The sequence below is a fragment of the Tachysurus vachellii genome, chromosome 5 (assembly GCF_030014155.1).
Source record: "Tachysurus vachellii isolate PV-2020 chromosome 5, HZAU_Pvac_v1, whole genome shotgun sequence".
Taxonomy (NCBI): Eukaryota; Metazoa; Chordata; class Actinopteri; order Siluriformes; family Bagridae; genus Tachysurus; species Tachysurus vachellii.
Genome location: NC_083464.1, coordinates 14711816 through 14855994, shown reverse-complemented (window position 1 = coordinate 14855994; position 144179 = coordinate 14711816). Strand labels below are relative to the sequence as shown.

General features: G+C 37.7%; 9 protein-coding genes across 29 annotated transcripts in view; 1 reads left to right on the top strand and 8 right to left on the bottom strand.

The window, feature by feature from the left end:
- tcea3 (transcription elongation factor A (SII), 3) overlaps positions 1-6657 on the bottom strand; it is a 10008-nt gene extending 3351 nt beyond the window's left edge. For 3 of the 18 annotated variants that reach the window (XR_009648442.1, XR_009648443.1, XM_060869930.1), the window contains exons 1-15: positions 6405-6657; positions 5863-5925; positions 5528-5633; positions 5329-5431; positions 5041-5184; positions 4867-4953; positions 3814-3915; positions 3621-3713; positions 3359-3457; positions 988-1116; positions 818-880; positions 623-682; positions 389-451; positions 202-264; positions 48-110 (exon numbers count right to left, since the gene is read on the bottom strand). Coding sequence is in view for 16 of the 18 variants with exons in the window: in XM_060869930.1 (XP_060725913.1) it covers positions 48-110; positions 202-264; positions 389-451; positions 623-682; positions 818-880; positions 988-1116; positions 3359-3457; positions 3621-3713; positions 3814-3915; positions 4867-4953; positions 5041-5184; positions 5329-5431; positions 5528-5633; positions 5863-5925; positions 6405-6473 (1307 nt within the window). In the remaining 2 variants the exon portion in view is untranslated. The remainder of the gene's footprint in view (positions 1-47; positions 111-201; positions 265-388; positions 452-622; positions 683-817; positions 881-987; positions 1117-3358; positions 3458-3620; positions 3714-3813; positions 3916-4866; positions 4954-5040; positions 5185-5328; positions 5432-5527; positions 5634-5862; positions 5926-6404) is intronic. The other 15 variants (XM_060869924.1, XM_060869925.1, XM_060869926.1 and 12 more) reach the window with 15 other exon arrangements.
- A 15105-nt stretch (positions 6658-21762) lies between these two features.
- Positions 21763-27144, bottom strand: tent5ba (terminal nucleotidyltransferase 5ba). The gene is made up of 2 exons (XM_060869923.1): positions 26773-27144; positions 21763-23377 (listed from the first exon to the last, which is right to left on the bottom strand). The coding sequence occupies exons 1-2, from the start codon at positions 26926-26928 to the stop codon at positions 22358-22360; spliced, it is 1176 nt and encodes a 391-aa protein (XP_060725906.1). The 5' UTR covers positions 26929-27144; the 3' UTR covers positions 21763-22357.
- A 12877-nt stretch (positions 27145-40021) lies between these two features.
- Positions 40022-49391, bottom strand: zdhhc18a (zinc finger DHHC-type palmitoyltransferase 18a). Of its 2 annotated transcripts, XM_060869922.1 has the most exons (10): positions 48429-49391; positions 45736-45896; positions 45474-45623; positions 45175-45312; positions 44644-44695; positions 44204-44306; positions 43965-44077; positions 43715-43817; positions 42818-42884; positions 41984-42123 (listed from the first exon to the last, which is right to left on the bottom strand). In XM_060869922.1, the coding sequence occupies exons 1-9, from the start codon at positions 48668-48670 to the stop codon at positions 42843-42845; spliced, it is 1104 nt and encodes a 367-aa protein (XP_060725905.1). In that variant the 5' UTR covers positions 48671-49391; the 3' UTR covers positions 41984-42123; positions 42818-42842. The 2 variants fall into 2 exon arrangements, with proteins under 2 accessions (XP_060725904.1, XP_060725905.1); XM_060869921.1 differs by lacking the exon at positions 42818-42884 and having other exon boundaries at positions 40022-42123; positions 48429-49390.
- A 2242-nt stretch (positions 49392-51633) lies between these two features.
- Positions 51634-54355, bottom strand: pigv (phosphatidylinositol glycan anchor biosynthesis, class V). Its single transcript, XM_060869920.1, has 3 exons — positions 54023-54355; positions 52409-53554; positions 51634-52055 (listed from the first exon to the last, which is right to left on the bottom strand). The coding sequence occupies exons 1-3, from the start codon at positions 54110-54112 to the stop codon at positions 51768-51770; spliced, it is 1524 nt and encodes a 507-aa protein (XP_060725903.1). The 5' UTR covers positions 54113-54355; the 3' UTR covers positions 51634-51767.
- Positions 54356-56343: 1988 nt separating this feature from the next.
- Positions 56344-79781, bottom strand: arid1aa (AT-rich interaction domain 1Aa). 2 transcript variants are annotated; one of them, XM_060869917.1, is made up of 20 exons: positions 78557-79781; positions 71955-72149; positions 70972-71490; positions 70179-70292; positions 67128-67368; positions 66889-66978; positions 66636-66803; positions 65140-65467; positions 64264-64406; positions 64048-64151; positions 63451-63660; positions 63155-63359; positions 62872-63004; positions 62620-62792; positions 61962-62103; positions 61689-61811; positions 61462-61558; positions 60324-61161; positions 59698-59828; positions 56344-59598 (listed from the first exon to the last, which is right to left on the bottom strand). In XM_060869917.1, the coding sequence occupies exons 1-20, from the start codon at positions 79463-79465 to the stop codon at positions 57688-57690; spliced, it is 6774 nt and encodes a 2257-aa protein (XP_060725900.1). In that variant the 5' UTR covers positions 79466-79781; the 3' UTR covers positions 56344-57687. The 2 variants fall into 2 exon arrangements, with proteins under 2 accessions (XP_060725900.1, XP_060725902.1); XM_060869919.1 differs by having other exon boundaries at positions 62620-62786.
- An 8637-nt stretch (positions 79782-88418) lies between these two features.
- gpn2 (GPN-loop GTPase 2) lies at positions 88419-91006 on the bottom strand. The gene is made up of 5 exons (XM_060869207.1): positions 90262-91006; positions 90012-90168; positions 89296-89456; positions 88957-89087; positions 88419-88840 (listed from the first exon to the last, which is right to left on the bottom strand). Exons 1-5 carry the CDS (start codon positions 90682-90684, stop codon positions 88762-88764), a joined length of 951 nt encoding a protein of 316 aa, XP_060725190.1. The 5' UTR covers positions 90685-91006; the 3' UTR covers positions 88419-88761.
- A 442-nt stretch (positions 91007-91448) lies between these two features.
- snip1 (Smad nuclear interacting protein) lies at positions 91449-94780 on the bottom strand. Its single transcript, XM_060869916.1, has 4 exons — positions 94472-94780; positions 94170-94302; positions 93181-93725; positions 91449-92263 (listed from the first exon to the last, which is right to left on the bottom strand). Exons 1-4 carry the CDS (start codon positions 94630-94632, stop codon positions 92002-92004), a joined length of 1101 nt encoding a protein of 366 aa, XP_060725899.1. The 5' UTR covers positions 94633-94780; the 3' UTR covers positions 91449-92001.
- Positions 94781-101345: 6565 nt separating this feature from the next.
- Positions 101346-103171, top strand: dnali1 (dynein, axonemal, light intermediate chain 1). The gene is made up of 6 exons (XM_060869915.1): positions 101346-101706; positions 101938-102074; positions 102151-102320; positions 102520-102698; positions 102782-102946; positions 103035-103171. The coding sequence occupies exons 1-6, from the start codon at positions 101620-101622 to the stop codon at positions 103068-103070; spliced, it is 774 nt and encodes a 257-aa protein (XP_060725898.1). The 5' UTR covers positions 101346-101619; the 3' UTR covers positions 103071-103171.
- gnl2 (G protein nucleolar 2) lies at positions 103009-123294 on the bottom strand. Of its 2 annotated transcripts, none has more exons than XM_060869913.1 (16): positions 123091-123294; positions 120930-121014; positions 119495-119589; positions 119033-119172; positions 117241-117425; positions 115335-115401; positions 115070-115228; positions 114394-114507; positions 113521-113649; positions 109645-109749; positions 109393-109551; positions 108545-108652; positions 104446-104939; positions 104037-104122; positions 103655-103734; positions 103009-103491 (listed from the first exon to the last, which is right to left on the bottom strand). In XM_060869913.1, exons 1-16 carry the CDS (start codon positions 123152-123154, stop codon positions 103357-103359), a joined length of 2205 nt encoding a protein of 734 aa, XP_060725896.1. In that variant the 5' UTR covers positions 123155-123294; the 3' UTR covers positions 103009-103356. The 2 variants fall into 2 exon arrangements, with proteins under 2 accessions (XP_060725896.1, XP_060725897.1); XM_060869914.1 differs by having other exon boundaries at positions 103655-103731.
- Between the last annotated feature and the right edge of the window lie 20885 nt (positions 123295-144179).

Sequence of the window (144179 nt, the reverse complement as noted above, 5' to 3'; positions counted from 1 at the left end):
GTAAATTAGTGATGAGTATAACGTAGAAGTGAGCAACTAATTCTTACCTTTCCTCCGAGAGCTTCTTAGACAGGGGTGAGCTTCCCGACATTGAATTAACCGAGTCCCTTCTGTGTAAGAAACATGTTTTATATTATCTGTCCTAAACAGTAACATTTTCTCTCAAGATAAATAAATAATAGTAAGAGACAAATACTGTACCTCTGAGGTTTGGAGTCACTCGCTTGTTGTCGCTGACCAGACTTAGAGTCTGTGGAGTCTTTTCTGAAAAATAAAATAGAAAAAAAAACAATACAGTTTGTAATAAAAGCCTTTCCTCGATCCTAAAATAATTTTAGATTAACTAGTTTAAACCTCATGGCACACTTGATAATGTTTCTGATCACACCTTTCTTTCTTTGCATCATTGAAGGGTTTTTTCGGAGGCTGCTGACTGAAATCTGAGGAATTTCTTTTGAAAAAACAATAAGAAACTATCAGTATAAAATATAAATTTAATATGAAAAAACTGTCATAAATGGAGCAATTTTTTTTACTATGGCCACCCACAAATCACAGCAAACTAATTCATGCACTGATACTGCCCTCTGTCTTTCATCCTTACTGACACATCTGTTCTAACCTGTCTTTCTTCATGTCAGTAGATAGTCTTTTGGCTGGTTTACTCTCCCCCAGATCTCTGCTGACATGGGAAAATTATTTGAACTTTTTAAGGAACCAAAATATCTCTTTTCACCACATGCATTGTCCAGAGAATCCATCTTTTAGTTGCATGGAACTAGTACTAATACATTCCAACAGGTTACAAGCTTCAGACCTGGGTTTCTTATGTTCAGCCATCATCTGCTGTGCACTTCGTTTTGGTGCTACCATCTCTTTTCTAAATGTATTATAGGGGAGAAATAAATCTATTATGAGATAATCATTAAAATATCCAAAACAGCAATCCAATCTGTTAAGACTGCATTCTAAACATCCAATCATAACCTCTCTTTGTCTTTGCTTTCTTTTTCTTTGCCTTTCTGCACATCTAAAGAAAGACGCTTTGTAGGAGTAGAGGGATGAAGGTGAAGAGGAAGAGGAGGAAGAGGAGCATCAGGATTCACAATCTCTTTCCTAATAAAAACAAGAATTAACTATTGATAAAAAAACAAAATCACAAGAATCATGTACTACATATTTTTCTTCTAACCATGCAAAATGGTTATATAAAGAATTTTAGTCATTACAGTAAAACCAGAACTTGCTTACATTTACAGTACTACACCATAAACCTAAAACTGAATGGTCTGTTAGCAGCTAATCTCTTAATGATAGAAGCAAACACTTTATTGTTGTGTAACTGGGGGTCACAGAGAAAATATCTTTTAATCACATGCCAGTATATTATTTAACATGATCTTAATCTAATGAGGGACTGACTGTTTATACAATTTAATTTCCGTCCAATTAAGGCAGCAAGACACACACAATGTAGAGATTACATTCCATTGAAACTGTTGTGGTGAAGAGGTGAGTCATTACAGCTTTCTCCAACAATCCCAAATTTCACCACCACAGGTCACCAAAACCAGAATATAGGCATGTTACCCTATAATAGGTACTAAAGTCACACTGTTTTCCACTCTTTAAACACAGTATTGTAGGGATCACCTGAGCACATTTTTCCAACTGACATCCACATTTCAATTTGTAAATGCAGAGGATTGATCTACATGGTCAGCCAGTGACTCATGGGATTGTTGTACTGTAGATGGAGCCGCCCAGAGACTACCTTCTTTTAACCATTGTTTCGTCAGTCAGGTGTGTGGTCTGACTTTGGCAGGAAGTCCATGGTGAACTCAGAGTTTGTGCTGACCTATTAGTTCCTCAGGAGCGCTCGGATGCACTATTATAAACTGTTGTAGAAATGACAGTATTTTCATTTACATTATTTACTTTTCAAGTGTCACCAAACTGAGGATGGTTCCCTTAGTCTGATTCCTCTCAAGGTTTTTCCCTCTCTCAGGGAGTTTTTCCTTTTGCCACCATCACCTCAGGCTTGGTCATCAGGGATAGATGTTCGAGATATATAGTATTTTATTTTCAAAAATTATAGTATTTAAAAGTAATTTTAAACTTCAAATTTATATATTCATTTATTTTGATTCTTTTTCTATACTTCTGTACTGCTGCTTTGAGACTATGTAAATTGTTAAAGGCACTAAACGAATAAACTGAATTGAATTGAATAGTATTCTGTAAATTAGGTAAAGTCCAAACAAGAAAATAAACAGAAACACTTGAGCAACTGTATTTGTTTTGTATTCACTGCATGTTCTTAGTACCTACTCTTCTTCTGGACTGAGGATCCATGAGATTTCAGTCTCAAGTATGGCAGCAGCAGTTTCCACCAAGAGATTTCAGTCTCAAGTACTGTTTTGTATATATTTATTAATTAATGAAGCTCACAGTCCTTGTTCTTTATATCTCCGACAGCCCAACTATTATATCTGAGCCTTCCTGGACTCCGGATGCCAGGGTAAATAGTTGTTTGACCTGGTTGTATGGGAGAGCTCCAGGGGATGTCTCCAGGCTGCTTGCTCGTACAGGACTTCCAATGCAACCAAACAGATAAATCTGGGCCAAGGAGTTCTGTCACAGCTGTCAATGCCAGATTTCACCCACCAGAGTTCACTACTCCAGAATAATTTGTTACCATTGTTAAAACAAATTTTCACAAAAGTTATGTTTAATGCTTGCAATCAAGTTTGATTAGATTATATTGCATATATTGCCTGCACTACATAACATCTCTGCAATACTCAATACTCTACTGTGTATGGTAGGTGTTTCTCAAGGGCACAAAAAAATAAACAGTGTGTTATCAGCTAAAACCAAATCTTTGACCTCTTGTTGCACAGCCAAGTTCAATTGTGTCATATTTGCTGGAGGAGTAGTGATATCTGCATTGCTGCATTTCTTTGCCAGCTAGCCTCTCATTTAAATTGTTTTTACAAAGTATAAACAATGAGATGTATATCCCATAACTAATACTATAATATTGGAACAGCAAAAATCTTCACCCAATCTCCACAACAGGAACTTGTGGGAGTTCTGTGTAAAAGTATGTTAGTTTTATTACATGCAGTAGTTTGATGGTAGCAAAGTAGGTAGAAAAGTCAGAGAATTGACAGATTTAATTACAGAAAACACATGGTGCACTTAAATAAACCAACTGGAGGCAAAAGCTATGCAACTGAAGGTTATATTAAATTTCATTGTCATGCTTTTGCAGGTTTTGCATGACAAAACCTGCACAGCTCACAGTATCAAATAACTTCTAGAGTTTAATTCAGCATTCCAAACAAACCCTGACCTTGGATTCTTCATCTCTAAAGCACATTGTTTCTGAGCAGGAGGATGCAGATGAAGAGGCAAAGGAGGAAATGGGGCATTTTGATCTGGAGTCTTTTTTCTATGTGTAAAAATAAACAGTGTAATTCTGTTATTTGATACAGAGTCACAATGTGCTATATTCTGTACCATATTTTTTGCAATGAATGACATTTTTCCAAAACAATTTTTCTTAAAAGCAATGACAACACTATTTTTAAAATCATGCATAACCACATTCTGACCTCTCCTTAGGAATCTCTAGAGATGGCCTTTTATGAGAAGAGGAATGATGAGACTGAGAATGTTGAGAGGTCAGAGTTTCTGGTGCCACTCTTCTGAAAGTAATGATAAATATTAAGAACTTATCTCATCTGTCTGCTGTTACTTAAACATGTTCTCATAGAGTATGTTGTTGTTTATGCTAATGATGCTGACCTGTCTTTCTTCTCTTCAGGCTGGTGTTTACGAATATGAGCAGGAAGAGAATGGTGAAGATGAAGAAGATGAGAAGAACTTTGTGGATCAGGAGCCTCTGTCCTGTGTAATTAATTTTGTATTCAGCACCTCAAAAAAACACGGCAGTAAAATGAGACTATAACTGAATAATATAAGGCGCAACATCAATAGCCCTTAAGGCTTAAAATACACTTCTACATCTTATACAGTATTCAGCCTGAGAAGTGAGGAAGAGCTCTTGACTGCTTGCTCTTTCATTCTTCAGTGTGTGAATGATTATAAACAAGAAGCTGCATAACACAGGAGAATCTTCATAAACATTTTCACATAAGATTTAGCACATATCATTATACACTAATATTAAGTTATATTAATGCCTAATATGCTTTGAAGCAAAATAAAAACTGATGAGGCTCGTTTTCAAAAAAGACCAACCCTTTTTTTCTCTTTGGATGAGAAGAATATGAATTAATATGTGGTAATCTAGGGGGAAGAATTATGTGAAGCCTATTGTTACCATTCATTTTGAAGCCACTTAGAGCATCAACATGCTCTAAGGTAGAGCAGGGCTAAATGTCCACTGAAGTTAATCCAATACAAAACAATTTCTTGTGCTGTAGATAGCAAAGCTATCCAAACACAGAGCTCAATGTCCACTGTCTGTGTCATGAAAAGAAGTTTGTTTTATTGGTCTTATTAACCTCAGCCATGCCACCTTTAACCCTGTTGTAATCTACCCTGAAAGATCAAAGATGTGTAACTAAAAATCACACATAAGTTAATGATTAGTGATACAACACACTGAACTATACATAATGATGAGCTTCACGTAATGACATATGGCTGTTGCTTACACAACTCAAACACATACGCCAACAGAAAGCACACCACCAAATTTTAATGATCTGTTGATCAACCACATATACAGTATAATATCTCTTCAAATGTTCTGTGTATAATCATTAGCAACATGATGAATGAAATGGATGTTAATGCCATGCAGATTCATTGAGAACACACACTAGCCCTAACCTGTCTTTCTTCACGTCCACTGATGAACACTTCAGAGGAAGGACAGGTGAAGTAGAGGAAGATACACTCGAATCCATAATACTGATCCTAATAAAACATAAGAACTCTTCAGCCTTGTGACTCCATTTCATCACTGATTAAATTAGGAGATACACAACAAGGTTGAACTCTCACCTCTCCTTTTCTTTTGTGTGATTACTGACATGTTTTTCCTTTTTGTGGTCACTTTCTTGTCTTTCTTTCTTAAACACTGCCTCAGGTGTCTCTTTTCTGTGCTTATTACCTGCTTTCTTGGGACTGTTTAAACTTGATTTGGGGCTGGCAAGACAAACAAGTCCAATTTAAATGTGTATTCATTGTCTTCTTGTTCTTCTTACTTAGTTTCAGTTCATAAATGCCTACATACTGTATGGTTTCACTTTCAAATAAGCTTGCAGTTTTATTGCTTAATGCTAGACTTACCTTGTGTCTGTGTCTGAAGAAGGTCCACAAGGTGACTGTGTACTGTCTCCACTCCCATTTTTCATCTCATTTGGTCTTTCTGCTTTCTGGGAATGGCTGGGTTCTACACAGGCAGGATTATTAATTTACTTCTATATCTTTCTATGTATTGTACATTTCTAAGCATGTAATAAACAGTAGACAATAAAATTGTACCTACCTAATAGCCTCTTCCAGTTTTTTATAAGAATCTTTGCGAGGGTGACAACATCCTCATTTCTGCAGTGTTTTCTTATTCCATTTACAGACATACCAATTCTTGTGTCCTGTAAAATAGTGAAAAACACATAAAACACTGACATTCAGATAGAACTAACTAAAAAAGTGTACAGAGAAAATCATATTAGCGTGTAATCATCTTAGTATCATCTTACTTCATTTCTGATTGTCATTATTTCTGATGTATAGCTTGACTGATGTTATTTTATTCCGAGTTATAGTTTGTGTTATAGTGTGTACAGTTTCTGATATATACCCTAGCGTTGCTATTCTTACCTGAAGTAACTTGAGGGTCATATTGAATTTTTGCAATTCTCTCAACAGGTCAAGAGCACCTTCCTGAAAAGAATAGAAATATATTCTTATCCGTGACTTATCTAATAACGGTTACTATATAATCAGTTCACTCCTCCATGTTGTTGGTGCAGTGACCCAAATTCCAATTCTACACAATCAGGATATGTTTTCAAAAAGACAAAATAACGTAGAACAAAAAAATCCTAAGTAAACTAGTTACAGCCTGCTACTAGTTCCCGATTTGTTCATGGTCGTATAGCAGGAACAGGACACTGAGAATAAGTGTACAGTCCTCTACAGGACACCTGTTCACATGTGCGTCTCCCAGAGCGCTTCTGCACGAGCCATTTCTATTCTAGAGTTTTATAATAAACTTCAAAGGGCGCATCCATTAAAAGTAAACTAATGCACGACGAAAGGCGCAAGATACAAGTATTCAAATACGATACACACTGAAACCTTGAAACGGGAGGGAGAAAAAAAAAACAACAACGTGAAGCAGGCGTCAAAATAACTCTCACCGTGTTATTCCTAGACACCATTTTGTCTAGCTTTTTCGCTATCCGTATCAGGTCCTCCTCTCGCGTCATTGTTTACGCATGAGTTATCCCTACTGTATAAAAGTATCAATAAAGTCGAGAAGCTTTATAACATGTAAAGAAAATATAACAAAACAAACGCTAGAAATGTTAGAAGTTTGGTTCGCAGTTGGAGTTTGTTTCTGCAGAGTCCTGCTTGGCCAAAAGGGGCGGGTCTGTGCAGCACGAGCCTCTAAGCCAAATGCCCTGGACACATGACAAGTGCCGAGAATAGAAAGGAGGTCGAACACAAGCTTAAGACCAATACTGAATGCAAAGTGTTCGTTTTTAGAAAGAAAAAAAAACATATAAAAAAAACCTAGATTATGAAACCTCTCTGAAGTACAAACTCACCAGTGCAGATTGAAGACATCAGCATTTCTCAGGTGTTCAGAAAATAAACTCAAATGAACATTTGATATTGATACAAGTTTGAATTTTGTTGAACTGCTTCATTTTGCAATTGTTGCCAAACTAATCAATTTAAAAATTCAATTGTAGTGTCCTGATAAAAATAGGAAATACAGCTGAAGATGTTTCATAAATCTCCCAGCAGACGGCAGCATGGTGTCAAATGTCAGTCTCATATCTCAGTCTTATATCTCAGTCTCATATCTCAGTCTCATATCTCAATCTCATATCTCAATCTCATATCTCACTCATATCTCAATCTCATATCTTAGTCTCATATCTCAGTCTCATATCTCAATCTCATATCTCAATCTCAGTCTCATGTCTTAGTCTCATATCTCAGTCTCATGTCTCAATCTCATATCTCAGTCTCATATCTCACTCATATCTCAATCTCATATCTCAATCTCATATCTCAATCTCATATCTCACTCATATCTCAATCTCATATCTTAGTCTCATATCTCAGTCTCATATCTCAATCTCATATCTCAATCTCAGTCTCATGTCTTAGTCTCATATCTCAATCTCATATCTTAGTCTCATATCTCAGTCTCATATCTCAATCTCATATCTCAATCTCATATCTCAATCTCAGTCTCATGTCTTAGTCTCATATCTCAGTCTCTCAGTTAACTGACTGCTGACCGTGCTGCATTCATGTGTAGAACCCTGTACAGTTTTATTATTGTCATACTTTTGTTTTTGTTTTTGAACGCACTCGGTCCATGAGGTGCATTATTACAATCTACTACACTAAGTGATTTACTCTTTTATTTATTATGAAATGCAGAAAAAGGAAAACAACATTCATCTACCACTTATCCGAACTACCTCGGGTCACAGGGAGCCTGTGCCTATCTCAGGCGTCATCGGGCATCAAGGCAGGATACACCCTGGACAGAGTGCCAACCCATCACAGGGCACACACACACTCTCATTCACTTACACAATCACACACTACGGACAATTTTCCAGAGATGCCAATCAACCTACATGTCTTTGGACAGGGGGAGGAAACCCCCCGAGGCACGGGGAGAACATGTAAACTCCACACACACAAGGCGGAGGCAGGAATCGAACCCCCAACCCCGGAGGTGTGAGGCGAACGTGCTAACCACTAAGCCACCGTGTCCCCTGGAATATTTCACTTAAATAAAAATTAAGATCTAATACTGCTTAAACAATATTATAAAGTTCACACTTCAGGAAAAATAACACATAAAACACTTACCTTTGTTCTTCCATTTTTTTTCTCAGTAAAATATCATAATCCCAGATTTTTCTTTGAAGTCTGAACATTTTGCTTTACAGTACTTCACTTTACACATAATCAGATAGATACACATCAGCTCTGGTGTGCATTAATGATTGTACATTATGTACATGACCACATTAACAATTTGGTGCATTCAAACTATTGTCACATTTAATATGTCCTATTTTAGCGTTGCAATGAAATGGCAGCAATTATTAATATTTATTCTAGGTAATATTGACGTGTTTAGTATTAATTGTGACACTGACATCAGTTCACATCCTAAAGGCTGGAATAGTAGTGGAATCAGATATAGCTTGCAAAAACATGAGGCTAATTTGTTGAGCTTTAAGAATTATTATATAGAAAGGGCACATTTGTCTTTATCCAAAAGGAGGCGCTATTGAGCTATTATAAGGCTAGAGAGTAAAGTCTTGAGGAAAGGAGTTTGCAAACAAGCAGGCTTTTCTTTTTTTTTCTTTTTCTTTTTTTTAATATTTTACTAAGGCTAATTCTATGTTTGATAAGGTTTTTGGGCACTATGTTAATATTAAATTGTGAAGTATTTAGATCTGAATTTAGTTGGGTGTATTTTTTTTTATTTATTTTTTTTTTATTTTGCATTGTATTTCTGTTGTTACAGTCCAAAAATCATTAGGTGCTCTAAGGGAAAATATTCAGAACAGGTTCAGTATCAGTTATGAGTAGTTCTCAAAAGATATTCTACTTCATATGACTATCATACGAAATAAGCAATCTTCTTTAAACCTTTTCCTAATTCGGGTAAAAAGAAGTCCAAACAATAGATGTGTCATGAGAAGAATTTCCACATAGCCTTTATAATGACTATAGTGGTCTCAGTCTTTAAACTTTCTCCACTGTATCATCCCACATCCTCAGCATTTTAGTTTTTGACACTACTTCTTTCACCCTAAATACCCTCTCTGTAAAGTTTCTCCACTTACATCGATTGCATAACTCCAACTATATAAATGTCTCAACGTGTATTTAAAAAAGTGCTGAATTACAGTAGGTTTTAGGTTTTGGGAAAAAGATCTATCATTACCCACTGGGAGCACCCCACATCAGTCAGCAGCTCCAACCAGCTCTTGACAGCAGGAGACAGACCAATAAAATTTGCCCTAAATGTCTGGTTTTCTAAGCCACAGAATACAGAGAAAGCTAGGTCTTCATTTTGATGACCGCCTACTAAAAGTTTTATGGCAAGATAATGTTTTTAACAGTTTCCAGCACCTAAGTACAGTTAGTTGTTTGAAACCTGTGGTGTTTTCCCCAATTACAGACCAAAGATTTCATGTTCAGAGACTTTATAATTGTATCTGATAAGAAAATGAATGATTTCACTTTTATTTTCAGTACCATGTGTATCTAATAAAACACTAACTGTAAGATGTCATAGCATGCACATTAGTCTTTAGTTTATGGACATTAAACAATGGTGTTTTGAACACACATTTAGGCCATGCAGTGCTGAAGGTAGTGACATTTGTAGATGAGGCCACCCATGAAGCATAGAATGAAATGATGCCTTCTCTATCACTACACTTATTAAACCAACATATTATGGGGTACTTTGATTTATAATGATATGTGCTTCTTTGATCAAGCAGGAATGAAGCACTCACATGTTAATACAGTCTTACAGCAGACAACAGGAAGAATTCTTCATTACCAGCATGTATACCTTGACCTTGCAAATGTGCATTGTACTGCTGCATACTTGCATACTTGGGAATTGATTGCATGTAAGGACTGCATTTTTTCACAAATACGTCTTTCCAATTGTTGAAATAGAATTGTTATTTCCTTACTAAAGCGACGAACAGCAAGCTTAATGTCAGAAATGTGTTACTGTGCAAATCTGTGCTTGCTCTCATTAACTTAGCTGCCTGCTGCTAATCCATGTGTACATCTCAATCCCATTACGATAATTACACACATCCTGGAACTTCCTTGTTTGTCAACCTCCAAACCCTTTTATTCCTCAATAGGTTTCATCAGAGAAACATATGAGCTAATAGCATTAAGACCTCTATAAGGTGTAATATAACTCAATATACAGTAATATGCTTAATGTACTTCTTAACCTTTTTTTCATCGTGGATACTAATATACCTTAACTTTCCTCCAATTACCTCTTTGTCAAATCTTGATTATTATACTAACCCTAAACATGTTTTTGAAGATTAGAACCATTTTGTTTCCCTTTTGTGGAAATGTTGAAAAGCACTATAAAATATCTGCTAATATATGAGCAGCTTTATAGACAGATTGTTCTCTTTGATCTTCACAAATGTGTCCCTTCACTCGTCCATGAGAAAATGAAGTGGTGACCCCTCCACTCTTATTACACCAAATTTGTGACCTGTTATTCTCTGCATGATCTATTCATGATCTCAGATATAATTGTCCAGGTTAACATGAGAATAAGAGAATAGGAGACCAAGCTCCATTCAACATCTTATTACTGTTAAGTGAATATTATTGCATGCAATAACACTAGCACCTTTTATCAGGATCAAATCTATATTAATCTATAATGTATAAACCGTGTAATGTCCCTTTCCTTAGTCTATGAGACTAAGACCCTTTTTACCCTCAAAGGATTTACAGATAGTCAAATAAGAGGTAAGCAGTCCAAAGAAAAGAGACAATCTCCATAATGGGGAAAGCCTTTTTAAATGGCCTCAAGGTCACTGACAGGTCAGAAGGAAATGACCAGTAAAGTGGGAGTAAAGTGATGATGTCATTAGTGTGAGGCCCACAGAAGGAGTCATGACAAGCAGTGGGCCTGTACATAGGGTCACACAAGAGGAGAAGCGATCTACAGGGGCCTCAAAGTCATCCTGGGGTTTCATCCATTCATGAAAGCTTTTTTGTCCACCACACAGCCTCTTACAGAAACCAAGGAGGGGGAGGATAGGTTAGGGATAGAGATAGAGTTTGAGTTGAGAGAGACAAGGAAATGTGGTGAGACTGTTTTCCCAATCAGACTGAATGCCCTTTTTAAAATAAATATTAGCTGGAGCATGCAGGACATTAGATATTTATAATTCTTAGGAATTGTAATGTTTAAAAACTCTAATGAATGACTGATGGTACTAATATGACGTAGCCCAAGTGGAACAGGGATAGACTTGGCTCTCATGGTTGTGTCTTGTTTCCAGTGATCCTGTGGAATATTCCTTGGCTTTTCTGATTTCACTTGGGAGGAAAGGAAAATCATATTCTCCATCAAGAAACATAAAAAACCAACAAAAAAACAGACATTTTCCCCCAGCTTCTGTTTCTTTCCACACAAAACATATGTCCAAATATCTCCTGGTAAGTAGATACTTATACACTTCAGATATTTCTTTGACAGTTTTCACTAAACCTAATTCAAAAGGTTGTAAGCTTTTCTGTACTCCTAAAAAATACTTGTATTCATTTCATAGATAGATAGATAGATAGATAGATAGATAGATAGATAGATAGATAGATAGATAGATAGATAGATAGATAGATAGATAGATAGATAGATAGATAGATAGATAGATAGATAGATAGATAGATAGATAGATAGATAGATAGATAGAAGAATAATCATTCTTTTAATGGTCACAGTCCAGTGTGTTTAACTGTGTAAACCAAATGAACTGTCATTGTTAAGTTTAGGTTTAGGTTAAACTAGTTCTTCCAGCTCACATCCCAGTACACAATGCACTTACTGGAGTTACCAGTCTAGGCCTTAGATAGCAAAAAAATCTCTATATTGTACCAAAAAGGTTATTTGTCTTGTAACACTAGCAGAAACCTTTTTAAGAAATATTTGAGGAGGATATTTAAAAGAAAAAACTACCACATCACTTATTTCTCAATTATTATTATGGTGTATATAAACAGAATGTCTCTGATAGTAAGGAAAGCACATTTTTATATTTATTGACTCATTATAAGAATTAAAAAAAAACAGAATAGTTATTTCTTTAATTTGAACAAATAAATGCTGTATGTATGGTTTGTTGATATGATTAAATTTTCTAAAAGAAAACGCGTATTTTACATTTACGAGAGAAGTCTCTGGAGATGACAGGAAAGCCTTTAGGACAGACGACAGCTATAACATAAGTAATAACAGGAACAGGCTATTTCAGAGGCATTCAAAAGCATCAATTCAAGCGTATATAAGTTGTTTACTAGCTAGGTGTACTCCCGGTTCCCTGCAGAGTGTACAGCATAACAATTATCATTTAAACATTTAAAACTACTTCAAAGGACCAAGTTACTATTCTTTCTTCACAACTTCCTCAAATTCACAAAATCTTCACAAATTATGCAAAGTACAGTACACAGATAGTGCCTTCTTAATTGACTATTTAATGATTCTGTTACAAATTTAAAAAAAGGTCAGGAAATGTCTAATGACTTGCATCTAGTCCATTTTTCTAGGACTAGCATCTAGTCCAATGTATTCCTGTGCTAGATTAGTAACTTAATTGGGTTCTACAGTACCTCTCACTGTGTGCCACCATGTCCACCAAAATAGGTAAAATGAAATAAACCTATCTGGCTTTACACATAACTTGTGCAAGATTTTATTCTGAAATCATAAAAATGAATAAATCACCAATGAATATGAATTAGAAATTCATTTTTAATTCAGTCAGACTGAAAAAATCTGGCCAAAGGCCAAAGAAAACATTCCAGCAGACCAGAAACCTCCATCCCCAAGTAACAACAGCAACTTGAGTGGAAAAATTCTGAAGTAATAATTATCTTAAATAATGTACTATTTTTATTAATTCAACTCTTCCCTTTTTTCAGTATTACTAAATTGTATCACTACAATGCAATTAAAAAGCTCTCTGCTGACTAAAGTTTATTGATTAAAGTCTCTATTGACTAAAGTTATAATTAAACACAAGCCCAGAATTAGAACCTAAGACTCGCAACTCCTGGTCCCCATGAAACCTTTTTCCCACTTGCTTTTTTACCAAAAATGCATAAGCACACAGATCTGGTTACAATATGTTACAGTCTCCAGTTCCATCACATATGCCACAGCATGGCTGAATTAATATTTCTTAGAACATACTTTAAACCGTTTATCCCAAATATCTATATAGTTTTCATAGGATACTCATATAGGAAACAAAACATCGGGACTGTCAAATCAAGATGACATTAAGTGTAGTAAATATGGAAAATGTGATGGTAATAAAGGAATCCAAAAGTTAATCTTATGCCTTTGACCTCCCATAATAATAATAGTAGAAAAGGTGCTTAGACTGCAGAAAAGTGCTTAGACTGCAGAATCAATTTGATAGATATAACAAATGGAGGAGTAAGTCTAACAGATTTATATTATATATATATAAATAATAAATTATAATTATGTAATTTTTTTCATACCCGTATGCCACTACTTTTCATCTGCTACAACATCAGGCTTTGATAAATTAAGAACTGGCTGTAAGAACGTCAGATGATGAATTTCTCATCTCAGATGCCAGTTTGTAAGAGACACCAAGATGCAGTACATAGCTTCTCCTCCTTAGAGATTTAAATATTTTAAAGTTTTTATTGGTTGTTCTGGAATATATAGATGAACAAAACACTGTCATGTATTTTGTGAATGGCTTTCATCTTTAAAATATATTACAGATTAATACAGATGAATGTATCTAGATTGCAAAGTTTCCCAACTCGGCCTTACAACTAGAGCAGCACTTAGCATTCCTGATTACTTTTGTAAGATATATGCTTGTGTATTTAAAGTATACATTACATAAAGAACTATATATTTTCTCTACTCTAATCATGAACTGATGCCTCTACTTCCCAGAAGCCCTTTTGGAATCCAGGAAACAAGATTCCCATATAACTCCCACTGCCTGTTGTTTAGTGTGGCCTACTTATTTTATTGTTAGTGTGAGGTCACTTATATACTGCAAATACACTTCAATTAAGTGTTTGTTGCAAATGATAATAATTGTAAACTACATTTTAATTGGTCCACTAAAGGTCAAATTCCCAGGGAATGTTTGCCTATAAATGGTTAGCTTTCTTCAAGAAATAAATATTGGCAAACATTTAAATATTGGAGCAAACCACAAATCCAGTTCAAAGCAGAAAAGAGAAAAACAATGAAAAACAAAATGAAAGAAAATGAGGATCAAATGGAGAGTAAAAACAAGGCTGAATAGAAGAAGAGGCAAGATGAAGACAAAGGCTAACACACTAGTGGAAAAAAAAACACATGCATATTCAGGAATACTATTAAAAGCACATGAGAACAAACAAATAAAAGAAGAATAACTTGGTAAAAATAAAAGGAAAAGTCCATATTTAAATACAAATAAGTATCAGCCATGTTCTTGAATTGCAACCTTTGTGTAGAACTGAAAGTCCACATAATGTTTTTTTAATTGTAAAAAGGGGCGGATGTTGTTAAATTATTGTGCACTTTGAAATTTTTTATAGGGTTTAGTGGGTGGATATTTATAGAAGCTGAGCTATGCAAGTGTGTTCCCGGGTTGTGTTTATTTTGCTTTTCAGTGAGGAAAAACTTTTGCTTCCAATAGGCCTATGGAGTTCTTGGCCTAAGAGACACTAAACGCTAGTCCAGACAATGGTAGTCTGTTTGTGTAGACAGTGGGATACTCAATGAGATAATGGACCATAAGTTCTGCCCCGTTTTTTAGAAAAAAGCTCACATTTAAGATCACAGCCCTACTGCATATTGCTGCACATCCCTCATCGGCCTTCGTGCACAAATCGACCAACAAGCTGCGATAACATACTAAAATGATTCTCCCAGACGACATTGGATGAGGCATGTGTGGTGCATGACAACAACCAGCAGAGCACCTCTGTGGCCAAAAGCCCCACCTAAACATCTGGTCTTGGGCAGAACAGCCTACAGCTTTCATCTGGCCTTGGGCAGCATGGGGGATGAGAAATGGGTGGATCGGCAAATACTGTAAATACAGACAGACTGAAAGAGCTCTCTGTTCTTTCTCTCTCTCTCTCTCTCTCTCTCTCTCTCTCTCTCTCTCTCTCTCTCTCTCCCCCTCATCACCCTACATGTATGCCACGTCTGCAACAGAAGAGTAGCTCTTACTACCACTGCTCATATTTTATACTGTATTTTTGGACTTTGGATTGACAACAATGACACCGCCACTATGTTGTATTCTTTTAACCTTGATCTAGGTCCAGCTTTCCCATCTACCTCATGTCAGCAACAGAAAGCAACATTTTATATGACCAATAACACTACAATTCCTAAAATATATTGAATAATTCAAAATCATAATAAAGGAGAAGAAATGTTCATCCCATAAGTACTGCATTCATAGTAATCAAAATGAACATCCAGAATTGTAGCAGTCTTAATAGGAAATCTATAAATTCTAGAGATATGTGATCAAAGCTAGTATTTATGAAATGCTACTTCATTCATTTTCTTTACTTGCTGCATTTCACTGGATGCTTGCCCTTGGCCCCTGACGGCCCATCTGCTTCCAGAGTGTTCTCTGTACACTCTGGCCTTCTGAGCTACCTAACACCGGCATGTGTTTGGTTTGGGAGTGCATAAGCTCAAAGGGGCACTGGGACATGGCCAAACAGGCAGTGGCTCTGCCCCCCTCGCTGCGTAAACTCCAGCCTCCATCTCAGACACTGCACCCATTCAGCTATTCCACGTGCTGGAGATAAAGTTGGGATTGTTTGTCAGCGAGTCGCAATGCATGGAATGCAGCGCTCCGGTTCCCCTCTGGGAAATAGCATGGAAAAAGGAGACATTCTGCCTATCGGACTCTCTCTATCTCTCCCTGCCTTGCTTGCTGTCTTTGTATCCCCCACTGTCTTTCATCCTTACTTTCTACTTCTTTTCCTTTTCTTGCCCCTTTATGGTCTGCTCTGTTCAAGATGATCTATTACCCATGTCAGGTAATCGACAGAGACAGAAGTGAAGTGAAATAACAGATGCCATCTCTGCCTGTGTGCTATTCTGGGTTTCCTGCAGCACTTCCCCAGTATGCCCTCAGCTCCTCTACATGCTCCTCTACATTCCATATACACTACAAATTCTGTCACACTGCCATTTCCTAATGCATATTATCACATATTATCAAGTTACATCACCCTGCATATGTTTACAGACACCTCACATATTCTTTAAAACCTAGAGCTCAAGCCCCACATAGAGATGGCATAGACATGAAGACACAGCATGACATTTATAAAATATGCCATTGCTATATTATAATTACCAAGTAGAACCACAGTTCAGACTAGATAAATAATATCCACTACTTTTGCCCATACAAAAATAGTCATAGCCATGGACTGAGTCAGATGCACAATAGCATGTTTAGAGAGTTTGATGTTTGTACTCTTAGTTTCAATTGGCCTACCAGGTCCATCCTTTAATTCAGTACAGCATAGACATGTGTTTTCCTTTAGCTCCTAGAATTATTTCACCTCATAAAAATCATGTGATCGCCCAAACAAACTTTAATTAAAAACACCTACTGCAGTCAGGGTCCATCTGTTTACCACATTACTAGCTCAATGTCAAAACTGCCCAGTGCTCTCTAATGTGTTCCATGGTGGAAATCATGAATGGATATACAGTTAGATATTTGCCCCTACCCTTGTGCGCTCAGGCTGTGGCTAGCATGCATAATACTAGTATTTCATAAGGCTCCTGAGTGTCTCATAATGCAAAGATATAAGTTTTGTAGTGAACTTCCAAGCTCTGTGACTGAAGATAGTACAATGTCCTCTCTCCAATTTATAATGATACACTGGATCAGTCTACTGTATATCCATGAGAATGGAAAGGCTAGGTAGGTTAGGCTCTAAGCATGATTTTACTGGTGTAGGTCCAGTCGCTGGATATTTAACTAAATGTAACTCAATTTTCAGTGATTATGGTTTGTAGTAGTGTGTGGATATGGGGAAGGAGTGTTGTCCTAACATGGGTCCCTGCCATTAAAATGTCTATGCATGGGTCTGGAGTTATTGAGCTAAAATTCTCAAGAAACCATGCCAGAGTCCTCATTTCTAATATTCACCAGGCTGGCCAGTAGATAGTTGATAAACATTTTGTTCTCTGTGTATGTCAAACCTGAAGATATCAATTATACAGTTGTGCAGTTATGCAAAGAATTGCTTCAGTACTTCAGTACTGTTATGGAAAATCTGCTCTACTGTTATTAGACTCTAGAGTACCTCAGTTAAGACCTAGAGTCTAAAATGATTTTTAATCTGCATATGTTTGAAAAGAGCCATCTTTAACAGATTCATGCTTTCGTGATACAGACTAAAATCTATGATCTTGGTTAGCTGTATTGAATGATAACATGTGGAAGCCCAAAGAACAATACAGTAAGCAGTGTTAATAATATAAATTACATGCAGAAACAGTACTTTTATGCATTCTGTGGCTCCGGTCAGCATACTAAATGGGTGAGTATATTTAGTTACTTATCCAATAACAAGACACCCAACACCAGCAACCTTCTGACAACAGCTGCATCCTTACTGACACTCAAATACACCTTTACAGACATATGGGCCAGAAATAGAACCTAAAATAGTAGGTAATGTATGTAACACTGAGTCTCTGACCAAATGAAGGACTACCAGGGTGGTTTCTGTGCTTGTTTTATAGCATAATTTCTAATAGCACCAAAAGAAGTAGCTTGTGTTTCCCAGCTCAGATCATATCTGGTGTGTACAGCATAAAAAACGGCAGCTGTTTTACAACTACATTTGGGTCACTTCAATTGAAAATGGGGTAGTTTCACCCTATTTTTTTCTGAATCATAAAATATCTTAAAAATATCCTGACAGGTGCTCTGTCTGGAAACTCAGGTAATTTTTAATGTCTATTTATCTAGCAGTTATCACACTTCCATAGTCAATCGGGCCAAATTGCACCTCTTTAGGTACTGTATATACCCCTGTGTTTGGTGGTTGTCTACACCAAAATTGCAAATTAGAGCCTGTGGACAGTGTGCTCAGTAACTACACTGATCTGAAGTTTTAGACCTCCAATGATTTAATTGCAGAGGGCTACACCACCCTGCCATTGAATGTGTGCTTCTAGTGAATCATACTTTGGCAGTTTAATCCATGCTTGTCCTGATATGAACCTGCCTTTGCGTTCTATCCACTGCCATGTTACCAATGTCCTCATTTTCACTATTTAAAAATTACTTCTATGAAAATAACATGAGCATGGTTCAGGGCTCCAAATGGTAGCCTACTGTTCCACATGCTTAGTTCATGTTCAACTAAGGAGAGACGATTTCCCAGAGCCTACTGAATCTGTGTGCCTGTGTGCCACAAGCCACTGTTAATGGCATTTGAGTAAATCTCATTTGTGTCAATACACCCACTGGTTTCCCCTGTATATGACCATTGTCTCACATGGCTTGTAGCACTGTCATTAAGTCCTCTGCCTTTAACACCACACTGAATCTGTCATGTGGGTATTACCTCCTTTAGGACCAATAGCCAAATCTATAAGCCACTTGGTATTAACAGAGAGGCTAATACCACTAGGTATTGCTACAGAGATTTGCACTACAATGCTTTACATCCCTAGTGAGGGCAATGGTCATACCAGGTAACAGACTCTAGGCACTGTCTAATAAAAGCTCTTCAATGTCTTTATGTCATAACAAAGTCACGTTTGTGGACTGATAAAATGTGTCAGTAGTTTTTCTGTAGTTCTGCTAAAAATATGGCCCTGATACCATGTCCTGTGTTCTGACGTTACACACTGATCATCAAGCGGCTCTTTTGATGGGCTATCTACACTCTCCTACAAGCTTACAGAATAAGAGGTAGTCACTGAAAGGACATTAGGGTATGTCTCTACATGTCTGACAGCTCTACCCAGCTTTGCACTTCACAATCAGCTCTTGTATTTGGCACCTGCTCACTGATAACTCCTCTTCTCATTATTCCAATGCAGTAACATTGCCCGTTCTCTTCTCTACACACACCCAAACCTTCTATTGGCTGGTATACATTCGATGATTGCACCACAGACAAGCTTGCTTTTTCACTCTTGTCAGTGTCAAAGAGCAATTTATCAATTTAAAACCTACTATCATCGTATTATCAAGGGGCACATCAACACGACTTTCCTTAAAGTTTTGAATCTTTTTGAAGCTTTTTGTGCTCCTCAATACAATGAGATAGAAAAGGGGAAAGGTTTGATGCGGGCCTTTTATAGGCTATACATTACACAGCACAAAATAGTAACTGTGTTATTAGTCCTTGGCTAGGAAAACGAGCACACAGGAAATCAGTAATTCCAGAAGGAAACTGCCCTGGTGGTCCAGAACCAAAAAAGGAAAACATTGTGTCTCCTTTCTTTCATTAATTACAAAAAATTTAAATCCCTAACAGCTTTCAGATGTGCATTATAATTTTTTTAATGCAAAGAAGGAAGAGGGCAATGTAAAAATTAATTTTAATCATTAAAACTTCACAATTCTTTTAGTGCACTGATAGTAAAATATCAGCACTAAAATCTCAAAAGGTTTAGCCATTTATTTTTGTTCAGATTTTTGTTTTTAATTAATTTACATTTTTAAACACTCATAGCTGGTGGAGAGAGTGTAAGGGTGTGGAGAATGTTTTCTTGACACACTTTTGGCCTGTTAATACCAATCATCCCTTGAATGCCACAGTTTATTTGGGTATTGTTGCTGATTACATGCCAATGCTCACAGTTTACTGTCTTAAAATGATCACATTCAGCAAGATTTCATGAACATGACAGTGAGTTTAGTGTTGTTTTTGTTCTTACCAGTAACCAGATCTAAATCCAAAGGAACAACTTTGGAAACAAAAAGGTGCAGCTGAAAAATCTACAGGAAATGACTGATGCATTCATGTCAAGGAGGACCAGAATCTCAAAGAAATGTTTCCATCTTGGGGAATCCATTGCATGAAGAATTGACACTGTTGTGGGAGCAAAGTGAAGCCCTACCCAGTATAAGTGCTCAGTGAGCATGCATATAATCAAGGGAATCCCCAAGCACATGAAAGTCTTTTGGATGTCTAAGATGGAGGTGTATTTTTATCTTACAATTTTATTGACTAATGTCAAAAGAAATGGTCCAGGTCAGCAGCATATTGATTGCTGCTTTTCCAAGCCAACAAAAGAAATTATTCCACTGTATTCCAGTGCTGATTTAAATTGCTGAAGGTTTTAGAACTTACATCACTGCCTCAGACTTTAGGCATTTTGCCAAAAGATCAGTGAATTAGTGAAAAATATTTTGCCTGTTAAAAGCATATACATTTAAATACAATTTGTACACAGTGTGGAACTCCTGGGTCATTTCTGTGCAGCTGTGCCTATCTGCCCAAACAGGACTTCAGTTTTGTATTCAGCAAATCAATCAGAAATTATTTGATCAGTTCTAATATAAGGCAAAAATGTAGCATTATACATTTAATTATAATAGAAATCTTATGTTTGACATTGCTTGCACTGCTTTATGTTTGAATTTGCTTTTTTATGGCTGAGGATATATTAAAAAATGTAACAAGACTAACAAGAGGTTTTACTACACCAGCCAGTTAAGCCAAACTCAGAAGTCCCCTTTTTTTTTACACAGTAAGGAATTATAAATGTGCGTTCAATCATGTACACACGAAAGTTTAAACCTAACTTAAGAAGCTGCAAACAAAGGCAGTAGGACTGCATTATTTATAAACACCACAATGATCCATTCCAGACATTCTGAAGTAAGTAGAGAGTCAGCAACCTACTTTTAAACCACTGACAGTGAATTTCCATCTTGAGCTAAACAGAGGTTACATGTGTGAACAGAGTGCCAAAAGAAAAGAGATTAAATGGCCTGTATGATTTTCCATATTGTCAAACATTACGGCAATGTGAGTCACAGCTCTGCCCTTTACAGGAAAAGATCAGATGTATTGTACAGACTGTTGTTTTAACACGTATGCTAGCTATGTTGTCCATATTCAAATTTTCTTGATAACTTCATTGTATACAGCAATATTTCACAACATAATTATACAATAACCAGAAAATAGGAGATTTATTACATATTACAGGGGCCTATTACAGGTCAATAGCTCCATTGTCTATATTGCTGAAGGCTGGAAATCTATTTGTCCGTTCTAACCTCAAAATATCAATCATTAGTAGTACCAATTTCCCAGCGAGATTTGCCAAGCCAGTCATCTGCTATATTATCAGTCAGTTCAATAACCCTTTTAAGGACTTAGATGAACTAAGCAAACATAAGTATAGCATCAATTTGCAGGAAATTTGATTCTGATTCCAGTAGCTACATGGGTAGAGGAACAAAAAGGCCATTGAAGGTAGCTTTAGTGTCAGAACAAAAAGAGAAGTCATTGTGCTTTAGAAAGGATCCTTATGTTTCATGTGCCGGAAATGTAATGGATCCATCACCTCAGCTAAAGCATGCCACATGTTCAGCCCATAATAACTTAGCTCAATAACCTAGCTTATTTGAGTACAAAGTTACAATTAGAGTTAAATTTGCTGAGAAATTATACATTTCTTTAGTTTGAAAAATGAACCATATCAGGGACACTTCAGGGTGAATTTTGGTGTTTTTTAATCACATGAAAATACATGCCTCTATCCCTGAAAATATAGGATACAAGAAATCATGAGAGCGCAAAGTTCTCATCTTTTTTTTTTTTAACATGGATTTTTAGGCACTTGGAATTGCTAGAAACATTTCCTTATAAAAATAAAATGCCTTTGGTCCTTTAAACAGAAGAAAACAGATTGATTGAACCACAGCCAGAAAAAAGTTTTAAAAAAAAAGTTAACTTTTTTACACTACCTAAAATATACAGCCTTTTGTCCCAAAGGCCAACAAAAACTGCTGTAGATCAAAGATGTAATAATTGCTACATTGAAAGAAGACCAACTGTCCTGTATCCAGTCAGAAAAATTAATTTATGTGAGAGCAAGGGAATATGCAATAGGACTGGCTCATGTCAGACATACAGCAGTAAATTATCAGTCCACTTCACTCATGTACACTGAAAAATAATTTCAGTCTAAAATAAAAAGGGAGAAAAAACTGTGTGCCCATATCGCTCCACCAGAAGTCGGAAGCTGGTTGGACAGCTATTCCTTTCAAGGCCTTTTTTTATAGTTATCTCTCTTTTCAGGTTCTTTGGGTCATTTGCAGGGCAGCCAAGTCCGATATGAGTTAGTACAAGGGTGAACCAGTGGCTGCACATGAGCGATGTAGTAGTTACTGAAGTTTATATCCCGTACATAAGGAGCAGGCTGGTAGTAACACGTCGTGACTGTGGGTATGGCGTTCTGTTCGGCCAGCACCCGCAGCGCCAACATGGAAATAAGATTCAATGTCTGACGTCTCTCGTGGCCCATCAGGCACACAGTACTCTCGTTAACCACATGGTAGAGTGTGGTGAGGCAGTTGTAGCGCTTGTGCTCCATGCCCACAAAGTGGTTCTGCAGGTAGGCCTCCAGCTTCCTTTGCTGCTCTCCAATGTCTGGAAAGTCAATAAAGAACCGGGAGCACATGTAGCGCTGGAGTGATTTCATCTCAGCCTCTGACTTGGGCTGGAAGCCCCGCACCAGGAGGTGACAGTACTTTAAAAGACCACCACCCCGGATCTCCTCTGGGCTGCGTGTAGCAATGATTTTATTATGAAGATGACCAAGAGCTTCTTGAAAGTCACCGTACATGCTTTCCCCTAAAACAGTGGGGTGGAAGCTTTCAGACATTGGTGTCTCAGAGCACCGATCAAAGAGCAGTAGTGAGTCAAGGCCAATTTGGAAAGAGTCCACACTGAATTCAAACTGGCGTCTCAGAGAATCCACAAACTTCAGCTCCACGTTCTTGCCTGTGTTGTTGGACAGAGATATGAGACTCCAGCGGTCTGAGTCGTTGCACACCTTCACCAACTTCTGCACATAGGCCTCCTTCAGAGTGAGTGCATTGATGCGCTCTTTGCTAACACCCTCGGGCAAGAAGTCAAGCAGGCAGTCTAGAACCACTTCTTTAACCAGATGGAATGCCTGGTCATCTGACAAAGATATGCCAAATATAAGGTCTAAGTCCTTGTAGCCGAGTCCTGTGTCTTGGTGCAGAATGTGACTTGCAGCAGAGCCATTCAATCTCACATCACGTACAGGGATTCCTCTCTCCTCCAGCCGTGTTCGCACAACCTAGAAAGACAAAGACAACTTTTTACAATTTGGTCTTGGTAAACTTAGCTAGTCAATGCTAACATAACAATGCTAGAATTCCAATAAGTGATATGGTCCACTTTTTTGCAACCTTGACTGCCAATCTGAATCATTACTAAATGTGAGCATTTCCCATTGCTGAACTAGTTTTCGTATTTACGAGGTAAACGAAAGTTAAATGTTAGCCTAGATAAACAGGTTCACTCATTGAACTTGCAAATACACCCACCAACTAAGATCATTATTTTAGTTTATCTTAGCAAGAAAGCAAACATTTCTGGGAATAGTTTAAGCAAGCAATTTGAGATTAATCAAAAGATTTGCTACTGTTTATTCTTGGATAGTTCAATTGATATTAAGAATCTAAGCACAAAAAGACATTGAATGGGAAGCGTTTAAAATGTTAAAATGTAAAATGTAATTGGGCAAAGGTTTTACAAAGGCATACACCCTGAACTGCACCTGACTAAAGTGAATCAAAATAATCTACCTGTGACTTAAGTGGTATTCTACAAAGTCAGTCATAAAATCCAGACTTATTTAACAATCAATGTGTGTCACACAAAATGCAAGTGCGACACGTTCCTGCTTATTCAAGCAAAACTGTAGGCTGACATGCTTAGATGCTACACTGGAGGAGCTCTAAGAGTCAGTTGCAGCAACAGCTAAATGTAGACTGCAAAGAAATAGTACCTTTTTTGTCAAGCATTGATAATGTTAGAACACATAATTACAAAAAAGTAGATCCCTTGAGTATTAACTTTTAAAATTTCCAGCAAATTATATGCTCTTATGCACTTATATGCAATTATATACATATGCATATGTACTAACATTCAAGTAAGTAAACGATGACCAAGCCAGGAACAGAGATAATTAGAATTTCATTCTCGAGTGCAAGGCAAGGTTCAATTCCTGCTTTTATATCATGCACAGACATATTGCATTCTCCTGGATTCACAATCCCTCATCCACTGGATCAGCAGACACCGTATGGATGACCATGAAATAAGGTTTACTGTAGACCATTGATTTTACAACCTGCATTTTACCAAGGTGATGTTCACCTGTACACAAACAGTAGTTTTTATATCTTATCACATTCTAATTCTACTTTTAAAAACTGGTTTATGAACTGATATTTATCATGAGCAGACAGATCTATTTTTTATGTCTTTATATCGTTGTCCAACTAGTAACATAACAGAGTGCATGCTTGTCCAAATACCTACGTTACTATAGTAACAGGCATTGGCATAAGATTCGTTTCCTGGTGTAGAGCTAAAGGTGCTGGAATTTAGCCAGGCTTGTTGAAATAAGACTTAGTGTACTTTGAAGAATACACCCTGTAGGTGAAAAGTAATGTGCGAACCTGTGTAACTACTGTGTGATTAGCATTAGGCAAAATAAAAAAAACAGACACTAACTCCACTCAGTCAGGTCATTAGCCTACTATTTATAATTATTAGGTCAGGCTGAGGCTTTGAAGCATAAGTAGTGCCTGAAAGGTCTATACAGGACTTTTTACACATCTCAGCTTCTTGCTCAACATCTGAATATCATGTCATGTTAACATCTGAATATCATGTCAGTTTAGGCAATTATTTTACTCTTGTAATATTGTTTGAAACTTCTCAAATAAGTGGGCCTGATGGATATCTGAGATTAGAAATTTAACAACTTAAAATAGAAAAAAAAAAACAGTATGAAAACATTATGCATTGTTATTCAAGAGCACACTAATGCAGAACCTAGCATACACAAACATATTTATCTTGTATACTTCTACAGTCACAGTGTATAATATTGTGTAACACTGAAAAACTGCAGTTCGAAAATACAGTAATATTTCAACAAACAAAGCTCTTTCAACAAACATTAACAGATTAAATATCACGTAACAAGAAGCTTCACAAAAGAAGATCAGAAGATTTTCAGTGTGCTACCTCAGGCAGTTTGCCTTTGGGAACACACATACATCTCTATATTCTCATGATGTTACATGCCATTTAACAATTCTGACAAAAGCCTCTGCTTAAATACATCATTAGTAAGACAACACTAAAAGAGGCAAAACCACAACAACATAATTACACGGTACAGATTCCGTGTCCTTAAAAACAAGGTTCCATGTCATCAGATGTAAGAGGACTATTAAATAAAAGCTGTCAATTTGAAGAAATGTATCCAGTGTAAGAAACATCATCTAAAAGGAGACATTGTAGTAATTATCAGACCACTAACATTAATAATTACATTAAAACAATAGATTAACTTTGTCCTTATTTGCTCTTTGAATGATCTAAGAATCTTTTGTCATGCAATACTAATTAATCATATTTATTTTAGGGACTGAAAAACACATTTCCACCTAAAAGATCAAGCATCTTTAAAATTTTTATAAAGGAATGTTTATGTTTTACTGCCTAGGTTAAAGAGGAGCCATCAATAACTGGTTAATATTTAAGCTTCTACACCTCATTTCTGTTGCCATTCATATGGATTTGAAAGTTTCAAGCAAAGCTTGACAGACCAGTGCAAATATGTCCCAAATAAGAGGATATGCATTAGTTTCAAGTGGATGGTGCCTCTATAAAACACCACATCACTTGATCATCTGCTATATTATCTTGTTTTATATCAGTCACTCACTGAACCAATCACTTTCATTACGTGGCTAAGATTATTAATCGGAAAGAAAACTGATTACTATTACAGAACCAATAACAAGTACATGAAATGATTTTAGATCAAAATTATACTTTGCTCATACACATATGATATAGACAGATACAGAAGTTTCCTAACTTTCAGTAGGACTTGTGTAAAGACAGGATTCCCCTGACTGGCATAAAGATTTTCTTTAATAAACTTGGGGAAATCATGCCAATGTGTTGTCCCAAGGGCAGCTGTGGTGGTAGCTTGGGTCCAGCAAAATAAATAAATAAATAAACAAACAAACAAACAAATAAAAGCAGCATTTAAAGGAACATCTGAGTCATTAATATAGCAGTTTAATCAGCTGAGCAAGTCCCAAGGGGCAAAGGCTAAAAATATTTTGCTTATCCTATACCTTCTAAAGCAAATGTGAAGACCTCCAAACTGTGAACACAGAGCATATCCAATCTAATCCCTTCTTTCATAAGCTTTACTTGTGGAGATCAGGCCTCTGTGTAGGCCTATGGTGTGGGTATATAACACTAAAGCGGGTATATAACACTAAAGGTATATAATACTAAATACCAAATAAAACATCTTTGTTCTACACTATAAAATGCTCTTTGTGTCAAGACTGATTAAGAAACAGAGATGAAAGCACACGTGCAGAGACAGACAGTTAAATCATTAACACACCAGGCACCTAAAGGTTTTACCTGGACAATTTGTCGGGGTTGAACAGAAAGTGTCGGGAAGTTCCCACGTCCGTGAATAGGGACCGGTTCACCAAGAATACAGTCCAAACGCTGCACCTGCTCCCAAGACAAGACAGAGAATCGCCCAGAGTGTCCCGACGTGTCACCGACTGACATGGCGATAAGAGACAGAAGTGATAATAAAAATAAAAATCTCTGCTCCTCAAAAGATCTCAGCGTCTTCACACTGAATGGGATGCAGAAAAATACACTTCACTTACTAGACAAAGTTTTACGCCTAAGAACTCAAAAATATTCAACTCCTTACACATACAAGGTCAGATTCTAACTCGTTTTATACTCAGTTATCAGCTTCCAGCTCACGCTCGCTAATTCATAACTTGTCTAAAACGCTTCGCTCCCCGGTAGAACTATTTATAGTTATTATATTTGCATATATTTGCATAAATTTGCTGATTGGACGATAGCTCATGAATACTTAATAACTGCTCCTCTCCCTTTTGGAGAGGCTGTGCTGTGGTCACGCCCACTGCAAGTTTTAAAGAAACTTCACCTAAGGATTTAATTTAAAACAGCTTTGTCACACTTTGAATAATACGGATTTACGTATATTTCTTTCAAAGTAAAGTCCTAATTCTTTTTAAATCATTTTCAAGTGCTTTATTTAAAGTCATTAAAACGTTTGGTTGGTAGTAGTATAATAATAATAATAATAATAATAATAATAATAATAATAATAATAATAATAATAATAATAATAATAATAGCAGTGGGGGGCACGGTGGCTTAGTGGTTAGCACGTTGGCCTCACACCTCCAGGGTCGGGGTTCGATTCCCACCTCCACCTTGTGTGTGTGGAGTTTGCATGTTCTCCCCGTGCCTCGGGGGTTTCCTCCGGGTACTCCAGTTTCCTCCTCCGGTCCAAAGACATGCATGGTAGGTTGATTGACATCTCTAGAAAAACTGTCTGTAGTGTGTGATTGCGTGAGTGAATGAGAGTGTGTGTGTGTGCCCTGCGATGGGTTGGCACTCCGTCCAGGGTGTATCCTGCCTTGATGCCCAATGACGCCTGAGATAGGCACAGGCTCCCCGTGACCCGAGGTAGTTTGGATAAGCGGTAGAAGATGAATGAATGAATGAATGAATGAATAATTGGCAGTTGGCAGAATTTACACACACACCCACACACGCACACACACACCTTAAAGGTTTCCTTCTGACCACTGTGCTTAAGGTTAAACTTTAGTTATTAGACATAGCACTAAATGGCTGCATTAATTATAGTAAGACCAATGTGTGTGTAGACAAAACTTTAATTGCAACCTTTAATTGCTTCTCCATCTGGTTGTAAAAGTCTAAACTTGATGAGATGGGTTATTTTTCAAGTACAAGTACAAGTTTGTTTTTCTTTAATCTGGTTTGATTTGAGTTTTACAGTGAGTGATAAGCCATGAGTGGGAACACAGCTTTTTCCACTCAAGATAAATTCTTGTGTTTATGTTTCCATCATGAATGTTCTTATGTGCTGACTCTTATGGTGAAATGTTTTATTCTACTTTTCAACAGCAGAACAACTTTTAAATCCACATCAGCACCATGTACATATAATCAGTGCCAGGTTTGTATTAAGTACCAAGTGATAATAAAAGGCACATTATCCTTTAAATTCAACATGACCTTGCACATGAGGGCATTTGTAATTGTTTTTCTTACAATGTTTCATTGGAGAAAGTTTTTAAGCAATTTAGCTTTCAGAACAAAGGCATATACATAATGAATGAGCTTCCTCTGTAACATGCTGCAGTATGCATTTTTATTGGTCACATGCTTCACAGGGGCAAAACCAGGTTTGAACAGGTATTTCCTACTGACTAAAACTGTACTTCTTAATTTGAAAGAAAATCATACATAATATGACATATACTGTATTTATTAAAGATAACAGATAAAACAAGCTGTTTTTATAAACATTTAATCTACGGTAGGTTGTCTTCACACACCATGGTTTTAACCAATTTCAGCATGTAACAGCATCCTTCAGTAGCCAGGCAGTGTGGAAGAAATGGCGCCATCAGTGGCCTGTACAGCTGGAGATACCCAGCATCTTCGTCACAGATCTATTAAAAAAAACATGCCATGTGGCAAGCAGACAGTGTGGGAGAATAATGGCCTGGGCTGTGCTAGAGAACATTGGGAAGACAACAAAAAGTACACACAACATTTTCAACACATCAATAAAATAAAGTACTCTTTATAAAAATAGTCAGCAACTGGATTGAGTGATTTTATAGAACCGAGTGCTCACATCTGTGGTATTTAACCTTTTAAGTCTTTTCCCATCCAGCCAGAAAAAAACATTTCTATCATCATGGATTCACATGTAAACAGTAAAATATATTTACATTTAAAATAAACACAAGATTATTTGCTTTAATTATTGTTGGTAATTGGTTTGGCAGCACTGGTTTCTGTTTGTTTTAATTTATACGTCAGTGTGAGTCTAGTGGGTGGATATAGATTCACCATTATTTGATCAAGCCTTACTCAAAGCTAACACAGCACTTAAAAGATGGCAGCTTTAGTTTTACCTACGTTACAATAATCCACTTCCTAAGCCACTAATCCATGAAACCACTAACCTTATCAGAAGAACAAGTAGTATTATAAAATGTTGATAGAATTATCGATAAAGCTACTATTTAAATATGCTGTTATGAAGTGAAACATGTTACTGATTATTTAATGGCACTTTATTGTAATTACTTATAAAGTAGTTTAGACCACTGGTAGAGCTCTTTTAGGGGATTGAAGAAAGGATTGATATTGTGTTGCCAAATAAAATGGAAATAGCAATGACTAAACAGAACTGAATGTAATGAGAGTGCTCTGCTTGAAACTCATTTACAAGCAGCATTTAAACAGACCATGAGGTTAGTGTGTTGCACATTATGAATTAGAACAGACATCCTTTATTAATTGTGATGTTGAAATCACTTTTATCGTTTATAAGGGTGTGATGACTCAGGAAACCATTTGTTCCATGAGACTAGGAAAAGAAAAATTTGACTCAGTAAGACATCTGTTGGAATAGATGTGGAACATCCAAATGTGTGACTTGTACAATTTGGTTTTAACTGAAATTACATTTTAATTTTTAACAAAAGAAACATTTTACAATACTGCACTATAACTTATTTAACATTACTGAGCAACTGCATACACAAAGTCCCAGTGTCATCTAAAGATTGTCTGCCATCTGCCCTGTACAGTAAAAGCCGGGATTCATTTGTGAAGAGAACACCTCTCCAACGTACCAGACGCCATCAAATGTGAGCATTTGCCCACTCAATTCAGTTACGACGACAAACTGCAGTCAGGTCGAGACCCCGATGAGGACGACGAGCATGCAGATGAGCTTCCCTGAGACGGTTTCTGACAGTTTGTGACAGATTGTTCTTTGTTTATGCAAACCGATTGTTGCAGCAGCTGTCTGGGTCGCTGGTCTCAGATGATCTTGGAGGTGAAGATGCTGGATGTGGACCACACCAGCCCAGGACCTCCACATCCAGCATCCACCTGTGCAATAACCATGCTGTCTAATCAGCATCTTGATATGCTACACCCGTGAGGTGGATGGATTATCTCGGCAAAGGAGAAGTGTTCACTAACACAGATTTAGTCAGATTTGTGAACAATATTTGAGAGAAATAGGCCTTTTGTGTACGTAGAAAAAGTCTTAGAACTTTAAGTTCAATTCATGAAAAATGGGGCAAAAACAAAAATGTTGCATTTATAATTTTGTTCAGTGTAGAAAAAACTTGCTTATTCCTTAACATTTGGAATCAATATCTCAAAAACTTTGGAGTTATTGTGATTGTTTGTCAGACAGTGGGAACACTGACACACTTCCTTCTGCACAATAGAATGATGTGAGGTGAGCTCAAATTAGAGATCAGTAAATAAAGGGTTGTTGCTGATTTGTCCTTGAATAGTAATCCATGAGTTATTGAATACAAGTTGTTGTTGATTATTTTTTAAGAATCTGTGTTGATTACTACGGTGGCCGAGAAGTGCAAAACACATTAACAAATCTGAAAACAAATTAACAAATCCCAAAACACATGAACAAATCCGAAAACACATTAACAAATCCCAAAACACATGAACAAATCCGAAAACACATGAACAAATCCCAAAAAACATTAACAAATCTGAAAACAAATTAACAAATCCCAAAACACATGAACAAATCCCAAAACAAATGAACAAATCCCAAAACAAATGAACAAATCCCAAAACACATTAACAAATCCCAAAACAAATGAACAAATCCTAAAACACATTAACAATTCCGAAAACACAACGACAAGTCAGAAAACACAACGACAAGTCAGAAAACACAACGACAAGTCAGACAACCCAGAAATGGTAGTATATCGTTTTTGAATGGAAACTTACCGATCATCGGACGAGACACCTGTCACTCAAGATATACAGGTATAGAATCTTATGTGTAATGTGTAAAGTTCTCCGTTTAAATATAAGAAAATAACAGAATTAATCCACAGTAATCCATTCCATCCATCCATTCCAACTTTTCCCTGCGGCAGACTGTTGAACTTCATGTATACCTTGAGTGACAGGTGTCTTGTCCAATCACAAACTACACCAACCGCTTCCGGGTTGTCTGAAATGTCGTTGTGTTTTCTGATTTGTTGTGTTTTCTGATTTGTTAATGTGTTTCGTGCACCGATTCAGACAACCCGGAAGCGGTAGGTATAGTTTGTGAATGGAAACTTACCGATCATTGGACAAGAGACCTGTCATTAAAGACGTCCGATGATGGTAAGTTTCCTTTCACAAACTATACCAACCGCTTCCGGGTTGTCTGACTTGTTAATGTGTTTTCGGATTTGTTAATTTGTTTTGGGATTTGTTAATTTGTTTTGGGATTGTTAATGTGTTTTTGGATTTGTTAATTTGTTTTCGGATTTGTTAATTTGTTTTCGGATTTGTTAATTTGCTTTCGGATTTGTTAATTTGTTTTGGGATTTGTTAATTTGTTTTGGGATTGTTAATTTGTTTTGGGATTTGTTCATTTGTTTTGGGATTTGTTCATTTGTTTTGGGATTTGTTAATGTGTTTTCGGATTTGTTAATTTGTTTTGGGATTTGTTAATTTGTTTTGGGATTTGTTAATTTGTTTTGGGATTTGTTAATTTGTTTTCGGATTTGTTAATTTGTTTTCGGATTTGTTAATTTGTTTTGGGATTTGTTCATTTGTTTTGGGATTTGTTAATGTGTTTTCGGATTTGTTAATGTGTTTTCGGATATGATAATTTGTTTTGCACTTCCCGGCCACCGTAGATTACAGTAATGTAGAGTGATAAATGTGATGCTTAATCTGTTCAAAACAAGATACATGGCTACTGAAATGTTCATCAATTCAATTATTTGAAAATAGAGCTCACCAAAAAGTGGAAACAATTGCATTATAAGCAGCCCTGGTGTAAACACTAGCTGTGTGTACAAGAGAAGCTGTGTGCAGTTTATTTTAGGACTTTGCTGTGCTGTGTGCATATTTTGTTCTTCCTAGTGGGACTGGATAGTCTAATATATTTGAGAATGCACACTTGTTAACTTGTATTAGAAATCACGCCTTAGCATTTATGTTGGTTTCATATATCACTGCATTTGGGGTTTCAATAATTTTAATTTGTTCTACACATTAGTGTCTGGAACATATTGTTTCTCTAAAGCCACACAATTTCTGAAAAGCTATGTTTTATAAATGTGACAGTTGTGTAATGCATTATTTGACTCAGATCTATATTTATATTTGATATTAAGGGTTTAAAATAGTAGAGACTACTATTAAAAAAAGCAGGCTTAGACATTTCTATGGCAACACCACTGTTTGGGTGACGTCAATGCGACAGGTTTTTCCTTACTGAAGTGCTCTTAGTCTACCTGTTCTGGTTAGCATTTGATAAGATGCAGGAACTCTTATTTGCCGTCTGACTGTAGCAGCTCAATGTCTGGAATTGCCTTATGTAAACTGAGCCCTACCTGTGACGCAAGTATGCAAAGTCCTCAGCGCCTGTTCAAGAGAAGCCTTACAGTGACAGGCAAACAATGGAAACTAGACATCTCCTTTGCTAAATTACCAGACAACTCTATAACATTTTCTAAAAAGAAGTATCACAAAGTAATTCCATACACTGTAGAGAGGTGGGGGAGCAGGAAGGTGGAGGAGGAAACATCTAATTTACACTCTTTCCTGCATACACAACTTAAAAAATCAAATACACCTAAAAATCATACAAAGGAAGAGCCTAGCCCTAAAAAAAAAATCTGCGAACAAAGCAGAGGGCCTATGCTTTTATCTCTTTCTTACCCTTTCTTGTATTTATTTCTCTTTCGGTTTTTGCATGGTGTCACAGACAACAGGGTGTGTCAAACCCATATGTTTAATCTATCATTACAACTAGATAAAACCTACAAGTGGAGGGCTATAAAAGTATAAATGATTAGATGTTATTTTGCAAATGTCACTTTAAGGTCAATGTTGATTAAATGTGTTGGCACTATCAAAAGAAAGGACTGTAAAATAAATGTTTTGTTAGATAATATTTTTGAAATAATGTAGTCACATTGATTATAAGCCAAGGAAACACTCATTTACTTTCTTTTATATGACAAAAGATCTCTTTAAAACTTTTTTATATGTAAACTTTTTGTAAACATGTGTAAATAACTGATTAACTGACTTTATTATCTATTTTATTCCTTGTCATGTATGTAAATGTTTAGATTAACATACATAGTATTTATTTGAACAAAAAAATAAAAAAAGTAGTGTTTCTGTTATACTTTATAAACCACTTGCAACCAGCTTGTCTGGTACATCATATGCCAGAAAGAGAACATGAAGTCAAATGGCAGTGTCTAAAAAGAATCTCAAAAAGGAATGAAAACCTTTAAGAGTTTTACATTTCTGTCATTGCATTACACTGCTCCTGTATCTTCCTGCCTCAGTAGGGTGATCACTAAATGCCGGAAACAAGAAGCTATTGTATTTGCCTTGGACTACTCTTGTTAGTAAAACATATAACATATGTACATCATATATCAGCATGTAAAACCTTTGATGTATATGTCAGTAACACTGGCACTTCAAATCAGGCATTTGATGAAAGAAAAATGTTCTTCTTATAGAAGCATTATAAAGCTTATAAAGCATTCCATGTGCTTTACTGCCAGAGATCAGTAAAAAAGGCTTCCAGGCTTGAAAAAGGTCGCAGTTGTATAAGGTAATAAAATCCTGCAAAAAGAGCATAGTGGCAGTCATAAAGTCCTCACCGTGACCCATTTTTACCACCCACTGGGGTGAGGCTAATACGAGAGGAAAACAATATGAGAGTATAGCTTATAACAAATTTCACAGCACAGAGCTCAAGTTAAGTGAATAAACAACCATTAAACAAAAGTTGTGGGTTTGACACGCACACTTCCTCATGTGACAGCACATATTTTCAGAAATACAGCAAAGATCAGAATGCTGTCGGAGGCTGAAAGGAATGCACTGTCATTTCTGTGGAGTCAAAAGGGATTCACTGAAGCCTTGCAATGCAGAAATACAGAGTTTCCATTTGGTGTCAACACAAACTCCACTCTGGAAACATTAAGGCACATTAAGGAAGTTTTAAAAATATATATCAATGATGGAATTGCTTTTAAGTAAATTGAGTGCTCTTTGAGGGTTCATTCAAAGCTTCATCATCTTTCCTTGTGTTTATATATGACAATCCAAACATTTTAATACTACAGACCTATGTGATGACCTGTAAGTTAGCAGCTATAGCATGAGTTCCTGTAGCCCACGCTTATGTAGTAGCACGTCTTCGTATTTACTCAAGTTTATTCTCTATGTCCTGTATAAATGACAAAATTTAGCGTAGTGCAACTGATTTCTAAGAAATGACAACTTGAGGATTTAACTGCTGTTTCATTCTGTAAATAATCCTTATTCTTGTTTACAAGTTACAAAACACCTGCATGTCCACTAAGCTCATAGCATGCAAAAAAACAGCATCAGGTACGAAGGTATGAGGAATGTTTATGGGCACAATCTTATCGAGCTTTTTTATAATGGTTGCACAAAAGACTGCATTATCAATAGCCTATCTATTATGTAACAACATAACATGTTTCATGTAACGTGGGGGCTCCTGTAGCTACTGTATTTGTAAATGAGTCCTAAAGATTTTCTTATTTCAGCACAGTATACGGAAAGGTGGCACATACCAACAATAAACAGTTAGGTCACTATTTATCAAGCTGGAGTAAGTGCAGTCCATCAAGCAGCACACACATCAGGAATAACAATCATGTATGATGAACTTTCAACCATGACTGTTGGGAAGTAGGAACTTTTGCACCTGATGTTCATGAATAATTTACTAAATTCAGGGTTTCTTAAAGGCATGGTGTCGCCATAAATTCCGGGTTATACCCCAGAATGATTGAAACCCTTAATTAGAATTAAATTCAGTTCACTTCAAATTTATTTGTATAGTACTTTTAACAATGGACATTGTCTCAAAGAAGATTTACAGAACATACGAAATGTGGCAAAAAGTACAAAAAGATGTACCAGCTCTAGTAGGACTCTCAACACAATTGTTGGAGTTTATATTTATAATTGTTTCTAGCATAACCCTCTAGTGTCACCCAAATAAGGATCGGTGTCCTTTTGAGTCTGGTTCCTCTCAACGTTTCTTCCTCTTCCATCAAAGGGAGTTTTTCCTTGCCAGTCGCTTAGGCTTGCTCATTGGGGATAAATACAAACATGTTTAAATATAAGTATAATATTATTTTTTGTATTATATTAATCTTTGTATAATATTAAATTTCTTGTATTATGTTTATGTTCTGTAACAAAGTATATATAAAATGATAGAATGCATATAGCTCTGCTATATTACAAAAACTGTTCAACTGCAGAAAAAAGCTAAATGTTAGCCAATATTATCGCCTGAATATTTGTCTATTTGTCTTAAAACAAGGCTGAAACCTTCACCTTTGGACAGTATGTTGCGGAATGTGTGGGTGGTCTTTGCAGAAATAAACTTACCCAAGGACCATTCAAAACCTGTGTCTGTGGCTTCTTCATGTCAAGACATGATCAAACAAAGTGCCGATGAATGATTGCAACTTGAAATCAGTCAATATGCCATTTTTAATTTTCAGAGTGGTATATTACAACCTGTGTCGCATTCTTGGTTAAACTATTCTTACTATAACATTTCTGTTTCTGTGGTGAAATGTTCTATGCTCACAAACAGAAAAGAATGTACAAATGTCTTTTAAAGTCTTTCCAGTGCTCTGGGTTAATGCGCCTCACCAGCAGCTTATTAAGTCCATCTGATCTTGGGAATTTGTATGCCGGGAACTGTTAAGTATCTCTACCTTTTATTTTGTATAACTGAGCTTTTGCATGGACACTACTATTTGTAATGCACATGGAGGCTCGTGGACAGAGTGAATGCAAGGGCACAAGATAACTCTTACCTTTAGTTAATCTAATCCTATACCTGCCAGGCTTCAGATCCAATTACAAATGAAGAGCCATTTAGGGCAAGCAGGTCTATCACAGTGGCCTAGTTTTATCCCACATCCTGCCACATACTGCTTAGAAAAAAAACTATTTACAAGATCTCAGAGATAGCAATTGTATTAAATGATGAAGATAATGAGTTGAATTTTAGTGCTACATCTGGAGATCATTGGTGCTGTATTTTGTTTAAGATACCTGACATGCAGCAAAATACATAATCAATGCAATATTGTTTATGAAACTCTAAATATCAGATATTGTAAAATGTTAGCACTATTCTATATTTTAACAAGCTTCAGAGTCACTGACAGAAACGAATATATACTCAAAATAAACTCAAAATAAATTAGCTTTTGTTTTCCGCATTATAGAGGTAATGGAGGAAAAAGCATGTTATTTAGAGAGAATGGAGAAGACCACATGAAGACACAGATCTCTCATCCATGCAGAAAGGAAACCATTAAACAGGTCAGATTTATGCCACAAAAAATAAGGTAATGGGATTTCAATAAAGTCAGACATACTCCCAAAACAGAGCGCAAGGGTGTTTTCACACTCGGCCCATTTCATTGCTCCAAGTGATCTCTGATGAATGACTCAGGACTTTTGTGTAAATTTGAGCATGACAAATGAACTTTGACCCCGCTTAAGTCACCCACAAGCAAACCATACACAAGCAACTACCTTCAGAGGTGGTCTGAGTATGGTTTGTTTATGGTTCATTTTGTTGTCCACTTGATTTGTGCATTGTGAAAACAACATGGTCTTAGTCTACTTCACATTTTTCCTCAAAGATAAAGAAATTTAGAGCTGCTGTACATGCATAGCTCTAGTTTTCTCTCACCTAAGTGAAAAACAACTCAAATGGGTTTCTGTGTGGTCATGTGCTCCCACAACAATGTATGTAATATATGTTGTGTATGCATTTATTTTGGCTTAAAGCAAGAGTTGACTTTGATGGGTTCAACTCTTTTTTTGTTTCGGTTTTGAGCCAAATCATGACATTTCGGCATCATGTGAGGCAAACATTTTGAAATACTCTATACAGTGTGACATAATTTAATATTATAATATTATTACAGTGTAATATAATTATTATAACACGTGCACTGAGATCTCCTCTATAGCAAAATGTCCAGAAAGAGACCTGAGACACCTTCTGAGTCCACATGTATTGTAAAAACCCAAATTATTGACATGTAGTATGGTTCATTCAACATGAACTATATGTGAAAACACCCTGGATCACCCATGGCAGAATAGCAGAGCAAAAACTCCCACAACTCCAAAATTCATTACTATAGTATGTAAATCCCAGTGAGCTCTCTCATCACAAGAATCAGCATTGAGAAAATCACATAACAAAACTGGAGTGTCTTTAGTAAATGAATCGTTACCAGCCAGTTTATTGGGAAAACCTGTCATTGATGCAATTATTCAATCATGTGGCAGCAGCACACAGGTCAAGACCTTCAGTTAATGTTTCCATCAACAAAGTGAGACAAAATCTCAGTGATTTAACTTTGGCATGACTGTTTGTGCCAGACAGCCCGTTCTGACTATTTCAGAAATGGATGATCACACAACAGAATATTTAGAAGAAAAAAAAGCGAGTCTTGACGATTAGTGATGTCAGAGAATGGCCAGTCGGGTTTGAACTGACAAGAGAACTATGATAACTCACTCTTTACAACTGTGGTGAGCAGAACAGCATCTCAGAAAAAACAAAACATTGAAACTTGAAGCAGATGAGCTATAACTGCAGAAGACCAAACCAGGGCCCATAACAATTAGCCAAGAACAGGGATCTGAGGCTAGAGTGATGCACATGCTCATCAATACTGGACAATCAAAAATTGAAAAAATGCTGCCTTCATGCTTGTCAGATAAATCTCAATTGCTGCTGCTATTTATTCAGATGGGATAAGTATCAGCAGCACAAATTTATAGACCCAACCTGTGTAAACAGCTCAGACAGTTGGTGATCACATGCATCCCCTTTATTAAGAATTAAGGCTGTACAAAAGCAAAATAAATCTTATCTAGTATTAGTATGCATTAATGTTAGCATGCATTTCTTCAGAATGTTTCGTGTCAATACAAGATGAGACTTTTATTAGACGTAACTCACTTAAACAGGAAAACAGTTGTTCCTATATCAAGGATGAAACCAAATCTACTGTGCATGTATGATTTCTGTTCATATGATTCAATGACTCAGTTTCTAACTGAATTTTGCTCAAGACTTACACAATAATTGTGCATCCCTCCTTATATAGCACAATGTTTTTCAGTTCATATAGTCTGATTTCAGTTCATATAGTCTAAGTTTCAGTTCATATAGTCTAATCTGGCCATTTTTCTAGTCAGTCACCTAACTGTATTTCTATGTACCTATGCATATTTCTTCTCCAGTATCAAATTTCCGCTGCGTAAAAGGTTTCTAAAGAATGAATCAATGCTTTGCTACACACTATTTTCTTGGTGTTCTCACTTTATTCCCCACACCTGTAAGCTACCTTGGATAAAAAGCGTTATTTAACTTAAAACATTGTAGAAATTAGAGAATGTGGTGCTTCAGCAACATTTGTCAAACTATATTATGACCTAAACAATACATTAAGGTGAAAGCAGTGAATGGGGGTGTCTAACTTAGCCACAGTATATTCTTTTTATTTTTTTAATTCATGTTTGATTACTTAACATTTTGTTTCATGTAAAAACGTGTAACCAGCAATATCCAGCAATATTACCATCTCAGTTTCAGTCAGGTGTTAGCTTCTCAACACTTACAGTAACAAGGTTATTGTGGGACGTCAACCTGCTCACAACAGGTTTAGATAGGTTTCACTTCTGTGAAATCATTAAACTCAAGAAGCTATGTTAATAAGCATGTTAACAATTATACTTATCACAGAATAAATGGCTGAAAAAAAAATACGTAAATGTATAGGACAGGGAGTATACCAGGACCTATGACCTAAGCAAATACATCAACAAGTTTTGGGTTTATGAAATGACTATTATTACAAGGTTTTTAAAAATATTCCTCTCCTTAAAGTCAAATTGTACTGCAGCAACTTTCAAAGCCACTAAGATCTTACATTATATCCTCCCTGCTTCAAATCATCTGCACAACTGATCACTTCTTTCTTTTTACATTTGTTTTTATTATAAAGTAGAAAAACAGACATAGACCAGAGAGAATGAGGAATAAAGACGATTTAAGCATTCCTCTTTTGAAAGTCAAACTGGAACCTGGCAAAGAACCAACACTGTCTGTCTGTTAGTCTCACATAGACAAGCCTGCTACTTAAGAGAGAAGATCTTTATCTTTTCTATATTCATTAAAAAGCAGAACAGCCTGTTTTTGTTGCTCTTTCACTCATCACTTCAGCTAAGACTTAATGAGATGAACTATGCTCAATGGAGCATTAAAATCCCTCAGCAGTGCAGGACAGGAGCACATTAGCACTGAGATTAAGACACACTTCTCTAGAAAGGACAGACTAGTCAGAGTATTTGTTTAAAGTGAAGGATAAATGTGCCATCTAGTGTTAACAATCAGTTCTCAGGAACTTCAAATGAAGCATCAAATTTCAATACAAAACAATACAATACAAGTAAAGGGTTGTAACAAATAAAGCTTACTTTATTACTGTATGCATTTTTTTTTCATCTTTGCTTAATAGCATTTCTTTGCATTTCTCAAATAACAATAGGAATGTAAAAAAATAAATAAAATAAATAAAAGCGACCAGACTACAAATATGATAGGACACGCTGTTAGCTTCACATGACAGAGTAACATGCTCAAATGCAACACATTTAGACAGGTTTTACTTCTATGTAACATTATTTAAACCACCTAGCTGCCAGTTCCTGTTCATTGTGGCAAGTATCTCCTGCAGTAATTCTGTAAGTTCAGCAAGTTGTTTTAAAAAATTATACTCTACATTATTTGTCTGTCTTTTGTTAAATCAACAAATTATTTGCATTCTTCTTATTAACCTATCTTTGAATTTAATACTTCTAGTGTAGTAAAAAGTCTACTAGCCAAAATTACTAAACAATATTAAAAAGTAACTTGTCATCCACCAAAGAAAATCTGTGGATAATGGGGCTCAAACCTGTCTGCATGTGTTCAAAGAACAGATACCAAAACATTTAATGAATTATTTTGTTTACAGAATGAACAGTACAGTCACACACACACACACCCAGTTAAACTTTTGCTGTGCTTTTAAATGAAGCCCATGTTTTCGAGGACAGCTTCACTATATCCGTGTACAATCAATACATAAAAATAGTCTTTTTTTTTCTTCAATATTATGACTAGGACCAGGAACACAGTTTGCAAAGTGAATGTCATACCCTCAGCCTGCTGCTTTAAGCCAACCACATGCTGTAAAGTTTTGCTTCATTAATATATCCTTCAAAATAAAAGGTACAACTCTTCCACCCAATCTCTGATACTGACAGTAATATTGGAGCATCGCATCAGTTTGTGTAACTACTCCTGTGTTGAGGATAAAGGTTTGAATTCCACATCCTAGTCAGTTCTGAAATAACTGATCCATAATTTACCATCAACACACCCATAAATAACCTTTACCCCTCTCATGATACATGAACACTCATTTACTCATGAAGTAATCATCTACCAGTTCCTCTGGGATTTCATGATTTTGTGATCACAGTATTTGTGACTTCATCACAATGCAGATTCGGCCAAAGCCTCTTAGATGTGTGTGCATCAAACATGAGTACAGCCCATAGAAATTAAGTGTCTTCACTTAAAGTAGTTCAAAAGAAAAATCTAAATTTGTCAACAACAAAAAAAGTATTTTTGCCTGCAACAAATCCCAAAAAAAAAAAACGTAATCCTGGAGGAACTGGTTTACAAAATAAACTGGATTTATTCCCCATCCCCTTCTAAATCATAGCTCATAATGGTTAGATATTTGAGGTCTGTTTGGGTTGCACATTTCAGGAGACGTCCCATACACAACTCTGAACTTTAAACAAAAGTTACTGCTATGAATGGAAGTCAGTGGGTAATTCTTAAATATAACTCGAAGCCTAGTGGAACACCAAACACAGCTGTGCACAGTGTGGAGAGAACAGGAAATGACCCTTTTGTGTCACACGTGTATTGTGCTTCCCAATATTCCCACTCAGCAGATGGAACAGAGAACAATAATTAATCCTAAATAAATCTTTTGTTTAAAAGATTTGTCAAACAAATCTTGGGTCCAATGGGTGTTTTTCCACTGTTAAGAGACAGTATGACTCCTGAGAACTTCCTGAGTGAAATGCCATCTGTCACGTTTTCTCAGTTAGTGAATGGGGGTCAGGTGCTCTCCTTGTATACTGGGGCTGGTTCTTGTGCCATCAGGTCAGTGGGAGCAATCCCATGTCAGAGGTATCACTGAGAATGACAGAACCATGGCTACCAGAATAGAGTGAACGATGGAAGCTAAGTATCTGAGCATCCAATGTGAATTTTTCACTCATTTGCTGAGGGCAGCTCTCGTCCTTCGGATGGTGCTCCTGTCTTCCACAGCAGATGGTAGAAGGCCTACCAGATGGAGACTTGAGAGAGTTTGAGACAGTAATTAGCAGATTCTCCTGGGTCACTGGTGTGGTCTTGGTTGTAGCTGAACTGCAGCTGCTCTGGATCATTGAGGAGTGAGAAACTGACTCCAATAGCTCCTTGGCACACTGTGTGCACTGTATTCAGCAAAGCAGGGTGGAAGAGGGAAGGAGAAACATTTTTTATATTGTTCAATGACCACAACAAAACAGGCACTAAAAACTGGAGCAGACATCATGGTAAGGATGAGCTTAGTTTCACTCTTTAGTACAATACAAAATGGTACAACAGTTTCCCTAGGGAAGTAAGGTCACTAAGGAATGAAAAGATGACCTATTTACGTTAGCCGAAGCAACCAACATATGAGGGCATGAAGGAAAGCAATACAAGTATAAGCTGCAAAACCCAAATGGCCCTGCCAATAGAAAAATAGAGAACAAAGAGTAAAGGTACAGAATGCAAGTACTTGAGGAAAATTAGTATTATGAAACTGGGTGTGCCTGTGAGTATCAGATGAAGTAAAAAGCATAGGTAGGTGTGCAGACATGGAACAGAAGAAAAAAGGCCGGTCCCTGCAGGATGCTCCTGTTTGCTATTTCATCTTCATGTAGGCTTAAGCAATGTGAAAATGTTAGTTTGAGAAAAATCTTTGTGCTGAACACATACAATGACACAGAAGCTACGGATGGAGATTCAGAGTTAGTGGACAGACAGCTAAACATGATGAGAGAGGATGCTGAAATGAGCTTCAAACATGAGAAATGATGGTTAAGACATGAGGGAGGAAGATGGTGACAGTTACATGCAGAAATGCTTGTAACACAATCTTACCATCCAGACTCAGTTCTGCCAAGCATCAGGCAGTGCATGAGATGGCAAATTCCTGACAGTTCCCTTCCTGTTGAAATCAGCTCATTATATCACAAACTGCAAAGTATAAAAATCTAATCACGATGTCCAAAAAGTGAAAGGTACATTTTTGGTACTGTGGTAACCAAGTAGTAAAACTGTATTGTGATTGAAATGACAACAGACATGTAATTTGGTGGAGTTGAAAATATATTAAATGGAAACCACCACAAAGAAATCTTAAACTGAATTGGATTTTATAAATAAAAACTAAAATTAAAGAGAACATAATCATCCTGAAATGAGTAAAAGTCATTTACTTTCCACAAAAGTTAATTAAATTTACTGAACAGTGTAACTCGCAGGAGCCAAAACTTTAGCCTTATACATTCTACATATACAGCCTACACAATTACATTAAATTCTGTTTGGTGGAAAAAATCCTTAAAGATATTTGACAGTTGTTAATAAGTTGCCTATGATGAGCTGCGACTAAGTCACAAGTACAGTTACTTGATTAGATACAACATCCAAAGTCAGAAAATAACTGATATTTTCTGAACAGAGACATGTAACTATATGATATTCTTTTTTTTATGTACAGACAAGCACCATTTGTACATGACCTTATGAATTTATATACCGTTAATAAAGAGGAAGAGCTTTTTTGGTGTGTAGTTTTATAATGCAGGCAGAGAATTTGAGTTACTTTTTTGGTAAATAATATTTTTCCTAAACCTGGACCAGATAAATAAAATACATTATTGATTGACTTTTTTTTTTTTTTATTGACACTCATTATCAAGAAGAAGCGTTTAGAAGACTGACGTGCAAGGAGACAACAGAGTCTGAGGTACAGCCAATAGATGGCACTCCTACCATGTTGATGTCGTTCTTTGTCATAAAAGGATGAAGCTCAGTTTCAGATGTCACTGTTTGAGGGATGACATCTGGAGGTAAAAACCCTCTTCTGTCAATCAAGCTGAAAAACATCATCACACTAATGTTAGCATATGACTGACTTGAATGATATAAAGTGTTGTAACATTGTATTAATACTAATGGAAAAATATTGGTGGTTTTTAACAACAATAACTATTATTCTCGATTATTCTAGGACTGTACTGACCTGGGAGGCATTGGACCACACAGCACAACACAGCAGTTAGTGAAGATGCTGTTAAAGCTGTAAGGGTTCCCAGATTCTTCCACACCTCTTTTACTTGACCAAGAGCCCTTAATCTGAGAAGGATTGGTAAAAAAAATTTTTTAGTGTCAGTTCAAGATTTTACGTTAAACTGTATTCAGGAGAAAGTGTGTTTTTGTACCAAATATTGTACAGTATTACATTGTTTTGACAACACGTACATCTTCATTTGTTGTGAGGTTCGAAGCCACCAAGTAGGTATGGAAACCAGACAGTCCCAGGATAGACCAGATGGAGAAGAAACAAACAACCAGTTCCACAACATTACCAGAGGGTTAAGGTTTAGCACTGATATAAGATATTCATTTCCTAAATAAATTGCGTTGCATCCCTGATTATCTAAGCAGAAATTATAATACTCAACTAAAATTTTTTTTATAAACACACATAAAACTCAAACTCATGTAAAAACAGGTATGCTATGATGCCTGATGTGAGTGGTATTATTGTATTAACTGTATTTGTAATGTATTAACTGTACAGCCCAAAGAAATGACAATCAATTAGGGTTGAACAGGATTAGGATCAGAAGAAGACACAGAAGGCTAAAGGTGAAATCAGTCATAGCCCTAAAAACAAGACATTGAGACGGAAAGGATATCTGGCTGGACTCTCCTGTAAGGCTTGTACGAAGCCTTTTCCACCCTGTGATCCTGTAGACAAAATTTTACAAGCAGATTTCACACTGAATACAGCCCTTGCCCAAAATTGATTTTTTTTATATAAATATACCCTCAAACAAAGAAGCAGTTACTGTGGTAACATTTGCATGTTATGTTTTGTGAACAAGTATTGCTTTCATTTCCCTATAAAACCCAACACATGTTCCCTAATGCCTTTGCTTCTCATGTGCGTAAGCAATCTGGTATCTGGTTGTATGAGGACAAGCTGCATGGAAGAAAACTACCACCAAGTAAATTACTGTACAAGTTCTAGTGCTTAACATCTTATGTCCTTATCGTGTTATTACGTACATAGTTTTCAGATTGAGGGTGAATAATGCATTAGAAAACTCCAACATAACAACTGCTAACTGCTCATTCAAATATGACAATACATTAATACTGTAGTACAAAATCATTTTCAATAGTATTTGTTGAGATCAGCTCACAGTATTTGGTACTTGACTTACGTAAAGTGAGGTGCGTGATCACACATCCAAAGATGAAGGAGGTAAGAAAAGACAACGAAACTATGAAAGTATAGAAAAAGCGGTAGTTGCGCTTGCCAACACAATTCCCCACCCACGGGCAATGGTGATCAAAGCGCTCTGTATGGGGAACATATGCACAAGTCATAGCATCATAATTAAAACAATGTTCACATAAAATTCTTGGTAACTGTTCTGATTGGTTCAATTAGATTTCATAGTAAAAACCATTCTCTGTCTTACCATCACCATAAAATTACAGACTAAAATGAGAGCCTCACCTACACAGTTGTCACACAGACTACAGTGGGAGGTACGAGGTGGACGGAACATCTTGCAGGTGAAACAGTATTTGAGTTTGACCAGCTGTCCGTTAATAAGGATCTCTTTAGTCCGGGGCGGGGGTCGGTATGTAGCTGACCCACAATTATCTAAGAATGCAAACAGTATATTAGAGGAACGCATAAAATGGAAAACCAGTTCAACCAGTTCAAACCTCCCGTTTTACATTTAAAACTAAAATACAAAACATAACTGTTTTACCTATTTGGCGCTCAATGTCAGCAGCCTCCTCTGGTAAAGCCCTGGGTAAGATCCCTGGATCTGTAAAACTGGTGCGAAGAAGGGTGATGATCACAAAGAGAAAAAGCACTCCAGCAATCACTGGGATGCAAATGGTGAGGTGAGCCACCAGAAAAGGACAACTGTAGGAAAAGAAATGAAAAAACTGTAATTGCTTAACAGTTGCTCCACAAACTGATGAACATATTAACCATCATGGCAAATGCAGTTTCATTCCACGGTGAACAGTGTCAGTATGAGGCAAAACGTATGCTCTGGAACCAATATGTATAAAACAACCAAAATTATATTAAATTCAGCTTTGGTAGTTTTTGATGGTTGTTCTAAAGTTACCGGTGATAAGCTGCTAATAAGCTACCTAGAAATAACAACAAATAAATAATGAAAAACAAACACACAGGTCATTTAATTTTTACAGAATTTCATATACAGTACCCAATTTTGTTATTCCTATGCACAGAGTTTTCATTCCTTGATATTTACATCTACATGTGTTTAACAACTAGGCCTTTATCTGCAATCAAAAATATTAGAACAATGTCAAATAGCTTTTGTCATTTCAACAACATAGCTGATGCATTACATAGTGAATTAAACAATGTTCCTCGAAGACCCAAGAACAACATAAATGCAGATGGCTATTAAAACAATTATAACACAAATCTAATGGAAACTAAACCATCACAAAGTTCTTGTGTAAAGTGCAAAGTGCCATGGTGTAAAATCAGAGGGCCAGACTGGAGTTCACAAAAAAGTTGATGAGCTTTGATGAGCCACATAAGTTCTGAAACCAATATAAACCTCCAAAGTGATGGAAAGACCAAATGCAGCAAAACCTCATCAGTAAAGCATGGTGGTGGTAGTGTAGTAATAGCTGCTTGAATTCAGAGGTCTATAAAAAAATTCTATCTGCCAATTTACAGAGAAATGGATCCAATCTAATTGGGAGGAACTTTATCATGCAGCAAGACAATGGCCTAAAAACGCTCTGCCAACAGAACAAAGCACGAGGCGAGGCGAGGAGAGAAGAAACAGAACGCAGAGAATGAGTTTGGTGACATCAAAAAGTCACAATGCCTTTATTTGCCAGCTGGGAATAAGAATTCAAATATTAAGTGCTATTTACTTTAAGGTATTTATCTGTTTGTCAACTTTTTCTCACCCAAACATGCACCGTTCTTAAGTAGCTGTAGTAAATGTAGATGCAAGTATCAGAATTTCGGCTTTCATTTCGAATCATTACATTCATCTATTGATTTCAAACCCAAATGTCTACAGCAAAAATATGAGAATTGGCCTTGGCATTCCAATACCCTCAGAGGTGACTGGGAGAGTACAGCCACTTGATTACAGATACAAATTAAGTCACAGGATAACATTTTGCTAAAGGGAGACACCTGTAATTATATGATTCATTTCTTTTTCTTCAGTTCTGACAAGCAATACATATGATTAAGCTTGTAAATATATGTAATCTTGCAAAACATTGGTTGTTTCTTTCTGCTCATAAAAATCCAGATATTTACTAAAAAATAAATAAATAAATAAAAAGTTTCATCATAACAGACTTGCCATGTTCTTTTTCCTCCTAATTTCAACTGTATAATGAAATATGGATCATTCTGAAATGTTTTGAGGTGTGCATGTAGCTCTGCTGCCCCACAGCATGCTCAGGTTTCTCACATGTCCTAAGCTCAGGTTTCTCTCTGTGTGAACTTCTATGTAGTTTTTTCCTGCACGGGTTTCCTGCGAGTCCTCCAATCTACCAAAAGCATGTCAGTAGGTGGACTGGTTATACTAAATCACCCCAGGGTGTGAATGTGTTTATGCATGGTGCACTTTAACAGATACTGTATTCCTGCTTCATGCTCATGATCCTTGCATAGGCTTCTGATTTAATACAACCCTGACCAGGAAGAAGGGACTGGAGTGAAGGGGTTTACAATATTTGCATCTTTGGTCTACATTGCACTGGTCACAGGATAATTTTTTTTTCCGATTTTCTGATTAGGAAGTAAGCTAAGTCTACAGAATAAAATGTGTTATTTCAATATGACATCTGAGATGAAGCAGAAACATTATGGTGGTGTTACAAGTCAAGAGTCAAAAGTCAAGAAGCTTTTATTGGCATTTCAACCATATATAGCTGTTTCAGTACACACAGTGAAATGAGACAACGTTTCTCCAGGACCATGGTGCTACAGAAACAAAGACAGAGCTAAGGCCTTAGTAAATTAGACCTAGTCACATAAACTGCATCTGTGAAACCTGGTGCAAACAGTGCAGGACAAAAGACTAAAAGACAGTTCAGGACAAAAGACTAAAAGACAGTTCAGGACAAAAGACAGTGCAAACAAAAAATACAAGACAATACACAAAAGACAATAAACAGAAACAGCACCAACCAGTGAAAATACTGTATGTTCAAACAATATTACGTGTGCAGAAGTACTGAATTAACACATTCAGTTATAGCAGCAGTTACATGAGATGTTGTAAAGTATTTTGCAAAACAGAAAAAACAGCATGTAAACAGTTTGATATGATGGTGCTGTAGACATGGATGTAAGTTGGAAGAGTGTGTATTTGGTGTGTGTACGACAGTATTGATACAAACAGCAAAAATGACAATGTGAAACGACTTTAGTACTCACTCAAATATGAAGAATAGGGTGGAGGTGAGGACAATAAGGCTGAGGGTCAACGGCAGCACACCACACTGACGGGCCACGACGATGCGTCCGTTACAGTAGAAGCGGTTTTTCCCAGGAAACACTTCCCATTTTCTCTTCGGATGAGGAAGCTCTTTTCTTGGAAGTGGCAGAGTGGAAGCTGGTGTGGATCCCGGGGTTCCCAGTGCTCTGGGGTCAATTTGTTGGTATTCACAGTTTTTCATTGTAAGCGATTGTGACCAGTGAGTTCACGACTTCAGCAAGCAAAATGGTTATTTTGAGTATAAATTGGAGTAAATAAAGGGACGTGTGTAACGCCCAATAATAATATTGTCTTGATCACCTGAACACAACCTCGCTGACTAACACCGTTATATGATATAACTAACGTCAAATAATCCTTCTTTAGTGATATATAAATGATATGTAAAGTCTTGGTTTATACAAAATTGTTACTATACACACAGTTTAACGGCAGAAACACAAGACAGACGTCAGTAAACTAGTAAAGATGACTAGCCCGACTAGCCGATTAGTTAGCACTCGTATGCTAAGGCGTTGTAGGTCTTTATGACGGTATTTAATGTCTGAATTAAATCACGCTAATTAATTTCTGTCCCTTTACATTACCTTATTATAACGTACTTATTACATGCTGGGTTTATTGTCACTAGAAAGCAAGAAGCCTGCAGTTAGCAACAAGGCTAATTAGCTAAACCAGTTAGCTATGCTAAGCTAATACTTGGTGTTTGAGCACATTCAGACGCTACCAGTAGACGGTCAAGCATTTCGATCTCCAATAGCGAGCCTTTGTTGTGCCAGAGTTCTGTCTGTAAGGACTGACACGGGTTACGCTTTAAATTTATTGTAAAACAAACCCTTGTTTTTAACACAAGCTTGGTTAACTTCCTAGACGAGACGTCTGATTGGCCAAATTAAGGCCCACCTCCTCCATGTCTGACCAATAAGGTGACGGCTCTCAGATCAGTGGGCGGTACCATAAGTCATTTTGATTCAATTGATTAAAGTAATTCAGACTATAAACTATTTTAGAAATGAAAATAGTGAAAATGAGAGACAACACAGTGAAATGAGATAACGTTTCTCCAGGACCATGGTGCTACATAGAACAAAGACAGAGCTAAGGACTTAGTAAGTTAGTCCTATAGTCACATAAACTGCATCTGTGCAACCTGGTGCAAACAGTGCAGGACAAAAGACAAAAAAGACAGTGGAGGACAAGACAAAAAGACAGAAAGACAGTGCAGGACAAGACAGGAAGACAGTGCAGGACAAGACAAAAAGACAGAAAGACAGTGCAGGACAAGACAAAAAGACAGAAAGACAGTGCAGGACAAGACAAAAAAGACAGGAAGACAGTGCAGGACAAGACAAAAAGACAGGAAGACAGTGCAGGACAAGACAAAAAGACAGGAAGACAGTGCAGGACAAGACAAAAAGACAGTGCAGGACAAAAGACAGAAAGACAGTGAAGGACAAAAGACAGTGCAGGACAAAAGACAGTGCAAGCAAAAAATACAAGACAATACACAAAAGACAATAAACAGAAACAGCACCAACCAGTGTAAATACTGTATGTGCAGACAATATTACGTGTGCAGAAATACTGAATGAACACATTAGTATTACAGCAGCAGTTACATGAGATGTTGTAAAGTATTTTGCAAAACAGCAATCAACTAAAATGAGAGACAGCAAGTGCAAAGAGCAAAAACAGTTCAAAACAGCATGTAAACAGTTTGATATGATGGTGCTGTAGACATGGATGTAAGTTGGAAGAGTGTGTTTTGGTGTGTGTATTATGTATTGATACAAACAGCAGAAATTACAATGTGAAACGACTTTAGTACTCACTCACGAAATACTTGACCATAAGTCATTTTGATTCAATTGATTCAAGTAATTCAGACTATAAACTATTTTATAAATAATGCTTATTTATGACACATCTTTTCACGTGTATTACGTTCAATAAACGTGTCCAGAAGTGGTTATGTGCTTACATTTGTATTCATTCTCATAACATTTGACATATATATTAGAAATGACATGTTTATTTCTTCTATAGTTCTAAAAACAGGCAAAGATGTTCAGTGATGTGCAGCTTTGCCATCAGATGGCGCCACAACTCAGGCCTAGGTAATAAATTTTTTTTTTTATTGTAAATTATTGTTCATTATAACAATTCTAAAAAAATTCTTTAAAAAAATAATTAAAAAAAATGCTAAAATGACATGCATCCTGTTATAATACACACAAAATTCTGCTTTAAGACACAGATATGTGTTGCAGAATGTTTACCGGGTACCTGAAAGAGGACAAAGTGTCTTGGTAAGCTGTTGGACCTGCACATAGGTCTGAATACAGATGCCATTTCAGTCATTGTTCTTACTGAAACACTAGCCGGTTGAGCACACTGTGACTGAAGGACCTTCTATCCATGAAATAATAATGAACATAATGAACTCTTTCAAAGTTACTTAGATCTTGCCAGCTTGATCCAAAATGTTAGCATCTGTATGCCACAGAACATAACAGGATTGTTATTCATTTATTTTCAGTAACCACTTTATCTTGGTCAGGCTCACAGTGGACCTGGGGTTGCAGACGGGATGCTAGTCCATCACAGTGCACTATGCACATTTAATCGTCAAACCTAGGGGAAATGAAATATAGCCAATTCACCACATTGCCTGGTGGATGGAAGAAACTGGAGAACCTGAAGAACAGACATGCATTTCTTTTGTGACATGTCTGGTCATATGGTTTATGCTGCATTTTTCACTGAGTAACACATGCCTTTACAAATATACCAGCGCCATAATCCTTCAAATTCTATTATCCAGGCAACAGAACGTTAGTGTTGTTAATAAAAGTAACATGATAAAAAAATAAAAAAAATTATTATACAATATTGCATGCACATTTACATTCAATTTACCTTGTATGATTGACCTGTTTGATAAGTTGACAGTCTAGGTGTTCAACAGGTTAAAGAGCAGGTAGTGTTAGAGTAAAGCAATGTGACGTATCTGCTTATTAAATCCATTGAATTCATTTCAAGTCATTCTGCAACGTCTGTAGCACACACAAGATATTTGAAAATACATTTTTATTCAACACAAAGGATCAGATAAAGAACGCATGTTTATTGAAAAACCTTAAAACAAACAACAATATGAACAAACTAATTTTGTTACGCAGACCTTCAAGAGAATCCACAACAAGAAGGTAAGATACTGCAGATGCACAAATGTGACTCACAACAAAACAAACAGTCCTACAAACAGACCTTTTCCATCACGTCCAAGGTAGGAAGTTGCAGTGCAGAGCTAAACCTAACAGCCAGTATGAGATGAAGTATCCCAAAATGCAGTGGGTGGGAAAAGAGCAAGTCCTCCAGCGCATTAAGAGCTGAGTGATAGGGTTGCTAATGCACAAAAGACAAAAATTTTGTTCCAAGGTGTTCTGTCTGTGGCCATAAGCCAAGTTTTTATCTTCTTTCAACAAGGGTTCACATGAAAGAAGAAGGTGGCCACTAATCCAGTAGATGACAGGTGAAGATGAGGCTAGAAAACGGGTAAGCACCTAGTGGAAACATTTCAATGCAATGTTATGATACAAAAGTGTACTGGAGATGGTAAACAGTATACGTCTGATTGTATGCATCACGATGCTAAATAACGTGTGTATATTAATTTATTTATTTATTAATAACTTCTATTTATATAGATCATATAAGTCATAAAGTTAAATAGCTACTTCAAAATATAATGATACTTATATAACGTGTCCAAATACAAAGAATGAAAGTTATGAAATTTAGCATTTCCCATAAAACAGACATTCCATGAGTTTCTTGAAAATGGTAACACTGTTATAGTATTTTTAAGCTACATAAATAAATCCCTACTTGGTCTGTCAGATTAGGACAAACTTACCTGGACATGCATGCAGAATACGCCAAATATTAGCAACACAGAGCAGTGAACAATGTACACAAAAACCTTTGGGCAGTAGAGGCCAGCTGGAGGTTTTCCGTCTTTCTTTTTCTTTCCAATCTCCCTTAGGCCAAGATGCAAACAAAAACGTGGATTAGCCATTATGTACATGTACAATGCCAGTGCACTCAGAGTGGCGACTGGAAGTGCCAAGAGGAAGTTGGGTATCTGCTTTAACTGGAAATATCGGAGAAAACCGACATCCCAGTACACATCCTGAATATAGGAGTAGAGCACCGGGACCGGTTTCATGCACCAGCTTGGAATGGTGGCTGCTGCATCAGGAACCCTGTACCCTTTCTCCCTAGCAAGGTTGAGGAAAGCAGGAGAAATATACTCTTCAGTCAGAGAGGGTAGACAGAATGTGTAGTAGCCGTAAAACTGAAAGAGGCAAAATGGTAGCACAATGACTGCAATGTAAAGTGGTGATGTAAGCAAAAACCTCAGAGCTGCACAGCTGTAGTGCCATGTGGATCTTTTGTTAAACACCTGAGTGAGACTCCGCTGCAGGGGCAAGTATAACAAAAACCCAGCATTCACAAGTCCATTAGCACGTGCAGCAGTGGCAAGACCTAGAAGGAAACATGCTCCACTTGTAAACCCCTTCTCTAATAAACACAAACCGCCAAAAGTGAGAAGAGCAAAAACACTTTCTGAATAGCCTGCTAACATAAAAACATTGGCTGGTGTGAGACAGTAGATAAGACTTGAGATCACGGCAAGTTTTCGGTCCTGTAAAACCATACGGCTTAATCCATAAAGTGCCACTGCGCTCATCACAAAGAGTGTGCTATTAGCTATGGCCACCATCACGAGTAAACGTCCATGTACTGTCAAAATGGGACTCAGAGGCCACAGCAGGATGGTTGCTAGCAAACGCAGAACCAGTGGAAAGAGTGGGAAGAAAGCAAAGTTGTGTTCATACAAGTAGCCATGTTCAGCTATGAAGAGAAAATGTTCAGCATCCCAGCGGCCTAAGCCACTAAAGAGCAGCTCAATTGTGTGGTCCAAGACGAGCGGTTCCTCTGACCGGGGAGGACTGAAGGCATCTGCTTCATGATCCGGGATTAGAGCATTCAGTACAGCCTGTATGAAGGGGAAAAGAAACAATATGAATGTTTTCTCATTTGTAACGCTGAAGCCTCACATGCAAGTACAAGTACAGTAAGCTTAGTAAATACATACTGTCTGTATATCCTAAAAGATTTAATGCACCAAAACAAGAACCAAACCAACCCTTACTTACCAAATCTAATGTCTAGTACAGTAAACTCAACACAAAGAGTATATATATATATATATATATGGCAATATGGCAATTATATAATATACTTTAGTGCATGAAACTTTTTTTGGTTCAGTAAGGTTTTTTTTAAATAAATAAATACATAAATAAATTTTAAAAATAAATAAATAATTTGCAAATAAATAAATACATAAATAAATGTTTATATATACATATATATATACATATATGTATATATATATATAAAATAAATGAATGAATAAATAAGGATTACTACTTTTTTTTGTTGTTTATTGAGAATCTAATACCTGTAAAATAAGTGATAATACTCGCGTAAAGGCTGCAAACCGCACAATTATTTCTAAATCCTTTTTCTCATGAATGCCTGGAATCAGCATAGTAGTGCACAAATCCTGTTGTGTTCAGCAGCTCACAACAACACAAGTATTTATGGAGGTAAACAGTTATATTAACGCCGCACGCGCAATGTATTATTATTAGCTCTAATCAGTCACACAGTTAAACAGAGTGGTAAATGTGATAAAGAGTCTGAGTATGCGAGGAAGAAGCGTCTTGTGCAAAAAAAAATAACAAAAAATAAAAAAAAATACAGAAAAATACAGAGTTACACCTGCCCCGGATTCAATTACTTCTACTTCCGGTGTTTAAGAGAGAGCCACGTTGTCAAAATAAAAGCTTTTTTCTTTTAACTTCGGGAACCAGCAATCGTAGTTAATTTAGTAAACATTCTAAAATATTTACAGATTTATGAGCAGACACTTAATTTTTAAGTCAATTAGCTCAATTTCTTTTTATAACGTTCTAAAGGATGTTGCTGTAAAGTTTGTTAGGAGAAAAAAAAATGTATAAATACATAAGATCAGTGATTATTGTGTGCCCATCACACCTGTGCTGATTCTTTCATAATAGACAGAATTTGCTCATTATTCAAAATAAACACATCAAAAGGAAGTGACGTCACGTGTAACTACTGCTAAGAGTCATACAATAAAGTAAAAGTATACATAAACAACCTTCCTATTAAAACTGTGACCTTTAATCCGGAATATAAAGAAGAATTTCATACCTTTCGAAAGTTTATTTTGAAAATCCTTTTTAAAAATATTTTAAACTTACCAAATTTCTGTTGATTCACAAAGTCGCCCAATGAATTTATCATATTTATCACATCACATTACATTTATCACATTACTCATGTGTTACTGTCATGGCCTATATAAGAACAAAAGCAAAGTTAATTGCTTCATACAGTGAGCTAGGTTTAAAAAGAAAAAAGCACATACAGTAGTAAAACTTTTTTTAAATAATTACTATTATTTAAAATTTACTTTTTATATACTATATATAGGGACTTTCTATATTGGGGCATTTTTACTTGTAACATCTTCTACATACTTGTACGTATGCTATCGTTACTTGCATAAGATCATCACCAAACAGAAACTAAAGATACCAGGTGCTGGAGCTAGAAGCACTTTTCTAAAGCTTACCACATTCATTACATACCATATACGTACATAACATTATGTTGTTACTAGAACTGTGCTGTCGATGTTTGTGTTGTTTCTAAAAGCCTCTCAAGCACAAAGAATACTTTTTTAAATGTGTAATACTTACACATTTTTTGATAATCCTTTGTAGTGTACTGAGACACAATAGTCAGTTGAACCTTTGATTAAAGTAATAATAATAATAATAATAATAATAATAATAATAATACTGTATTGAGGGTCTTATTAAAAGTTCACAATGTCTTAATAAAAAATAAATAAATAAATACAAAAACAAAACAAAACAAAAAAAACAAAAAAGAGTGTAGACCACCCATCAACTAAATGACACGGACTGTGGAACCGTGACAAGTTGGAGTTCTGGGCAGCTTCTGCGATGAGCTGGACAGACAAGCTCCCTGATGAAGACCCTTGGGATTTGTTGAAGATCAGCTGGAACATGTGGAAGTAGTGGATGCAGAAGGGTACTTAAGCTCAAGCATCAAAAAAAATAAAAATTAAAATAAAAATAAAAATAAAAAATATGATGACTTGGGCACACATCTTGTAACCCAACTTATTCAGTTTTGTGAAATCTAATTTGTAATGTTGCTAATTATTTAACCACCATTAATTCACTATTTAATTTCATATTTTAAATAATATTTTAATAATAATATAAGTAATAAATATAAAATAATTATTGATGCAGTAAGTAATGATGCAGGTGGTTTCATCTTTCACTGTTCCAGTCATCTCTCAACCTGGTAGAAAAAAATTAACTAGAACCTAATCCCTGAAGGTTCTAGTTAATGAGTGGCTCATTTCACTCATTTGGGACACAATGTTTTCTTAATGTGCAACTGAAAATAGCTTATTTTCACAAATACACTGTGTTGGAGAACAGAGCTAAAATGACAAATGCCACACTCAGTCACGTATTAACTATTCTTCACTAGAGGACTATGGTACAAACTCGACTGCTGGCATCTGACTTAAAAAAAAAGTTCCTATGGATTCAAAATAAAATTCAAAGAACAATTAGCATAAGTTTTTTTTCCAACCCGTGCCCAGTCTCTAGCCCTTCAAATGAATAAAACAATCACAAACATCTTACGAAGATTTAATGTACATTTATTCTTACCACATGGAACATATAGTATAAAGATTTCATACTGAATAAATGATATTCATTGAGCCAAAAAGGGGGAAAAGGAGGAATTTACATTACGTTTTAGCTACATAGTCTGAAATACAAATATGAAGAGTTCATGTCACTGGAGAAAAAAAAATATCTCAACTGTGTTTCTTCATCTAGAGTTTATTTTGTACCAGGAGAAGAAATTAAATTTGTTTGCTGTACTATGGAGAAACTGAGGGGAGGCCAAAAGGTGGTTCTGTTTATATATCTAAAGATTTTATGCTATGAATCCAACTCGAGTGTCCGCTTTCATTCTTCATAGACAAGTGAGAAGCATAAGAGTGAAAGACAGGGCGAGAAAGAGAGACAGAGGGGAAAAAAAGTGTAATGTACAACATCTTATATACATCATAGCATGGGCTGTATTCCTAGTTTAAAATCAGTCCTAGGAGGTGATTTCTTTATAAGGGTCAAGTCATACAATCAAGGGGTTAAAGAGAGGTGGTAAGGGTGTCCAAGGTTCTGAATACTTTTAGGAGAAAGCCTCTCTCTCTCTCTTTACCATCAAACTAAGGTTTAAAAACGGTTTAAAAACAAGAGTGGAGCTGCTGAGCCAAGATGTCTCCACATGAAACAGTGCTGCAGTGTTTACAGTCATAAGGAAAAGGGTTACAGAGCTGTACAGAAAACGTCTACAATCTACTGCACAGGCTTCCATTGAAAGGGTATCCTGCTCAAGGCTGATAAGTGGCTCCTTCGGGGTTGAACGTGCAGCATCACAACACATACAACACCAACAAAGTGTTCACTCGTCTAATCAGACTCAAATACCAGAGATGTGTACTCAATTTGCCCTTTAGTGGAGAGCAAGGGCACAGTTAACCCCAAACTCACTGTAAACGAGACAGCAACTTTGGTCAAAAGGTTCTCTGCTTTTTATTTTATTCATTTATTTATTTTGATATAAAAAAACGGAACCCACCCTTCCCCCACTGGGCAGCGCGTAAAACCTGGGGTCCCTGGCCGTATCAGTTTGTTGGCAGAATTTACAGTTTGTGTCGTTTTTTTATTTCTTGAGGCTCTGGTTTATGATCCACAGCTAATTTGTGATAACCTCCCCAAAGTGAGACACAGCAAAAAAGGGACCGAAGGGTCAAATCCTTGCATAAATAAAAAAAAAGAAGAAAAAAGAAAGAAAAAAAAAAAAAGGTGGGGGGGTAAAGTCATTTTTCTCTGCTTTTCATTCCCTGCACACCAAGGACACAGGAGTAGAGGAGAGAACAAAAACCAGAGAAGGTGGAGCCACCGCTCCCCACAGCTGTCATGACTGGCCAATCAGAAACAGTACATCACAGATGACATGGGACACTGAAGAGTTCATAAGAGGGGAGACTGAGAGGTCCAGTAGCCGCGACTCATAGAGCGTAAACTCAGAGTGGTTCTCCTCGACCTTAGCAAGGGCGTGTAGAGCCCGAGCAGCCCGGCGCATCATGTCCACACTTGTAGGTTCAAAGTGCGCCCCCTGCATGTGCAGCAGGGACCCTTGGCTCTGTTGGAACTGCGTGGCCGCTAAACTGTCCTCTAGGAAACCCAAAAGGTTCCCTATACTGCCTTTTTGTACCGCAATGGCACGGGCTGCAAGGCTGTCACCCTGGGCAAGGTTGGCCAATAACACGACTGCCATCTCCCGGCACACAGCAACCTTCCGGTCCCCGACCAGACGTACAAGGTTCCCAAAAAGCTTCTCTAGTCGACTGAAGGGAGGTGTTGCCAGAATAAGGTCCACATTATTGTCTTGGATACTGAGTTTGCTGAGAGTTTCCAGAACCAGTCTCTGAGGAGATAAAGCTGCATTAAGCCCAAGAGACGGGAAGGGATCCTGGGCTTCTGCAGAAGGACACACAGCCCAGTGGAGCAAGCCATCAAGCAGAGGCAAGCAGATGCTCTCAGAGTAGATGGAAAAGTCAAGCTGACCTGAAATGTTTGCCAGTGTGACCAAGCAGTTTTCTCGCAGCAGTTCCAAACAGTCCCACCACCATTCCTCCTTCTGGCCAATGTCCTTGTCTGCCTCTTCTTCCTTCTCATACGTTAAAGGGGCCTGTTTACGCTCTGGATGACGATGATGAAGCAGCACAAGGCGGCCCAATAGCAGCAGCAGCCCTGGATGCTTGGACATCTCCAAGTCATTGCCAGGAACAAACGAAAGACTGCGGACTATATTGGAGACACAGACACAGCGGCGGGCGAGTGAGTCCTGCCAGTCTGAAAGCGTGATTAGTGGGGCTTCGTCCTTGCTGTGCGGTTCATCCTCTAGAACAGTGACAGAGCGCTGACTCTGTGAGGAAGAACTGATGCTGGGGAGAACCGGCTTACTGGCCTCTTGGTTCGAGCCTTCTGGCTCCTCTTCCACTTTCTGCAATATTGATTCCAGTGAAGACTCCGGGACATTGGCAGGTTTCTCCTCCTCATCTTCTGTAATGCTATCGTTTAACTGTCTTGTAGAGGACTGCTGTGGTTGTGTCTGCTCCTCTTCTTTCATTCGCTCTGCACTACATGAAGGGACCACGGGTGGCTCACTCTCAATCATCTCTGATGCTTTTTTCCGTCTACATGTTTGAGTAGACGGTGTCCGGATCCTTGACTGCAGTAGATCATTCTTGCTCTCAAAATGGGTCTGAATGTGCTCTGTAGTATCACCTCCACCAATACTCCAGTGAACCAGTCCACTGTCAAACTCCTGAAGCCGCCCAAGCTTGCCAGAGCAGTCTACTACAAATGGATCCTTCTTTTTCACCACTTTCAAGGGAAGTTTGTCAAACTTGCTGGCCTGTTTTGGCCTCTCCTGAGTCACACAAAGATCTAGAGAGGGTGCTTCTGTTGTTTTTGGTTCTGCAGGCAAAATGCTTTCCATTACTTTGCCCTCTTCATCTTTCTTTGACTCACCCACCTTCTTCTCTGTCTTTATTTGTGGCTCCACTGCTGACACACGTTCTACACGCTGCTGTGATGAGTTTTCCTCCCCTTCACCCTCCTCCTCAGATTCACCATCTTCCTCCATTCCCATTACCACTGGCTCTTCTTCATCCTCGCCATTCTCTACTTCTTTGAGGGCATTGGGGTCCAGCAGGGTTCTCTGTCCTGGATCACCAACTTCATATTCCCTCAGAATGCCAAAGATCTCAATGAGGCAACGCCTAAAATACTCAACTATTAGTTCCAGGAAACCAGGGAGCTGTGAAGACAAAAATGTGATGAGAATTAAAGTTGTGATTGATAAAAACTGATTTAATCTTATTGGGGACATTTTATGCATTGCTTAGACCAATCTCACCTGAATAAGGTTAAAATTAGAGATACTGTTGTCATCATACAACAGGATATTAATGGTGTCTAAAGCCCATGTGCTCTCTGCTAACAGACCCGACTTTAGGGACATCATGACTCGCCATGCTTCTGGTGTACCTGAGAAGTGCAGAGATTGAGATTCAAATCAGTTATGTTGGTGGTTACATTTAATGTTGCAACATTTCTGTGAAACACATTAGATCCAGTTATCACTTATGGCAGCTACGAATTCAACACCACTGTAATATGATTTAACCTAAAGCCATGCAATACATTTTAACAAGGCAGTAGCACCATATCCTATGGCAGCAGTACAAAAGTGGTGCATGCCTGGTAATACTGCAATGCAACTCTACTTTTGTCATTTGAAATATATTGCCATTTTTAGTGTCTTTATGACCATATAAAAGAATAACACTAAACATATAATTTACTGAAATTTATAGCTCAGCGTCCCAGACAAAATCTTTATGTTGGCCAGGCTCTAATAAATTTTCTCGTCTGCCATCCACAAAGAGCGATTTAACCTGTAAAAGACCCTCCCACTGCAAAACAACATGGTGCATTTCAAACACATCAGTCATACCTTACAGCACTAAGGAAATGTCTTACCTATGTCTTTCATTGTGAGTCGCCTACGGGTCTTGAGAACAGGCTGAGTGGCCTCTACAGATCCGGGAGGGAACGGAGGATCTCTCCTCATCATGGGTGGCTGTACAGATGAAGGGATAATATGGGATGCGGGCACTGGTGGACCTGCCTTCTGCATCTTGATGTTGCTGTGTATGTAGGGAGATTTGCTTGGGGATGTCCTGCTCTCCATCGGCCGAGGCATGGGAGTGGGGCTGGACACCTGTGGAATGTGGTTTTGCATGGCTTGGGGAGACTGGTAGTTGGACTGCAGGGGGCGGCTCATGGGTGGCCCAGCCCCAGCTGGGCTGTATGCAGGCTGCCTTTGCCCTGGCCATGGCCCTTCATGGTTCATACGCTGCTCAGATGACAGCATCTCTTCAGATCGGTTCATGCCATGATATCCCGGGCCCTGAGTAGGCCCACCAAGTGGCCCTTGTCTGTTTGGATAGTTGGGGAATCCCATCTCGCCTCTGCCCTGCCACATACCAGCCTGAGGACCATCAGGACCTGACTGCATGGAGCTGCTCATCATCTGAGGTGGCATAGATCCTTGAGAGTTGGGGCCTGAGCCAGGCTGCATGCGGTCCCTTCCAAAAGGGAAAGGGAACTGGTTTTGTGGTCCAGGAGGCCGCCGCTCTGGTCCAGGATAAGAGCTGCCGAACTGGTTATACATTTCTGGCTGTGCCGATGTGGGTGCATTAGGTGGAGCCTGAGGCTGCTGCTGTGGCTGTTGACCACCAAATGGCCCACCATACATCTCACCATCATGATGGCGCTTTGCTGGAGGGTAGCCTCCCTCCCCTGGTCTCTTATAGTTCTGGGTGAAAACAAATGACATTAAAGAACAAATTAAATTAATGGCAAATTTGGCATGTTTGAGATCTATTTTTGGCTTTGTCGTGCCATTTTACACACTGCCATCATAATGTGCACCATATTCCTAACAGAAAACTAGTTGGTGTTTCTTAAATAAATAATAAAAAAAAATGTTAAACGCCATTTTTGGTTTGCTTCACATTTCACTGTGGTTATGAGGCAATTTGCTTCCACTATTTAACATCTAACATCACGTTAAATATTAACTACAAATGAGATCTGAGTTAATACAATCACTTACAGTCTGTTGCTGTGGAAACATTCCTGGTTGCTGATTTGGGTACGAGCCACCAGGAGGCGCACCCGGGCCAGGATACTGATTACCATAGGAATCGTGCCTGCAAAGAACATCATGTGTTAAAATCAATTTAAAGCGCAAAGCAGCTATCTGATCAAATACATTATTTAGAACTATGTCACAGCTTGATTATTTAAAAAAAATTAGAAGAAGAAAAAAAGCAAACTGACCGCTGTTGCTGCGATGGGTAGCGATTCGGTGAGTACATCCCAGTGTCCGTGTTGGAAGGCATCATGTTTGGCTGTGGTACTCCAGGTCCCATATTGTTTTCTGGGCCCATCCCTGATTCTGGTCTATAAAATGAGACAAAAAAAATACTAAAATAAAAGACTGATTAAAATATCACGTACAAAAGCAGCATATGAACCTAAAATGACTCCCTTCTCTCAAAAGATGCGCAAACGGATATTTTTTCCTTATATTTAGGTCTTCTCTGATTTTACCTTCTCTCATAGCCTGTTCCATAAGGATACTGCTGCCTTTGCCCCATGGGCATATTCCCAATTGGACCTCCTGGTCCACGGTTAAACTGCTCACCAATGTTGCTATTAGGACCCTGTCCACCAGACATGAAAGGCTCCCCGACTACAACAATAAAAAAAATAAATAAATCAAAAGGTCTGGGTTGCCACAATAAGCAGATCACTGGCAAAAAAGTACACAAATAATTCATTTACGTAAACTTATTTTTGGCAAAACACTTGTTTATGGTAAAATTGGTTCATTCTATAGTCAACAAATCAAAAGTTGTTTTTTTTTGTTTATGCCATATAAAGCACTAATTTTAAAAGCCTTTGTATTCTGCCTTATCAATGTAATCACAGCAGTTACTTTATGACTCCAGATGAAACAAAGCTTTTTACCATTAGAAGATATACTTTCAGGTTGACTGAAAATTGTGGCCTATTAGGCACACCAGTGTGTACATTGAATCGTCAAACAAATACATTAATAAAAATAACATGGTTTCCAGTTTTACCCAACAGCAAGATGCTCATCTATAAGAAAACATTCATTAAACCAAGAAATGAGTCTCTGATGGTTCTAATCTCTGATGTGACCACAGAATTTCAAAACTTTCACAGCAAAAAAGCTACAAACCTTTACGCATGCCGCTAAATGGGTCCTTGTTGGGCTCATAAGGGCCAATCCGGCCAGGCATCTCTGGAGTGCTCATGCCAGACTGGTAGCCCGAGTTGGGAGTCAGGGTGTTTCTCCTAGAGAAGGCTGGGTCATTACCATCAGCAAATGGATCCTGAAGGTTCACACTGCTCCTATGAAACATACCAGGTAAGTAGTTGTTCACAGTCAAATAAAATGAACTGCAATGATACACAATTGGCCTGAACTCACCTGCCACTTTGCATTGAGGGCATCTGGCTATGTGGGGTAGAAGCAGGAGTAGGGGGCTTCAAATCCCCACTCTCAGCCATAGAGCTGCTTGTGGACTGAGGGGTCTGAGGTCCCTGCAGGGAACCAGATCCAGCTGGGCCATAACAAAAAGGGGGGGGGTAAGAGAGAAATTTAGGAAAGAAACACAATGCAAAATATAGTTTATTTATTTTTAATTATATGTATATAAATATGCATACACATTTTGTTATAAAATAACTAATGTTAGGAAATACACCCATACCTGGGGAGGGTGGTTGGACCTTAGCTTGGTTCTTCTTGGTATCTGCAGACATGATGTCAGGTGGTGGATCTTCTCCACGCTCGATCTTGCATTCAAAAGCATACAGACACTGGATGTACTGCTTCTTTAGCGAGCTAGCTGCACTGCTGGATGTGCCAACATTCAGACTCGTGGCAAGTTCTCGCCACTTTTTATTCTTGTTGACCTGCAAGCAGCAATATGAGGTAATTATTGGCCTAGTATGGTCAAGTATATGTGAGGATAGATGCAACCTCACTACCTGCTAGTGCTCTCACCTGTGTGAGACCTCCAATTTCCTTAACAGACATGTAGAGGCGGAAGAGATCGAGGGGCCTGCGGCCCACAGCAGGCAGGTTGTTCATGCCCATTGCCTTTTCCTCAGTGAATGATAGGTAACGGTCCACCCACATCTTCCTTTCAGGCTCAGAACCAAGCTCATACAGACGAGTGATCTTCTCATTGGTTGTTGTGGAAGAGCTTGACTTCTAGTATAAGTAGATTTTATAGAGGAATTACACAAGAATATCAAACACGACAACAAGAGTTTGAATCCAAGTGAAATACTTTTGCTCCTTTGCACATACAAGTATTTGATGCCACATTTCCTAAAGATTACTCCTAGAAACTAAACAGTCTAGCAATAGTTCAGTAAAGAATTAATCTTTTTTTTTTTTTTTTTTTTTTTTTTTACATATACAGCAATGCAAACCACAGTGTTAAAAAACAAACTAGTTGTCCCAATAAATGCAGCTTTGGCAAACCTATAAAATGACACCTTTAATTAACTCTTGCAGGACCGATCTTAAATGGTACATGGCGTGTTACTTTAAAAGTCCATCAGAATAAAAATGCTTGTTTCCTGAGAAGCAAACCTTGGATTTGGACTCTGACTTGGGTGTCCCTTCAGCTTTGTTATTAATCTTCTGTGTCTGGTTGAGTTTCCCATCCATTGCAAATTCTGGACCAGGAGACATACCTAGAAACAAAAGAGGAGAATAATGTCAAGATATTGTAAGTTATAATTCTACAAAATACTGACTCACTTTAACAAAAGTAGATAAAAATAATTATTTAGCATGACTGCTCACCGCTGCTGTTGTTTGGCATGTTTCCACTCATAGGGAAGGGAGGTCCCTGGGTGTTTATCATTCCTGGCATATTGTTCATGGAGGGCCCATATGGAGGTCCTGAGCCCATCATACCTGGAGACATGTTGGGGTAACCAGGCATCCTGCAAGACAAAACATAACACAAAATACTCAAACGTGGGGACTTATGATATCCCCCACCCCAAAGAATGACAAGCACTCATGTGATCATGCGACAAGTTTATATGGTTCCTGTTTAACTACTGATGGTTTAAAATCACCAGATGCCAGTCCTGGTTTCAGACATTTACGAGCCTTAGGGTGTCCATCCCTTTGATTAGCCACAGATTCTGACCTTCTAAACCCAAGCATTGTTCTAGCCATTCTGATATCCCTGCTCCAGGACACCACTTTCCAGGATTAAGTCTATCTAAAACCATCCATCACACATCAGCTACCTGACTGGTATTACAACTGACCCGGAGTCTTCATATTCGCTTACAAGAATTTCACTCACCAAGGCACATGTGCTGTGGTGATGTAACAATAAAAGTGACTTGACTTGACTATTGTAGGTGATGAGTGCTTGAAATGGCACAGTGGTTCTGGTAAGCATAGTCCAGGAAGGGTAGACTTAAAGTTTTTTGTAAATTTAATGGGAGCTAATCAAATACATTTTTACCTGACCTCTCCACACTGATCCCTTCACCAAAAGTGGGTAAGGTAAAACATGACCTATAACTAGGAGGCACTGAACACTAACTATATACAGAGGTTCACCACTTCAAATCCTGCAACAACAGTACATTATGGTACTACACCATGATCAAATTTATAAAGCATACTGGTGCTCAGGTTGAACCTTGATCAACATACCTGTTGTGTATTGAATTAGTAGATCCATGCTGCATAGCAGCTGCTGCTTCTTGAGGCTTCCTGTTGAGGCCTGGTGGAGGGCACATCGCAGAACCAACCTGTGGGGGCATATTGCCCATATTGGGCCCCATGTTAGGACCCATATTGGGCCCCATATTAGGACCATAAGGACGCCCACCCATCTGTCCATGTGGCATCCTACTAGGTGGCATTCCAGTAAATGGTGGTCCACCTCCTTGCCCAGACATAGCATTCATAGAACCCGCCATGCCAGGGCCTGGGTAGTTGGCATTGGGCATGGCACCATAGCCTGGTTGCCTTTGATAACCTGCACATAAGGGAAGAATAGGTAATTTAATACACTGTGCAATATTAGTAAAAGCAGTATACTTTTAAGCAATATCCACATACTGTCCATGACCACCTCATAGAGCATTGTTAGCCTCATGAGATCTGATATAGCTATTCAGCTTTAGTGCCCCTCATTTGGCAGAAAACTAAATGAAATCCCAATAAAGCTCTATTCATAACATAAAATAAAACAATTAAGGGTTACGACTCAATTTCATAAATGATTTCTTAATTATGTCTTAGTTTCATAAAAATTCACATAATTACACATCATGTCCCACTAGTGGCTTACAGGGCCTTCAGTATACAAGCAGGCTGGCGCGCTATAGCACCTAGTCATAGTGGCAGCTCAACTGACGTGGGCTGTGCTACGTCAGCTGCCTCTTTTCACCCAGACTAAAAATAGCCACACTGTGATCTACTGGGCTCTCAAAGAGCAAGACGGAGAAAGCACAAGAGCAAGCTAAAAAGTCCCAAAAGATGAGTTCTTCATGGCCCAACTTTTTACACATTGGCTTTTAGATTTAAGCTTTACATTATACATTAAATACTTTTTATACCAGTCAGTTTGACTTTAAAGGACTTCAAATTAAATTAAGTTCTTCCAATTAAACCACTAAAGTACATGTAATGTTAGCTACAAATAGGTGACAAGGAGAAGAATTCTGAAAACTTAATCAATAAAAAGAAAGCATAATCTCTGAAATCAATACTGTGAGTACTGTTACATAGAATTCAATGGAACTTCTGGTTTTGCAGAATCAGCAACGCCCCATTATCCCGATCATATAACTATCTACACCATAACATGATTTGAAAATACATGCCAGATAAACAATTAGAAAGATGTGGTCTGGGGTTTAAGGTTTGAAAAAAAGTTCAAAAGTTTGAAAAACTATTTTTTATTTAAAAATAGAACATGGTGATCCATTTTACCCCAATTAAAAAGCATACTCATTAATGCAGATTTGTTTAGAAAATTCTGAACAATTTATTGTAAATGTAGTTCTTTTTACATGTAATCACAAATCACAACCCTCGATTTGTCCCTTTTATTCATATGTATAAAACACACCCTTTTGGGTTTTTGTTCTGAACTGCCAACATTGACTTTATAACTGGGTTATTAGCTTTGAACTGCTCACCTTGTGGGCCATATTGGCCACCCTGAGGTCCATAGGTTCCCAATGAGTTATTCTGCTGAAAAGGTCCCATTCCACTATGCATCTGACCTCCAGACGACTGGCGAGGTGACAATGCAGAGCCAGACTGGGGAGAACCGTATGGTGGCATTTGATTCCTTTGCATGAACCCTGGTTTTAAAAAACAAGAAGAAAAAAAATCAATAAAACAAAAAGGGGATAATACTATAATCTGTTTCACAAAACTAGGCTTTACCTCTGTCCTGGCCCATGCCAGGCTGATTCATGCCAGGGTGTAAAATACCATCAGACTGACCACTAGGGGGCCGAGGCGGCATCTGGGCTCCTAAAAAAGAAAGAAAAAAACATTTAAATCATATATTAAGTATGTTACAATACAGACCAGAAAAACTAAAGCTTACTATGGGTAAAATGCATACCTAAAATAAATAAATATAAAATTAACACCCTGAAAGTATTTTTCTGTTCTTTTACCTGGCAGAGCTGCTGGAGAGAGGGGTCCAGAGCGAGACGCTGTGGCACTAGCAGGTGAGCCAACAGGGGAGGGTGAAGGGCCACGGATGCCTGGTAGATGAGGGGAAGTGTGAGGCGAAAACGGAGACTGTGCTGGGTTGCTCTGCTCGCCCTGACTGCTAGACACTCCAGATGTACTAACACCGGGACTGAGCGCACTTTCTGTACCAGTGGGCAGGTCATCAATAGAACCTGACAGATCCTATACACAAAATAATACACAAGTGATCACATAGAGATCAAATCTTAGAAATGTTTGAGCTTAAGACCAGACACGCAACTATACATAATACATAATGTATGATAGGGAATTCAATTAGAACCTATTTATGAGCCACAAATGCTTAAGGCAGTGATCACAACAAATTTTCACCTTTAGATTTCTTTGCCAAGATGAAACAAAATCAGATGATATACGCTCCTGGTGAAAAAGTATTGGTTTGGTGTGTCCTTAACCAACAAATAAATGGTTTGCGAGTAACAAACAGTTAAGTAATCCTTGCAATGTGCTGTTGCATGTTAAACAGGTTAGCAAAATTACTCATTACTTTCATGATAAATTGTTAACTTCAGCTAAAACAAAAATATGCATGCCTGTACACACCGATCAGCCATCACCTTAAAACTGCCTGTCTAATATCAAGTAGGTACCCCTTGTGACCCCAAAACAGTTTTGACCCATTGAGACGGGGCTTCAAGAAATGGGGCTTCCATGGCTCGAACTTGTTTTCCAAAAGATCCAGATGCTCAATCGGACTGAGACCGTGTAGATTTGTTGGTCATGTCAAAACCTTGAACACATTCATGCTCAAAAAATCATTCTAAACTAAATTTGTAGTGTGACAGGGTGAATTATCCTGCTGAAAGAAGGAATAATGTTGCCAAGAAGTAGTGTAGTTGTTTGCAACAATGCTATGGAGTGTGTACATACAAATCAAAGTAACATCCTAATGAAAGCCAGATTCCAAGGCTTCCCAGCAGAAAACTGCCTTCCCTGAGTGTATCCCGGAGCCGTATTTTCCCCAAGAGACATACACGCACTCATGATGAAATGAAAACATGATTCATCAGACCAGGGCAACTTCCACTGCTCCATGTTCCTTTTCTGATGCCTTGAGTACCAATAACATTGTCCCAGTTCATCTATAATAACTACTGTATACCAAAAGCACCACATAAAACCTGCAGTTTTGGATTTGCTCTGACTAAATCAACTAGTCAAAGTGGTTCAAATCTGTATGCTTGCCCATTTTTCCTCTTTCCAACAAGTCAACTTCAAGTACTGAGTGTTCACCTGCTGCCCAGTATATCCATCCCCTGTAATCACATCACCTGCCAGTGGTTTTAATGTAGTAGCTGATTGGTGTACAATTCTGTTGTTTAAAATAGGATGAATAAGTCATTTTGACTACTCCAGAAACACACAACGCCAAACCTGCCCTAATTTTCTATTACTCATGACTCCGAGTCACATAATTAAAATGCAGTATTCTGTGCAAAGCAAAATCAAAATTAACTGCATCTGTAAGGGAATCTCTTTCACATATCGCATCCTCTTTCATTCCAATGACCAAGATTTGTTTACCAGGTAGATTTGATATGCATCTGATATGAGCTAAAAATGTCTAAAAATGAGCGTACACACAAACAAAGACAAATAAATTGATCATAATTTTTGGCCAATCCTTAACAGCATAACATGTTGTAATAGCGGATTATGCTTTTTATCCAAACGTTATTTCCTACTAAGATATACAACATCAATAACATTCAAAAAACATGGATTCATCACTGAAAATAACAGAAATCTAAGTGTAGCCAATCAACACAATTGTGCACTCCTACGCCTTATGAGAATGCATTGATTTAAAAACCATAAGCACATTCTTTACATCTAAAATACCCTAAGAATAATATTACAATATTTGAAGAACATAATTTTGCACAAGAAGAAAAAAAGTTACAGAAAATTAAGGTCAGAAATTAAAAAAAAAAAAAAAATCTCCTCTACCTGTTTAAAACATGCGTTTCCAAAAGTGCAAATGATATTTATAGTACAACCGGTTTGAATAACTGGTACAAAACAGACCAACATTCACACAGCTATTTGCTACATGGGAAACATAAAATCTAGTGGTCATCTTATAACATTAGATGCATAACTTTTGGAACAAATGAAGAATGTTATGTTTTTAACAATATTTCTCTTTCATTGCATTATACTTTGCTAACTATTGTTAAAAGTTTGTGCTCAAAATGTATGCTCTAAAACAAAAATAATGTAGTGAAAGTGTGCAACAATAATCATAATTTATATTATTTAAAAAAAAAAGCATTTTTAATATTCTTTATTTCTTAATGACATTTCCCCTAACACCTGTATCCAGTAAACTACTAGTGATGAGCCACAAACAGCAAAGCACAACCATGCCACTGGTCTTATCTGTCAACTTGAAGTGAGGCAGGGAGAGAGAAAAATAAATAAACAAATAACTAAATAAACAAACACAACTCAAAAGGGGAAGGAAAAAAAAAAAAAAAACATTCCAAGGTTGCCATAGCTACAGTGGTAATGTGCAGATGTGCTGAATCAGCACAGACAGGTTCACTCCATCTGTCTAAGCTTCACTGGTCAAAACATCTGTCGTCTGTCACTAGCCTTCAACATTCAAAATAGTTTGATTAAGAAAAGACAGAAATCATAGAGGCCATTCCAAATTGAGATATACGTCTGAGCATTCTAATAACCATCACCAAGATTAACACAAAAAACCTAAGAAACATTTTCTCCCTGAGCATTAGGAATCCCCAAAAACTGACACAGCAGCTAATGAGGACGTCCCTTAAAGATGTCTAAAGGTTTGTAAACGTTTAGGCAGAAACAGTTTTAGAAAACTCGCCTCAAATGTGAAAATTTGACTATTTCACGCTGCATGCTTAAATTACAAACTCAAATACACGAGCTCCTCAAGACATGAGCTGGGTACGGACAGGCCATGACAGAAGACTTACAGGTAGACTGGAGGGTCGTCCCTGCATGTCCTCAGAGGAGCTCTTAGTGGAGGCCACAGGCTGACTGGAGGCAGTAGCACTGGACTGTGAGCTGAAGGATTCCTGGGAAATCTCCTGTAAAGTGAGCACATATGCAAATATAGTGATTACTTCAAGTGCCAAATAGACATAGAAAAGTTCCATGTTTTCAAATACTTGGAAATACTGCCATAGTGACAGATTTTCTGATACAAGACGACAAGTTATCTGGAAACGCTGAGAAACCGAAGCAACTAAACTGCAAACAAAACATGGGAAAGGGAAAAATGTAAGATTTGTCCATCATTGCTCTCAATAATATTATTCAATTTAACTGTAAAGCTGGAATCACTCCAATGCACTGCTATAATGTGCACAAAGCAAGTTTAAAGCACATATGACATACAACCAGTATTTCAATGTCAATGTATTTTAATAGATATTCATGAGGCTTCTCAATAATTCAATAGTTAAAAAATAATGAGAACATCTATGACTTACAAAAAAGTTCATTATTCAACACATTTGGACTGCCAATTTAATTACTATTGAAAAGCTTGATTTACAATTAAACATTTATATACACTTATTTTGCATTTTCAAAAAGCTTAACATTTAGGGCAATTCACACCATCTTTAAAGGGTCACCAAGTGGCTCGATCTCAAAACCAGCAGGGAACTACCTTTTTTAGAAGGAACGCAGTTAGGATACATCAGACAGTTGGCAAGAGAAAATGCATCTTGTAGAATAAGTGGACTGAAACTCCCAAATTACCTGAGGAGGAGGAGGAAAACGCTGATAAGACGACTGCTGCTGTGAAGGATTCTGGGAGTATGAGGATGGCCCCTGCACTGTGGGCTGCTGTGTGGCTGGCGTAGGAGCTTGTGGGGTCTGTTGTGTTGGTGGTTGTTGGGTTCCTTGGCTGAGAGTATAGTTGGACTGAGCCTGTGATGCTGGAGGAGCTTGCGAGGCTCCCTGCGGAGGAGGCTGGGGCTGGGGAGTCTGCTGCTGAGGGTATGGCGACTGAGTAGTCTGTGGTGTAGGGGGCTGAGAGTAGGGAGGTTGGGATTGGGTTGGCCCTGGTGGGGGTGCTCCCAGTGGCCCCTGGGACTGCTGAGGCATGTGGGGCTGTGGGTATGGATGGCCACCTTGCCCGTGAGGGGCAGATGGTTGGGGAGGGTGAGGATATGGTGACTGTTGTTGACCCGGGTGAGTGCCCGGGCCCTGCTGACTGTAATAAGGCTGCTGCCCCTGCTGTCCATAACCACCTGGTCCCTGCTGTCCGTATGCCATCTACATAAAATAAGTAGCAGCAAACTCATTAGATACAAAAAGGCTTGGTGGATTTGTAAAAGTACTTATTAAAATCTTGTTTTTTTTCTCATAAAATAAGAACATAACTGCCATGATGGATAGTGAGAAATCAATTGCATAGTTTATCACAGTCTTTTTATGGTAATGCTACTTTGCTGTACAGAGCTGTCTTCTTCAATAAGATTTTTCATTCATAAATACAAAAAAGTTATCTTGTCTATTACATCTCAACGCAGCAAAGGGTTTAAATTCAACAGAACTGTAACTGAACTGACATTGAAGTTCATCAAGAGAGACCGCAAAAACAATGACAAAATCATTTCAAATTCTTAACTTTCTCCATCTTGGTCAGAATATACACATACATTGTAAGTATCTGGATGTTCTGCACCTACAATGTCTGCTTTCCTCAGAACCTTTATTATGTATTAAGAAACCCTGACCTGTTGGCCATACTGCATGCGACCCTGCATGGCCATGGGGTATCTCTGAGGGCCAGGAGGCCCATAACCCTGGCCTGGATATGCAGGACCCTGCTGGCCTCCTGGAGGTCCTTGGTGGGGCTGCTGGGAGTATGGGCTGCCCGTTCCATACGGCTGGCCACGCATCTTCCCCAGCTGATCTATAGAGCTCGGAGTCTAGGAAACAAACATACATGATACAGGAGAATGCGTCATGTACAATTTATTAGCAAAAACAGTAAACTTACAAAGTGTGACAGGATAAAAAAAAAAAACAACAGGTAACATGAGCATTTTGCTTTAACCCATAAATTAATGTGTATACATTTCACTAAGATGGTCAGCTCCTCCATCCAATCAAGCCATAAGTAATTATGACCATTACAAAAATGGAACACAAATCAATATGAAACAGCAATTAATTTTTTTATGCACCACTTTATAAAGAGCTGTCAGTTTCACCCCTAGGATCAAATTTATCTCTCTCAACAAGATCCTCCATTCAAAAGGAAGCACAAGACGAATGTTTACTCAAGCTAACCACCTTCAACAAATATAACTGGAACGCAGAACCTGCTACTTCCACAGAAATAAACTGTAGTTCAAAGACTTCGTCTGCTACTAAATCTCAGTACTGAATTTAAAATGGACCTAGGCAACGTGGCTAGCTATATATTTATATATTACACACAAACACACATACATACATACATACATATATACACTTGAAGTCATTTTTGTTATACACGGTTTGCAGTCAGGTTGGTGGTGAACCCAGATGATTTCACAGGAATAAGGAACATGTTTCACAACTATATTAAATATTTCCCAAGGTGAGGGGGAAATGTAGAACCTGAAGGAAACCAGCAAAGACACAGATAAAACATGTGAAACCCCAAACAACCAAGTCTTTGGCACCCATATTAATACATGGAAATGAACATTTTTGGCCAAAACTAGAGTGAAGCAATCAGATAAAAAAAATTGTTAGACAAAATCTTGGTACATTTCTCAAATCTTACAAATATTAAAAAAAAAGATTGAGGAAGTAAAAATACTTCATAAGTAGTTTGATTTAAGACCTGCTTTTTTATTTTTTCCAGGCTCATTGTAAGTAGTGTAAATCTAGCAGGTATAGATGCCAGAGCTATCAGGAGTGAAAAAGATTACAATTCAGCAAAAGTAACAACTGACAAGTAAGTGAAATAGCGTTAGGTCGGCACAGAAAACAAACACTTTCCCACGGTTATTAACCTGAGTGTTACCTTTTTCTGCCTTAGTTAAAGAAGTCATGAGTGCTATATATAACTCATTTCCAATGGCCCAGTCTGCCGAATATTTAACACATCCCAGCTGTACTTTTGTTTGAGCCTGAGCCAAGTTGGCTTCCCCAAGCATTCTTGGCATCGAATGAATGACATGAGCCATAACGGAATTAGCTGGGAATGTTCTGCAATGTGACTTAGGATAGACAGTATAGACATGTTCCAAGACCAGGGATAGAGTTTAGAATAGATCCATCTTCCTTCAGACCAACTCGAAAAATATTTCCTTTACAAAATCCTAAACATGCTGAACTGAAATAAGCAGAATAAATTTATTAGAAAATATATTTGTGTACACAACATTTGATCCATTTTAAATGAAATCAAGTGAGAAAAGTCTAATATCCAGACATCATATAAAAATCACAAAATGAAGGCCAAAGCAACTGAGACATTTGCAATAGTATTTGAAAGAAAGCCAGATGTCAAACTCTTCACAACTATTAAAAGACTGGTTTACAGTGCCACATCACTTAAAATGGACTAGTCGGTCAACATACAGTTTTACATTATCCCAAAACAATTAAAACGGTCACTGCAAAATATTACTATATAAGAACACTAATTGTTCCTATTAAAATAATATAGGAAAGAATCTACAAAACTCCAGCAGAATAGAAGAGAAAAATTAAAAAGTGTAATAATTGAGTTAAATGATATTAAATAAAACATCTATTAAAAAATTAATTAAACAATTGTTGCAAAAAATACTGATAGTCACAATATCTCAGAAAAGTGTACTGTGGCACAATGCATCACAATATCGATATTAGACATATTGCCAAGCCATGGTGTTTATTTATATAAGCAGTTTTTATTTCCCAACAGGACTGACAGAAGGCCTCCTTTGATAAACAACCCCAGTTTTAAAAGGCTGAGCCATAGCAGCTCTTGACATTTTCCAGAGTCCAAATTGAAAAATAAAATAAATAAAAGCAGCACATGGCTAATCTGCATAAGATAAAGCGAAGGCTCTCTTGGCAGGAGACAAAGCTGGCCTGGCTCTTTGATTGGCTGTGGGGGATGGGGAGGGCACTGGCACGCCAACATATGAAGCGAGAGACTTGAGGACGCCATACAGCACAACAGTCACTGCTCTCATCACAGATCACTGGGTAACTCCAAAGCACAAGACCAATAATTACACAGCTACCTGTGATAGACTATCATCAAGCCAAGTGCATCAGGTAACAAATATACCTACTAGAAGAAGAATGAAGCAAATCTGGAACAATGATAATAGAATTCTGAAACTATACACATACATACATACATATACACACACATATATACACATATATACACACACATATATACACATATATACACACACATATATACACATATATACACACACACACACACAAAGCTGAATATCTGAAAATATAAATATGTGGTAGTGGCATCCATCTTAAGGAGAAAAAAAAAACTTAAAGCAAACTAATAGAACTTGATCAACATCAAACAAGAAAATCAATATTTGTGTATACAACTATGACTAGAGGTTCCCACAGTGCAATGGCTAATATCATCATACAAAAACAAAACTAGAAATTTGTCTGTGCAGATGGATATGCACAAATGAATAGGTTAACAAAAAGGATCTGTTTGCATGTTAAAACTCATGTACCGCACACTGAATCTGAGTGGTAAAGCGACGTCTAAATGATAACTATGACAGTGTTAAAGAGATCATGTGCAAGCTGTCAATCCCTATGACAGCAGTTGGAGTGCCCTAGCTGAAAAGCTGAACTTTCAGTAACGCTCTTGTACAATGAACGTGTGGTGCCTCCCTAGTACTTATGTTGAAATAATTTGTAGACCTCTCCCACTACAGCATCTTTGTATATGTATTAAAAAACTGACAAAGATAATGAAAATGAAATCAATGAGGATAAGTGTTAGAGAAAAACAGGTCAAAAACATGTATAAATAAAATAAATTAAAACCACCCTAAACATGAAGCATCTTACTGATCAAGCTGAAGCAGATCTCACATATCATCTCCTAACCTGAAGGTGTACTTGTTAAATCAACTAGCTATTATTTAAACATTAAACAATATGCATAATAATTAAAAAGTGAAAACATTGTATCCAAAACAAAATAGAAATTTAACCTGCTGAACAGTGAAAGCCTCCTAATTGGTACGGGCAGCACACCAGTAGAAGGTTAATGAATGAGAGGCAGTGAAATTTGGGCTTATTAGGTCTCTAATTAAAAAGACTTTTAAAAATACAGTTTAGAAAAGCTGCAGAAAAGCACAAACAAAAGCCCTGTTAGATGATTTTAGAAATATTGGATTAGACAGAAAACAGAAATTTTAATTCTAAGATTATCTTAGAACTTGATGGAGATAACTACTATTGAAATATTAAACCTTACATTTAGTCTATTACAAAGCCCTTATATAATGGACTCCACTATTTCAGCAGAGGACAAACAATTTTTCACAAAATACAACATTATTGTGTATTACTAAGACTGGCTATGCAACATTTATATTGCAATTTTAGAATACAAACAGTTATCAATACTAAAGAGATATATTTGTGCAGAAAATCTGTAGCTGCAGTCATACAAATACAATACCTGAAAACAATTATTAGCATATTGTCCCAATACTAACTGCCCTAAATAATTGCCATCTATGATGCATAGTATTAGAAGGCCATAATTTAAAAGATATACAACATAACACACAGCCTTGACCAGCATGTAACACTGTTATTCAAATGTTTTTGTTTTACATTATTACGTCTAAAGCAATGTACTGACAATTTAAATATATTTCCCTTGTCTAACAATCAGAACCATTTCTTCGCAACAGCTATATAACTCGCAGTTTGATTACGTTCATGGGATGACCGGTAAGGATATAATGACTGGTAAAAAATTTCCTAATTTGTTATGGCACACTTAATTATCATAATCATGTTATATAACTAAGAATATTAAATGTGGTACATAGTGATTAAGTTACTGTCCTAGCATCACTAAAAGAGAACATCTCAAGCATCATCAATTGCCCTAGCTAACGACAAAATATGACAAAGAGCCAATTAGAGATCTGAGCTGCCTGTCACACACCTATAATAATAAACGCTGTATTAAAACAGTAGGGATCTGGGTGCATGCAACGATAAACAAATCAGCATCATCTAATTCATGAAACTATTGTAAAACATCAAAACCAGCAATGATTTAAAAGCAGTTGATGATAAGGAACACCCAACTTACCCTCTTAAACATCAACATTAATAATAATAATAATAATAATAATAATAATAATAATAATAATAACAATAAACAACACAGAATCCTTAATATAAAAAAATGCGTTGACCTAAAGGTGAGAAAAAAAAAGAAATGTACAGACACACACGCATCTATCTATCTATCTATATATATATATATATATATATATATATATACAGAGCAAAGTGCAAAGACTGCAGAAATTACCATGTCTCAGTTATCACTATTACACCTTCTGTTTGAGCAATTATTGTTGTTTTTATTTTTTTCCCCCCATTTAGGTCAACTTATTAATTTACCAAGCAATTTCCTAAACTATATATAAGAATAATGCTTAATTATTAAGTATTGACTTAAATAAACTGGAAATCAAGTAAATTTTAGATATGAAACTTATGTTTAAATCACACACCCCACGACCAGACGTGGGGTTTTGGACAAATATGTCAAAGTTGAATTTGACTTGATTTCATAGTGAAACTGTAAAATCTCATTAGGAAAACTGTATAATCTGATTTAACCCTACACAATTTCTTAACAACACAGCCTCCACAACAGAAAGACCACAAAATATATTACAGCTCAATATTCAAAAGAACCTCAGATTAAAGCACAGTGTATTCACAAGGGTCTCAGAGATTATTGTTGTTTTTTTAATCATAATCACATTGGTGTGTTTAAAAAAAATAAAATAATAAATAAAAAGATCAAGCACAGATGAGTCACTGCTATTGAAATATAATATTTACCCATGTCAGGCAGGGTAGATCTACAAGAACTGTTAATAGTTCCCATCATTAGGTCCAGTCCAAGATAAAAGGAACTGCATGTTAGAAAGATCTTCTCAAACACTACAGGATAGTGTGAGAAACTGAAAAACATTACCTTGGATTTGATTATATGTGTGTGTTTGTGTGTGTGCACGAGAGAGAGACTAAAAGAATTAAAGAAATAACTGGTTTAAAAAAAAAAAAGAAGTTTTTAAAGGCACAATGTGAAATCCTAGAATTATTAACTGATCTCAAATAATTAATTCAATTAGTTGCATAAACATTAGTTAGATGAGCTGCAGAAGTGTGTGGAGATGAAGCATATTAACTAATGAGGAATTGTTGCTGTGTTACATCATGTGAAATTATAAATGGCCATGAGCGCAGGATGAAGAGCCAATCAGATCTCGACTCGCGTGTCAACCCAAGACCAACTGTCTCCTGCCTTTGACACAAGCATTTTACCTCCACAATTCAAATCCCAGAGCAAAGCAATCTGGTCTTACTCAAATCACTTGGCTGGCGTTTACAGGCACACGCTAGCTGGCTAACACCACACGCTTGAAACATCACGTTTTACCATAAAATCTAAGATACCTGTGCACATCCTGTCCGTCCCTAAGCATTCACCTTAAATATAAACACGGTTATTGACATATTTGTGTGTTTGTTGTCACGGTAACCAAGCAAAGGTACTAACTCTCGAGTGATGTTAGATCCTGCAAATATCATAGGTGTGAAACGTTCACTGGCTTTTGCTCGCTTTCCCGCAAAATAAACACGTTTAAGGCATATTAATGAGTGTAAAATCGTTATCTAGCCTTTTTCCCATTGCACTGAGGTGCCCCTGTACCACAAACACTCCACATTAAGCAGCGAAACAGCAACAAACCGAACACCAAGATAACCTTCAGCTAATTATGTTTAGCCATCTGGTGATGAGAAAAGCGACCGGGAGCCAAAAAACGTGTATTTGTCGTGTTTATACACACTTTATACCGCTACTCAGGACTGCAGCTTGTATTATCTAACATTTTTACACTTATTACAGTCGCAAGTCCGCCACTTCGTAAATAAAGCTATTAAAGCAGACGGTAAATGAAAAAGCACGAAGGCAGCCATTTTATCGTATCTCTTAGCTAGACAATAGCTAGCCTAGCGTGCTCACGGCATACGTTTAGCACGGACTAAAAGCAAGAGGAACTACAAATCGTTGTAGGTTCTAACTCACCTGGGTTCTACCGAGGGTTTGACCGGTGCTTCCCGGGCTCATGGGTGGCGGGTGATGGCTCCTTTGTTGCCAGCCCGGATGGCCCCCTCCATACTGGGCAGCAGCAGCGCTGATATCCGCGGCTCCCTTGTTAGCGCCTTCCTGGTTGTTGTAGTCGCTCGGCGGGTAATTGCCGTATCCGCGACTGGAGCTCGGCGATGTTAGGAGCTGATTTAGAGTCGGTGTGGACGTGGCCTGTGGATTTGCAATATTATAGCGCTGATTATTGTAGGACGCGGCCATAGTCGGAGATCCTCCTGCTGGCTGCTGCTGCTGCTGCTGCTGTTTAGCCGCCTGAGCCGGAGCGCTGCGCGGGGAGTTCATGGCGTAGCCCGAGCTCGTGTACGGCGCTCGGTTCGGAAATTGTCCGTAGCTGTTAAACTGATGGTTCGGAAAGCCGTGGTCGTGCGAGTTCGGTCCATACGGCTCCATTATGTTGCTGGGCGCCGCGGCTGCCATGCCAGGGCTTTGTTGTCCGCCATGTTGATGAAAAGGGCCCCGTGCGTAGTGGTGAGTGTAGCCGTAGGACGGCGGCGGAAAACCGGACCCGTGGTGTTGATGGGCCATGCCCGGGTGGTTATTCGCTTCGGGTCCGGCGGGATCATTTTGATTATTGGTGAGTCTCGGAGGATTGCCGTTGCCGTTCTTCATCTCGGACTCCCCTCCTCCACCTCCTCCCGTAGCATTGCCAGGCTCGGGCCGCTCGTGCAGCTCGCCGCGGCCCGGTGATCCGATCTCCGATCCCGGCTCCTTATTTTCCTGCTGCTTCTCCACCGGTACCGACTCCTCCTTTGGGTCTCGGTCCGCTTTTTTCAGCTCGGAAGGCGGGCTGCTGTTGAGAGAGGTAGCGCTGGCGACCTGAGCGGCCATGATAACCCCCCTCTCTCTCTCTCTCCCTCTCGGCGAGTCAAGTCACAATCGAACGCTAAACATTGAAACGTAAATACAACAGTTTTACAACCATTTGCCCGTATCTCCAGTCATCCCCACCCCTTACCGCCGGACCGAATCCGGGCTGCACCGTTAGCACTGCTTTTTAGAAGCACTCTGAACAGTAAACTGTGTTCCCAGGGAATGAATTTAACCGACACGGAATTTGTGGGGGTTTCTATTACAGAACTAGACTACAGCGGAGGAACGGATCACACCAGCACGAGGCTCATACAGCCATTTTACCGACACACACTGCAACAAGAAAAACCCGGAGTGGATCCTCCTCAGAGTGCGGAATGGGCTCGTTGGCGGGGAAGGGGGAAGCTTGACGTTGCATAACAGCAAGAAAAACACATTTTTTCAATACATAAATTGACACAAAAATATAACTGTAACAGATATTTTGGATTTATTGACAACTAACCCATATAAAATGTTATAATTTTTATTATGTTATAAAATTCAATCCCCATTTTAACTGATTTACCCAGAACTTATGACTTGTTACAATTTTGTCGACAATCTAAAATTGAATTCTTTCTTTGTGAGTTGAGATTAGCAACTGGCTTAATTCTATTATAGCCAAACATCGTAGTGTGACCATTGTGGCAACACTGGATTAAAAGCAACCAATAATAGGATGTCATATTGGACATTATCACTAGATTATGTGAAACTAAGAGTGCTGTTAGTTGGCTAATGCCAACGGTGAAGGTAAATTGAACATCTTAACGATCAAGAAAAGCATCCTTATTTTCTCAGGCTCACAGAGAAACATGTTTATGCAACCCAATTTTCTGCATGAGCCAGATTTTACTGACTGATGATGTAAGTAAGACATCACAGTTTTCTTTAACTGCAGGTCTTTGGTTATAGGATCTTCATTGGATAATCTGACACCAAGAACACATGCTTTCTCACGGTTTGTTATGCATTTTATCCAAGAATCTATTGGATTTAAATAAAGCTGAAATCAGTGTAAAACCAGCTTTGATAGCAATATTTACAACACAGACACCATTAAACCTTTCGTTGTGACCTCATGCCCTGTACATGTGGGCATGGACATCCTGGCAGAAAAAACTCCTATCAAGAGGAAAATGGTCAAAATACAATAAAGGTCATCAGTCAGAATAAGTCATTATTGATTTGTGATACTTCTCTCTAAGGCAAAACCATGCCAGCAAAATTGCCCTCCATAAATTTAAAAACTTTAATTTGTCACCTCTCTATACATTGCCTCTTTAGTTATACACACACACACACACACACAGAGTAATGATATAAGAATATATTGCCTCTTTAGTTATACACACAGTAATGATATAAGAATATATTGCCTCCTTAGTTATACACACACACACACACACACACACTCATTTATGATATAAGAATATATTGCCTCTTTAGTTATACACACACACTAATGATATAAGAATATATTGCCTCTTTAGTTACACACACACACACACACACACACACACTAATATAAGAATATATTGCCTCTTTAGTTATACACACACATTAATGATAAAAGAATATATTGCCTCTTTAGTTACACACACACACACACACTAATATAAGAATATATTGCCTCTTTAGTTATACACACACATTAATGATAAAAGAATATATTGCCTCTTTAGTTATACACACACATTAATGATATAAAAATATATTTCTTCTTTAGTTATACACACACCCACACTAATATAAGAATATATTGCAACTGAATTACACAGTCACACTGTTATTATTATGGGATTATTGGGAAATGTCACTACATTCATATCATATAAGCTTAAAGTATGAATCTCGGACTGGTTTGAAATCTCTACTGAGGTTCCACAGAAACCCAGAATAAGGGCGAGTTGCATGAGAGTGTAGCAGAGGAAGAGGTAATAGAAGATAGGGCTGCTGGTGGGCGGGGCTACGGCTGAAAGCAGGAAGTGAAAATGGAAAAAAAAGAACGAGAGAGAGAGAGAGAGAGAGAGAGAGAGGGAGGGTGAGCAGAAAATCAGATAAAACACTGCAAGCGGTTGAAAAGCAGAATACATTATCATCACAAAATAACCTCTGCCTATTTACCCTGTAGTTCACTCTGGCCTGTATGTGAAACAGAAAGAAGGATCGAGTAAAAATTATTTCTGTGCAAAAGAATAAGCTCATTTCTTGTTGCTCACGTCTCCCCGCCCCACACCCCTCTCTCTTTCTGTCTCTCTTTAGCTGAAGCCTTGCTGCTTGCAAAAGAAGCCCAGCACTGCTAGTCCCTGACTGTGGGGGATGGGCACACAGCGCACGCACACACACACACACACACACACTCTCTCAGTGCTGCTGTACTGCTGGCCTACACCATACTTCAGCCTCAGCCACTAAAGTATTCTCTGTATATTTCTTTATCAAAGCATTTTAAAATAGCCATTTTGTATATTTTAGAGGTACATGAATGAGTGCTGGAACATTATTTTTTTTTTATTTTTTTTTTTTTTTTTTTTTTTTTTTTTTTTTTTTTTTTAATGGGAGGAGTGCCTGAGCCATTAAAACAGCAAATTTGGCAGAAAGGTGCTGTATTATACTCCATCAGAATTGCAAAGTCCAGTATTGGTTTATAGATCAGGTTTTCTGTTTTCACCCATGTCTAAAAAGCTAACAGTCCAATTTATTTTATACCAAATTCATAGACCCACACGGTTTTCCATTTAGAGCAATTAGCTAATTTTACCTATTTATGTTCATTAATTCATCTACGTTAACCTCTTTATCCTGCCCAGGTTGGCAGTGGATCTGGAGCCTATCCCAGTAACAGTGGACACTAGGCAGACACACCCTGAATAGTACACCAGCCCATCAAAGCACACCATGCATCCTTGACACTTTGAGGTAATTTAAAATTAATATCCATCTATGGTATGTTTTTGTGAGGTTAGAGAACATTTTGAATTGATAATCAATCTACTGGTATTTTCTTTTCTTTTTTTTTTGAGGTGGGAGGAAACTGTAAAACCTGGAGGAAACATGCAGAGAAATTACACACACAGTAACCTGAGATAAGGTTCAAATTAGAGACCCTGAAGTGTCCCTTGGACAGTCTTGACTGTAGGAATTAGAGTTTATCTGACATTCATGAAGTTCATTTTGGAGACAAATATTAACAATTTGTGGTGGGATAATATTTAAATAATTATTTATCAGATAGCATTTGTCTGACCTTGTTTGAACATTTTCTGGACTGTAGTTTTATGAGAGTTTGTTTAATGGATTATGAAAATGGATTTTTACTGGCAAATCAGTTTTTATCAGGCATTTGAGAATCTATGTGTTTAATTTAAATGTACAATATCTCTACATATGGTATTGGCCACTAAGTGGTCATCATGTTTCCTCCAGGGTCACAAGAATATTCCAGTAGGTGGATTGGCAATTTTAAATAGTTCTTATGTGTAAATTTGTTTGTGTCCTGCAATGGATTGGTGTCCCATCCCGGCATTTCCCCCGTGTTCCCATGATAGTAAAATGTTACTAGAGTAAAAATGTTACTAAAGCTGAATGGATAAATATATGCGTTATCAAATCTATCTTGGAGACATGAACCTAGGCTCATATTAGCACTTGCAAGTGAGCATTTATGTCTTAGTGTAATCCTTAATGTTTTTCTTCAATTTTCAAAACACCAAGAATGTCAAACAAAGGACAGTTTGAATTAAAGCATGCTGCTATGACATTTGTAGGAATGACACTTGCACATCATCCCTACGTTATGATTTTCTTGTCCAAGATATCTTGGTCACCAAATACTCTATATGCCTTCTAAAACAATGAACAAAACATTGAACTCCGGATGACAGGCAAGAATAGAAAAAAATATTTTAAAAATGAGTTGCACCTATTTAAATAGTACTTTTGTACTTAAAATGTGGCCATGCTATTATATTGGAATGTTAATATTTAATACAAATCAATACTTTGCATTGGAAGTATTAGCGTTGAGCTGAGCATCACATGGCAGGATATTAAAGATCGCATACTGTAATAAGAATAATGTGGGACAAACTATACACTAAACACTCCAGTGTAGATAGTAGATCAGATAAGATTAGACTTGATATCCCCAAAGGTGCATTAATTATTTCAGTTTTTGGTTGTGTTTTAAGTCTGTACTTTTGTATAATATTCACTCAATAGACCTTCTTGACAGTCACTGTACCTGTATATGTATTTCACATTTGCCTTCTCAGTCAATGCTGATTACATGTTATGGACGTATCGGTGACATGGACTGAAGGATATTAGCCAATATGAAGATCCAGACAAATCACGAAACACAACTGTAAATTACAAGCTGCAGGAATATAGTTTGGGCTAGAAAGAAATCAGCCACAGCCTCCCTCATACAAGTCTGTGTATTTTTCTTTCTCTCAATGTGGTTTTGGCTCAACAAATATCTGAAATGTCAAAACCAAAATCTTATGTCGATGTATTTATCTATGTTTATATGTATTTTATTTATATATTTTGTTTAGACTGAAACAAAAAGCTGTGTATTAGATCACAGTGAATGACAGAACACATTTACATTTTACATTTACCGCATTTGGCAGACGCCTTTATCCAGACTGACTTACAAAATGCACATAAATTATATATGCTATGTGTAAACATTGTAGCAGACAAACTCATAAAAATATTTTGCAGTACATAAAGTTACAGTCAAGGCAAAAAAGGAGGAGATTGTTTGATGGAGCCATTCTTTCAATTAGTGGTTCATTCAATCGTTTACTCTCAGACACACCCCCACATGGGAATCTACAAAGTAACCAGAGCACACACAGGGAAGTTGGGCCTTGGCCAGCAGGTTGCTGGGCAGCCGTCACACACACAAACCCGCTCTCTGAAGTGTGCTAAGTAAAGAAGTAGCAGTCTGGGAAGCCAGCGCACGAAAGGATAGATGTGGGTGCATTCGCACAGCCAATACCCCCCACCCTCACACTAAAGCACAACACAGCCACACAACAAACCTGGATACAACAGAAACACAGGAACACTAGAGGCCTACATTGTTTGCTAGTAATTCTTATTTTTTTCTAATAACACAATACATTTCCTTTGTTCTCTTGTGAACATCAGACTATCACCATTTACTGTTGATTTGTTTTTGTGATTTAACTACACTGAATTAAATGTTTATCACATGCTCCAGAAAATACAGCATAATGAACAGACCCAAATGCATTAAAAAAGGAAAGGTCAAATCTTTATCTTTATCTTTTGTATAAAAAAATGAAAAGATTTGCATTTCATACAGCCAGTAATGGTTAAATTCTCAGAGGTCTGCTAGGATATAAACTAGAAATATAGGGGAGTCAACTTGTCAAACTAGTACATTCATAAGCCTAGGAAGGCAGAAACGAATTTCACATCACTAACTCCTTCTGCCTGTCTGGCTCCTGATTTTACCATGCAGATCGAACTAAACTGTGAACTGGACTGTGGACTGAGTCAGTAGCTCAGTAGCTTTTTTTCTTTTTTGTGTTGTGTCCTGTTTTCAGAAGCTGCTCCATGTCTACCAAACCCCCTTGTACTTGTTTTCATCACTAACCGTACAGAAATGCAGCACTACACATAAGATACTATACATGAAGAATGACGTTGATATATATATTGATCACCTGAAATATCCACAAACAGAATAATAAAGTACATGCATGTCTCTCTAAGCAAAGCCAGTATACAGCTGAGGTTTCCTTTTTCTCAGTAGCTATAACTTAAAATCCAATCTGTAATAATAGTTGTCTGAGTGGTTGTGAACATAAGCAGGATATTAAACAAAATGTCTTCTGCCTTCCACTAAATTCTCCTGCAGCAATTTGACTGGATAAAGCATAATAAGTTAGGCTACATATGAGATTCTTACCAAGCACATTCACCGGTTAAGTAAATATATTAATTTCTAGAAGCAAAAATGAAGGATAATTGGTGTGAATGTAGGAACATACTTTTAATAACATAAAAAGAAGCATTTCCTCTAAACGTAAGTGAGCTCAGTAGTCACAGTTTCCTCATTTGCTGGGTTATAACTAATAAAGTTTATTAAGTATTTGTACGTAAAGTATCTGTATGTATTTCTAAAGTATTTGTATGTATTTTTCCAAGCAAGCTAACTAAATCAATACATAACTAGAAAAAAGACCCCAGAAGCCATGCGGTTAAGGTTTCTTCTCCATTTAATTAATGTGAAAATGGTTTAAAAACATTAGCACTGTTTTACTGCTATTTTTATATAGTTATATCATGATGCTACACTCCTCCATTGTTTAGATGAGTGCCAGCTTCCAAATAATAGAGCTGAGGCTTGTACAATATCCATTTTCAAGAGTCCATTTTCTTGAAGATTACATCATGTTTTTATATGGTACATTTTACTTTACATTTCTTCTAATGCAAATATGTTGACAAGACTTTTGTCGAAAAAACAACAACAAAATTCATATTTCATAAAGTAAGAGTATATAAATGTCTCCTTTCATACTTGAAATACAGGCTCTTTGCTCACAAAGGAGCGGCCACGGTTGAAAGTAAGCAGAATGAGGATGTGTGGAACTGCGGCTCCTGATCCGCTCCGTGTTTTAGCGACGCCCACACACGCAGAGTGCGCTAAGAGGCGATGCACAACCCTGTAAGTCTCACGAGTCCTTCCGCGGATCACACAAGTATGCGTTAAGGTGATTATTAGCGCAAAACCCTTAGAAGGGTGTGAGACGACGTAAATTGTACAGAGTGGCATATTTTGGTCAAAACAACCTAAAAATCTTAATTTTTATAGACAAAAGAAGCCCCGAAAAGACTGGTTTTGAAAACACAAGGCACTATGTAACATAGTTGTCATCTCTCCCTCGCGTGTACAATGCATTCCTGTGTTCCTCCGCGGGTGACAGGGCCTTTACAAGGTCCAGGCAGCACATGATGGGAAAGGTGTCCCGCATGCAGCACTCTCTTTCACTACAGACACTCCAATGAGCGCACAAACAAGCGTTATAACGCGGCGGGTGCGTACTTTATGTTACTTATGTGGCGTGTACTTCCTATATATATATACATATATATATATATATATATATATATATATATATATATATATATATATATATATATCTTATACACACATATAATGTCTTATATAATATTATAAGATTATATAATACAGCCTTACACTATCACATTTCAACACCTAATGTTCAACACCATCTCTCAGACATTTATTTCACGAGATACCAAAAGCTGCATATTCAAGAAATTCACGAAACGCCTATATAAAATCTATGAGCTCTGAAAAAAACTACAGGCCCACAGAACACGAAAGCGAGGGCTTTTTAATCAGGTCTTTTTAACGACAGCGCCATCTGGTGGATGAAGTTTGACATGTCATTTCAATGACTTTGGGGAAATGAGAATTAACTCCGTAGTGTTTGCTGGTATAATTTCGTGAATGCTGCTGTCGGTCGATCATTTTGCGTATTGTGTGATTACAAAGAACAGTTTTGCACTTTACTGAATGTACTATTTGAAACAAAGAGAAGCAGAAATATTATTTACCCAGTATGGTAGAGGTGCAAAGTAAAAAAAACACAAAAACATCTTTGCATGAAATATGGGGTGAGAAAAAAGATGAACATAAAGACAACATGCATTACATGCATGCATTTAAAGTTTATAATGGTTCACTACATTCTTGTTATATTTCTCTAGCCTTTCCAAGTTAGTATATTTAATATATGCATATGAGATCTGTTTAATCAATATATTATTGAATGATAAATAAGAGTAGAAACTATTTACAAAATAGTAATAATATATAATATATAATATATATAATATATAATATAATATATAGATTAAATAAAGAGATCACATCACAGATGATAATACACAAGGATGACAAGAATATGTTGATTAAAATGTACAAATATTTTCAAGTACGTTACCCAAGTGTTCGGGGAGTGCAGAGGTGTGTTCCATGTTTTATTTGTTTAATTATGTTTCTTGATTCAAGAAGAATGAAAAGACTAAAAATGCAATAAACTAAAACAGATGTCAGATATAAGTTTAAGATATCATAAAATCCCCACTGTTGGATTCTTCATTTGTGATGGTTTTTTGTACTGCAGGCTCTTTCAATTGTTTATTTCAGGGAAATTCCTATTCATTAAATAGGAATTCTGGGTTATGCGATTGACTTGCCCGGTTGAAATAAAATCCCTCCCATTTAGATTAGATGTATTTCTATGGAAACTGGCAGACTAAATGTTTCTGTAGCCTTCCGAATTTGTTCTGCTGCCACCATCATGCCAAACATCACCTTTAAAGGTTTCTGAGCCTGGTCCAGAAGGACATTTTTTTCTTTTGCCACACTTTGGTATTTCCATCACTTTGGTAGAGGTTAATCATGGGTCCAGTACTTTTGTGGCTCATCTCTGTACTTGTGGTATGGCCTCTACATTTCTACTCTCAAATTTCTTCAAACAGTAGATTGCAATACCTTCAGCCCTGCTCTGTGGAGGTTGTTGATCTCCCTGACTGTTGTTTTTTTTTGGGGTTTTCTTTACAACTCTCACAATGCTTCTGTCATCAGCTGCTGCTGTTGTTGTTTTCCTTGGCCGATCTGTTCCACTGCTTGTTGCTCAGTACACCAGTGATCGCTTTCTTTTACATTAAATTCCAAATTGTTGTACTGGCTCTGCCTAATGCTCGTGCAATGCTTCTGGTCTGCATGATTGCTTTTTCTATCAACAAAGGCAGACTACACAGGTGAAACTAAAGACTAAAACCAAGAGTAGATATTCAGAGCTTTTTATTGTTTAAACGATTAATGTAACATGCTCCCCTATCAGTCACATGTTCCAATATTTTGTATTCAAAATATAATACTATGTTCTATGTTGTTAAACACCTATATATAAATAATAGGAAATAAAAGCTGAAATTTTAATACTCTTCTCATATTCCTCTTTTGATCCCAGACCTAAATGTGTTGTCTACAGTGCAAAATAAAAAACATTGACCATGCCAGTCCTAAAGTATCATAAGGGCCAGTCCTGTATATGATATTAAAAAGGTACATTTAAAAAGGAGAGAGTTTTTTTAATGGTCATGGTATGTGCACAGTGTCAAACTTCAAAACCTTCTGTTTAGGAAATAAAGTCAAGTCAATATTAAGTTATTAAATTAAGCTTCTACTACATTTGCAAGTCCATGACCTCTTCTTTCAAAGTCTGTTTGTTGGATTCCACATATCTCTCTTGCACTCCCAGAGCTCTGGAATAAAAATAAGAGTTAAGGAAATCTATTTCACTCACATCACTTTGGATACAAATCTGCAAATGATTAAATGTTAATGTAAATACGAGGAAAAAATACTTAAAGAAGGATACAAGTTAAACTGAAATTCTGCACCAACAGCAGCAGACATCATAGCTTGCATATTTCTTTCCTCCATGTCACCAAAGCAGTAGCCATTGGCCTTGTCCACAGTGCGAAGGACCTGCATCATGCTCTCCTTATCCTGTACAAAAAGTATCAGGAAATTTAATCAGTGCCAGTTAGTGCTTAGTAACAGAGCTTGTGACAAAAACAGAGCGAGAGAGAAAGAGAGAGAGTGTGTGAGAGAGAGGGTTGAGAGTGGGGGCAAACAAGGGGGGGGTGACAGGGAGACAGTGAGAGGAGAGAGGGAGGGAAAGGAAGAGAGGAAGTGAGAAAGCACAAGCACTGACCTGCACATTTAGAGGGACAAAGGAAACAAGGCCATAGTCCTGAATCACTTCAGCTAACTTCTTATTCAGACGGTGGAACTTCTTAAAGAACGGATCGGTGGCTAAATGTTCCAACAGGTACGACAGATCCATAACCTCCGTGTAGAAGTCAAGATTGAAGGCTTTGAAAAACAGTAATACATGAACAATGAGGCATTAGTGACTGCATGTTAATGGAAATATAACCTGAATCCAAAACAGTCGGAATATTGCTAAATATACATGTCCACATGGTGGACTTCCTACTCAATTTCATTTGGGTAAAGCTGAAGAGAAGGGTTGGAGAAAAACTTTTTATTACTGTATTTTCCACCAATATGTTTGATTAAGTTCAAGTTGACAGAATTTAAAGGTATCCTTGCTTTTGAGATGAGGTCTGGATTAAAAAGTGATTTAGGTGACCAGACAAATAGGTTAATAAATGAACAATAACTTTCATAATCCCTGTGGTGTTCGTACAAATTTTGTGGAGAACAACTATATATACACGTCTTTATACATGGGGGAAATGAACACTTTAACAAAATCCTGTCTAATCCCTAAAAGTCCTGGCTAAAAGTTATCGGAAGATAATATACGCTCTAGAAGAGAGATTTTGGAAGAGATTTTGCAGTTTCCAAAAATTTCCCCAAATACGAAGACACATAAGACATCCCGAGGGATGAATATCTACTCACCCAGCTTGCCATACTGCTCAATAAGATCCATCTTTGACAGCACATTGACATGAGGAAGTTCCACTTGAAGCATGGTGGACAGCGAGGTGCAGAGCACAGAAATGAACTTGGCTGGATCAGCACAGTAATGCGAATCCACCAGATGCACCGCAGTCAGCTAGATTCAGGAATGAACGTCCAACACAGACATGTGTGTTAGAATTAAAAACACAACAAGAAGATCCATCATGGCCGTATTCGTGTTACTCACCCTGAAATTCCACTTAGAGAGCTGGGCAAATATATTTCTGACTGAACCATGATGAGTGTAAAGCTCCACCTGACCAGGACAGTCAAAAAGGAAATAGCAATCATGGTGCTGCTTCAGTTTAGCCTCTAACCAGTCCATGTTGGCCTCTAAATACTCCATGCAGTAGATGAGGCCACCGTTAGGGCCAAGTTTTAAACCCTCCATCACATCTTCAAGTGTGATCAGCTCTGAAACGTCCACTGCACACTGATATGGTAGTCCTTCATTTGCAGGGTCCAGGTTTATTACCACGACTTTACGCCCCATTTGACTCAGGAAGTTATACATGCCTAAGCAGTAGGTGGTTTTACCTGATCCAGGTGGACCAATAACCACCTGGCCAAAGTGCACACAAGACTGAGGAGCTCCAGTGGACGTGCTCATTGTAGCTCAACCACAAGGCTAAAATAAACACATAAATTATAACCTAACTAGAGCAGACAAAAAAAAAAGTCCGGCTTGTGCATGCATGAGGTTCACCAGCTGATCTACAAACTGGGAAACAACAACAACAGGCTTATTATAGCACCTTGCTAAGTAGTACAACAGTTTATACAGGTTAGAATGATAACACATAGATATATGGGGTACAATCCATTATCAAACACGGACAAAATTAAGTCCTATAAATTAGTAAAATTACTTAGTAAAAATTCAAGATGCGTTAGAACACATTTTTAAATTTCACGTGTGAAACGGGAAAGAATTGAAACAGCAGGATTCACATCCGGGGCATAATGGCTAGTTTCAAAATAAAAGCCTTAAAACGAAGGACGTGCAAGTTAGACTACAGTGCAGTGGATGAGCCAAGCGTACAGTGTTCCCTTATAATAGGTAAATAAATACAGACGGTAGTCAATATTTTGCTGTTTAAAAATAATCATTTAGTCCATTATCAATGGAAATGAGGTGTGGGTGTGTGTTTCTCTGCATAACACTGAACCGGAAACAATACATCAGAATAAAAGTATAATTTAAAAAGAATTTTATATGCATTTCTAGTGTTCAAGTGGCTCATAAATGTCTTTAGCAAGACTGAAACTCATTTTCTACAGCAAAACCATGGATAATGACACCTCAGTAGACCCATTTTGCTTCTAGACAACACCTGGTAATAAAGTGCAAAATTAATAAATGAATAAAATGAGCACGTTCTTTCCCGGTTTTATTTTACAATACAAAACATCAAAAACACGTACAGAATATTATGTAGCTCAGGATTTCAAAGAAAACATGTAATTACCTTGGAATAGAACAATAATAAAAAATATCACTACTATGCAACATTTAACCAAAAACAATAATAGGGTCAAAAAACACAACAAAAACCCTACAAACAGAAAATATCATTTTATCATTAAAGATTACAAAACCAGATTAAACAATGACACCATCCAGGATATTTACAGAATTGAAACATTCATCAACAAATTATCCAAAATATATAATTTTTTTGTTCTGGCATTGAGCACTTGGGATTTAGGGACTACACTGAGCAGCACCAGACAACACAAAGGCGTCTGATATGATGCTCATGCTGTCCACCTGAGAATACATTTATACACAGAAAGCAGTCAGAGTACTTCTTAATAAACCTCAGTGACAAAATAATGTTCAAAATCATGAAACCCAGTGACATCTGGGTCCATCACAGCGATCGAGTCTATTAAAACAAATGTACTTTGGTAGACTGAGCAGTGACTACTCATCAAGGCCTTCATCCTCTTCATCTTCCTCCTCCCTCTTCGTGTCAACCTCTGCTGTGTCCGAGAACTCGTGGAGGAGCACATACTCGCGACTACTGAAACCAAACTTCAGCACGTCCTTCTCTTTGAGCTCATAGTAGCGCTGTGGTTCAATGCGCTGATTGTTCAGGTATGTGCCGTTACCTGAACCTAGGTCAATAATGTAGGGCTTCACTCTCCTGCCTGTGCTGCCATCCGCTCGCGTGAACTCCACTAATCTGAAGATGACAAATGCAGATATCTCAAATACAAAGATATGTAGCTATAAACAATGGTAATGGATAAAGTAACTTCTGGTTATTTTTAGAAAATGTTAGTGATATAGAATTGCATTCATTCCTCTCTATATAGTCATACGATTAATCTGTCATTGTATATTTGATACTCTGGACATTTAAAGAAGTTTGATATTTTCCATACAGTTGTAGACAAGTACAGTCACTATTGACACCCTTCCTTAAGTGGTTAGGAAAAATATGTATTTGTGGTTAACTTGCTTAATAACACACCATCACCTGGGCAGCGAAATCTTACCCGTTATAGGAAATGTATTATATTGAAACAAAATGATCGCTAGAGAATGTTTCAGTTTAATAATCAGTCCCAAATGGTCTTGGAATTCCTACATCACTAAGTGACAGAGACTGATTAGTTATTCAACACCATGGGAAAGATTAAAGGACACAATTTAAAGAAGACAAAAGTGTGTCTTCATTCAGAAATCATGTGTAGGCTATAAAAATATTTCTGTGATAACAGTGGATAGGGGACTGAAAGTGCTCCCATCAGATAAACTGCTCTGTATACTCCAGTCTCTGGCAGCATTAAGATAGTGTTGTGATGTTGGAAATGGAAGGTTGTGCAGTGCAACTCCTATAATGGATTTATTCAATTAAAGACTTCATGTTGCTCATATTTTACGTTAATTTGCCACAAAAGGTTTTTTCCATTATCAACCTATTAATTCAGTTCTATTTTGAAGGTGGCCGTATAGTTATTCATTTCAGTAGGTTTTGCTCATGAGCCATTCCTATAGTTTGGATACTCCAAGTTAAGCTGACTTTATGGATAACGATACATTACTTAATCAAACCAAACTCTAATAGTGTAAAATATTGTATTTGTTTTTGCTCACCTGTACTGGAATACAGCATGCTGTTTGGAACATGAGGGGTGATCAATAGGTATATCAGCGATCTTCCTTTGCCTTCCAAGCAGATAAGCACTCTGCCTGTGGATGTACATCACCGGAAGTGGCTCATCATTTTTGAAAGGGTACAATCGCCACCTTCTTTTAGGAATTCTGGCCTCAGGAGGTTCGTTATACTTAATGACCACCCCTCTGTACGTGTTGGTATCTTCCACCAGAGCGCCTGAAAGTTCAAAGCTGGGCTTCTCTTTCTCAGCAGTAGGGGCCTCCTCATCGTTCTCTCCACCAGCAAAGGCATGCGGTTCATTTATCTCTCTTGCTTCCTGCCTCTGGCGGTTTTCTCTGCGTCGCTCGTTCTGCTGCTCCCTTTCTGCTTGTTGCTGATGGTACGTCTGTGCGTCCCGCTCTCGAGACCTGTCTCTTTGACGCTCCGGGCCTCTTTCACGGTCTCGCCGGTGATGTCGTGGTTCCTCCCTGTTCACACGCCGCTCATCTACTTTAATTCCCCTTTCATTGTGGTCCTCTTTTTCCTGTACAACATACACAAAGTTTATGTTAATTATACAATGAGACGATTTGGAAATATGAGTTGAGTTATATGATAAAATCAGCAATAAATTTGATCCACACAGTGTCTTAGTGGCAGATGAGAGGGGACGGTGATGAACGTCATGCCTCTGGGCAATTACATTTCCATCATTCAGCAGCACCCTTATCCAGAGCGACTTACATTATCTCATATTTGTACAACTGAGCAACTGAGGGTTAAGAGCCTTGCTCAGGGGCCCAACAGTGGCTGCTTGGTGACCTGGGATTGAGCTCACAACCTTCTGATTGGTCCAAGACTTAAACCATTAGGCCACCACATGCCCACGTGAAATAAAAAGCACAACTCTTTTAGATATTATCCATGTGAAATGATTCAAATACGTATACAGTAAAATAAACGCTAAATAAACTGTAGTTTGAATGACCCGCTTTATCCTATGATCAGTTCCATGCTGTGGACTCCGACTCCTCCTGTCTCGGGTCGCTCGGTCACCACCTGGACGTCCCGAAAACCGACCTCTTCTTCCAGGCGATCGGTCTTTTACCCTGACAGGTGATCTAATATAAACACAGCAAAGTTCACGTCAAGGCTGTAGCTAAAACTGCTGCTAAACCTACTCTAGATGATGTGGGTATAGCGATTGTATTAAGCAACAACAACAAAATATCAGAACACGTGTAAAAGTAAAAAAACAATTAAACCAGCCAGCAGCCGTTAGTCGCCCACCTGTGGTCCGGTCTCCCCGGCGGAGGACTCGAGCTGCTGCGGCTTGAGCCCGAACTCGAGCGGCCTGGTCTCTGAGGCCTAGCAGGACTCACATGTTCTTGTTTAATTTTTGACTTTCCCTCTCGAACAGGAGACCTTTTGTCTCTTCTCTTGTTATCCATCACGGTAGTTGGTCTTGAACAAAAAAAAAAGCGATCTTTAAAATGAGCTCATTTCAACTACAGCCCAAGAAATTTACGTTGTTAAGTGCAACATGCTAAAAGAACATCATGTACACTTCCGGTTATGTTGTGCATCCGCAAAATGGTCCCCTTTTGGACCTTAAGCAGGACTTGAGTTCCGTTTTGTCGGTATCTTCACCGCTATCTGGTGGTGGAGACAAGAATTGTAGATGATGTAAACTTGAAACAGGCCACTTTCCCCAAAACTGTAATTGAGTACCCTATAACCTGAGCCTTGGGATTCTTTACTTGCTCTAACACTTCTACATTAACTCAGCAATATGCTGTAAACACACTACATTCCCTGTGTTCAGAAACAAGATACAAGATGGTCAAGATACAACTGGCTTCTTTTGTTACTTGTCAAAATCGATCACTAAATGTTTAAGATTCTCTAATTGCCCCACAGTCATGTTTTCTTTAAACTGTTCATGGTTTTCATCTCAAGTCATTTCAAGAGGTTTTATATATAGCTGTGAAATGAAGCAATGTTCCTCCAGGACCCTGACTCTACAAACAACTAAGAGCTTCATTTCTTATGCAGCACAAAGTAAATGTGTTTAGATTTAAACAAATGATCTAGTGCAGGTTCACAGGGATTCAAACTTCTGAGCTCATTAATAAATACATTAATAAAGACAAAGAAAGCTGACTCAGAACTTGCTTTCAGTAAGCAAACACCATCAACTTTGTAATTTGTTCCTTGTTATTTGAATTTTTTTTAAGTAAATCAAAGTGCAATATATAAATGATTTTTTAGTAGCAAAATTACCCGACTAATAGACTGTTTTATCAGAAAGGATTTATTTTACTAGCTTAACAATTACGTTGATAATGATGTGTGTTCCTTAGCCAGATGAGGAAGTTTAACCTGCCACAGGAGCTGCTGAAACAGTTCTACTCAGCCGTTATAGAGTCTGTTCTGTGCACATCAATAACTGTCTGGTTTGGTTCAGCTACAAAATCAGACATCAGAAGACTACAGAGAACATTTTGGACTGAAAAAAAGATTAAGCCCACCCATCAATTACTGTGTATCTCTAGAGTGAGAAAAAGGTCTCAGAAAATCATTCTGGATCCCTCATATCCAAGTCTTCCTATTTTTGAACTTTTACCGTCTAGCCGGAGCTACAGAATCCCAAATACCTGCACAACCAGGCACAAGAACAGTTTCTTCCCCAGGCAAACTACCTCATGCAATAGGACAGAGCCCCCCAGGGGTCATGTGGTACATGTGGTCATGTGCAAATTTTGGCATGTTCCACACATTCATGGCACTTCTTGAAAAGGGCTTTCACATTAAAGCAAAGCGACCTGTGGCCTATCTGTTGCTCCAGGCCAACGGCATGGCCTAGCGCATGAATGCAGCTTATTAATGAAATAAGCTAAAAACTAGGGATGAGCGAGTACAGCATTAGCTGTATCTGTATCTGTATCTGTATCTGTTAACCATATGAATTATCTGTATCTGTATCTGTACTCAGAGGGGGTGGGACCTAACCAAGATGTAGGCGGGGCTTGTCTTGAAATGGGCGGGGCTTTAACTGGTATGTTATTTTAAGCATGCAATTGATATGGGTTGATCAGAAATTGTTATATTTATTGCTGATTAGAAAAATATTTACAGGACAGCATCAGGATTGAGCTTCAGATCAATGGTTTCACGATGGTTTCAGATCACGATAGCAAACAAACTATATTACAGAACAAGATTTGCAACAATGAAAACAAAACAATGCGGTGCAATTATGAAGTAAAATGTAATGAACAACATAACTTTCTTTTTTAACATTTCATTTTTTTATGAGCAGTGTGATTCTTTTTATTTTTTTGGTTCTTTTTAATTTTTTTTATTTTCCTTTTGTGAGTGAGCAGCGCAAGACAGCAACACAATACATCTGTATGTGTGTAGGGGAGGGGCGCTGTGACTATCCTATCACAGAACGCTGACACAATCAGATACCCAATGATGATTTTCATTCAATCCGAGCACAGATATTGACTCGTATTACTCGAATAATACTCGTACTCGGCAGAAGTGCTTTATCCGTACCGGATACTCGGCTCATCTCTACTAAAAACTCTTGTATTGACCTTTTTATATTGCTCTGTTCCCATATTATCCTGTATTATTTGTGATCTTTTGTTGGATGTAGGTAGCATAAAAGTAGAAAGAAGGAATTTGGAGTAGGACATCACATTGTATGCTCTATATTCTCTTGTCATCTTTATGAAAGTGCACTACATGTTTTGGGTGTATGGCTAATATTTAACACGTAGAACTTAGGTAGTGTGCACTCTTCCAAATACTTGACATTATGAATGGACACTTATGTTGGTGTGGAATTTTCTGCATAGAGAATGTAGATTTTTGGCAGGAGCAACTGCATAGCCTCAAAAATGAAGGTGTTTTTTAATGAGAATAAAAAGAATCTCATCATCTTCTGCTTCCTTAATATCATATAGGTAAGTGATTCTCACACAAAATAATCTCCATTATAAAATAATAAACTATGATTCTGCTTCTCAGTATCATGTGAGATAATTTAGTGGCTTGTATATTTTTGTTAACAGCATGTGTGAAAAATCTTATTCTGCTAGTTCTGTTTAGACTTGTTTTAATTAAGTTGTACTCTGCTCTTTCTGTCTTCAGACTGAATTAGATGCTGTCAAAGAGTCACGGAATAGTCACCTTATTCGTCCGCCAGGAAACCACAGTTTTCCCCATGGGTGTCCTGAGGTCATGTATTTGTTACCAGAACTATACAACACACAGGACTACTTGTGCCAGATTCCAGAGGATGAAGTCAACCATTGCGGAAATGACTGTGTCCACCGAACTTACATTCTTTGTGATACCGACGTCTTCACGCTGTGCACCTCCGTCCTGGCTGAAAATAATCTTCATGTTCCTGGGGACACTTACATGGCCTTTTTTACCTCTACCTTTTCCTATGACAAGAACTATCAAATCTTCTAGACAATGAAAGATAAAAATATGAATGTGGCTGTGTCTTCATACATGCCAATGTACAGTCTTAAGGAAAATTCCATTTTCTGTGTAATGTGAAATTAAAAGTAAATGTCATATTGATCTTCTTTCGGAGGTATGTAGTTAAGTAAAAGATTGGCCCTATAGTCTGCAAAACCACAGATCAGCCTCTTAAAAATCAGTGCTGACATCCCTCCAAGGCACAGATGTTTCACACAGATACTTCCCTTAACTCATGTGACTTTGATAGAGTCGACTCCACACTACTCAGAACTGGGGAAGCCTATCGGATAAGAGATCAAATCAAGTTGCTGACATCAATATTTTTGTGAATGCAGTTGTACATGAATAAAAATTAGAATGAATATTTACAGATTAATTCCTTTTATCTCTGATGCAGTGCAACACATCCTGGCAACAAAATATTTGGTTTTGGTCTCTAAAAATTCTTGTTTTACAATGTTTCTCAAGTTCTATGCTTTGATAAACAACATTAAAATGATTAGAATTAAGTGAGAAAGCAGGTAATTGTTTTTATATTGAGATGCTTTGTCAAATTAGCATACTTCCCTTTAAGGTTTAACAGCATTTTATTAATGTTCAAGACTCCGAAATTTATTAAAAACAAACAGTAGTTTATGAAACAAAACACTTAATTTTAAAACTTTAATATGAAACATCAAAGTAACAATTATCAATGTAGAAAAATCAGTGAGGTTATTTGAGAATGTAAAATAATCCTAATCCAGCCCATGTGTTGGCAGATTATATCTTGTTCAGTCACACTTAAATCAATGCAGTTTGGTCAAATTTATTTTGCATTTACATGAATTAAAATTTGAAAGGCCCTGCATCAAAAGTGTCAAACATTGTATGTAGATGTCCATGTGCAAATAAAAGTCACCAAATATATTTTTTCAGTAAAGCAAAACACAACATTTATAAACCATATTTCACTCGGATAAGAAATCAAATACTGGGTTTAGTGTTTATTAATCCGTAAAAATTGGGATGTCCCTGTCATCATTATGTTTGGAGTCCTAATACCTAGCGAAGAGAAAAGCAAATGCATGTTAAAATACACTTTTACAAATTGGCCAAAAAAAAAATCATATATCGATAAATAAGTGAATGAAGGAATTAATGGATGTGTGTGTGCCCTGCGATGGGTTGGCACTCCGTCCAGGGTGTATCCTGCCTTGATGCCCGATGACGCCTGAGACGCCGTGACCCGAGGTAGTTCAGATAAGCGGTAGAAAATGAGTGAGAGAGTGAGAGGAATTAATGGAAATGTAGCTGTGCACCTGAAACTTACCTCCAAATAATATCCATTACCCACATGTTGGCATCAAGTACACTTGTAAAATATTCAGCAAGCTCAAGGTATGATCAGTAATTGTTTGGGACTTTTACACACAACCACGTGTGTGACTGGGGGCTTCTGGTAAAGGTGCTAAGTGAAGCAAACAGATGGACTGTGATACAAGGAGATCAGCACCTATAAAGATGTGCAAAAATGATTGTTATTTCAAAGGACAAACTGTGCATCTCCACAATACATGGAATAATACACAATACAAGACTGTTTTCTTAATGGAAAGCACCCAAAACCAGGGCCTGTATTGACTAGGTGTCTCAAAGTAAGAAAAAAATTCTCAGTGATGCAATTTTGGTCCAACTTTTAGGAGTAGGAGTAAGAGCAATTCATTAACATTATATATAAATAATATTCATTAAGCGCTCCGGAGGTGTCATAACTGGTCAGGAGTAGCAAGGAAATGGCGTTCAGGCAGAGATGCGTGTGGAAGAGAGATGTTTTAGTAACACTGAGTGACACAGAGCTCATGAGTTATACATTTGGACAAAAATAGAATGTGAAGAGAAGATGGAAGGAGTATTCTGAGGGAAAGACGGGAGGAGATGGGAGGAGAAGGTGAACATTGTAGAGCAGGAAATAGCAAAGATTAAAAAAAAGGAGGCGAGGAAGGCTCTGAGGAGAATCAAGAGTAGAAAGGTTGTTGGTCCAGATGATATACCTGTGGAAGTGTGGAAGAATCTAGGAGAGACAGCAGTGAAGTTTCTATCTAGATTGTTCAACAAGAATTTAGAGAGTGAAGATATGCCTCAGGAACGGAGGAGAAGTGTTCTAGTGCCGATCTTTAAGAACAAGGGTGATGTGCAGACCTATAGCAACTACAGGGGTATAAAGATGATGAGCCACACAATGAAGCTAAGGGAAAGAGAAGTGGAAGCTAGGCTAAGAAAGGAAGTGGATATTTGTGAGCAGAAGTATGGCTTCATGCCCAGAAAGAGCACTACTGGTGCAATTTATGCTCTGAGAATGTAAATGGAGAAGTACAAAGATAGTCAGAAGGAGTGCACTCCTTCAGGACTGCACTGTGTCTTTGTGGATTTAGAGAAAGCGTATGACAGGGTGCCGAGGGAGGAGCTATGGAACTGTATGAGGATGTCAGGAGTGGCAGAGAAGTACGTCAGAGTAGTTCATGATATGTATGAGAGTAGAATAAGAGGAGTATGAGAGCAGTGAGATGTGCTGTAGGTCAGACAGAGAAGTTGAAGGTGGAGGTGGGGCTACAACAAGGACCAGCTTGGAGTCCCCTCTTGTTTGCTATGGTGATGGACAGGCTGACAGATGAAGTCAGGCAGGAATCTCTGTGGACAACGATGTTTGTGGATGACATTGTGTTATGTATTGAGAGAAGAGAGCAGGTGGAGGAACACCTGGAAACAGGTGAAGAGGCGAGTACAGGCGGGTTGGAGTGGGTGGAAAAGAGTGTCAGGAGTGTTGTGTGACAGAAGAGTGCCAGAAAGAATCAAAGGAAAGGTGTACAAGACAGTAGTGAGAGCAGCACTGCTGTATGTTTTAGAGACTGTAGCAGTGAGGAAAACACACGAGGCAGAGATGGAGGTAGGAGAGATGAGGATGGTGAGGTTCTCTTTAGGAGTGACGAGGATGGACAGGATTAGGAACGAGCACATCAGAGTGGCAGCTCAGGTTGGCTGTTTTAGGGAAAAGGTCAGAGAGGTTAGATTGAGAGGGTTTGTACATGTACAGAGAAGGGAGATGGTTATTTTGGTATAAGGATGTTGCAGATGAAGGACGAAGTTAATGTTGAAAGAGAACATGACCTTCATCCTTTATCTGCAACATCCTTCTATTGGTGCGACAGTATAGAGTTCGCTGTGGCGACTCCTAAAGAGAAATCCCTAAAGTAGAAGAAGAAAAACAGATGGGTCACAGGTCAATTTGCTTTATTGTGAAAGCCCTTTAAAGATGTGCCATAGATGTGTGGAACATGCAAAATTATGCACAAACCTTAAAAATTCATTTAAATGTTTAATTATGATTACTTACCTTCAAGTTGTTGTGCTGGCTGTATGAACTCCATCCCAGTTCACGTCCAGAACGTTGAATCCGGACCAGTGAACCAAACAGTGCGCTCGGTTTATTAATCCGCGCGCTCGAGCGCTTAATTTGAGTTATTCCGATTGTACGGTTTATTAATCCGCGCGCTGAGTTTTAATAATCCGATCACACGGTTTATTAGTTTTTATTTTTTTTATCACATGACCCCTGGGAGACTCCGTACAATAACAATGTGCAATAACCTTACATTTATTTACCACCACATCCATCCTAGTACATTCTATCATCTATAGCACAACTGCTCATACAATTTATCTAGTTTTCGATTATTTCGTCGATTTGTATTTTCATGTGTATTTTTTTTATTCTGAATTTTATTGTCTGTGTTGTCTGTGTGTTTAAGCAACACGAGTTGCCGTAGTAACCGTAAAACAGCAAAGGCACGAGCGCTGCTAGTCAGATAGACAGGTTAGCCAAAATAACACTGTTTCATCTTAAAAGTTTAAATTAATGCAGTTAAATACATATAACTTTTAATTGGACCTGAATGAACATGATTTCTTCTACCGAGTCTTTGCTAAAGTATGACAACCCAGAGCTGGTGAGCAAAAACACCGAGAAGATCTCACCAAAGGTAACACTGGCTAGTGCTAACTTAACTAGCCTTGCTCGTTATATGTAACTAGAGATAAATAGGCTAGTTGTCTTTCCAGCTCATCTATTAACATAAGGGAGTTCTATTTAGTTGCTGTTGATGACTTTTATTATGAATGTAGTAACAGTAGTCAGCAAGCTTGTAGTTTACCTGACTTTAACCAACAATCTTTGAAATGTAACTATGAAACTCTCGCTATATCAATTTAAGGCTCGACCTCTGAAGGTTAGTCCTCAGCAGCCTGTCATCTCTGGTCCAGTTCCACCACCACCCAAACCCAAAAGCCCTTCATTTGATGCCATTAAACAGCAAACAGAAGAGATTCTTAATACCATCCTACCACCAAGGTAAGTCCATCTCTCTCTTTAATACTTATCCCAATATGTTAGACATTAAGGGTGTTTGTGTGTGACATGGTTGCAGGGAATGGGTGGAGAATAATCAGCTGTTGGTACAGCGGGTGTCCAGCATGCCATGTACCCGGATAGACGTCATTCATCTGCAAGAGGAACTGGATCTCAGACTGCAGCAGAGACAGGCCAGAGATACGGGCATCTGCCCTGTCCGCAGAGAGCTCTACACACAGTGCTTTGGTTGGTTTAACAAATGGCTTGTTAAAACAGGATTACATAATCTGCATTGTTGGTACATTATGTGTAAGAAACAAGGGAGACAGTACAGCTTCTTGACACACCCTGGGGGTGGGGGTGGAGAGGAGGAGAAGAAATCCTTAAAGATTTAGTACAAACCAAATCAACACATTCAAACGTATTCCTTTGTTTTGTCCTTTAGATGAGCTAATCAGACAAGTTACCATCAATTGTGCTGAGAGAGGTGTGTTGCTTTTACGAGTGAGAGATGAAATTCGCATGACTATTGAGGCCTATCAGACTTTATATGAGAGCAGTGTGGCCTTCGGCATGAGGAAAGCTTTGCAGGCTGAGCAAGGGAAGTCAGACATGGAGAAGGAGGTTGTTGCTACAATTCATTCCTGTTTTTGCAAATTTAATTAAAAAAAAATATCTACATACATCTGAAACTGTAACTTGTGCAGATTGCAGACTCAGAGAATGAGAAGAGGGAATTGGAAATGCAGGTGAACGAGCTGAAGGCAAAATGTGAGGCAATTGAGAGACGAGAAAGTGAACGGAGACAAGTCGAAGAGAAGAAGCACACAGAGGAGATCCAGTTTCTCAAACGCACCAACCAGCAACTGAAGGTATGTGCTTTATAAGGCACTAATCACCTTTAAAACAAATGGCTGAGACATTTGACATGTAATAATTCTTCCTATTCTGTTTATTTAGACCCAGTTGGATGCCATCATTGCACCAAAGAAATAAAGGTGTTATGCTTCAGATTATTTCTAAACAAATCTTTCAATATAATAATGTTTCAACATGTTTACTTTATTTAGGAGTTCTCCTTTGGTGTACATTTTCAGAGAAAATATGGTGTAGTGGACACTTATGTGATTGGATGGTGTATTGAATAAAGTGCATTTGAGAAGTTCTGATTCAATTCCAGTTCCTCACAGTAAATGCTCCTCATACACCTTCATGTCCCACACCCCCTTGTCCCAAACTAGACAAGTCCATAGAAAATACAGTTGTGACTAAGCAACTTCTTTTATCGCTTAGCTCTTTTGCCTTTATTGCCTTCCGTGGGCACTTGTCTGTTCTTATTTTTGTTCTTAACATTGTGTGTGTCGTAGTAGCGGACGCCGACCTTCTTTATCTTCTGTGTGCGTTCGAGCCTTCGTTTCTGGGGAGATTAAAAGCAAAAGACAAGCAAGATAGTGAGAGAATATTAATGGTTATGACTTGTTTTAATGAAGCCCAGGAACATTTTACAGTGAACTTGAGGTGTCTGGGTATACATACGAGAATCCCTGACAGCAGTCGGCTGCACGGAGAAAAACACATACCTCTTTACATGAGAGTTTATTCTGCCGCACCGGCTCCTCATTGTCGAAAGCCTTTCTCTTCCTGTTGACTTGTACCGCTGCTAAGGTAATGTGAGGAATGCGAATGTTAACAACTATAAAACTTCACACCTCACTCCTCCTGTCAACTTGTACCAATATGGCTCCAAAAAAAGATCTGTATTCTGTTAAATACTTAGATTTTTTGTGCAAAAATTAGTCAATCCAAAATTCAGACATACCTAGAATAAAAGGTTAAAGCCTCAAAATAATTTCTGAAAATACAACTTGTACAATAATGAACCAGCTCACATTTATCATTAACATTTATTTAACATACTCGTTTTCAAAGATAATTTAATAGTGAAGGCAAAAGTTAGTTCACCTTTTGACTGTGGCTTCTTTATGTTCTGCTTGTGTGTGTTTGTTTCCCCTGAAACAGAAACCTTCTCCGAAAGGCCCTTAGGAATTCTGTTAAATAAAAGCAGACAGCTTATTACTTACAGGCCACCCATCTTACTATTGTCATGGTCAGAGCTTCCAAGATTGATTTAGATCCCGAAACCCAGAAAAACAACAATGCAATGTCAAAAAACATTAGAAAATACGTCATAAATCATTAGCTAAGTCCAGGGCTCCTGCCAGAGCTGACAGAAAAGGAGTCTTGATGTGAAAAGAGCACAAGTGTTCACCTTACATAACCCTGCTTGCATAGTCCCTCACAAACTTGTTAAAGAAAAGGAAGCGCACACAAATGCAGAGAGAAAGCATCAAATGTAAAGGCGTATACAGACCGAATGGTGGAGAAACGTTTGGACTTGGCGCTGTCGAGGAAACGCTTCAGTTTGGATATCTTCTCGTCCAACTCTTTGTTCACCTCACGTGTACTCTTGGCCACAGCTCTGTCAGAACTGCCAGGAACACACAACTCTTTTCCTTCCTCTGTTTTTACATTTTCTGCTTCTGCACTTCCATGCTCCTCCAAATCTTTCTCTTCTTCTTCCTCCTCCTCCTCCCTTGCCTCTTCATCCTCTTCCTCTGATCCACAAGAGTCTGACAGATCAGGCATCTCCACTGGTACGAGGTCTTCCTCGCTGAACTCGGGAGCGACATTAATTTTGCCAAAGTTCTGCTTGACACCAGCAATGATCCTTTGCACATGTTCTTGTTTCTGCTGCAGCTGTGCATCAAACTCAGTGGGTTCAGTCACCTCTGTGTTCTGCTGCTCCAGTTGGTCTTCATAAACTGCATCCACTTCACTCCTCTCTACTGGCAACTGTGTGTAACCCTGTGAGGAAGGACAAAATGCATGACATTTTAGTTTATTAGTTCATGTGTGCCATTTACAACTTGAGGCTAAAAGGTTGCATACTCCTTGGTTAAAGATGGTCAAAATCAATTTTCTACACATTTCATGTTACTGCACAATGGCCAAGAAAAAGATTTATTACAAGGTGCTTTTATTTACTATTCTAATTTTCTTGCGAGTCAAATGTTTCCATTTGTACATTAGTGTTTGGCGGTATTGCCTTTTAACTGCTTCGAGGCAATCAAATGATTGGTATAGCTTCCCACAACTTTCACACAAGATGATGCCAGAATTTCCTTTTGGAATTTGTCCCTCATGACAAAACTGGTATAACTCAGTCAGGTTTGTAGGCCTCTTTGCTTTGAGATGCGTTTTCAGTTCAGTCCATAAACTTTATGAGACTCAGATGAGGGCTTTGTGATGACTGATCCAAATCTTTCATTTTGTTGTCTTTAAGCCAATTTGTTACAACATTGGAGGTATGCTTAGGATCATTGCCTTGCAGGAAAATATCTATTTTCTGGCGTTCACAGTCAATCAGTCCCTTTTCCAGCAAAAGACCCCACAACATGATCCATTATAGCCACAAAGTTAAATGTTTGCTTTATCTGACCAGAGAACACACAAAAAATTCTGGTACTTTTCCGCAAACGCAATTTTTATGGTGTTCGAGAAGAGGCTCTCTCACTGTCCAACAGCCAATCAGGCCACAATAATGTTAAAGGTGCATAAATAAGCTTGATTATCAGCAACTCCTTTAACATTTCATTTGATGATGTTCTGGGGTTCAGCTCAACCTTTTTGACCTGAGAGTTAAATTCTGCTTCTTTCATTTACACTGCAGTGTGCACGAGATTCTGAGATTTTTGTATTTGGATACAGCTGTACAAATGCTTCAGTTGGTTGGGAATTTGTCCTAAGGTGGAACTAGACTTGTAGAAGTAGACAGTTATTTTCTGAGGCTGAGTTGCTTGGATTCTTCCAAGTTATCAAGGGCAAAATGGCACCGGCTTTAACAGTGTAGCCCACACTTCTGTTTTACATTCCACACTACATTCCACATTATAATAATTGGCCAATCAGAAGATTAAAAGATCTAAAAGTCATTACAACTTAAACAAATCAGTCTCTATTCAATTGTGTCAGATCCGAGGTTATTTTTAAACTATTGAATAGCGACACATTAGTTACATTTGTAATGGCAAAGTCACATCTGATTATCTTACCATACATTTCTTTCAGCAAGTTATTTAGTGAACACAAACTGTGTAGTGTTGTAAAAAAAAACAGTAGAATATCTTTAGCCTAGGTGTTTGTAACTTTAGGCTAAACTGTAAGTCATTTTTGGTACATCTTGTTAGAATAAGTCAATCAAAGCAAAACATGATATATTAAACCCTTATGTTCTGTTTGGCTCCAGACTCAAATACTGCTTCAGTTGGACCACATGTCTATAATGTAAGGTATTTTTATGTATGCAGAGGAAATACAATACACTGTAATGACCCGAGGTATTGCATAGAACACTGTCTAACATACACAAAAAATACTGCCATTGGCAAATCTGTTCAAATCAGTCAGGTTCGCTTTCCAATAGTGAAAAATTGACAGGAAAAAAAGAAAGCACTTACCACAGAATATTACAATGTTCAAACAAAGCTTACACAATTTTGTTTTTCCACACTGAATTTATACATTTACAAACTTTCGTCTGTCATTTTTTTAAATATATATATATTTTAAAATGATATTTTTTCCTGCTTGTTTAGTATAAAAGATTTTCCAAATAAGGCATGACTAATATTTGAGATGGAAAGTATGTTGCTGCTGCTTTTTAATGTTCACTGTGTGAGGCAACTGAATATTTTGGATAGCCTACAATGACCTCCTACAACAAGGAGATTTAAGCAAGCCTAGGTTGTTTTTCCCTCCTGTTTAAATGTCAGTCAGATTCTAAATCTATTTTATTTTGTTATTCACTATGCCAACTGTTTTGTTTTCCTTGGGCCAGACTGTAATTTTCCAATATAAGCAGTATTTTGGGTAGAATCATAATGGTATGAAGTTCTCACAACCTACAATCAAACCATGGTTAATGTAATAGGTTTGAGTGTCTTTATTTACTTTATTTATATTTAAATATATTCAGATTCAGAGAGAATCAGATAATACCCTCAGTCTATAAAGTCTGTTGGCAGGCACCACCATATATTCTGTTCAGGTCAAAATAACACATTATAAATTGTTTTTCCACACAATTTCATAATATCAGAAATGAATTTTCCAGCCTGAAATGTGTGCTTGGATCACTTTCCCCAGTAAACATGACATTCGTTAAAACATTTTTAAACTGCAGATGTCAAGTTCAAAAAACGATCCAAAATAAACCTGTTAGTGATGAGGTGTACCAGAAATATAAGGGCTGTGACCGATGTTTGTAGACATGTGTCCTGACATAACCTTTGCCTCTTGTTTGTACGCTCAGCTGTCATCAGGAAGATAATTAAAAGATACTGGAGGTAGAAATTCTGCCCTTTCTGGTGGAGAAATGCTGTTACATGCAGGAAAGAAAACTTCCTGATGATGTTTAACTGCACCATTCTGTACTGTGTAGATTGAGTGTCATGTACATAGACTTTCAGAACGAACTCAAGATTCAGAAAGAACTCAATGTCTATTTGATGGAATCCTAAGCAGCACAAAGCCTACAAAATCAAAATCTTGATCTAGTTATATAGTTCACTAATTTATCACTCCTGGTTGCTTCAGACCTGAGACTCTAAACTGCCAGATACTGACTTGTGAATTGATGAAGTGCATTTTTGCCCCTTTTCCACCAAAAAGAACCTGGTGCTGGTTCAGAGCTAGTCCTGGTGCTGGTTCAAAGTTGGTTCCACTGGCGAACCTTCTAAGAACCGGTTTGCCTTTCCACCGGCTAGAGAGCCGTCACAGAGCCGAGTCTGACGTCACTGTATACGTGTCACGTTACACAGCAACGTTAGCGCAGCAGCAGCAAACACAAACACATCAACAATGGCGGATGTTGCTTTACTGTTAATGCTCATGGCTTTGTGAACCTACATTAACACCCAAACACGGCGAATCCAACGTGTACGTGCAGCTACATGTAATCTGTATAAACGGAGGTTGTAATCGAGAAAGTACATAACGTTATTTTATCATTAACACAGAAAAAAGTTAGCCTTAGCATGTAGCTACCTACTATCATGTATCATATTGCGGTAAAGTAAAAGTGTATTAAACATTAGTATACTTAAGGTACATTAACAAATGCGCTAACAGTAGCCCCGCCCACAGCCCCTGACACAAGCGGTTCTTAAGTCTAGACCAGCAACGTTTTGGTGCTACTTAAGAACCACTTTTCCTGGTTCAGAGCCGGTGCTTTGGCTGTCTAAAAAGAAAGAACTGGTTCTAAATTAGGCTCTGGCTCTGAACCAGCACTCAAACTGCCTCGGTGGAAAAGGGGCAATAGTGGTGTTTTCAGCTTGTGTTTTTCTGCCCTGATCTGAGAGTAATGTTAAAAATGAGGCCAGAATCCTGTACAAAAGCAGCCTTAATCTTACCTCCTCATCGGTCTCAGATCCAGGTGGTTTGACAAAAAATGGGATGCGTCCCCTCTGCCAGTCATTTAGCACCATTTTGGAAACAGTGGGCATATCAGGTTCTCCTCCCTGCATGTGACACACAACAGAGATATTCAGTGCCTATGATTCAGTAAACACTCCAACATTCACAACCCAATACTAAATTAGGTATTCAAATAATACAGGGATTAAACAGGTGAATAAGACTGAATACTGAATATAAAAAAAGCATTTACATCATCACAGACAATTCCTTAACAACTGATCCTACAAGCGCCAAGCACTGCTGCTGCAATAGAAATTGTCGTTCATGATTTGGCCCAGAGTTTTAATTAAGGACTGGAGGAGAGATATAATCCCTTATAAATGGTAGTTTTTTAACCCAAGCCTTAGGTTAGACTATATTTTGTCAATTTGTAAAGGAATATGTAAAGATTTAGAGACTCAGACATTTTTTTGTCCTGTGAACTTCATTACCACTGATGCCGTGCATCAAGATTCATTCTCTCCAAATACAGATGCCTGTACCGCTTGACAAAATTGCACAAGCCAAATAGCAGCAGGGGCTACAAAGTGCCCTAGAATTATGTTTCATTTAGTTTTTATGCTGTATTTATAAATGGAAAACATTTGCATAGTTAAAGGCATGTTTTCATTAACAATCAGGAGTAAAAACCCACATATCCGCTTAGACAGATTCCAACCCTGGTGCGCATTCGAAATTTATCCGCAGGCATGCATGAGAATATCGGAGCTTTGGGCTTGTTTGCTGAGAGTTGGATTGTACTTTAGCGTGCTATGTGCTTGACCACGGTCAGGAGCCACACCTTAAGCAGTTTTCCCGTGCGAAAGGCCAGTTTTTCCAAGAAATCCTCAGCAGAGCTCCAGGATGGGATGTGATAGGTTTTCTGGATGTATTCGGGTTTTGCTCTCTCCAGAACGGCCCCGATGTGATCCTCCGGGTTACGGATCTTCTCCACCTGGACCTAGGAATGAGACATGATGGATGCAATATAAAACGATTGGGTGGGGTCACAAAGAGCAGCAAACAGAAATCTGACAGAAAGCAACAAACTTACCACTCCCTTCAGCACAATGTCACTCTCACTATCCTCAGAGGGATAAACAACTCCAGGGCAGTCAATCAGAAAAATGCGTCTCATTAGTGTGATATACTGCCATACCTAAAAAAAGAATAAATGAAAGAATAAATAAATATCAGAGAGCTGTCAGAGTGTCATGGCTTTGACTTTTGAAGTAATAGGCTCAGTCTGTCATGCTTGTTATCTGACAAAGGAAACTCTAAGCATCTCATATCCTTAAAGAACAATAAAGCTGCCCTGTGGTGCTTTGTAGAAAAATGTTAGAAAATGCACAACTAAATAAAAATGAGATGTAAAAACTGTCTCACTACGTTGAAACTACAACTGTACCCTGTGGCAAACATTTACTTCCAAGCACCGTTTCAGATGGCCTTTTGACCTGCCTTTAGCAAAACCCTTGAATAATTTAATAAGGCTCAATAGTTCTGCAGGGGCTGCTGTTGCTCCCTGGCCACAGTTACAGCCACTGAAAAATACTAAAGTTATACAGTATAGTACTATATAGTTATATAAATAAGATTAATTAGCTAATAATTAATTGACATGACTGTATGAAATGGGAGATGAGAACTTAAACAGCAAACAAAATGCCAAAAAAGACTAATGCCATAATTTATTGTAAATCCCTTACTGGCCAAAGCAAGGGGGCGCTGTGTGTATAGATGTGTCAGGTGTGGTACTGTGTGCCACTCTTGACTGTAGACAGAAATGAGATTGTTGAATCATACGACATACAAGTGTCTGCTCTTTTTTTTCACATCTACTTTAGATGGGGTTTTCTCCTGTCTAATATATTATATGACAAATATTATACCTTTTTTTTTTTTATTCAGTAAAATGTTTCAATATTAGATATCTGTGAGAGGCAAAAGTATGTGAAGCTCTAGGTTTAGAACTTAATTTCAAGGTCAAATTAGAGTCCATCTGATTTCGGTCAATAAGATGACAATCAGGTCTCCATGAGTGTCCTATTTTATTTACAGAACAAGATGTTCATGATGTGCGTTTGTGGAAGGGGATCATTGCAAAAACAATGGAGATTTCTGAAGACTTCAGAAAGAGAGTTATTGTTGCTCATCATTTACATTTACAGCATTTAGCAGACACTCTTATCCAGAGTGACTTACATTTTTTTTATTTCAGTTTATACACCTGAGCAATTGAGAGTTAAGGGCCTTGCTCATTCGAACACCTTAACCACTGAGCTACCACATCCCACATCATCAGGCTGCAAAATGGTTAGAAAATCCTCTCTTAATCTTTTGGTCTCAGTCATATAGATTACGTACAAATGGAGGAACTCTAAGACCATTGGTACATCCCCAGAAGTGGTAAACCAAGAAGGATCACTCCAAAAGCAAGACATGTATTAGTCTGTTGGGACAGAAAGGAATACAGGGTAAATTCTAAGCAACTAAATGCATCTTTTACTTTGGCTTATGTTACTGTTCCTGAGTCTGCTATCAGGTGAACACTGAACAACCTAGTTGTGCAAGCCAGAGTTGCAAAGAGAAAATCATTACTCTCCAAAAAGAACATTGCTGCCCACGAAGATTGCTAAAGTTCATGTGGACAAGACAGAGGACTGTTGAAATAATAATTTGTGGAAGAATAAGACCAAAATAAAACTTTTATTTGATGAAGCATTATTTTGGAGAAAGTAAAATCAGAACCTTATACCATCTATGAAATATTGTGGTGTTAGTATCATGCTTTGGGCTACTGCTGCATCTGGGCCAGGACAGCTTGGCATCATTGATGATACAATGAGTTCAGAATTATGCCAGTGATCTCTAAATGAAAAATGGCAAGACATCTGTACTTGAACTGAATCTCAAGAAAAAAATGGGTCATGCACTAAAACAACGAGAACAAGCACCCAAGTCTGTCTACCAAAGAATGATTAAAGAGGAAAAAAGACAATGTTTTAGAATAGCCAAGTCAATGTCCTGAAGAATCAGAAAAAAAAATTGTGGAAGGACCTGAAGCAAGCAGTTCGTGTGATGTGATAGCTCAGTGGGTAAGGTGTTGGGCTACTGATCGGAAGGTCATGGGTTCAAACCCCAGGTCCACCAAGCTGCCACTGCTGGCCCCCTGAGCAAGGCCCTTAACCCTCAGTTGCAAGTCACTCTGGATAAGGGTGTCTGCTAAATGATGCAAATGTGTGAGATTTACAACTAAGGTGTTGAAGCTTTTCTGTATTGAAGAATGGAATAAAATTCTTCTAAGCTGTTGTGTAGTTATTACTGCACAAGGGCTTACAACAGATACTGAAAGCAAAGGTTCACATACTTTTGCAAGTCACAGATATGTAATGCTGGATAATCTTTCTCAATAATTAAATGAATATATAATATTGTTGGCTCATTTGTTTGTTTGTATTCACTTTGTTTACTTTTAGGACTTGTGTGAAAATCTGATGTTTTGGGTCATATTTCTGGAGAAATATCTGAATTTCTAAAGGGTTCACAAACTTTCAAGCGACACTGTATATTATTTATGTACTAAAATAAACTAATATATAATCCCCAGTCATTTTATTAGGAACACCATACTGACAGTGGATAGGACCCGGCTTTGGTCTTTTCCATTGCATGGCTTGTGCAAAGTGTTGGAAACGTTCCTTTAAGAGTCTGGTCTAGGTTGCTGCAGATTTGTCTGCTGCACATTCATTCTGCAAATCTCCCATGCAAGCACATCCCAAAAGTCGACTACTGGATTCATATCTGGTGATCGGAAGGCTGCTGGAGTACTCGGAACTCATCATGGAACCAGATTTAAAGGACTTGTGTTTTGCAACGGTATAAATGCTGGTAGTAGCCAGTACAAGTTAGGTAATTTGCACTCCTTCTCAGTGGATGTTTTCCATTTTTTCACATTATTCTGTGTAAACACTATAGACTGTAGTGAGTAAAAATCCCAGGAGATCAGCAGTTTATCAAATACTTAAATCAGCTGATCTGACACCAGCAAGCATGCCATGGTCAAAAACGACTAAAATCACATTTCTTTGCATTCTGATGTTTAATGTTATGCCACTACCTGCAGTACTAAAAGTGTTTTCTAAACCACACTAAACTAATGGCTGATGTGGATGCCATGACAATTTTCAGTGTTTTATTTCACACATGGTGGGCAGTCAGCGTATGTATATTGTTGCACATATTTGCACGTGACCAATATACTAGTTTGGTACATGAATGCTATATGCAATCTGTACTGTCCCCTATACCGTACCTCGGTTACAAAGAACGAAAAGGTTTACTTAAAAATAAAAATAAAACCACACCCAGAGTAAGCAAGACCATTGTAATCTCAACATTTCAAGGAAATCTGAAATAATTTACTTCTGAAAAATGATGAAAAATACAGCTTAGTGAAAGCTGCCTGTTTTCAATCTGAAACCTGGTCTCTAATCTCTCTCTAATTCCCTGAAAACCATTATTCAGCCCTGTTTGTACAGTGAGAAGAAAAGTTTGACAAGATGAAGACGGGGTAAACAACCCATTTTCACACAGGCATAAACGCAACCATGTTGTAGCTAAAATCAAACTGCTGGAAACTTAAAGACATCCAAAATGTTAACATATGTCAAGAGCTTATGCACTGTCTTGCTTGCATGTAATCCTTTGATCACCAGTGTACTTCGCTATAAACAAACTTAAATTTGTTGAATATTATGTATTCAATGTTTTGCAAAATTGCCCAAGCTGGCTAATGATGATTAATCATGCACGTCAACTGAAAATCTATCTAACGTAAAAAACATGCTAGGATGGACTTGAAATGTGTATACTAAAGCACGACATCATGTTGTAATAAAATTTTATTTTATTTCCCCTCAATGCTTACCTTGGTCTCACCAGCAATAGGAGCCACATTGCAGACCTTTTTGGAACGAAGCGTGTTGATGACTGAGCTCTTCCCAACATTGGGATATCCAATGAAACCCACACTGATCTGCTTCTTGTCTACGTGGAGCTGGAGAAGAACAAGAACAAACAACTCAATTCAATATAGAGGAATCTACATCAATTGTCTCTGATGTGCAAGTCATTATGTTTGTCTAAATAGTCTAGCAGATCATCAAGTTAAATTAAAAAGCAAATACCATTAAAAAAAAAAAAAAAAAAAAAAAAACTAAACTAAAAGAAGCTTTCATCTCAGCCAGGGCCGATGAAAATTAAAATAAATAAATAAAGAAAAGAAAAAAGAATTTAAACAGTAACAACCAACTACCTTACTAAAAGGTAAACAAAAAATAAAATAAATTATATATTTACATCTTACATTATATAGATTTCATATATATATATATATATATATATATAAATAAAACACTTTAGTACTTTAATACACACAACAGACAAGCCACTTTAGATGGCAAGATTACCTTGAGATGGATATAAATGGCTTTGTAGCAATATAACTTTCAGCTGAATTTATATTTTAACTCTACGCTCCTTTTGTGTGCTTCCAAATCCTTGTTTATGGTTAGGGTCTCAAAAAAAAAGCTCAGAAACAGATGTGGAAATAGTAGTGTAGCCTAGTAACTGTAAAGGTGGTAATAGAGGCTGGATGTCTGTGACAAGTTTTTCTCAAATTTGAAATAGCACTCTGGAGCTTATAACTGCACTTTACTGGCCATTCTTCTACTTCCTGCTTTTGATTCACCGTAATGATGACAGACACAAAACGACCGAAATAGTTGAGGTGAGCGCTAACCTTTCCAAACTGACGAAGGAGTTGAATAAGAGAGCCTTTCCCAAAGGAGTTGGTAAGGCTAGCATGAAAGGCCAATGTGGGGTATTCCTGAGACAGTACTGCAACCCAGCGTTTCTGAAAAACATACAGGAAAAATGTTAGTGCTTAGATATTAAATGAGAACGAGGTGTTGCTATGCAAGTCCTATTGCTTTAAACAGAGTAAAACATAAGAATCACATAAATAACATTAAAATCCTGTAATAAGAAACATCATTAATTAAAGTCATATACCAAAATATCAAAGCCATATTTTAATAAAGGGCTGCTAGAGATCAGAATATAACAATCTGAAAGCAGACACTTAGAAGAAACAACAAATTTGCCATAGGATTGCTAGGAGGAAAACAGCTCATTATTTAAGACCTCACAAGCTATACAATGAATGCCCCATAAAATTAATAGCTGTTGTAAACATTACAGGCCTGTTCTAAAGGTCACCATCTGTAAATTCTACCCATTTCTACTGACAAAAACATGCTGATGCAAGGCTGATCCTAGTTAAAAAAGAAGATCTTGCTTAATACCAAAACTTTTAACTGTCAGGTTTCAGTACACCGTGCCTAGGTGTAATGGGAATTCCGGTGAAAGAGAAAGCTTTGAGACAAATGCAGAAGATTTACTGAAGTAGAACTCACCGTCACCCAGGTGGGAATCAGGTCACACTTGTTGAGTACAAAGATGAGGTGTTTCCATGGTTTTTCTTTCTTCAGGTAGGTCTCAATGTTCTGGGATCGTGTGCCTATGGGGTCCCGAGCATCGAGGACCTGGATCACAACATCTGAGGAGTCGATCACCTGAAGAGATATGCCAGTGGTTAGGCTGAGTAGATGTACAAAAAATATGTATATTAACACACACAACATAAGAAGCATCTTTTAGAAAAGTAAGTAAAGTGAGTACCTTATAAAGCTCGCCCCAGATTCTCTTTGACTGGCCCTTCTTGAAAATTTCCTCACGAACCTCGTCTCTACCGAAAAAGTAGAATCATATTTTGTTTAAATTAGACACAGGACAAAAGAAGTGTGTGGTTGAATTCATGATTCGGAAGGTACTGGTTAATCTTCTCTAACAGCACAGCTATGAATAGTTAGGATGGTCAAATAAATAATTTAGTGTATATTTTACACACACACACACACAGCGGGTAAAATAAATATTGAACACGTCACCATTTTTCTCAGTAAATTTATTTCTAAAGATGCTATTGACATGAAATTTTCACCAGATGTTGGTAACCACCCATTCAATCCACACATGCAAAGAAATCAAACCATAGATGTCCGTAAATCAAGTTATGTTTAATAATGTTAAATGACACAGGGAAAAAGTATTGAACACGCTTACTGAAACATATTTAATACTTTGTACAAAAGCCTTTGTTGGTAATGACAGCTTCAAGATGCCTCCTGTATGGAGAAACGAGTTGCATGCATTGCTGGTGTGAGATTTTGGCCCATTCATCCACACAAACAGTCTTCAAATCTTGAAGGTTCCGTGGGCCTCTTCTATGAACTCTGATCTTTAGTTCTTTCCATCGATTTTCAATTGGATTCAAGTCAGGTGTTTGGCTGGTTTCTTTCTCTGAAGCCAGTTGAGTTTCCCCTTGGCTGTGTGTTTGGGATCATTGCTTTGCTGAAATGTCCACCCTCGTTTCATTGTCATTCATCATCATCATCATTGTCAAAATCTGCTGTAGATGGCAGCAGATTTTTATCAAGAATGTCTCTGTACATTTTCCCATTCATCCTTCCTTCAATTATATGAAGTTTGCCAGTACCGTATGCTGAAAAACAGCCCCACACCATGATGTTCCCACCTCCAAACTTTACTGTTGGTATGGTGTTTTTGGGGTGATGTGCAGTGCCATTTCTCCTCCAAACATGGTGTGTATTATGGCATCCAAAGAGTTCAATTTTGGTCTCATCTGACCAGACTATATTCTCCCAGTATTTTACAGGCTTGTCCAAATGTTTTGCAGCAAACTTTAAACGAGCTTCAACATGTCTTTTCTTCAGCAGTGGAGTCTTGCGTGGTGAGCGTGCATACAGGCCATGGCGGTTGAGGGCATTACTTATTGTTTTCTTTGAAACAACTGTACCTGTTGATTCCAGGTCTTTCTGAAGCTGTCCACAATTGATCCTTGGTTCTTGGACAACACTTCTGATAATTATTTTCACTCCTCTGTCAGAAATCTTGTGAGGAGCACCTGGTCGTGGCCTGTTTATGGTGAAATGATGTTCTTTCCACTTACGGATTATGGCCCCAACAGTGCTCACTGGAACATTCAGAAGTTTTGAAATCCTTCTGTAACCAATGCCATCAGAATGTTTTGCAACAATAAGGTTGCGAAGGTCTTGAGAGAGTTCTTTGCTTTTACCCATCATGAGATGTTTCTTGTGTGATACCTTGGTAAGGAGACCTTTTTAATAGGCCATCAGTTTGGACAGAACCAGCTGATAATTTGCATTGACAAGGGGCAGGATTGCTTTCTAATTACTGATTGTCTTGGCTTTCCATGCCTTTTTGCACCTCCCTTTCTTCATGTGTTCAATACTTCCCTGAGTCATTTAACATTATTAAACATAACTTAATTTACGGACATCTATGGTTTGATTTCTTTGCATGTGTGGATTGAATGGGTGGTTACCAACATCTGGTGAAAATTTCATGTCAATAGCACCTTTAGAAATAAATTTACTGAGAAAAATGGTGACGTGTTCAATACTTATTTTACCTGCTGTGTATGTATGTATGGAGAAAACTCCATTTTAAATGATCTACTAGTGCTACTACAGAACCATCTCACCTGACCCCACTGTCCTCAGTCACCAGGTCACGGTCCTTCTCTGCAACGTAACCCTGAGCCTCAGCCTCAGCCTGTTCTGCCAGCTCTTTCAGCTCTCCCACTTTCAGATTAGGCCTCTTTCTTTGAGCTTTAGGCCCAAATGTGGTCTCAAAAGTCTCTGTATCCAGAATGTGTACCTTTGCGTTCTGCAAGGCATAAGTATCAGATACATTAGTCAACAGAACATCATTATTCAAGACCAGGAAATAGGTTTGTACCATTTTTTTTTACCCATGCCCCTGGAAAAACATGAAAAGAAATGTCACTATGTCTATGCCTACGTCCATGACAATCCCAGTGTTCTCAACACAATGCCCGATGTTTAGGACCATTAAACCCAAACCATTGTCAGACTTTCTGAAGGCAAGAAGTCTCCAGAGCACACCAGAGAAGGGAAATGAGGGCTGCATACAACTTATTGCTTCCAGATTGCTGCCATCATGAACTAATAGCAAGTAAAACTTTACAGTATATGCACAATATAGTTTACATATAGTATACATCAGGTATACAAAATGTTAGCAACCCTTTAACTTTCTAGGACGGATACAGACTTATCAAATAAGACATCTATGAAACATGAAACCTCTGAATAAGTGCTGAGGTTTTTGTAAAGTTCAGTCATACATCCATCCAACATACATTTAATCTCCTAGTCACCGACTCATTTCAAATCCTCAACGTGCTGGCAGTTCTCACTAGCAGTTCTCAGCAGAACTTTATGATGTTTGTGTATTTAGATCACAAGATCTGCATGTACTTTTATTTAAATACTGAGCACAGATAATTGGTACTGTTATTGTAATAGGCCAGCATTCATGTCTAGCCTTAAATTAGTAGACAAAACTTTACAACAACAGAAGTATCCACCAAACCCACATAATTCACTGAAGCTGTGATGTGTGCCAAGCTAAACTAAAGACTCAATGAGCTAAAAAAAAATAAAAAAAAAATAAAGTAGGTCACAAAAAATTAAAACCCAACCGAAAAGGAAGTCACGCTGGTGTTGAAACGCACAGACAGAGCACTCCAACTATAAATGTCATAATTAATGAAAGCAAACTGTTTTCTTATTACCTCATATAAACAAAAAAGGAAAAACAAATCATCCATCATATCATACATGTTCTTAAAGGAGTAAAAACAGAAAACATTTAGATTACGTCCAGCTGACTGCACACAGACTTTTGAGTTCAGGGCCAACACACAAGGTACTGTAATTAATATTGGACCATAACAGTTTTTTAAGCAGAACTTCCAGAGATACCAAAAAGAACAAGCAAGTCTAAAAAAGAGGTAAGGAGACGTTCACCTGACTTTGTTTTGAATGTTTAAAGGTCTGGAACCATTTAAGTAAGGGGAAAAAATCCTTCAAAGACAACATTTGCTGCTAGAACATGAGGAACTGGATAAAACTTTAAGTGTTATTTTAAGCATGTTTTAATCTCTCTCCAGTCTTTAGTCTTGGCAAAGGCAAATCTCAAAAGTGCCAAAGAGGGCAATAAGCCGTCTTACTAATCTCACTAAAAAAATTCCTCCGGTGCCACACTGATCATCATCAGTAGGACTCTTTGTATTCTGCATACTGATAGTTTTTATCATGTATCAAATATGCTGCCAAACAAATACTGTCCTGTTACTGCCAGCTTTTAGATAATAAGATAAGCATCAGTGGGATGTGTTGCTCTCTCAGCATCCTGCACACAAGCGTTGAATGCTTCAATAAGCATTTAGTACTGACGGGCATACATACATGTGCTTTGATTCGGCCATGCAGTAGGGACATGGGAAGTTTACTCTGGCGCATCACCACTCTGTATGGATCTTTCTTCACTGTGTCCATCTCCTCCTGAAACTTCTGCAGCGACGACTGCTTGATGACCCGAGTATTGGCTGCACAAGTACCAATGGAAGACAGATATAACAGATCATTTAGGATGTGTTTCAATCGAAAATAGGACAGCATGTTAAAAAAAAAAATAAAAATAATAAATTGTAAGCAATGCCAACAATCACTGTTCTTTTTTTCTCTCCTGTTGCACTTCAGTCTTGAAAGGCAGAAATGCAGAGTGGAAGTGTACGATTCTACTCAACTGGTAGCCAATAACACTGTTGGGAATTTTCTTGACATGGCCGAAATATATACACACTGCTACATTTACAGCATTTCTGATGGTCAGTTCTCTTAAAATATAATGCAGACAGACATACTTACCAAACCACTTGATGTTGGGCTCAACCCTAGCTACAGTCCCAGGTGCCACAGTGGACTGGTACTGTAAGGGCTTGATGACCTTACCCCGACTGTTGCTGTAGAAATATTTAAGAACCACAGATTCTATCCATGTTCTATGTGGGCAAAACATAATCCAATGCATTGAGCTGCTAACAAATGGTTGCTTACATTTTCCTTCAACAGTAATTGCAGTGAGGACATTTTAAACCAGCAGAACATGAGCAATAACCATTGTGTGGGTTGTAAAGAGTTAGAATTCCAGGCTGGACTAATGATTAACGTCCTTATTCTAACGCCCTTGGCTCGGTACTATGTAAAAATTTTTATAGTGGTCCATACTTTCACACAGACCACATTTTCACACAAAAATGTACTAATGATGCTTTTATCCATCTAGACGTTTGCGGTTTGACAGCCCGATTTGGAGAAACCTTACTGTGACGGCTCAGAGATTAAAAGTCTCGATTTTCCAGTTACAAGGTTGAGCATTTAAAACCTGAACACAGACAAACTGCCATCGCTGTGCTTTTCACCCAATCCTAACCCTCAACAGGAAACTTATGATGGTCCAAAGTACAATATTTTCATAGTATTTTGTTGCACTTTACAAAGATCTTTACATGTAAACTGAAAATAAAGGCTAAAGCATAGTATGCATCCAACGAGCACATCAAATTGCACATTTTTTGCCAGGGATGGATTGATAGACAAATGGATGGGAAGACAGATATAAAGACAGATAAACTGAGGGAAATCATGCGGCAAATATTACAAAGACGATTCAAAGTCTTTCCCCCAATGTATTTGTTGTTTACATTAAATATAAAATATATTGGGAAACATATTGTCGCTGTCGGGCGGAATCCTCGTATCTCCAAAACCGTTATTTTTCAGGAAATTAAAAAAACGCCGTACCTTATATGCAGTGCACAGGGTTTAGTCCGCGTTGCATTGGATTGTCTTGCGCTAAATTCCTGTCCTCAGACGAACACCAGAAGTAGCGGGGGTCAAGATTTTTTTTTCTTTGAGCCCAGTGTTTTGAAGACATTTACCTCAGAAGACATGTTGATTCGTTGCGACTCTTCTTGAGGAGAAATATGCCATGAAGCGCTCCCGCGGAGTGAGGAAGAGGTGGACAGTTGAGGTGTCCAATGGAGTTATGAGATTTGCGCTCAAGCTATTTTCAAGACTTTAGATTGGTTAATAACTTGTAAAAATAACAGACCCACGTGGGGACTGACCAATAGCATCGATATGTGAAAAAATATGAAATTGACCAAATTTGGACATACGAGGTTTCCGCCCGACAGCAACTATATACATTCACACTTCAACCCCGTCCCCAAAGTTCAAACCAAATCTACGCCTGTGTTTTCAGCCTAGCTTATGTTATCCATGTGTGTCATAGGCTTACCATCGTTGCTTCTGTCTGTACATATTCAGACGCTTGATAGTGGCACGGTCCCTCATATTGTTCCCTCCGGAGCCCTTAACACGATCTACAGAAAAGGCAGTGAGAGAGAGGGGTTGGTGGGTGGGCATTAGAGAGTCTCAGACCATGTGAACATGAGCAACTAAATAAAGCTGCATACAATGAAAAATTTTTTTATTAAAAAACAAATAAAAATCTTAGTAAAAGAGATTACACTAAACATTCAAACGTACAATACTTTTCAGTACTACTGTTCAAGATGATAATGTTTTTAATCTAAAACCATGATGACAAGGGCTGATGCACTTGTGTTAATTCCAATTTGTCAAAAGCCGTTCATAATACATGTAAACGACACAGGCTATAAAAATTTTAAAATAGTTACCTTAACTGTAAGATATAAACAAATAACATCTAGAGCAGCTAGGTGATGAAGATTAGATTTATTCAATTCAATTCTATTTGCATTGCACTTTTAAAAATGGACAGAATTACAGAAATACTAGCCAGAGGTGATGGTGGCAACAAATAACTTCCTGAGATGTTATGTGGAAAAAAACCTCAAAAGGAAACATCTTTATCTAGAGGACACCGGTTAATGTCATTATAAATGAATTTCCCTTCTATAACCGTGTACTGTATGATTAAAAAAAAAAAATGTGCATGTGTAACCAGGACATTTCTTCTATTTATAACCAGAAGTCTGTCTTGTCGAAGCTGTTTACTGATGGAGACTTGAAAGCAAAACTTATACTCTGGGAACTCGACAAGACAAAACAAAAAAACACACACACTGAGCTTTTGCTGAATGCCAGACAACACCAAAAAATATTACTCCCCTCTACTGGGTAAAGTCACAATGATGGTATGGTGTTAAACCTGCAATAATTCATGCCTATAAGATTATAAATGTACCGCATGTATATGCAGGTCTTCATTCATTCGAAAACGTGCTGTAATTCATCTCATTCACTAAAATGATTTACCGACTAAGTCCTTGTCAAAGTTCCTGATCTGTTAATGACTGTGGATTAGACTCACATATTAGTCTACAGGTTTGAAAGCTTGCTGATCTCCTCAATGCATTGTTTACAGCTGTAGTCTTTCCTGTTAGCATCTGCATGCACTGCTCAGTAGTAGATCAATTACTGACACAAGAACAGAGGAACTTTCCGTGAGAAATTCCCAGAAAATAACATTAGTCTTTCCGATCCAGCTGGTCTACTTATCCCAATTCTCATAAAAAAGTGACTTTAATAGCTCACAACTAAGTTTGGGTCAGGAGTAGATTACATTTCTGTAGATTCTGAAGAATAAAAACAGCTGTAAACATTATTTTCCGCCTGTTTTGAGGACATTTTCCCCCAGTGTGGTTGTTATCTTGAATCAGGATTTAGGAATGCTTGTGTGCTATGTGGCAGTGAGCAGTAACAACAACAAGTCTTTCCTTCTGAATGCAGGTGAGACAGCAACAAGGTAAGGCGGTGAGACAGCAACAAGGTAAGGCGGTGAGACAGCAACAAGGTAAGGCGGTGAGACAGCAACAAGGTAAGGCGGTGAGACAGCAACAAGGTAAGGCGGTGAGACAGCAACAAGGTAAGGCGGTGAGACAGCAACAAGGTAAGGCGGTGAGACAGCAACAAGGTAAGGCGGTGAGACAGCAACAAGGTAAGGCGGTGAGACAGCAACAAGGTAAGGCGGTGAGACAGCAACAAGGTAAGGCGGTGAGACAGCAACAAGGTAAGGCGGTGAGACAGCAACAAGGTAAGGCGGTGAGACAGCAACAAGGTAAGGCGGTGAGACAGCAACAAGGTAAGGCGGTGAGACAGCAACAAGGTAAGGCGGTGAGACAGCAACAAGGTAAGGCGGTGAGACAGCAACAAGGTAAGGCGGTGAGACAGCAACAAGGTAACTGTCTAATGAAGCATGAGCTCGACTGCTAACGACCTCTAATCGAGTTACACTGTTTGTTTACCTACAGTCCAAACATCATAAAGTCAACGCTCTGTGTTCCCTGTAAAACACACCATCATAACCGACCCCGTATAAAACCCTTATTTTCTACACAACACTCCGTCGTTAGCTTTGCTAATTTTTAGCTGCTAACATTTTTAACATCATAAACGGTGATGAAGCTTCTTACCTGGATTACTGCTGGAATTTGACGGATTTATAGAACTTTTCCCCTTAAACTTTGGTTTCGTCATTGTGCCCCGCAGCTCAAAACCACTGTTTAATGTGAAAATAACGAATAGGTTGAGAATTTCTTTGCCTCGTTGTAACACACGTGCTACGAAGCTCAGCAGGCGAACCGGAAGTACGTCATTAGTAAAGCGACTGCTTATGGTTACTTGCCCAAATCCGTGCACGTTATATTCACAATGGTTTCAGTAATTTGACAGTCGTAACTGTTTTTCTTTTAAATACAGTCTTCAAGAGCTCTATAAGATGAATGTCAGTGTTATTAAGCCAACGTTAGACCACAAAGTTTTACCACAGTAACATTAGCAGCAGCAACAACAACAACAACAAATTATTATTATTATTATTATTATTATTATTATTATTATTATTATTTTTATTATTATTTTGTGTTTTTTCTTCTCCTGAGCAACACTGAGAATATAGTATATATAGTCATAGTATTTAGTCTCAACAGGGCTAGAAGATAGGCAAGCGTGACATCTCAGAAACACCCCCCCCCAAAAAAAACAAAAAATCAAATAAAAATAAATAAATAATGGGGGAGTTGTTGTGTTGTATTTTGTTTCATTTCCATTTATTAATTTGTGTGTGTGTGTGATGAATTTTTTTTCATTGTTTTTGGCATTAAATCTTACCCAGATAGTGCTATTTTCTGATTGGCTGATAAGTGTCAGGCTCGACTAAGAACTCCAGGGGAGAGATTGCTTGATTGCTGACCGGTTCCATAGAGACAGTGGTGCGGACAGATACATTTTGGGCGCGGCGGCATATTAAATTTATGATAAATAGTCAAAAAGTTTTTCTGCGTGAGAAATACGATGTGTGGCGGGAGAGCGTGACAAAAGACCCAAATGCGTGACTGTCACTCTCAATGCGTGACACTTGACAGTCCTGCTTCTATGCTCTTCGTTAGTTTTGGTTCACCTAGACCTGGTGGGAATTGTTCATTACAATGAACAATTCCCGGCCAATGGCAATGAGAGCGTGTAATCCTGCCGTTATAAAACATGGGGGCTTTTTAATGTAAATATAAATATCTGTGCAAATTTGTCACGCAAATGATATCTTGATTCAATTATTTTTTTTTGGAATCTAATAAAATTCAGAGACTCTCTGACTGTGAAGCAAAGTAAGCTGGGTCAGACATCGAGCATTAACAGCTCCTCACTTAATGAGGCAATAAGTCAAACCATCAAAATTTTGATTGCTTGACAGCAGTCTGGACTCCAACAACAGCATGATGAAAAACATGCACAAAACAGAAAACTCACAGAGCAACAACTGTGCACCTTTTGACTCATGGGGAAATGCAAAAGACTGGAAGCTGCCTTCCAATTCCTCCTGTAACACTATAAAGACCATATTTCACTCTTCAAACAAACACCAACCTTTGTGTAGGTTCTAAGCGCTGTCAATGTTCTTTAAAATGTAAGCTTTTTTGAGCAAGACTAAAAAAAAAAAGCATAAACAGTGAGCAATAACAAAATGGTTGGTAAAATACTGATCACACAGTAACTGAGCAAATACTTTGTGAGTGTGTTAGTGTGTAAGTGTGTGTAATTGAGAACAGGTGAGTGCAAAAAGAAGTCTGGCGACTGTGAATGTGTAAGTGCAGGTGTGTTGTGGGAAGCGGAACCGCTGTGGCTATGGGTATGGGTATGATCTATGATGTATATGAGTCTATGGTTTCATTTGACCTAACTGTATTTGCTGCCATTATGCTCTATTATTGAAATTTGAAATACTACTGCTTATGCTTTTGCATTTGTAAATTTGTAGTGTGTATAAAGTACACCAAATATTCCTCTCTCACTTTTAACTGTCAAACTTTTTTTATTTTATCTCACTAATAATCATTGTCCAGCTGCATGATAATTAAGGGTATGTTGACGTTAGCAGTGTTTACTCTGTGTGACTCGAACCCCGGAGTGATTTCCTGTTTGGTGTGGTATGAAAATTCAGTATGTGCAGGTGAAATATTTGTATTTGCAGGTGAAAATTGAGCCAAATTCAGTTATGAAACACAAATTGTTTTCAGTTAATTATAATTTTATAATTATATAATAATATGTATAGTGAATGTTGGCTGTGTGTTCTTTGTGCTCATGGATTTTTTATGATTTCTTTGTGTACTTGGCAAAGATTTTATTGTTGTACATCTGACCAATGAATGGAGTTTTATAGATGTTTTTAGCCGTACATGCTTCTCAGCCAATGTTTTATAGCTTTTTTGATCATTTTTAATATGCGTAGAGAGAGCAAACCAAACCAGTGAAAAAAAATATTAATTTTTTCTGACTTAGTTACTGGAAATAAATGTGTAAACACTATATATATATATTCCTGCATTTATTGCTGTCCCACTCCACTCTTCCATCCAAAACAGAATCTATACTTGGATGGGATGATATATCAACAGTAGAACAGAGATAATTTGCCAGTGGACATTTTAAACTTAAAACTTTTAAAATTTAAACTTAAAATTTTAAACACCCTGCCTCTATACACTATTGGTCATTGATCAGACAGTATATGGGCAGCATCCTATCTGAGAAGTGCAGAATTAAAATCCAACACCAAACAAGAAGGAGAAATGAAAGAGACTCTGAGACCAGATCTAAAGACTCAGTAAAGATACAAGGTCACAGAAATCTAGACTCAATTAACTTCATCTCAAGAAAAAAGCTCTCACAAAGGTATTTTCAGGGCTGATAGTAATTATTCCTGTGGTTTTCTGGGTTTAGAAAGCTCCAGAAATGTAAATGTTGTAAATGTTGTTGAGATTATAGTTGTACATTATTTTGCAGATTTTTAATCTTAATCTCTGAACAATTTAGCCATTTGCTCTGCAATTGCACTCTACCTCCATGACGTGGTTGGTAGTGAATGTGCCATGGCCCCCAAACTGTAGAATGCTCCACCTGAATCTCTCTGTGATTATACTTCTGTTGCTTAAATCTGGACTGAAATCTTTAACTTTTTCTGCTCTTTAGTGTTTATTTTTGTTATTTTATCCGGTTTCCTCCCACGGTCCAAAGACATGCATGGTAGGTTGATTGGCATCTCTGGAAAATTGTCCGTAGTGTGTGAGTGCGTGAGTGAATGAGAGAGTGTGTGTGCCCTGAGAAGGGTTGGCACTCCGTCCAGGGTGTATCCTGCCTTGATGCCCGATGACGCCTGAGATAGGCACAGGCTCCCCGTGACCCAAGGTAGTTTGGATAAGCGGTAGAAAATGAGTGAGAGAGTGAGAGGGTACACATTAACACAAGATTTCTGTGTATCCAGAAGAGGGCATTCATGCATAGGTTTACTCATTACTCACTTGCCTGCCCAATGTATAGTATAGTCTATTTTTTTTTTATATTTGCTCACTGTCTGTGTTGACTGTTCATGTCTTAAATGCTAATGATCCTTAGGAGTGATGTTTAAACATATTCATTTATATGAACAACTGTTCCACAATTAGCAATCCATGTAATGCTATTTTAATTATCAGCCACTGAGTGTTCTTAACTTAGGCACATGTTTATGAACAAGAAATGAAAAACGAAGGAACAATTTTTGCAATTGTGTGCTTTAAAACACATGATGGTCAGCTGGATGTGTGAGGCAGGCAATAATGGACGCAGCAGAAAACATCTAAAAGTATGGACATCTAAAATTTAGCAGCTTATATAAAGTTGTATAAGCAAATTGAACTGTGTTGTGGTTTTAGTGTTTGAACTGATAAAGACATTCTACCTAATGAAATGGTAGAAACCTGCTATCTTTTATTAATCACTGAGACTCTCAGTAAAAACAAAGCACACTGTGTCCTGAGATAAAGAACTATAAAGGAGTTACCCGGATATATATTATATCTGCTTTACAGTCTGACTTTGCAAAGATGGACTGTTCATACTTTGAGAGGCACTCACCAAACCAACTCCACCTGCATCTGCATCCAGATTTGATCACACTTTTATTCCTAATTACACTATATAAATAATAACATTATTAATAATAACACCCATAATATTATCATGGTATCATTATTTTCCAGCACTTATTGACTACTATGATGTATGATCCTTGTCCCTCTTGCAGGATTCCTGACTGTCAGGACTGTACATGGCACACTACTGGGAGAGGGACAGTTACACAGTGTACCATCACTTTTCAGATGCACACAGGCACCTCACAAAGGAAACCATTTCATTTGTGGTCACCAAATCACTCCAGAGCTCTGTTATCCTAAGCTCACCCTGTTAGACCACCCATGACACAAGGATATCCTAAAAAGAATTTGAGCACACATCCTGTCCTCACTGTTTTAAAAATATCCTCTCTCCCTTTCCAAAACAAAAGCCATGGAGGACTACATTTAAGAGGCACCTCACACGCCATGGCCGGATGCTTCTTTGTGAAGAGAAAAACATGGTGGCCTTCCCTTCAATCTTGCATAGATCACTGAACTCTGAGAACTCTGAGAGTCTGAACTCTGTATCTCAGATGTGCTTACAAACTTATTTATATCAGAGATGGCAGTTAGTGGAGGATTGTCTCCATCACAACATCAGGTTATTATGAATATCTGTTCATGCCATATGACGTAGATGAGGCACCCTCTGTGTTCTAGGCTTTTCTAATCAAGATTTTGAGAATTTTTGAACCACTTTTTTATCGTGTACATCAGAGATGACACACTGAGCTTAGCTGTATTCTGAAAGGTTCTTAAGACCCAATTATGTGTAAAGTTGGAAAATGTGAATTTTATCAACCCTCAGTTAAATTTCTGGGTTAAATGCTGGATAAGCAGGCTGTGAAGATGAATCTTTTGCAGTCCTTTCCTGGCCACAGCCCTAAACCTCCAAAAGAACCTCAAAGATTCAAATGGTTTGCAGATTTCTTAGGAAGCCACCCAAGCATTACAAAGACTCAAGGAACGCTCAGCAATGCTCCCATCTTTCATCATCCAGCAGCCTGGATTCTTGTTATTTTCTGAGACTGACACAAAATTGAAAATGTTGTTGGAGCAGCACAACTATCACAACACCATAGTAACTTTGCTAAACTGTACCTTCTATTTCTATTTAAGCAAATTAACATCAGTAGAATAAACTATGTCCATCAACTGAGTCTGAAAACATTTGACAGAAATTATTCAGCATATTAGTCATACATTGTAGCTCCTGACAATTTGGAAATAATGAATGATATTCAGTGAGTACAAAAAAAAAATGGCAACAACAAATGTTGCTCCAGAGAAGATTTCTATAACCCAGAAAATCTTAGCCCATGTGTAAACACTTTACTCGGGTCTTGGGATCCAGACATTAGTAGAAAATGATAAAAATGAATTCTGGTGATCTTTAGCTTTTGATGTTGGCTGTTTGGTTTGTTCCCAGTATCACACCAGCTGCCAGCAGGCCTTTTCACAGGCTCTAAACGTCATCAAATATCTCTCTGCTTCCCACGGTAACACTACGATTGTTTCACTAATGTCTGTCATCTGCTACTTCTTTCTAAGCTTCTTAATGCCAACATCTGTACGGAAGTATTCAGATACTATGAGCTCCCCCACAGACATTGCGTCCAAGTGGCATTCTGCAAATATCTCAGTATTAATGTCCATCTGTCCTCAGTTTCTCACCCCCAGTCTATCAGTTAAACCAATGAGGATCTACTCTGCAATGAATAAGCAGAACTGGAGTCTGCAATGCATCAGCACTCACAGGTCTTTCCCCATTTTTGGTGCATGCTTAGCACATCACCCTCCTCTTTCCCTCAGCCTAGAAAGTCTTCTGATGTCCCAGCTGTCAATAAATGAATAAAGCAAATTAAGCAGCCTAAGAAGCTGCATATTTATACAGAATAATTTACAGACAAAAACATCAAGCAGAATGAAACCTTGCCCACAAGGGACTTGAGATTAATTAAGATTAGAATGACCATCCACATACAGCACTGCAACCAGCTTCTCATGTGTCCATTAGTTCAATCTACCTAAAACCAGGTGCGGAGTCCATGAGCATCTCAGAACATTTCACACGTTATAGACAATTCACCACCAGACCACCAGAGGGCATCTCCCCCAAATTTGAACCCTTCCTCATTGGTTATGTAGATTTCCTGCATAACCATACATAATTATAAGTTAGTTATCCATGAACGGTGACCCTATCATGCATCTTTACCATCAAAGCATAAGAAAGAAAACATTTCTGATCTTGCAAAAAATATGCAGATAACATGGACAGGAAAAGTTTAAATGCAGGAGTGATGGAGTAGAGGAAAGGATACATAAAATGTGTTTGAATGAAGTTAAAAATGAGCATAAGCATCTATTCCTGTTTGAGTTCCTTACAAGCTCAGATCTTTTTCTTACTAATATTTTTTAATGTGTATTGACTGGTGTTCATTCTTGTATTTATTTGATTATTTGTTAACAGAATGATTTTTGAGATTGTATACTGATGTAAAAATGTTTTTTTTTTAACTTTGAACTTTTCGTAATGTTGTGTAGTCCCATGTTAGATTTTCACAAATTTCCATATTTTTACTTTTTAAAAAGGATTAATTAATATATCAGTGACATTTTATGTAAGAGATTCATTTTTCATGGTAACAGAAGATGATCAATACACTTTATACTAATAATGTCTGAAAACAGATTGTCGTGGTTACACACACCAAAAATAATTAATTGATTAAGTGGGTAAATTAGTGAGTAAATTAGGTTCAAAGTGGATCCTGAGCCTATCCTGGAAACACTCAGAGAGAGGTGAGAATACACCTTGGATGGCAGGTAATCACTTGTAATCAGGCACACATACAGTAACAGGCTTATACCTGGGGTCATTCAACCTAATGGTATATATTTTAGAGGTGGGAAGGGACCAGACAATGTAAAGAAAATCCTTGTAGACATAAGGAGAACTTTGCACAGACAGTACCCAGGGATTCAACAACAAACTGGGGACCCTATAACGGTGACTTGGTAACAACACCCAGAGTGCTACATTGGTTATTTTGAACAACAACAGTAAAACCATGGTAGTGTCATGCTTACCCTGATGTATCATTGAAAAACAATGGTAGTGTCATAGCTACCATGTAGTAAATCTGTGGCATCCCAAACCTTCCGTAATGCTTCAGACCATTTCACAAGACCTTCTCCCCTTCAGCACTTCCATTCTACTACTTGGTCTCACTAACTGTCTCACAACCCTGTTGTGTTTAGACAGGTTTCATCATTTTGTCTGAAGTGAGACAGACAACACAACTGCAGCAAAATAAATAAATAAATAAAAAAAAATAAAAAAAATTTGTTGTGTATATAAAAGTCTATAAAAAGACTGCTCTAATGAAAGCAGCACAGTTGCAGAAATCTAGGGCTGCAGTGGTATCATGTAAAATAAACCATAAGCTGAACCGTGTACTGAAAATATTACCACCTATCAAGAAAAATGTTCCCTGCAAAGCAAAGAGCTTATATCAAGAATCTGGCATCTGACTAGCAGATAATTGCTGGGGAAAGCAAATGCTGCATTGTTTTTGTTTCTATTTTGGCATCAGATCCAGTCAATGAGGTACACATCATTTGTGGAAAAGCTTCCACTTAAGGGCATACAAGTACTTTGGACTCTTGAATATTGAAGAGTTTCTTGGATGGCAAAGTCGCAGTCTTAAGCTTGTGATTCAATCTGATAAGTCACACCCAGAGGCATAGGACCTGGCTGGGGTGCCAAATTTCTTCATGTACTTAGGACAGTAAGTCTGTTTGGGGAGAAGGTTGCCAGGGTGCTCTGCCCACTAGCAAAGGCAGTAGCTGAAACAGTGATGCCAAAGAAAATTTACTTACATGACATTTGGGGTTATAGGAAGGACAGTGTGGCCTAGTGAGACCTGAATTCTGTGAGACATAGATCATCGCACCTTGTACAAGGGTGCTCTCCTGCTCCTCCATGGAGAACTACAGTCAGCAATATGTTGAATTGGCATTGTTAAAAAGATAAACCTGTGGCCTGCCAAGCCTGTCCCAAATCTGGCAAACCAGGTTTAGCTGTAGATGACACTCTACTGAGCATATGGGTAAACTAGGTAGGGGCCTTCATTTTAGGGAGCATGTCCCTGAAATGTGGATCAGTCTAACATTGTCATGATCCATCATAATACCAAGAGTATAAGACACAGAGATCTGGCATGGTTCAGCTGTTCAAGTCCCCTAAACTGTGGCATTGTGAAATGTGCCATGACTTACACTGTGGGAAAGAATGCATTCAATACTGTGGATTTTTAACATGCATGGCATGTGAAATGAATGAGGAATATGTAAGAAGAACCTTGCTGCATGAGTGAGAGTCACACAGGATCCCTCAAAAATATACATTGATAGTATGAGTGGTCATGAAGAAGGGAAAACCAATTTGAGCTAACTTAACACCAGGTAAACCACAGGCCCACTGGTATCTAATTACATCCCTGCTCATCAGTTGGACAGCAGAGGCTAAAAAACCTCTTCAAGGAAGAACCGACCATTGCTTCAGCAACAGGTTGTATTAATAATCCAGGGAACATAGTTGGCTTATCAGTGAACAGTATGAAGCGAGAAAAACCTGCTCAACCATATTAGCCATGCCTAGCCAAAGACCAGTACAATGATAGACAGCAGTCAGTATGGAAAATACTGATCCTGATTCAACAGAGATGACGGGAAAATGTAATATTGACTCTAGCACAGGATGAGCTACTGAAATTTCTGACCAAATTGAAAATTGGAGACTTTGTAGCATGTAAATTTTAACTTATTGAATGCAGAGATACATACATTCATATGTACATGTTTATATTATTAGATTTGTAAACCACATTAGTTAACTAACAAAGCTTTAATGTATTACAAAGAATGTTGATAGGATGTAATGGAATGTTACCAAATTCCTAACAAAGAGCCCTGAGATGGTATTTTTTTTTAACTTAATCCCTGTAAATCGAACCACTAAAGCAGTTTTCAACTTATAGCCTCCTTTTCCTAGAAGAGACCACAGAATGTTCTTTGTTCAGTTAAACATGGACAGAATTGAAGCTGACAGCATCAGAAATCAATTGCAACTGCACAATACTCAAATCACAGACATGACAGCTGCAGGTTTTCGCAAGTAAACCAAAAAAGCAACCATAACATAAATCTCTCAATTATAAAAAAAAATAAAAAAAAATTCTCTAACATACAAAATGAAATAACACAAACAAATAGAATATAATAGATATAATAGATAGATATAATCAATTTAAAAAGATTAAAAAAGATTATCATTTAGCAGAAATGCTACTGGATGCAGGCAGACTTTTACATTTGCAGGGTGTATGTCTCATCTACTGTAACATTAAAATTCTCTCACTCACTCATTTTCTACCGCTTATCCGAACTACTTCGGGTCATGGGGAGCCTGTGCCTATCTCAGGCGTCATCGGGCATCAAGGCAGGATACACCCTGGACGGAGTGCCAACCCATCACAGGGCACACACACACTCTCATTCATTCACACAATCACACACTACGGACAATTTTCCAGAGACGCCAATCTACCTACCATGCATGTCTTTGGACCGGGGGAGGAAACCCCTGAGGCACGGGGAGAACATGCAAACTCCACACACACACACAAGGCAGAGGCGGGAATTGAACCCCTAACCCTGGAGGTGTGAGGCGAACGTGCTAATTACTAAGCCACCGTGCCCCCAACATTAAAATTATTTAGCAAATTGATTTGGTATACTGTATTTTCAGAAAATACATTTAATCAGAATTATCAGGAACTACTTTTTAATTGGGAAAGAGATCCTTCTTCCTTGGGTGATTTTCTTCAGTTCTCTGAACAGATACATCACTTAGTCTGTTTATGAATATCAGTTTGAAATGGTCTAACCCTTATAAATGGGGTAGATATTTTGTTGACTGTACAGTGTGGTCAGTGACTGTGGGTGGTCTGGAGACTTTACAGTTATTATGAGTAGTACAGCTATTGTCAAACTTCAGTTAAACAAATAGAACTTTTGGAGATTTATTTAATATTTCAATCATCCTAGCAAGAAAAACAAAATGCAAATTAATACACTGTTTAAATAAGGACAGATCACATATAAAACCTCTATTAAAATAAAGCAAAGTTAATTAATATTGTTTTCTTATAGCAATCAAATTTCTTATTTATAGTTCTTTAGAGAAATTTAGAGTTCTTTTTTAAATGACAGTATCCAAAAAACAATGATTCATCGTAAGCAATGCAATTAGACCAATACTTATTCACTGTTATTCTAATATGATCTGGCAGGAATCATAAACATTTTCTTTTTGTTAAAAACATGTGAGCTACTCCTCCTTCTAGACACATACCAGATGCAGAGCTGGCTACAGGGTGAAAAGGTATGTGCCTCTTTTAAATTGACCTACACACTGGGGAATAATCAAAACAGGCCTGGTGTTAGATATTCCACTGCAGCGTACGGCCACGTCAAAGGGAAGTGTCTTGCTTAACAATTGTATGTGTGGGTTTGTGGATAATATTTCAGCTCCGCTCATTAGTTGAGGCTCTGTTTTGAGTCAGACACGGATCGCCAACATGGTGAAAGAGTGCAGGCTTTAACTGGTATGACAAAACAAAAGTAGACAAATTGCTGATGGCTTGAACTTTATCTGATAATGTAGCCAAGGAAAGCCAGTAGAGTTGACTCTACAGAATGAAAAGGCGCTAAAAGAAGTTAACTAATATTATACTGAGGGGATCGTTAAGCTTCTGAAGGAGACTAGAGGTTCTCTAATCTAATTATTGCTCATCAATGCATGATGTCTTTTATTTTTGATAACACTATTTGACCTCAGAATTTCTCATTCTGCCTCCATCTCGCTCTGCACTAACCCTAACCCTTTCTGCATTCTCACACTTCATTCATATAATGATATATCACTGCCAGTTTACACAGAAGACAAAAAAGCTGCGGTTAAAGAGCAGGCCAAACATGGAAATAAAAAAACTCCACAGTGGTAAGAATTTATCCTGCTAATGTGTTGTGTCTTATTTAATTTACCACATTTTACATCTGCACTCTAATCACTGCAGCCTCAGATTTTTACACCACATAATTCACAATTATTTGAGAATGATGCATAAAAACTTTGCTCATCAAATAAATAGCTTTCATGATAGTGTACAGTGACTATTCTCTATGTTGACCTTTCCCCATGTTCCTGTGTGATTGCCTAGAATTGAAATGGACTTTCCATAACGCATTCCATAATGTTGACACTAGGAAAATTGGCAATATATTTTGCCAAATTATTACAGATTTCATAAATATTCATGCTGTTTGTGTGAAAACCCTATGTTAGTTCTTGAGCCATGCATTTGCCTTTGGGAATGAAGTAATTGCAATTATTGAATATGAGAATATTCAATAATGCACGTCACAGCATTGTTGGGGAATTTTGTGTCAGAAAACAATAATACAGCACCCCTTAAACATAGATTATCCAAGGCCTTGCTCATGGGCTCAACAGCAGTTTGCTCATGGCCAGTTTGGTAGTACTGGGATGCAAACCCCCAAACTTTTGAGCGGAAACCTAGAGTATTAAATGATAAGCCACCATTGCTCCTGTGTTACAACCATTGTTTTGGAGGGTTTTCCATGTCCATCTCCACTTCAGGAGGTGAAATGCATGCTCAACTGCTCAAAAGTTATGCCGATTGATTAGCCGGTAAAAATCTTTCCATTTTTTCCCAGATGAAATCCTTTGTTCAGTTGGCACTGTTTTTGGTTATTATTGTACTGCTTGATGAAGCAGTTTTTATTTACTTCCAAATAAACTGGATGTGTTGCTCAGAAAAAAATGGGATATTAGAGAGAATAACAGTTTATGAATTCATAAACTGCTGATATCCATCATGAAACATACATCATACATCAATAAAGTTAGGGTGCCTGTTCTAGAAGCACCCATGCAAACCCAATGAGTCATGAGTCTACCTCCATTGTGCTTGAACTTTGAGCTCTTATGTTTAGTCATGTGTACATGGGTATTTCACATTGGGTATTGCTTTTCTCCCATAGACAACTCTGTTTTCAATGTTAGTTTGCCTTATTTAACAATAAACAGTCTACACTGGTGAAACCTGGGGCTCAATACAAGAATTTCCATTCAGAGTACTGTATATGTAATGTGTAATTAGAATACAAATATTCAGAACATGCATAATAAGCTTCTACTAATAAGACTAATAAGACTAATAAGACGATTAAAACTTTAAAAAATATGCTTTTGAATGCTTTTGATTTTATTAGTTTGGGGTGATATAGTTGAGGTTGGTTGTGTTTTGTGAGAAAGGAATTCTTTCTATCCCTACCCCATAAACAAAGACTGTGAGAGATTGATGTCACATGCAGAGAGTAATCAGTAAGCAGATGTAAGGAAAACCCCACAGAAGCTGATCATTATTTAGAGTTAAGAAGAATAATTCCATTGAAGACAGCTGTATGATTATTACTTTTGTGGATGTGATTGGTTTATTTTAAACACAGACCCTTCCCCAGTGTAAAAGGGTGTACACACTTATTCAACCAGGCTATAGTAGTTTTTTTTTCTGTGAAATTTTTCTGATGGTTTTTCTTTTAATTGTTATATGTTGCAATGCGACATAGAGTGTGGAAAAAGCTCTGTTATGATTAATTTTAGTTCACTTTTACTTCAAAAAAAACATGCCATTTTAATGGGTGAGTATAGACTTTTTATATCCACTGTAGATATACTTTATGTGTGTATCTAGAAAGTATAGAATACAGAATCTACAGAAAATTGTACATTGTACAATTGTACAATGTACTTTTTACATTGTATAGCATTGTATGGTCTCTTGGCAGTGATCAAAATTAAACAATTCACAGAGAAGGGCATCCATTCAAAGGTTTCCCAATACTAATTGCACTCGTCTGTTTCTTACGCCCTGGTATGTCAAATAAAACGAATTATAGAAGGCAGGTATGCAAACTATCCTGTTACAAATAATAAAATAATTACCATTTGATAAGAAAAATATGTGTGGTGAGGGTTTCTTGGAAACTCAGTACTAATCCAGAGTGGAACACAAAAATGATACCTCACCCGCAATTGTGATTCCCTGAGCATTTCCAAAACTGCCAGAGAGCTTGCTTAGAGAAGCTGGCAGATGTAGGTCTGTCTGTACAAAGGCCAAAACAAACAAGTTCTTTCCTCTTATAAGACAGACAATGGGCTGTCATGAAGTTTGGATGCCTCTGCACTTTGTCTGTTTATTTAGTACATGGCATGAGAAGCTTAACTAACAGTGGATGTTCGTGACAGAGGAACTCTGAGTGGGTGGTAAGCCAACCAAAATTGAAATGTAGTTATTAGCTTTTGAAGACGAATAAAATTTATAGGCTAAAAACCCATGTATTAAGTTTATAAGCATGAGTTAGTAGGTCAATTTTATTTTCCTTTCCTAAATAGGACTGATTTTGAAGCATATCAAAGCTTCCAAAACAATCCTTAAACAAGAACACCAAAGAAAGTTTAGTGTTTAAATGAGGAGGGTGCTGCAGCTCCATGGTTTATCAGCTGCCCTTTTACTTAGATAGGCACAACAGAGAGGACCATTTTTGCTTTTGCTATCTAAACTACAGAGCATGACGTGAGCCCATTGCTCCAGAGGGCCCTCAGTTAAGATCAAAAGAGGCCACACACTACACTAACTTTTTTCCTCAGGAGATAGCACTGCTGGATAAGCACTATTCTGTCGTTACTATTTATACAAGACATGCAGCATACTTGGAATTGACCTCTTACTTTATGAGGTGATCTCACTGTCTCTTTCTTAACTTTCACTACAGACACTATTTCAGTACAGACTAATACAAACCATTTTGTACAAACCAATTCATTTATAGTAAGTTTAATTATGCTGATTATGTAATATCAAGTAATATTTGTTTATTAGGTAGTAATTATAAATAAGTAGTTATCATAAATAGTAGTTAAAAAGTAGTTATTATAAATAATCAAGCAGTCTAAACAAAAAAGAAACAATAACATTGAATATGTCATTCCTTAAATTCTATTATTTATTAGCAATTTAAAGACTATTATGCAATATTATTTTAAGCTGTCTTAAATAGTTATTCAGAAAATACCTCACAGACTATACTGTATATTGAACAAAATTAAAGGGATCTTGTAGGTGCTTTATAGATTCACATTTTCTTATAATGATAAGTTAGGGTTTATTATTGTAAGTTTTTCTTGTCTATAACATGTATACATAATAAAGAAAATAGATTTTTACTTTACCAGCTCTAAAATATTTGATATACAATACAGCATGCCATAGAAATTCACTGTCACCTGCAATGGACAAACTAAACTGGACATAACATCTCATAGTCACAGATACTTGGGTATTAAAAAAGGAGTTCTGTTTCGGATTTGACTTAAAAAAATTGTAGTTATACCTTAATGATGTTGTAGCCTCATTTTTTACTCTTAATAGTTGTATTTCACAAGCTACTTCAGTGTGTTCTTACACTGTTAAATATTTCAAGATGGTTAAACTTAGAAACAAAAGTTCTCCTGCAGCCTTAAAAATGTGAGTAAACACAACTTCAAGATAATCTAAGGAATATCAACAGTATACTAAGACTGATCTACCAAGGATTATCAACAATTGTCTGCTGCTATTTGTTTCTTCATATCCTTATCTGTTTATATCCTTAGAAAAAAGGCATTAATAACCTGCCCTCAACTGACCTCTGCCAACTGAGGGAAATGAAAGATTGGTTTTAATATCTGGAAAGTATATACTGCCATAGTCACAGAATCAATATGCAGCCTCTCTATAATTGTTCTAACACATAAATAACCTTGGCCAAGTAAGTCATACAATGAAGAAGTTAATCCCTCATTCATGTCTGCTCATTTCTTCCACTGAGTCTTCCCATAGCTCCCTAAACAAAAATACATGGTGGAGAATCAACATTCAAGTTAAACTATAAGCAGCATAATAAGCTGTTTAAAAGGAAATATATAGAGCATTTTATATATGTAAATAAATATAGTATACAGTAGCAGACAGAATGTTTTGGTTACTCAGCTGTATTATACAGTATCTCCAATTTAAATGAACTCCGTAGTGGCATATGATTGAATATGTCATCTAAAACATCAACAAACAGTTTACTTGCCTCTGCTAAGTGCCAGGGTATTCCACAAAAATGCAAAACCATATTTTATGTGGCAAAATTGTATATACTTTGGAATTGGAGCTGTAATCCAGGGTTGCTGACAGAGTGATGGTGGGAGGCAAGCACTGACTGGTTTCAGAAAAATAATTACATCAGCAACTGTAGCACATACAGTAAAATCAATTCTGTATTATGTATAGTCAGTTATAACTAAAAAGGGCACTAATACCACCCAGTGTTGTTTAATGCAAACATTTGAAGGGGGAAAAAATCAAGATATTATTGTAGATTATGATTTTAGGAATTATAGATACACATCAAAGCTTAAATTCAGTTTTTAAATTTAAGCTGAATTTTTTTTAATTCAGCTTAAATGCATTGTGTCCTGCAGTCTTAAAAGAAAGTCTGGATGGATTATTTGGAAACAAATACCTCTCTTGATAATCATAATAACCAGTGATTATCCTAATTACATTTCTTATAAAACATTGGTTAAATGACATGATTTTTATTATGGTTATAAAACCAAAGATTTTATTATTTTGCTGATTAGCAAAATACAAGGAATATAGTATGGAACACTCAGCAGGTTCCTAGTTATGAATTGCTATAAAGCTAATAGATTGGTTACATTTATTAGTTAGTATTGAGACTCTATCCATGGGGGTTTGATATGTTGTGATGGCTACCACGTACACATTCAGCATAGATGAGTATTTTCTGTTTGTCTAGACTAGTACTTTCAGAACAGGGCAGTGTGCTGCATCCAGATGATGTAGTGCACGTAATTTGTGGAACAGTTTCTACCATTCTACTAGGGTCATGTCAGTACAGTACTGTCTTTTAGAATTTTGCACCGCAGTCCTCCATCTGTTCTTTACTATAGAGCCAGTTCCCTAGGTGAAAGTAACTTGGGAAAGTTGTCAGATCATTCTGTCCATTTGGAACAAAAGTTCTATTGAGGGAGGAAACTCACAAGGCAGGCTATGTACCAATAAAATCAGCAGGGGAAAACAGTTCCTTGTAGTATACTTTGGGGCTATAAGCAGGACTCTCTAGTTCAATGTGTCTTGACCTAATGGACTGTCCAGATCCATGAGGGAGAACAACAGTTGACATTGAGTAAATTTGTCATTGGCAAAGCAGCACAATTGACCCTACCAGAGACACCCAGAGACACATGTGTGCCAATTCTTGGTGCACTGCACTATTGTGCCATTCTAGCAAATATATTGAGCTCGGTTAGAATAATCATAAGCACCCCAATGGGTTTTGCGACAGGCACCAGCTCCATATAACCTCAAGCCATCACGTTATTTTATGTATCTGACTATCATAACATTGTAGTGTCAGCTCATAACTGCTAAGTATTAATATAAACCATGACAGCCTCCCCAACTGTCACACCTCCATGTACCTCCACGTGCCATTTCTGCCTTTGTATCATGTCACTCCTCAGCAAGTGAGAGAGGTGTCTGTTGTAACTATTTCTTCCTGAAAAGGGCAAAAGCCTCGACAGACACCTTAGGTGTTAAAAGCTTAAGGCCTCCAGCAACATAGAGCTTGTCCCCTTTGCACTTACATTAGGTCACATTTCTGTTGATTTGGTGTTTTGTGTGTTTACATGTACATTTTATGGCATTTGGAGGATGCCCTTGTGTATTTGTACAGTGATGTACAAAAGTGCTTTGAAGTCTTTCTCAATAAATACATCAACATTTGTCACAGACCAATAACTCAAGTAATTGTATAATTTCCATTAATTCCAAGAACCCAAAGAGGACTATTCTTACTAAAGCTGCAAAAAACAATCATAGTATGCTCAGTGGGAGCTGCATAATTACACATACTTATCTATCAAAATTCGACAGGTGAGCATACTAATGTGTACTATACATTGGAATTGAGAAGCTGGGTAGCATTCTCAATGAATCAGGCATCATGGAGATAGGTATAATGGAGACAAAGCTCCATTATATGTAATACTAAGGTTGACATTTGGAGAAATCACAAGTGATGCAATATATGTGTCCATTGCAGACATGCAGGCAGCCAACCTGTTCATAGTTTATCCACCTAGATGTAGTATAGCTGGCAGATACTAATTCAGAATAATTTCTGGTCTGGTTGCCGCTGGTGCAGGAGTTGAACAGTGTCAGTTCATGTTTAGACTAGAAATAACTCCCAGACACGACTACAAAGATGGACTTTGCTAAAGGGCTCAGTCTTCCATTATATGCAACTGCAGTTCCAGGATCAACAATTTAAGTTGGGCTATGTCTGACACCATGTTGTTTACGTGCCTAGCAAAGGACATTTGTTTTCTTGACTTCTTGACTTTGTGTATCAGTTGGGTTAGATTTAATTCCAAATCAGGATCTTTTTGGACTAGTAGCTAGTGTTTGTCATTGGCTTCCAGGGATCTTACACACAGTTGCACTAATGCAACTCCTCGATTATGGCTTGTTAATCATTCAGCCCCGAAATTATGGAAACCAGTGGGTATAAGGAGACTGAACAGTGAAGCATTTGAATCTGTTAGTATTCACAGGCCCCATATTCTTTGAATATGGAATATGATGAATGGAAAAGACATGGAAGCTGATGAAGAGTTTGACAATGGAGGACAAAACAACTTAGAGGAGAAAAGGTTATAAGGAAAAAAAAACTTATTTAGTATGCTAGTTATAAGCATTGTCTAAAATATAAGTAAAAGCAAGTAAATGTCTGCAAAGAAATGTCTGCAAAGAAAAAGATAAAGTTAGCCTATATGAACAAACTAGAACATCCAGTGAGGTTCTGCAGGAGCATTATGTTGAATGATCAAATGTTTATAAACTATTTAGAAAATTTGTTCTCTAAAGTTCTCTATACACATTCACCTGCATGAAACAATCACATAATAATTTTCTAAATGTACCCCTTTGGAACATACCCAAAGCAATTAGAAAACATTCACTGCAGAGACAGCAATGATGCTCTCAGCCAACCACAATATTCCCTCAGAAGTAAGCCTCAGGATGAGTAAATTAGAGTGAGGTTCCTCCATTCTTCTATGTGATGAATGACCCATGCCGAGTAATGGTGTTTTCTAACTGGGCATGCATCTGCACATGCATCAGAAAGCCAAGCCTGTCTTACTGCACTTCCTTCCATAAATTTAGCCTCTCTTTCAGTGTAACTGAGTTCATTTTGGCTTGGTCTGTTCAAACACTTTCTGAGTGAAGAACATAGAACACCACTTAACAAGTCTATTTTTTTAATGTAGTAGAAATAGGGGAATCATGAAGGCATAATGGGTAGCACTGCCACCTCATAGCTCCTGGGTCCTTATTTGATTTTGAGCTTGGATTATTGTTTGTTTGGAGTCTGCAGGATCTCTTTAGGTTCTCCTGTTTTCTCTCATCTCCCAAAAATTGCACAAGGTGTGAATCACTGTGTGCAATAGATTTGTGTCCTATTCAGGGCATATTCCTGCTGGGTGCCCAGTATTCAGGTACAGGCTTTGAATCCACCACAACCATGAAAAAATCAATTATTGAAGATGAATGAATGAATAACTTTATATACATTTCTAAATGTTTTGCAGAGCGGGGTTTGATCATTATGTTCAGGTAAGTGATGGCTGGTATATTATTGATTTATTTTTTCTTTGTTCTCGAATATATGCAAGTATCTCTGTTTTGAATTCAATGCAGAATTCCAGAAAGGCAAAGGATGGAACATTCCAAGTTGTCACTGGTGAGTTGCAGGAGACTCCTCTGAACATGACAAAGTCTACAATCTCCTAAATGACCTTTGTGAAAATGTGTGTGTTGCCTAGAACTACACCAAATTTTATGGAGAAGTACAACTTTCTTTGGAATAAGATATGGTTCCTATACGGTTAAATAACTTGTGTGACAAGTAGATATCGTATTCAAATTTGTATTGTATTGTATTGTTGACTTGGAGAACAATGATGTTCAACTGTAGCTCAATAGGAGAAGTATATCCATTGTTTATGTCATTAATGTTACTACTACTTATACTTTTAGCTTATGAAAAGAACTGGCAGAGTTCAGGAGCTTTAATTTAATTGAAATATAGATAATCTTTACTGCAAGATTCAGGAAACCTGTTTAAATAATTACCTAATTATTACTTAATAAGTCAATGTGATCAATCATGACATACAGCTCATATATATTTCTGACAATTTTCACTGACCAAATACACTCACCATCTACTTTATTATGAACAAGTGTACGTACAGGTATGTAATTAGTCAATCCAGTTACAGTGAATCTGTGCCTTTAGATTCTTTGTCTAATGGCTGACATGGCTGATTATGCTGTTTGATTGTTGACCTCAAGGTATGATGTGTTGTGTGTTCTGAGATAATTTTCTGCTCACCATAGTTGTAAAGAATGTATATTTGAGTCACTATAGACTTTCTATTAGTTCATTTTCCTCTGATCTCTCTCATGAACAATATGTTTCAGCCAACAGACCTTCCACTCACAGGATGTCCCAGGTGTCCCACTGGCTGTCCCAGGAGAACAGAAGTTACCGAAACACTCAAACCAGCCCATCTTTTTCCACCATTTTGTTTTATGTGAACATTAACTGAAACTTTTGACTTGTATCTACATGATATTATGCATTGCTCTGTTTCCACATGATTGGATAACTGCCTAAATGAGTTCCTATTAAAGTGGACAGCGAATGTACATGATTGTAAGAAAATCACTGTTACATAAATATTGTAAAATAAATAAAAAAAAAAACAAAAGTTTATTTGCCAGTTACTGAAGATGATGAATGAATAGTACACACACACACACACACACACACACACACACACATACACACACACACACACACACACACACACACAATCTTGAGAAAACACATCTGGGCCCTGGGAGAATAATGCAGTCAAAAGCTAAATCTGGGTTGCACTAACAGTAGCTGTTTTTTGTGGGGTCCTGAGAGTACCCTGACAACAATTATCTGTGACCTGACGTAAAAAAGATTTTTGATTTTAGCTGTGTTCATTCGAGAACCATTAGACAAAATGGGTCACACCAATGTTTGTGTTTTTGGAAATAAATAAGGTATTAAAACTTTTACAATGGCAGATTGGCATTTATTTTGTTTAATGTTGTTGTTAGTTCTTTATTTTGTCATAATAACCTTGTGTTAAATGCATTGTAAATCTGGACCATCGTTTTACTAAATTTATGACTCTAAAAGCAAAGCTACTGTTACTGGTCTCACAATGACATCATTACCATATTTCACTCCTTTTATAGCCAAGTAATAAAATCTTTAGTGCCAGCAAAGTCCTGCTGGAACAATTAAGAATGAACTCAAGTGTTTGGACTAAAAGCTACTTTCCAAGAGGTGAACTCACACAATAACTCCCAAAGGTGACCGAGGTACATCTAGTTGAGTGTTCCTGTGTTTGTGTGATGAGTGTGTCTGCAATGTGCAGAAAGAGGAAAGGAAATGCATAACTTGCATTAGTTTAATTTCAAATTGTTAAATATTCATATTTATTTTATTATATATAGGCATAATGTTAAATATTGTAATGAAACTGTATTTCCACAAAGCACTAAAATGGAGAATGTGGCTATTTCAAGATGTCCAAAGTTGAAATGATTCCTTACCGATTCCTTAATGATTCCTGCTAGAAAATGGATGATATGAACTGTGGCAGGTGCAAACACAGGACAGAAATTCATTTGAATCGTTTGCTGATCACTTTGATAATCAGGGCATTGTGACATAACTTCAGTTAACATTAA

What these genes read in the sequence shown, in the direction of transcription:
- tent5ba (XM_060869923.1), bottom strand. Translation starts at nt 26,928, where the DNA reads ATGTCAGTCGGTGACACGTCGGGACACTCTGGGCGATTCTCTGTCTTG. An exon ending in AACCCCGACAAATTGTCCAG is followed by an intron (nt 23,378 to 26,772) that starts GTAAAACCTTTA and finishes TTGTCTTTCTAG; the next exon opens with GTTGTGCGAACACGGCTGGA.
- zdhhc18a (XM_060869921.1), bottom strand. Translation starts at nt 48,670, where the DNA reads ATGAAAAACTGTGAATACCAACAAATTGACCCCAGAGCACTGGGAACC. An exon ending in ACCCTATTCTTCATATTTGA is followed by an intron (nt 45,897 to 48,428) that starts GTGAGTACTAAA and finishes CTTTTCCTACAG; the next exon opens with TTGTCCTTTTCTGGTGGCTC. An exon ending in ACCTCACAACAAATGAAGAT is followed by an intron (nt 44,078 to 44,203) that starts GTACGTGTTGTC and finishes AATCCTTCTCAG; the next exon opens with ATTAAGGGCTCTTGGTCAAG.
- pigv (XM_060869920.1), bottom strand. Translation starts at nt 54,112, where the DNA reads ATGCTGATTCCAGGCATTCATGAGAAAAAGGATTTAGAAATAATTGTG. An exon ending in TATTATCACTTATTTTACAG is followed by an intron (nt 53,555 to 54,022) that starts GTATTAGATTCT and finishes CCCTTCATACAG; the next exon opens with GCTGTACTGAATGCTCTAAT. An exon ending in TATTCTGCATGCATGTCCAG is followed by an intron (nt 52,056 to 52,408) that starts GTAAGTTTGTCC and finishes TGTTTCCACTAG; the next exon opens with GTGCTTACCCGTTTTCTAGC.
- arid1aa (XM_060869917.1), bottom strand. Translation starts at nt 79,465, where the DNA reads ATGGCCGCTCAGGTCGCCAGCGCTACCTCTCTCAACAGCAGCCCGCCT. An exon ending in TGGCATGGGCCAGGACAGAG is followed by an intron (nt 66,804 to 66,888) that starts GTAAAGCCTAGT and finishes TTTTAAAACCAG; the next exon opens with GGTTCATGCAAAGGAATCAA. An exon ending in ACTAATTCAATACACAACAG is followed by an intron (nt 64,407 to 65,139) that starts GTATGTTGATCA and finishes TTTGTCTTGCAG; the next exon opens with GATGCCTGGTTACCCCAACA.
- gpn2 (XM_060869207.1), bottom strand. Translation starts at nt 90,684, where the DNA reads ATGAGCACGTCCACTGGAGCTCCTCAGTCTTGTGTGCACTTTGGCCAG. An exon ending in TTGTCCCTCTAAATGTGCAG is followed by an intron (nt 89,088 to 89,295) that starts GTCAGTGCTTGT and finishes CTTTTTGTACAG; the next exon opens with GATAAGGAGAGCATGATGCA. An exon ending in GCAGAATTTCAGTTTAACTT is followed by an intron (nt 88,841 to 88,956) that starts GTATCCTTCTTT and finishes TTTTTATTCCAG; the next exon opens with AGCTCTGGGAGTGCAAGAGA.
- snip1 (XM_060869916.1), bottom strand. Translation starts at nt 94,632, where the DNA reads ATGGATAACAAGAGAAGAGACAAAAGGTCTCCTGTTCGAGAGGGAAAG. An exon ending in CTGATCATAGGATAAAGCGG is followed by an intron (nt 93,726 to 94,169) that starts GTCATTCAAACT and finishes TATGTTGTACAG; the next exon opens with GAAAAAGAGGACCACAATGA. An exon ending in CATGCTGTATTCCAGTACAG is followed by an intron (nt 92,264 to 93,180) that starts GTGAGCAAAAAC and finishes TGTCATCTTCAG; the next exon opens with ATTAGTGGAGTTCACGCGAG.
- dnali1 (XM_060869915.1), top strand. Translation starts at nt 101,620, where the DNA reads ATGAACATGATTTCTTCTACCGAGTCTTTGCTAAAGTATGACAACCCA. An exon ending in CCGAGAAGATCTCACCAAAG is followed by an intron (nt 101,707 to 101,937) that starts GTAACACTGGCT and finishes TATCAATTTAAG; the next exon opens with GCTCGACCTCTGAAGGTTAG. An exon ending in GCTCTACACACAGTGCTTTG is followed by an intron (nt 102,321 to 102,519) that starts GTTGGTTTAACA and finishes TTTGTCCTTTAG; the next exon opens with ATGAGCTAATCAGACAAGTT.
- gnl2 (XM_060869913.1), bottom strand. Translation starts at nt 123,154, where the DNA reads ATGACGAAACCAAAGTTTAAGGGGAAAAGTTCTATAAATCCGTCAAAT. An exon ending in ACTGAGGACAGTGGGGTCAG is followed by an intron (nt 115,402 to 117,240) that starts GTGAGATGGTTC and finishes CTTTTTCGGTAG; the next exon opens with AGACGAGGTTCGTGAGGAAA. An exon ending in AAAGAAGCCACAGTCAAAAG is followed by an intron (nt 103,735 to 104,036) that starts GTGAACTAACTT and finishes ACATTACCTTAG; the next exon opens with CAGCGGTACAAGTCAACAGG.